The sequence below is a fragment of the Pongo abelii genome, chromosome 5 (genome assembly GCF_028885655.2).
Source record: "Pongo abelii isolate AG06213 chromosome 5, NHGRI_mPonAbe1-v2.0_pri, whole genome shotgun sequence".
Taxonomy (NCBI): Eukaryota; Metazoa; Chordata; class Mammalia; order Primates; family Hominidae; genus Pongo; species Pongo abelii.
The window spans coordinates 154,793,672-154,937,850 of NC_071990.2; the positions used below are offsets into that span (position 1 = coordinate 154,793,672).

Genomic DNA, 144,179 nt, shown 5'->3' on the forward strand with positions numbered 1-144,179 from the left:
TCATCTACTTTGCTCCTTCTCTATGCCATAAACTTAGTCCAAGCTATTGTCATCTCTTACCTGGGCAACCACAAAAGCCTCCTATTCTGTCTGCTCATTTCTATCCTCCACAACCGCGAACAACACCCTCCTAAGCGCTGAACGATCTTTTAAAAACAATCAGAGGCTGGGCACGGTGGCTCACGCCTGTGATCCCAGTACTTTGGGAGGCCGAGGCAGGTGGATCACGAGGTCAGGAGATCGAGACCATCCTGGCTAACACAATGAAACCCCGTCTCTACTAATACAAAAAATTAGCCGGGCGTGGTGGCGGGCGCCTGTAGTCCCAGCTACTCGGGAGGCTGAGGCAGGAGAATGGCGTGAACCCGGGAGGCGGAGTTTGCAGTGAGCCGAGATTGCGCCACTGCACTCCAGCCTGGGCGACTGAGCGAGACTCCGTCTCAAAAAAAATAAAAATAAAAAATAAATAAAAACAATCAGGTTGTGTCAAACCCTTTCTTAACACGCTCAAATGAGTTTTTTGTTTCATTGCACTTCAAACACAATTTGTAATTCTTACCACAGCCTAGAAGGTTCTATATACTATTGTCCCTAACTAGTTATCTTATACCACGCTTCTGTAGATCATAGCTAGTGTGTTTTAGCCATGTAGACCTGCTTATTTGGGTTTCTTGAAGAAATCTAACTTATAGTATTTGCTGTTCTTTCTGTTGGGAATCCTCTGCACCAGATCTTTGAATAGCAGACTCCTTAATATCACATAGGTGTCTGCGGAAATATCACTTTTCAGAAGGCTTCATCTGACCACCCAATCTAATCTGCCCCAGTGAGTTCTTTTCTGTTGGATCCCCTTATTTCATTGTCTTTAAAACACTTCACTGTCTGAATCAGCTTGGATTCATTTGTTTGCTTATTCATTCTCCTCAGCCCCTGCTAAAGAATCTCAAGAGCTTTGCTTTCACTTTTCAGTGTTTTATCTCTAGTGCCCAGAACAAGATTTGACACATAGTATATACTCAGTAAATAGTTAGTGAATGAAGGACGGATTGAATAAATAACAAACTTAGAAAAAGTGTTCTTTATTGTTTGCTGATGCTTCTTCTTGGATCCTAATAGCCGCCTTTCAGAATCTGTTGCTTTTCAGAAGTGAACAGATAGACCACATTGTTTCCTCTGCCCAACCTATCACAGATGGTGCCATGATAGACTACACTGTTTCCTCTGCCTAGCTCATCACACATGGCTGCATGCAGGGGTGCTCATTTAAACTAGATGATAGGGTAAGGTTCCCAGAACCCACTTTTAAAACAAGCATATTCAATAAAAAAGGGACCCTTACTTCCGTAAATGCTTATAATGGCTGTTTGGGCAATTTTTGTATGACAACTTGGCTTTTCTGCCATTCATTTAATTGCTTAAACCAAATGTAACCCCTTGGTGACTTTCTTTCATGGTTGTAGTTTTTTGTGTAATCCCTTGTGCATGAGCCAGAATCTGTAATAATAGTATTCTAGGACTGAAAATGTTGCCTACTATCTGAGAGTTGACTAGTTGGGTGGAAACAACCACAGCTTTAATGACATTCACTTTGTGGAGTCTGATCACTTGCAGTCCCTGTGTATATCTTGGTGGTATGGTTTGAGTTTGTTCCCTCCAAAACTCGTATTGAAATTTGATCCCCAAGTTGGTGGTGTTGGGAGGTGGGGCCTAGCAGGAGGTGTTTGGGTGCTGAGGGTGGATCCCTCATGAATGGCTTGCTGCAGTTCTCCAGGTAGTGAGTGAATTCTCACTCGGAGGAGACTGGAAAAGTTCTCATGGGAATAAACAAGTTCCCTAGAAGGGAGATTCTTACAAAACCAGGATGCTCCTCAGGCCTTGTCTCTTTGCATGTGTCCACTTCCCCTTTGACCTTCTTTGCCCTGTTGTGATGCAGCATAAAAGCCCTCAGTGGAAGGCAGGGCCATGCCCTTGAATTTCCCAGCCTGTGGAACTGTGAGCTAAATAAACCAGATTACTCAGTCTCAGGTATTCTGTTGTAGCAACACGAAACAGACCAGGACACTTGGTCTAGGGAGTTATCTGCAACCCCACTGACATCAAGTGATGACCGGATCAATAATTCAATTCAGTAAACTTCATTAATATGTACTATATGCCTGGTATTATGTCTTCAATTTTTTTGCAAAAAAATGTAAATGTTATATAAAATTATCCTATAGGGCTCAGAAATGAATTTCAGTTCATTTTGGCAATGGGGATGCCTTCTCTTTATACAGAATTTCAGAGCTCACTGGGCCAGTCATCATTAAACAGCTATGTGGTAATTATGAAAAGGAGCATTTGATCATGAGCATTTCCCTACCATAATGAATGTGTCTTTTTTCAAGTAGAGAAATTCTGGACACAGCAGCAGTTTAGGTATAATGGCTTTACAGTAAGGCATGAAGGAGATTCGCAGAGAAGATATTTGCAGACGGAAAATATTGCAAAAGTGCAGACTATCAACATCAAAGTATTTAGTGTACATTTATCCATAATTAGGAATATTTGTCATTATTAGGAGAGCTGGAAATTACCTCAGTGAGTTTGGTACCCTACAAAAGTATTTCCAGGAAGAAACTTTGTAGCATTTTAAAATTTCATTCTCTTTTCCTACATGCTCATTTATTTAAAAGAAGCTGTTTTTCCTTTGAAAAGCAGAGGGAAAGGAAATTAATTGTTTGCTTGAATCTAGAAAACCCTGACTGCTCCAGCCAGGCAAACTTTTCCAGAGTGGAATGTGGAAGGATAATTAGAACATGACTGCTTCAGAGGACTTTTTCTATACTTTTAGTAAATAGGGCTAAACATGTTTCTCCAACTGATTTTAATCAAACCATTGAGACAGATTAATCCCAGGGAACTTATTTAGATGGAAAATACTGTGTTTCTTCATCAGTATTCAAAGAAGAGAAGAGAAAAGAGAAAAAGGAAAGATAGCCTGTTCCCCAAAAGCTAAAATATGAAATATAGAATTTTATATTTTCTGTGTAATGTACTTAATTATCTTTTTCTGTTTTTTTGTTTTGTTTTGTTTTGTTTTGTTTTGTTTTTGAGATGTAGTTTTGCTCTTGTTGCCCAGGCTGGAGTGCAATGGCGCGATCTTGGCTCACTGCAACCTCCACCTCCCAGGTTCAAGCAATTCTCCTGCCTCAGCCTCCCAAGTAGCTGGGATTACAGGGGTGCACCACCACGCCTGGCTAATTTTGTTATTTTTAGTAGAGACAGGGTTTCTCCATGTTGGTCAGGCAGGTCTCGAATTCCTGACTTCAGGTGGTCTGCCCACCTCAGCCTCCGAAAGTGCTGGGATTACAAGTGTGAGCCACTGTGCCTGGCCGGTACTTAATTTTGAATAAATCATTAGCTATTAATGTTCCTTTAATTGTTTAACTTACCAACTTTGAACTTAAAAGGCTTACTATTACTCTTTCAGAATAGTGCTAGTAAATTTATCTCAAGGTAATTGAGTGAGTCCCTAGAAATAGATATAAACATCTTTATGGGATTTTTAAAATCATTTATGCCCAATTTTGTATATCATATATTCTCACAATATTCCCACAAGGCTTGACAATGTAGAGTTGGTTTGAGGTCACCCTAAATACTTTATAAAAGTGTTCTTTAGATGGACCCTGCGTATTCACATTCAGCAAACCTATCATATCTATCATATTGTTGGATAACAGTCTTCCTTGGAAAAAAAGCAAAATTATCTTATCTAGAGAACATGACAATGTTTAATTATTATAGTCAGATTTACCTAGTATTTCAAATATCTGTTTTAGTCAAGGGGGTCAAATAATCTGGAAAAAGGGGATTCACAAGTATCAGGGCCATAGTTCTTGAAGAACCCCCACACTGTTGTTTTCCCTCCAAAATTAGTACTTTGAGAACAATGAATTCACTTGGTGAATAAGCTTGGGTGATAAAAAAATTGACTTCTAAATTCATTTCTTAGGATTTGATAAATACATTGGCATATTAACAGCTCTGAAAAGCCCCTTGATCAAAAAACGGCACAATGCCTTCTAAATACATGCACATTCTCTCTCTCTGTCTTTCACACACACACACACAAACACACACCACATACACACAACACATAGTAGAACCAGAACTCACCCCCTTGCTTTCTACAGACCTTGATTCAAAATATCACCTTGTCAGTGAGGTCTTCTTTGCAACCCACATATAGTTCCTAACCCCTTCTAGCTCACATGCACACACACATAGATATATACACATATGCATATATATGTGGTATCAAGGATCTCAATTTTATTGACACTGTAATCTAAAATTAAAATTAACTTCAGTCATAGTCAGAATCTGCTCTACACAGAAGTGTAATTCACCTCCAGTTTTCTTAATTCATTCAGCCAATATACGCTGAGCATTTATTATGTGGCTGTTTGGCAGGCACTGTCCCAGGTACTGAGAATACAGCAAGGAACAAAAACAAACAAAAGTCTCTGCCCATACAGGGCTTATATTCTGAAGAGGTAGACAGACAAAGATCAATGTAAATAAGAAAAAAATATAGACTTTGACAATTATAAATGCTAAGGGAAAAAAGCAGATCAGGGAAAGGGGATAGGAAGTATGTATGCATGTGAGTAGGAAGGGGTTATGAATTACATGTGCGGGTGCAAAGAAAGCCTCACTGAGAAGGTGAAATTTTGAGTCAAGGTCTGAAGAAAGCAAGGGGTTGAGTTCTAGATCTCTGGAGAGAGAGCATTCGGAACAGCAGAGGAAACAGCTGGGGCAAAGGCCCTCAGGTCAGGGTATGCCAGTCATAGACAAAGAACAGCAAGGAACAAATGCAGGGAGTGGCAAGAGGTGATGTTAGAGAAAAGGAAGGTAATTATATACCACCTTTAGCTTAGGAGGTTGGCTTGTACTCTGGGTGACTTGGAGATGTATTAAAGGATTTTCACTGAAGGACTGTTGTACAAAAAACTGCTAAATGTAGGTAAGAAAGAGACAACAACCAAATAGAAAATGAGGCAGAATAAGAATAGAATGATGCTGGCTACTGCATTGGGGATAGGCTGTACGGGGAAAGACAGAATGCGGAAGATGCTGGGCTATTGGAGTTGTCTATGCGAGGGATGATGATGGCAAGGACTGGAGTACTAGCAGTGAAACTGTTCAAGAGTAGTCAGATGCTGGAGATATTTTCAAGGTTGAGTTTGTAGGATTTGCTTTTTGGATATGTGGCATAAAATAATTTGAGGAATCAAGGAAGACTTCACTGGTATCAGTCTAATCACAGAAACTTTCCTTTAATAATTATGTGCTTGAATTCCTGCTCCTAGAGCCCTCCAGTCCCCACAACTGAGACCAATAAATTCCTGTGAATAGGCTTAACTCACTGTCCCTGCCAGGCTGCCAGGTATAAAGAGCAAAAGGGATTCCAGACAGAGGAAATTCAGAGGGGCCTAAAGCACAGCCTGGCGGCTCAGCATCTGTCAGCCTCTCATACTGGTGCAGCTTGGGCCTTGTACCCCGGCTTCAGACCTTGCTCTTTTGTGTCGATCCTCACGCCTCTGAATGCCCACTTTTGTTGTCTGGGATAGGAGTGACATTCTATCACCCAAGTCCTTCAATGGGATGAGGTCTTGATATAGTGCTGTACTACTGGCTACCTACTTCCAAAATCCTTGATGCCAACCACCTGCCTGCCTGATTTTCCATCTATTTCCTGTTGCTAAATCTGTTGACACAGGGCCTGCCTGACTGCCAGGGCATCTGCCTGCTGCCTATGGTTGGACCTCTATGATGCTGGCACCTTGCCATCCTGGCCTGGACCTTTGCCAGTTGCCCACTGTCACTGTCCCCTAAAGCTCTGTGGCTCTTTCCATGTGTTCAATCTTACCAGTTCTTGAGTTAATTCATTCGTTTAAGGATTGACTCATTCATGTTTGTATTTGTGCATTCAGACTAACATTTATTGAAGGCTAACTGTGGTTCATCTGTCTCTTAGGTTCATCTGCAGAAGAAAGGTGAATAATTTAAAAAAGGATAGAGCCTCTGTATGCTTTATTGTCTAAGTCCTAGAGAATCTCTTAGCGTTGAGGACATAGGCTAATGGTGAAGACAGATATTTGAAAGGGAACTGTGATAATTTCCCTCTATCTATAATCATCTTTTTTTAAAAAACTGAGACTTTTTTTTCCCCTTAGAAATAGTGTGGTGCAATGTTTTACAGCTTGGGATTGGAGTTAATCTGATTGAGGCTGGAGTTTTGGCTCTCCCACTTCCTAGCTGAGTATCATTGGCAGGTTAATTTACCTCTGATTCCTTCATCTTTAAAATGGGAATAACAACTAGATGTCTTACTGTTTTGGGGAAAATTAAATAACATGTTCATGTAAAGTGTTTTATCATAGCTTCTGACATGTACTAAAACCACAATAAATTTTAACATGTCTTCATTTTCTTCTTCTCTTCCTCCTCCTCCTTTTTCTGATAGTCTAAATGGGGGCAAAAGGAACAGAGAAAGGGAATTCTTGGTAGGAGGAAAACATTCTCTGGTCACAGTGGCCTGGATAGGAATCCAGGCTTCTCGTAGTGACCTGCTCTGATCTCAGTCATAACATGGTTTAGTAATTGCCTGTTTATTTGACCCTCTCCCTCATGAGACTTTTGTCTCTGTGGGCAGGGACTTTGCTTGCTAACGTTGGCAGTTCCAGCCTCTTGCACAGTGGCATATATGACGAAGTGCCCAATAAATATTTGTTAAATAATAATAACAATAAAAAATAATAGAAGAATTCCTGATGGTGATGTCAGTTGCATAAATTAAAAAAAAAAGAATTCATCAGATGAAGGAAGAGCCAGATTGTTTCAAGAGCATTAAGGATAATGTGAGCAGAGAAGTAAGATATGAGACCTTTCCATGTGTTTAAGCAATCTGAAGTAGCGCTGGAGTCCAGGATATGTATCTATCTATGTGGTGCATGAAATTATGAATTTTGAAAGGTTGGCAGTAATCAAATCAAAAAGGATTTGATTTGATTACTGGTGCTGGGCACGTTGGCTCATGCCTGTAATCCTAGCACTTTGGGAGGCTGAGGCAGGTGGATCACCTGAGATCAGGAGTTCGAGACCAGCCTGGCCAACATGGGGAAACTCCTCCGTCTCTACTAAAAATATGAAAACAGCCGGGCGTGGTGGCAGGCGCTTGTAATCCCAGATACTTGGGAGGCTGAGGCAGGAGAATCGTTTGAACCCAGGAGGCAGAGGTTGCAGTGAGCCGAGATGGCGCCACTTCACTCCGGCCTGGGCGAAAGAGCGAGACTCTGTCTCAAAAAACAAAACAAAACAAAAACAAAAAACAAAGACAAAAAAACAAAAAGGACCTTGGATGTATGCTAGCTAAAGAGTTTGTACCTTTTTCTGGTATGCAGAGCACATAAGAGTAGGAACTAGGCCGGGCGTGGAGGCTCACACCTGTAATCCCAGCACTTTGGAAGGTCGAGGCCGGCAGATCACCTGAGGTCGGGACCAGCCTGACCAACATGGAGAAACCCCGTCTCTACTGAAAATACAAAATTAGCCAGGCATAGTGGCGCATGCCTGTAATCCCAGCTAGTCGGGAGGCTGAGGCAGGAGAATTGCTTGAGCCTGGGAGGGGGAGCGAGATCATGCCACTGCACTCCAGTCTGGGTGATAGAGTGAAAACCAGTCTCAAAAAAAAAAAGAGTAGGAACTAAGTACTTGAAGCTTTTCACCATTTAGTCCTTACTTCTCTTTTTCAGACTTTTCTCCTTGACTAAAAATTTACGCTCTGGCAACACCAAAATGTTTGTATACCACCCCTCCCCCACCCTGCTGACATCACAATGCTTGTTTCTCTTGCTTTGTTTCTTTGCTTATGTTGTTCTCACTGCCTGAAATGTTCCCTTCCACTCCATCACCAATACAATTCCCCCATCACCAGCATCCCTTTCTCTCTGCTGTTACTCACACTTTAGCTCTTACTCCCAGCCAGTCATTAAACTTCACGTTCAATAAGAGCTCACATGTGTCAAGCCTCCTGGTGAGTACTTTGTATCCATAATTCGATGTAATCCTCACAACAATCTTATAAAAAGGTACTATTATTATCATTTTTTAAGTTGCAAACTTAAAAACATACTTTAAGAAATTATTCTACATTTTATACATGAGTAAACTGAAGTTTAGATAAGTTATCTACGGTGAAAGAGTGGCTGAACTATAGCCCTTGATACAGGAGCTACAATCCCCCTTGAGTTTTAGCATTACATTCTGCTGCTTAGAGGAGATCATGTGACCTGCCCTGTGACCCCCATAAACATCTATGTAACATTGTTTTTAGCAGTCTCGGTTGGGTAGAATATTAAGTTGACAGTCTTCTTTTTTCCAAATACAGTTTTAAACTTTTCTGTGTGAAATTCCTTTTCACATTCATTTATGATATCTTGTGCAGATTCCATAATTATCTGGTCACTTTCCATTATTAAACTAACTCCAGTACAGTTTAAAATTTTAATTTATCTGTTCTACAACTTTTTTTCTTATTATAGGACAGGCTTTTGGCTGAAGGGACTTGGAATGCAGACTGGGTACAGTCTGCTCCGTCATTCCCTTCCCCACCTCCTTGTGCTAGGGTCCAGTTCCACAGGGTGGGAGGGATCAGGGAGGAAAGATGTAGAGAAAAGGGCAAGCATGTCTTTGCTTAACTGGTCTTGGCCACAGTTCTCTCCCTGTGGCTGTTTGTGCTTTGGAGACAGACACTAATAGGCTGGCATGTTCATGGGTGTGGTGAGGACCAGACACTGGGAATATCAGGGACTACAGGTGCACCGTTGGATTCTTTGGAGGGGTAGTGCGCAGACTCCTCCTGTACAGTTCCCTGATATTTCAGATGCAGCTGCTGCTCCAGTACTTCTACAAGCCCCTCTCACACCAGTTTATGCCACGCGGTGGGGGTCTCCCAACAGACTTTTATTGCTGAGGCCTGCTCAATTAGTAGATGGCCTTTGTGACTGGGACTGCAGTAAGTTGGCTCACAGGTGAGTTTCATGACCCCTACACAATCATGAGAAATTCACACAGCCTTGCTATCCCAAAGGGTAGAGAATACAGGAAGCTCTCCTGCCATCTCCACTCTCTGCCCTGTTATCCATCTAGTCATGGGGCATTGAGAAAATTCCCATCTAGAAGATGTCCATTCAGTATACTCAAGGTGATGCTCCTCTGTAGCAGACACTCTAGCCTATAGCTTTTGTCTTTAAACAGTTTTTTTAAATATAAAATATATCATTTAGATTGGGCATGGTGGCTCATGCCTGTAATCCCAGTGCTTTGGGACACCAGGGTAGGAGAATCACTTGAGATCAGGGGTTTCAGGCCAACCTGGGCAGCATAGAAAGATCCCATCTCTAAAAAAACAATTAGCTTGGCATGGTGGTGTGCACCTATAGTCCCAGCTACTTGGGAGGCTTATATACACTTTATTATGAAATACATTTCATAATAAATATATGCATTTTATAATAATATCTATATATATTTCATAAGTGTATATTTCATTATTGAGGTACTCTTCTATTTATCGTGCTTGCTGCCTGAATACCTTGGTTTTTTTTTTCATTGTGTTATTGTTATTTAGGTCCTGTGAAATTATGCTTTAAAAAGATTCCATTTTGGTGTATTTCAAGGATTTGTTTCAATATTTAGAGATCCTTTTAGCAGTTCTTGTAGTTCTGGCTTGGTAGTGACAAATTCTCTCAGCATTTGTTTGTCTGGAAAAGACTATCTTTTCTTCATTTATGAAGCTTAGTTTCACTGGATAAAACATTCTTGGCTGATAATTGCTTGGTTGAAAGAGACTAAAAATAGGACCCCAATCTCATCTAGCTTTTAAGGTTTCTGCTGAGAAATCTGCTGTTAATCTGATAGGTTTTCTTTATAAGTTACCTGATGCTTTTGCCTCACAGCTCTTAAGATTCTTTCATTCATCTTTACTTTAGATAACCTGATGACTATGTGCCTAGTTGATGATCTTTTTGCGATGAACTTCCCAGGTGTTCTTTCAGCTTCGTGTATTTGGACATCTAAATCTCTAGCAGGCCAGGGAAGCTTTCCTCGATGATTCCCTCAAATATGTTTTCCAAACTTTTAGATTTCTCTTCTTCCTTAGGAACACTAATTATTCCTAGGTTTGGATGTTTAACATAGTCCCAAACTTCTTGGAGGCTTTGTTCATTTTTCAAAATTCCTTTTTCTTTGTCTTTGATGGATTGTGTTAATTTGAAAGCCTTGTCTTCAAGCTCTAAAGTTCTTTCTTCTGTTTGTTCGGTTCTATTGCTGAGACTTTCCAGTGCATTTTGCATTTCTCTAAGTGTGTCCTTGATTTCCAGAAATTGTGATTGTTTTTTATTTATGCTCTCTATTTCACTGAGCAATTTTCCTTTCATATCCTGTGTCATCTCTTTTATTTCTTTAAGTTAGACTTTACCTTTCTCTGGTGCCTTCTTGATTAGCTTAATAATCGACCTTCTGAATTCCTTTTCTGACAATTCAGATATTTTATCTTGGTTTGGATCCATTGCTGGTGAGCTAGTATGACCATTTAGGGGTGTGAAAGAACCCTATTTTGTCATATTTCCATAATTGTTTTTCTCGTTCCTTCTCATTTGGGTAGACTGTGTCAAAGGGAAGATCTGAGATTCAAAGGCTGCTGTTCAGATTTTTTTCGTCCCACAGCATGCTCCCTTGAAGTGGCATTCTCCCCTTCCCCTAGGAATGGGGCTTCCTGGGAGCCAAACTGTAGTAATTGGTTTTGCTCTTCTGGGTCTAGCCACCCAGCAGAGCTACCAGGCTCTCAGCTGGTACCGAGGAGTGCCTGCAAAGTGTCCTGTGATGTGATCCATCTTCAGGTCTTGCAGCCATGGATACCAGCACCTGCTCTGGTAGAGGTAGCAGGGGTGTCAAGTGGACTCTCTGACGGTCCTTGGTTGTGTTTTTGTTTAGTGCACTGGTTTTGTGTTAGTTGGCCTCTAGCCAGCAGGTGGTGCTTTCAAGAGTGCATCAGCTGCAGTCCTGTAGAGAGCATGCAAACTTGCCTTAGGGACACCTGGCTAAGTATTCAGGTTTCTCAGGCAGTGGGCAGGGCCATAGAGCCTCCAAGAGATTATGACCTTTGTCTTTGGCCACCAGGGTGGGTAGAGAAAGACCACCAGGTGGCTCAGGGATAGATGTGTCTGAGCTCACCGTCTCCTTGGAGGGAGCTTGCTGCAGCTGCTGAAAGGGATGGGGATGTGGTTCATAGTCCAATGGAGTTATATTCCCAGAGGGATTATAGCTGCCTCTGCTGAGTCATACACGTTGCCAGAGAAGTGGGGGGAAAGCCAGCAGTCACTGGCCTCACCCCGCTGCCATGCAGCCGACAGTCCTAAAGGCCAGTCTCACTCCCACTGTGCTCCCCTAATGGCACAAAGTCTGTTTCCAGGCAGCTGGTGACCAGGGCTGAGAACTTTCCCCAGATAATGAACCTCCCCTTTGAGAAAGCAAGCCCATTAACAGTTTTTCAGCAACTCAGGGAGCCTGCAACAGTAATCCTGTTCCTTCAAAGTGTCTATGGAGTCTCTTGGCTTTCCTAGTAATTTCCTGTGGTAGTTCTTAGAGCAAAAGTTCACAGTGTGAGTCTCCACATGCTGCTCTGTCCATCCGAACAGGAGCTGCAAGCTAGTCCTGCTTCCTGTCTGCCATCTTAATCCACAACTCCTCCAAAATATTTTTTGAAAATATATACATGTGGTAGGTAGAACAATGCATCCCCCCCACCAGATATCCACACCTATGCCCTGTAACCTGTGAATATGGTTTTACCTTACATAGCAAAAAGTACCTTACATGGCAAAAAATACCTTGTAGTTATGATGACATCAAAGACCTTGAGATGAGGAGATTGTCCAGGTGAACCCGATCTAATGACATGGAAACTTAAAGGCATAAAATCTTTTCCATCTGTGGTTAGAATGAGCCATGACTAAGAAAGAGGAGTCAGAGATAGGCAATGTTGCTGGTTTCAAAGGTGGAAAATGACAATGAGCCAAGGAATGTGGGTGGCCTCTGGAAACTGGAAAAGGCAAGGAAATAGACTCTCCCTGAGAGCCTCCAGAAGGAAATGCAGCCCTGTGAACACCTTGATTTCAGCGCAGCAAGCCCCACATTAGACTCCAAACCTATAGAACTATAAGATCATATATTTGTATTGCTTTAGGCCACCAAGTTTGTGGTAATTTATTAAAGAAGCAGTAGAAAACAAATACAATATACATGTAGCAAAGTTATTTTTTAATATACAAGAGTGAATCAACACAAAATCCAGAATTAAAGAGTGTGCTTAGGGACTTCTGAGGTATTGGCAAATGTTTTAATTCTCCAAAGTGTACATACACATTATTTTATATTAATATGTTTTAAATTGCTTATATACTCTTTATTATGAAATATATATGCACCTGTACTTCCAATACTACATTGGGACTACATCCCAATACTAACATTGACTATAAATGGCCTAAATGCTCCACTTAAAAGATACATAATAGCAGAATGGATAAGAATTCACGAACTAAGTTTCTGCTGTTTTCAGGAGACTCACCTAAAACATAAGGACTCACATAAACTTAAAGGGTAGAAAAATATATTCTATGCAAATGTACACCAAAAGCAAGCAAAAGTAGCTATTATTATATCATATGAAACAAACTTTAAAGCAACAGCTTTTAAAAAAGACAAAGAGGGACATTATATAATGACAAAAGGACTAGTCCAAGAGGAAAATATCACAATTCTACATATATATGCACCTAACACTGGAGCTCCCAAATTTATAAAACAATTACTACTAGACCCAAGAAATGAGACAGATGGCAACACAATAACAGTGGGAGACTTTAATAGACCACTGACAGCACTAGACAGGTCATCAAGACAGAAAGTCAACAAAGAAACAATGGACTTAAACTATACCTTTGAACAAATGGATTTAACAGATATTTACAGAACATTCTACCCAACAATTGCAGAATATACATTTTATTGATCAACACATAGAACATTCTCCAAGATAGACCATGTGATAGGCCACCAAGCAAGCCTCAGTACATTTAAGAAAATTGAAATTATATCAAGTACTCTCTCAGACGACAGTGGAATAAAATTGGAAGTCAACTCCAAAAGGAACTCTCAAAACCATGGAAATACATGGAACTTAAATAACCTGCTCCTGAACGATCATTGGGTCAACAATGAAATCAAGATGGAAATTAAAAAATTCTTTGAACTGAATGATAATCACTACATAACATATCAAAACCTCTGGGATAGAGAAAAACCAGTGCTAAGATGAAAGTTCATAGCATTAAATGCCTACATCAAGAAGTCTGAAAGAGCACAAATAGACAATCTAAGGTCACACCTCATGGAACCAGAGAAACAAGAACAATCCAAACCCAAACCCAGCAGAATAAAAGAAATAACAAAGATCAGAGCAGAACTAAATGAAATTGAAACAACAAAAATGAAAACAATACAAAAGATAAATGAAGGAAAAATCTGGTTCTTTGAAAAGATAAATTGATAGAGTATTAGTAAGATTAACCGAGAAAAGAAGAGAGACGACCCAAATAAGCTCAATTAGAAATGAAACGGGAGATATTACAACTGATGCCACAGAAATACAAAAGATTATTCAAGGCTACTATGAACACCTTTATGTGCATAAATTAGAAAACCTAGAGGAGATGGATAAATTCCTGGAAATATACAACCCTCCTAGATTAAACCAGGAAGATATAGAATCTCTGAACACACCAAGAACAAGCAGCGAGATTGAAATGGTAATAAAAAAAACTGCCAACAAAAAAAAGTCCAGGGCCAGATGGATTCACAGCAGAATTCTATCAGACATCAAAGAAGAATTGGTTCTAATCCTATTAATACTATTCCAAAAGATAGAGAAAGAGGGAATGCTCCCTAAAGTATTCTCTGAAGCCGGTATCACCCTAATACTACAACCAGCGAGGAGCATAACAAAGAAAAAAAGCAAGAAAACTACGGACCAGTATCCCTGATTAACATAGATGCAAAAGTCCTCAACAAAACTGAATCCAACTAGCATATCAAAAAGATAATACACCATGATCAAGTGGGTTTCATACCAGGGATTCAGGGATGGTTTAACATAAGTTAGTCAAGAAATGTGATACACCACATAAACAGAATTAAAGACAAAAATAACATGATCATCTCAATAGATACAAGAAAAGCATTTGACAAACTACAGCATCCCTTTATGATTACAACCCTCAGCAAAATCAGCATAGAAGGGACATACATTAAGGTAATAAAAGCCATTTATGACAAACCCACAGCCAACATTATACTGAATGGGGGAACATTGAAAGCACTCCCCCTGAGAACTGGAACAAGACAAGGATGCCCACTTTCACCACTTCTATTCAACATAGTACTGGAAGTCCCAGCCATAGCAATCAGACAAGAGAAAGAAATAAACGGCATCCAAACTGGTAAAGAGAAAGTCAAACTGTTGCTGTTTAGTGATGATATGACTGTATATCTAGAAAACCCTAAAGACTCACCCAAAAAGCTTCTATAACTGGTAAATGAATTCAGCAAAGTTTCAGGATACAAAATTAATGTACAAAAATTAGTCCAAGCTGAGAATCAAATCAAGAACTAAACCCCTTTCAAATAGCTAGAAAAAAAAGTACTTAGGAATATACCTAACCAAGGATGTGAAAGACCTCTGCAAGGAAGACTACAAAACACTGCTGAAAGAAATCATAGATAACACAAACAAATGGAAACGCATCCTATGCTCATGGATGGGTAGATTCAATATTGTAAAAATGACCATACTGCTAAAAGCAATCTATCAATTCAATGTAATTCCCATCAAAATACCACCATCAGCCAGATGCAGTGGCTCACACCTGTAATCCCAGCAGTTTGGGAAGCCAAGGTGGGCAGATCACTTGAGGTCAGGAGTTCGAGACCAGCCTAGCCAACATGGCAAAACCCTGTCTCTACTAAAGACACAGAAATTAGCCAGGCATGGTGGCAGGCTCACATAATCCCAGATGCTTGGGAGGCTTACACAGGATAATCTCTTGAACCTGGAAGGTGGAGGCTGCAATGAACTGAGATCGTGCCACTGCACTCCAGCCGGGTGATGGAGCAAAACTCTGTCTAACAACTACAAAAATACCACCATCATTCTTCACAGAGCTAGAAAAAAAAAGCCTAAAATTCATATGGAACCAAAAAAGAGCCCACATAGTCAAAGCAAGACTAAGCAAAAGGAACAAATCTAGAGGCATCACATTACCTGATTTCAAACTATACTATAAGGCCATAGTCACCAAAATGGCATGGTACTGGTATAAAAATAGGCACATAGACCAATGGAACAGAATAGAGAACCCAGAAATAAAGCCAAATACTTATAGCCAACTGATCTTCGACAAAGCAAACAAAAACATAAAGTGGGAAAAAGACACCCTATTCAACAAATGGTGCTGGGATAATTGGCAAGCCACATATAGAAGAATGAAACTGGATCCTCATCTCTCACCTTATACAAAAATCGACTCAGGATGGAACAAAGACTTAAATCTAAGCCCTGAAACCATAAAGATTCTAGAAGATAATGTTGGAAAAGCCCTTCTAGACATTGGCTTAGGCAAATTATTACCAAGAACACAAGAGCAAATGCAACAAAAACAAAGATAAATAGAAGGGACTTAATTAAACTCAAAGGATTCTGCACAGCAAAAGAAATAATCAGCAGGGCTGCACACAACCCACAGAGTGGGAAAAAATCTTCACAATCTATGCATCTGACAAAGGACTAATATCCAGAATCTACAAAGAACTCAAACAAATCAACAAGGAAAAAAAATGAACAATCCCATCAAAAAGTGGGCTAAGGACATGAATAGACAATTCTCAAAAGAAGATATATAAATGGCCAACAAGCATACAGAGAAATGCTCAACATCACTAATTATCAGGCAAATACAAATCAAAACACAATGTGATACCACCTCACCCCTGCAAGAATGGCCATAATCAAAAGATAAAAGAAAATAGATGTTGTGTAGATGCGGTGAAAAGGGAACACTTTTACACTGTTGGTGGGAATGTAAACTAGTACAACCACTACAGAAAACAGTGTGGAGATTCCCTAAAGAACTAAAAGTAAATCTACCATTTAATCCAGCAATCCCATTACTAAGTATCTATCCAGAGGAAAAGAAGTCATTATATGAAAAAGATACTTGCACACACACGTTTATAGTGGCACAATTTTCAATTGCAAAAATATGAAACCAGTCCAAATGCCCATCAGTCAACAAGTGGATAAAGAAAATGTGGTATATATATATAATAAAATACTACTCAGCCATAAAAAGAAACAAAATAATGGCATTCAATTATATGGCATTCAAATATATGGCAGATGGAATTGGAGACCATTATTCTAAGTGAAGTAACTCAGGAATGGAAAACTGAACATTGTATATTCTCACTCACATGTGGGAGCTAAGCTATGAGGATGCAAAGACATAAGAATGACACATTCTTATGTGTCATTTGGGGACTTGGGAGAAGGGTCAGGGATGGCGAGGGATAAAAGACTACACATTAGGTACAGGGTACACTGCTTGGGTGATAGGTGCACCAGAATCTCAGAAATCACCACTAAAGAACTTATTCATGTAACCAAACACCACCTGTTCCCCAAAAACCTATTGAAATAAAAAGAAATTAAAAATTTAAAAAAGAAGTAAACACAGAATTACCATTCCACCTAGTGATTCCATTACCAGATATCTCTCCAAAGGAAAATAAATCATTCTACCAAAAATAAAAACAACAAAATGAAAAATATTTTGAATATTTTTGAATAATTTTGAATATTTTGGTATTTTCACACTTTACATGAACGTAATTAAATAGTAAACATTCTCTTGTGATTGCAATAGTAAACATTGTGATTGCAATAGTAAACATTCTCTCGTGATTTGCAAAGCTAGGTTTAGAGTTTTGAGTTTACTCACATTTATACATGAGCTGTAGTTCATTTTAATTACTACATACTATTCCACTATGTGACTATATCACCATTTACGTGTCCAAGATTTCAGTAGTTTCTTTGGGCTATTAAAAACATTGCTAATATAAATATTCTCATAACTATTCCCTGATTTATAGAAGCACATGTTTCCTTAAGGTTTTATTTAGGTGTGGAATTGAATATATTTCATCTATTTTAGTTTCCATTGTTGCTCCCGAGAAGTCAGTTGTCAGTCTCTTTAGCATTTTTCTTTGACTTATCTTTTCTCTCTGAGGTCTCTTGAGATATTCTCTTTGTCTTTATTCTTGTGCAGTTTCACTTTAAACTTTGTGTAGATTTTTTGGTATTTACATATTTCTTACTATGGCAATAATAAACAGGAAGTGTGTGCTTGCTCAAATTTTTGAATGCTCTAGAGTTCTCCAAGTGGTAGATTGAAAAAGGGATTTAATTGGAACCTTACAACATTTCTACCCTAAAGAATTGTTAAACTTTGAGTGCTTTGAATCCTGGCATTGTCTTTAACCCCTGATCAATATGTGTATGTCATATGGTTTAGATGTGTGTCCCCTTCAAATCTCATGTTGAAATGTGATCCCCACTGTTGGAGATGGGGCCTAGTGGGAGGTGTTTGGGTTATAGGGGTGGATCCTTCATAAATGACTTGGTGCCCTCCCTGCAATATTGAGTGAATTCTCACTCTATTAGTTCACCCAAGAGCTGGTTGTTTAAAAAGAGCTTGACACGTCCTTCTCTCTGTCTTGCCATACAACACATCTGCCTCTCCTTTGCTTTCTGCCATGAGTAAAAGCTTCCTGAGGCCTCATCAGAAGACAAGCAGATGCTGGTGCCATGCTTGTGCCTCCTGCAGAACCATGAGCCAAATAAACCTCTCTTCTTTATAAATTACCCGGTCTCAGGTATTCCTTTATAGCAATGCAAAACAGAGTAGTATAGTATGCTCTGCATACACTTCCAGAACAATCTGTTTCATCAACATTAAATATTTACTCTGGCAAATAGTTCTCAGCCACATTATCCTATGCAGCTTTTCCTTAAAAGCTTCAGTACCTTCAGTATTGGCACTTGTTGCTTCACCACTGACCTTCACATTATAAAAGTCATGATGCCTTTTAAAGTGTTGGAGCTACCGAGGACTTGCTATAAACATTTGCACATAACATAGCATAATACCCATGCTTAATGAGAGGTGTTTGGGTCATGGGGGCAAACCCTTCATGAATAGATTTATACCTTCCCTTGTCGAGAGTTAATTTTCATGCTATTACATTCCATGAGAGCTGATTGTTAAAAAGAGCCTGGCACCTCCCCACCTCCTGCTTCCTCTCTTGCCATATGATTTCTGTGCATGCTGGCTCCCCTTCTCCTTCTGACATGAGTGGAAGCAGCCTGAGGCCCTCACCAGAAGCAGATGCTGGTGCTATGCTTTTTGCACAGTCTGCAGAACTGTGAGCCAAACAAACCTCTCTTCTTTATAAGTTACCCAGCCTCCAGTGTTCCTTTATAGCAACACTAAACACAGTAAGACAAATGGGCATTTTGTAGACACAATGGGATGCAAAAACACAAAACACAATATCAGAAATATGCTGGCAACACAGTGCATTATAGAGTATCAGTTGTTTACCCTGGTGATGGAGTGGCTGACTGTGAACCGTGGCTTGCTGCTGCTGCCCACTATTGCAAGAGAGTATCATGCCACATACTGCAGGCCTTGGAAAATATCAGAATTCAAATTTTGACAGGTCAAAATTGTCATGATTTCACACCATCATAAAATCAAAAAATTGTTAAGTTAAACCATCTTAAGTCTGTATATATTGTGTGCTTTGATGATGTAGAAACAATTGAGCTAACAGAAATTTAGAGGAAAATGAGAGAGGGTAGGAAAATGGAATGAGCTCACAAATGTTTTCCTAAACAATAGCAGGAAGTCAAAAGATATTATTTAAAGTGAGAAATCAAGACATTGTTAGCTAGCAAATACTTAACAATATTTTAGTAGAAAGGTAAACGCTAAGAAGGCTAGTAATATTGAAGAGATTTAGGTGTTGAAGGAGAAGAGGAAGGGAAAAGACTAGAAACAAATTTTTATTATTGCTAATTTTATTAAAGCTCACAAACTTAATTAGTAAACAGTATAAATTATATGACAGAATTGAGACTTAAACAGGGCTCATATACTAATACATAGGGTTATCACTCTTATAAAATAAATAGGCTTATTACTCTTATCACAAAAAGAGATTTTTCAGTTAGATTACAGTAAAACCAGTCCATATTATATGCTAGAGACATGCTTGAAACAAATGATACAGAAAAGTTAAAAAGAAGAAGTTGGGAAATGTATAACAGGAAATTCATTAAAAAGAAAGGAGAGTCCTCAAATTTGGCATTATTTCAAGCTAAAATGCATTGACTAAAACAAAGAAGGCTACTTTATAAAGAACAAAATTCAAAATAATAAGTTTAAATAACACAGTGTAAATTTTAATATAGCAGAAATTACAAAAAATGCAGGAGAAATAGAAATACATTAACAATGGAAAATTTTAATAAATCTCTCTTAGCCCATGATACATCAATCAAAAAGTAAGCGATAATAGCGAGGATGTGAACAATATAATTTTTCATGTTTAATGTTATAAATATTTGAGTTTATAAATTTTATACTGAGGATTGTTCAAATGGTTTCTCAAGGATTAAAGTACATAGTATTTTTCCAGCAATTACAATTTTAATTTCTCTTGCCCTTGGAAAAAAGAATTTCTAGGTGGAAGAGACTTTTTGTTTTTTAATTTGTTATTAATTTTAAGTCTTACTGCTTTTTGATAAAATAATGTTTTCTATATGATTTATCTTTTTTGGATATATTTTTCAGTTCTGTTATCAACACCTAAAAATACCATCTGATGGCTGGGCGCAGTGGCTCATGACTGTAATCCCAGTACTTTGGGAGGCCAATGCAGGTGGATCATAAGGTCAAGAGATCGAGACCATCCTGGCCAACATAGTGAAACCCCATCTCTACTGAAAATACAAAAATTAGCTGGGGGTGGTGGCATGCGCCTGTAGTCCCAGCTACTCGGGAGGCTGAGGCAGGAGAATTGCATTAACCTGGGAGGCAGAGGTTGCAGTGAGCAGAGAACATGCCACTGCACTCCAGCCTGGCAACAGAGCGAGACTCCCTCTCAAAAAAAAAAAAAGAAAAAAAATCATCTAACTTTTATTATCTAAGATATTGAATTACACATTTATCTGCACAATTGGATTTATTGATTATAGCATTACACAATTTCCTTTATCTCTAATAATAATTTTTGTATTAAAGTCTACTTTTCTAATATTACAACACCCAAGCAAAAAAATTTTTAACTCTATTTGGAATAATTTATGTCATTCAACCTGTCTTTTAAGTTTACTGCTATTTTTTTCCTGCAGTGTTCTTTAGTGTGTTAAACTTAGTTAATGTATTTTTTATTTTAGATTTTATATTTTTTAGTGATTTTGTAAGAGTTCGGAGTCAGTTGGGCTGAACTTTCACCTTTGCTGCACTGCCCAATGTTTTAAACATCGTGAGAATGTCCAAAGTTTCATGTTATTTCTGCTTTTCAGTCCTAACTTCTGTTCCCTTTTTCCAACAAAAGCAGAAAAAATTATCAGGCCAAGAAATGATTAGAAATTAAAAATAATACAAAATAAATGAAATAAGCTTGTACCTCAAAACGCTAGAAAAAGAAGAGTAAAACAAACCAAAAGTAAGAAGGAAAGAAATAATAAAGTTTAGAAAGGGAATCTAGGAAAGAGAAAAAAACAATAGAGAAGACCAACAAAACCAAAAACAAGTTTTTAAAACTCATGAATAATATTGATAAACCTCTGTCAAGACTTAACAATTAAAAAATGAAACACAATTGCTGAAATTAAGAGGAAAAGCAGGGATAGTATCTCAGATTATAGTAATTAAAAGAATAATTAAGGAATATAATAAATGTTTTTTTCAATAAATTTGACAGTTAATAAAATTGACAAAATGTTTGAAAGACACAAACTTACCTAATATGGCATGAAAAGTGACAAACACACGACTCTCCTGATACTTTATAAAAAATTTTATTTGTAATTAAAATTTTTTCACCATGAAAACTGCTCAGATGGCATTAATGATGAATTTTATAGACAGTTAAGAAAGACATAATTCCAAACTTGTATGGGTGGTATCAGAAAATAAAAGGCAGAACACTTCCCAGCTCATTTTATGAGGCTAGACTAACCCTGCTTTTTTTTTTTTTTTTTTTTTTGAGATGGAGCCTTGCTCTGTTGCCCAGGCTGGAGTGCAATGGCACGATCTGTGCTCACTGCAACCTCCCTCTCCCAGGTTCAAGCAATTCTCCTGCCTCAGCCTCCCATGTAGCTGAGATTACAGGTGCATGCCACCACACCTGGCTAATTTTTGTATTTTTAGTAGAGACAGAGTTTCTGGTCTCGAACTCCTGACCTCAAGTGATCCACCCACCTCGGCCTCCCAAAGTGTTGTGATTACAGGCATGACCCACCGCACCTGGCCTAGAATATCCCTGCTTTTGACCCGAAAAGGACAATTACATTTTAAGAAAAGATAATTATAGGTCAATAGTACTCATTTAAATGTAGACAAAAAATTCTTAACAAAGTTATTAATATATATAATTTGTCAATAAATTAAAGGGATCATAAAAATCATAAAAGTTGGGTTTGTTTCAGGAATTCAAGGTTGATTTAACATAAGGAAATCAATCAATATCATTCTCTATATTATCAGAACGAAGAAGAATAAAACAAATGATTGCCTAAATAAACTGGGGAAATGTGTTTGATGAAATTCAGCTCCTGTTCATGTTAAAAACTCTTAGCAAATAAGAATAAAGAACTTCCTCAATTGGATTAGGACACTTTACATCAAACTTACAGTAAATAGCATATTTAATGGTGAAATAGTAAATGCTTTCCCTCTAAGATCACGAAGGAGGCAAGGAAATTTACTTTTACCAGTTCTATTCACTATTGTACTAGAGGTCCTACTTAGTGCAATAAATGATGAAAAATTACAAGGTATAAGAATTGGAAAGAAACAATGTGTTATTTGCAGATGATGTGATTATGAACATAGTACATTTTAAGAAAAACACCTGAACTACTAGAATCAATAAGTTTCTTTGGTAAGGCCTAAGGATACAAAGTCAATTTTGGAAAAGAATCTGTATTGTATTTCTAATGCAATTTTTATAAACGTCAGTAAACATAAATACCTGTAGCAGACACATCCGTCTTGGAAAAGAGGAAAAATTTGGAAGTCATATATAAAATCCGATTTAAAACTTCCTGTAAAAGATACAATAATCAAGACATTATGGTAATTGCTTCAGAATAATAAATAGTCAATGACACAGACTAGACAACCCAGAAGTAGATCCACACCTTACCAGTTAAATAAATTTCAACAGAGTGACCAATGGGAATCAATGGAGGAAATGAATATCTTTTAAACATATGGCGCCAGACATTTATGTTGGTGAAAAAAACCCGCCTTGACCTCCATTTTAGTTCATATTTAAAAAAACAGTATTTAAAGTAAATAATTATTTGTAATAAAATATGTACATGATTTTGATACAACAATGTCGATAAATCTAAAAACATTATATTGAGAGAAAGAAATCAGACCCAAATGATTCTATTTATATGGATTTAAGAACAAGCAAATCAAATATATGATAATAAAAACTGGAAAAGAGGTTGCTTGTGGAGTGAATTAGGGGATTCGAACTGTTGTGCTTTTTGGTAGACATTATTATGTCACGTGCTTTTTTGAAATATAGCTTGTAGCACTTTTGTTTTAGTACAAAGAAAGAATTGTGTTTGGCTGCATTAGTAATCTGAATTTTTTAGTAGGTGACTTAAGCTAGGTTTTTGTTTGTTTGTTTGTTTTTTGAGACATGGTCTCACTCTGCTGCCCAGGCTGAAGTGCAGTGGCAAGATCAAGGCTCACTGCAGCCTGCATCTCCTAGGCTCAAGTGATTTTCCCACCTCAGCCTCCCAAGTAGCTAGGATCACAGGTGCATGCCACCACACTTAGCCCAAGTAGCTAGGATCACAGGTGCATGCTACCACACTCAGCTAATTTTTTTTTTTTTTTTTGTAGAGATGGGGTTTCCCCATGTTGCTCTGGCTGGTCTCAAATCTTTGAGCTCGAGCAATCCACTCGCCTCAGCCTTCCCAAAGTGCTGGGATTGCACGTGTGAGCTACCAAGCCCAGCCAATTTTTAAGCTAGTTTACATTTACTTAGTGATTTATATTTTTGGTCTCAGTTTGTTATTCTGTTTTATAATATATTTTCTATGTGGCTCATTATTTCTACTTAAATTCTTTCAATTATGTGTTTGCCTTTTTTTCATCTTTGCTATCGGTATTTCTTTTGGTGCTTAGGAAGTTTTGACTTTTAGACTTGTAGTTTAATTTATACCATTAAAAATGTTACTTAATCATCTCTTTTTAATATACTCTGTGTTGACTTTCTTATAAATAAGACTAAAGTTAGTCCCTCACTTTTGCCCCTACCTTCCAAGTTTAATCACTAGCATTATTTTAGTGTTCACCATTACATCACAAAGTACTCATGCTACTACCTCATTTATTCATTTACAACATATTGTTAACTGTTAGATATATTTTCAGTCTTAAATATGCTTAAGCATGTACTACTTCATTTGTTAGCTTCAAGTAATATTTACCTCCCATTAATGCACATGGGAAAAGTTTATTTCACTATCCATTATTCCTACCTTGTATTTTTGTTAGTGTTAATATTTGAACATATAAAAAGTACATATTATTTTTTCACCAGTTTTCCATCTTTTAACCTTAGTTCCACTAAGTTAAATATTTCCTAAACCTTTAACAAATGTATGTTTGGTAGATTTGGGTTTTTTGGTAGATTTGTCAGGAAGTAATTATGGGAATGACATCCCTTGACGTCTTGCATATTTATAGCAGTTTGTCTGTGGCTTTTATTTTGAAGAAGACTTTGGCTAGACATAAAATTCTCATCTCACATTTTCTTCCCATTAAATTATTTTTAAAAAGGCTACATCCTTTTTCTAACATAAATGTTGCTATTGAGAATTCTTGTATCAATCTGGTGGTTGTTTCCTTGTAAGTGATTTTAACTTCTTGTCTGGATACCATAGGGATTTTCCAACTCATTTTAAGAATATAATAATTATTACTTGGAATATGACGTGATGGTCATAATTTTGGTCAGTTTTCTCAGATACACAGTGTAAGGTACATGGATGTGCTTTGGTCAAGGAACAGGCCGAGGCGGATATCCAGGCCTACATGACTCAGCGAGTTTGGCGCACAGGCGCACACCTCCACTTGTTATATAACCTGTTTGTGTAAGTTCATACTTGGCTCTGAGCCACTATTGTCTGTAAAAGGTATAATTGCCCTGCTAATGCTGTACAGGGGCTCCTGGGGCTCGGCTCAGCTCAACATGGCTTAACATGGCGGGTGTGCTGGCACCCAGAGAAAGGGAGAGAGAGAACCAGAGCTGTCTTTCGGACAGAGGTGAGCCACAGCAAGGCTCGCGCTGGTGCCAAGGGAGAGAAAGAGTGAAGCTGCTGACCCTGAAGGCGAGGGAGAGCTGGCCATGCAGCTGCAGGCGTGGGGGTGGCAGGTGCCACAGAGCCAGAACAAACAGCTGAGATAAAGGCGAACAGTGTAGAGAGCTAGTGTGAGGAAGCTGCTGATGAGAGCTGCTGCTGAATAAAATCATCTTTTACCTGCCTACGGCCCCCTGAGTGTTCTTTCTGCTCATTCACCCACTCCCCTCGGACTTCAGCATGGGCTGGACCTCGACCCCAGGATCTGACAATTGGCCATGAGGATGGGATGAGGTGAGTGGGTCTTCAGCCCCTGAGGGCTCCTGGGTCGGCTATGTGGCCGCAGCAAGAGCTGTGGTACCCGGTGGCAGTGGTGCTGCTTGGATGGGTCCCAATGGAAATGTGGGAGACGGTGGACTGGTCTCCCATGAGTGTGGAGAAGGAGCTGAAGCACCTGGAAGTGCACAGCACCGAAAGTATGCCTTTGTTGCAGAGTCAGATGGGCGTTTGTGACTGTGCTGCGGAAAGTGCATGCCCAGTCCCTGCGGGACACAGCACAGGGAGGAGGAAGAACCTCCATTACAGGCTCGCCCAGTGATGCACCGGAAAATAGAGCATGAGCAGCTGTTGGGCCCCAAGGGTGCGCCCAGAGCCCCTCTACTGTGGTGGAGCACACTTCCTGTGGTCCCTGTGCCCCCGCTGACTTGTGGGAGTGAAGTAAGTAATGTCGGTGTCACGTACAAAATTACTGCAAGTCATTGGGGAGAAGGACATTGCTACGCAACCCTGTCCTGCCCAAGAGTTCCAGTTCAAAAAGTACCTGCTGCAGTTGGCGGAAGTGTAAAGCCTTTTCTGTTTGATAAGAGAACTGGCCGAGATGCCTGGCTCGTGCGGGGCACCAGACAACCAGAGCCACATGTGGACTTACTGGTCCCTGAATCTGGATAAGTTTTCAGGCAGAGCTGCGTTTATTAATGGCTATAAAGGCTGGTCAATGAAAGTGAAACCTGTGTCTCTGCATCTTGGCATTGGCCGCTTGGCTCTCCGCTTATGCACTGTATGTCTCTTCCATACCTGAGGACACTCCGGGGGCGGATGTTTTGCATGGCTCGGCAGCTGTGCTGTCTGTCACGGACTTAATGGACCATTTGACAACGGAACTGAGACAATCCACCGAGAGCCTGGAACAGTTTGCCTTCATGGGAGGGCGACAATGGACTTTTACAGTGTTGCTGCGGGGCTATTTGCATAGCCCCATCGTGTGTCATGATTTTGTTAATGACGTTATGTTAACTTCCAATTCTCTTGCAGGTTTAGAAGCGGCAACACCTCCTCTTGCCTGAGATTGGGATGATAAGGCTGAAACAGCCTTTCTAACCAAGGATGCCCATTTACACTAGATGTACATGTAATCACAGATAGTTTTGGCTGGGCCTATAGCAGTGCATGGAATGCTTGGAAGCTCCAGTGGGCTGTTAGTCCCAACTATGGAAGGGAGCTGAGCTCTGGTATTCCTTAATAAAGAAGCAGTTTAATAGCATGATGGGTGTGTTCATGGATAACTACCACCTCGGACTGGGAAAGCAGTTGGTAACTGTATATGCTGCCCTTCAGGCTCATAAGAGTGTGGCGGGATGGGCTACAGTCGTCGTGCAGATGACTTACCTGACAGCAGGGTGGGTGTGTTCATGGGTTACAAGCCCTGAAACTGGGACGGTACAGACATCCACTTTAGCGAAGTGGAGCGCCTATTTAGAGCAGCAAAGTACACTGAGTACAAGTCCCTTACCAGCAGAGTTACAAGAGGTTTTAGGGTCTGTAGCCCTAATGCAAGATAAAGCCATGGGGCCTGAGGCACCCCTAGATCCTGAGCCTTTACCATAAGGAAGGGTATACCCCCATTCCTGATGGGGCGTGGTATACAGATAGATCTAGCCAGAGTACTGCTGCTGCTGCAGTATTGACAACAGCCTAGTACTGACACCATGTGGTTTAAAACCAGGTGTGGGCGAAGTAGCTAATAAGCTAAACTCAGGGCAGTGTGAGTGGTAATCACCAAGGAGGTGACACCTGTGGTAACCTGCATCTCTAGCCAGACAGTTTATCAAAGCCTATGTGTATGTATCAGGCCTGTGTGCCCAAACCTGTGTATCAAGCTTGCATGCCCAGAGCTTATGTGTGAGGCTTATGTGTCAAGCCTGTGTGTATGTATCGGGCCTGCACACCCAAAGTTGATATGTCAGGCCTATGTGCCAAACCTGTGTATCAAACCTGTGTGTCCAAGGCCTGTGTCTGCCTCAGCCTAGAGGGTGGAGTGTAAGGTACATGAATGTGCTTTGGTCAAGAAATAAGCAGAGGCGGATGTCCAGGCCTGCATGACTCAGTGAGTTTGGGGCACAGGTGCACACCTCCATTTGTTATATAACCTGTTTGTGTAAGTTCATACTTAGCTCTGAGCCACTATCGTCTGTAAAAGGTATAATTGCCCTGCTAATGCTGTATAGGGGCTCTTGAGGCTCGGCTTGGCTCAACATGGCTTAACATGGTGGGTGCACTGGCACCCAGAGAAAGAGAGAAAGAGAACCAGAGCTGTCCTTCTTGCAGATGGACAGAGGGGAGCCGCAGCACGGCTCACACCGGTGCCCAGAGACAGAAAGAGTGAAGCTGTTGACCCTGAAGGCTAGGGAGAGCTGGCCATGCTGCTGCAGGTGTGGGGGCGGCAGGAGCCACACAGCCCGAGCAAACAGCCGAGATAAAGGTGAGCAGTGTAGAGAGCTAGAGTGAGGAAGCTGCTGATGAGAGCTGCTGCTGAATAAAATCATCTTTTACCTGCCTACGGCCCCCCGAGTGTTTTTTCTGCTCATTCACCCACTCCCCTCGGACTTCAGCATAGGCTGGACCCAGACCCCAAAATCTGACACAGAGTATGCTATGCTTTTTAATATTTTATTTCAGGAAATATTTTTCAATTACAATTTTAAATATTTGTTCTTTTTCATTATTTTTGTTTTCTTCTTTGAAGACATCAATTTTATGTATGTTAGCCCTTAGGTTTCCTGTATTGTATGTCTATCACATTGTTTTCGTTTCCTATTGCTGATGTTTGTAACAAATTATCACAAGCTTAGTGGCTTAAAACAACACAAATTTATTTTCTTATAGTTCTGGAAGTCAGAAATCTAAAATGGGTTGGCAGAACTCTGTTCCTTCTGCAGGCTACAGGGGAGAATCAGTTTCATGTCTTTTCCAGCCTCTAGAAGCTGTATGACCTGACTCACGGGCCTATATCCCTAGAACCTCTCCTTCCATTGTCACCTCTCCTCTGACTCTAAACCTGCTGCCTCTAAGTACCCTGGTAATGATATTGCTCCCACCTGGATAATCAAGAATAATTACTTCATCTGGACATCTTCAGTTTAACCACTTCTCAAAAGGCAAAAGTTGCCTTTTGCCATGCAGGGCAACTCTCATAGGCCTCAGGGTTTAGGATGTAGACATCTTTGTGGGGCCATTATTCTGCCTATCAGGCAAATATTTCTCAAATCCTTTTTTTTGAATCATTGAAAAAATTTGTTTCATTTCCCCTCAATTTTCTTCCTTCTTTGTTCTTATTTCCTTTACATACCTTTTATGGTGTCATTTTGCTTTTGTGTTTTTCTAATTTAGTCCTCTTTTGTGAAATTTTTTTTTCTTAATTTTTTTTACTTATTATTCACTTGTTCTGAGCTTTTTCTATTGCTTCTTTGTGCTGTTTTTGTCAAAGCTTTCATTCTTTTCTAATACTTAAATATTATATTACAGTTTTCATCTGTTCCATGACCTCATTTTTCTGACGAATTTTCTGTCTTAATTTTATTAAGGCCTCATTCAACTTTTTATTGTAATAATTTGGTATGGTGCTAGAAAGTATTTTTGTTTTTTGTGTCCGTGATGTTTGAACAGGGAACAAAATAAGATGGAACTTTCTGGGTTAATAGGAGAAAGACAAGACAAGGTAGCTTTCTCTGTAGCACAGTTTAAGAATTTTTTTCTGTTTTTACCAGGAAAGGTTAAAAATATGTCCTCTCTCTACAAGTCACTTTGTTTCTCTAAGCCATATCTGGTTAAGAAAGGTTTCCCTGGCTGGGCACAGTGGCTCATATCTGTAATCCCAGCACTCTGGGAGGCCGAGGTGGGCAAATCATGAGGTCAGGGGTTCAAGACCAGCCTGGCCAACATGGTGAAACCCTGTCTCCACTAAAAATACAAAAAATTAGCTGGGCATAGTGGCCGGCGACTGAAATCCCAGCTACTTGGGAGGCTGAGGCAGGAGAATTGCTTAAACCCGGGAGGTGGAGGTTGCAGCGAGCCGAGATCGCGCCATTGCTATACTCCAGCCTGGGCGACAGTGCGGCTCTGTCTCAAAAAAAAAAAAAAAAAAAAAAAAAGAAAGGCTTCCCTGCCACTCATCTGTGAGGTCTACTGTCTTGTCCTCCATGGCTGTGCTCTCAGCATCAGGTCTTGCATTTACTCTTTTTGCTCGCTTTTTATTTATCCATTAATAATGATAAATATTTTCCTATATGTTCTGAATTCTTTTTTTAAAAAATTGGATTGCGTATATTTGAAGATTACAGCATGATGTTATGTAGATAGTAAAATGGTTACTATAGTGAAGCAAATTAACATATCCATCATCTCACATAGCAACTTTTTTTTTTTTTTTTGGTGGCAAGAGTAGCTAAAAAGCATTTGCTCTTAAAGTACTTCCTGAGACTTCCTTTCTCTGAGCTTATCAAACATTCTCTCATTCTCTCTCCCTCCTTTCATTTCTCATGGTTCCTTCCTTTTTCAGTTTTGCTATTTCCAATGGGATGAGGCATTGTCCTACTGGAGGGAAGTATGTGAGATTTTATTGAAGGCCAGAACCACAGTACCCATGTTAGCTTCCCCAATATCTGTGTAATTTTGGCACTGATCTGCAGCTGTGAGGCTGTAAGGACTTTTTCCAATATCACGAATTGTTCTTAGTCATTTTTTATTCCCAGATTTCCTCTCGGGGAAACATCTTTTTTTTTTTTTTGAGGCAGGGGAGTCATTCTATTTATGACTGACTTTTTGGTCTTTATGACTTTTAAGCTATTTAGCTGTCTTTCACTTCATGCTCTCTCACCACAACTGTTGATAGTGCATCTCCTGCTGCTGTAGCTGCTTTGTCCCCAGGATATACCCACATTCTTGGGGCTGCTGTTCCCATCGTCTTAGCTATACTAGCTTCTCTATTTGGTTTTCAAGAGAAGTTTGGGACACTTAAAACAACTACACTGCTGACATAATCGCGTTCCAGAAATTCTGACATACATTTCAAGAGAATCACTATGATTCCTGGGTTGAGATTAGACTATAGGAGGATGAGTAAGGAAGCAGGAAGAATAATTTTTAGACCATTACAATAATCCAAGTGACATGATGATCACTTGGAAGATGACTGTCAAAGTTAGATTCTGGATGTCTTCTGAAGGTGGAACGGTAAGATTCTCTGATGGACTGGATGTTGGATGTTAAAGAAAAAGAGGAGGTGGAAATAGCATCGAGTCTTTTAATATTTCAAGGGATGGAGTTGTCATTAGCTGGGATGTGGCAGATGTGGCTAAACCAGGTTGAGTGTCCTATTAGGTTAGGGTTAGGCCATATTGCAGTAACAAACCCTAAACAATTAATATATTGCATAACAAATAGGAAGGTGGTGGGGAAGGGGGGCCCTCCTTTATCATTTAGCCCTGCCATCATGAATACATTTTCTTTGCTTTCGTTTTAGCAGAGGGAAAGCTAGCTGGAGGATCAGAGAGTGGGGATGGCAGCTGCTTCTACTTCACTTCCTTATTTTCCTTTTTGTTTTCCTCCTTCTCTTTGTCTACCCTCTCTTCTTCCTCTTACAACTTTTTTTCTCCTCCTCCATTTTATTTCCTTCTTTTCCCAGAACCATAAGTGGCATTCATCACTTCTGCCCATATTCCATTTTCCAAAACTCAGTTATATGCACCCAGTCTAATGGCCAATGAGATGGAAAATTTATTTGCTGCCCATCTGAGTTTCATTTTCAGTGAATTGCTGTTCAAATGCTTTACTAATTTTTCAATTTTTTATGTACAGGAGTTTTTAATAAACTCTGAAAAAATAACTTATTGCATGCTATATATGTTTCAAACATCTTCTCTAGTCTATTGCTTGTTTCTTAGCCTTGTTTATAACTATTTGTCATGTGGAATATGTTGATTTTGTTGTGTATTCTTTGTGATTTGAGTTTCCTACATCTTTTTAAGAAATTTCTCCTTGTCTTAATATCATAAAAAATTCTTCTATATTTTTTTCTGAGTTTTGAATTACTTGGCTTGTTTTATGTACTTGTTTATTTAATGCATTTAGGATCGTATTTTATTTTATTTTTCCATCTGACTTAATTCATGACACTGCCTTTGTCATATATGGAGTTTTTGTTGATGTGCAGGTTTATTTTTGGTCTTTGTTTCCATTGTTTCCAAAGTTGTCTCCGTTGATATATTTGTTTCTCCCTGTGGAGTAACAAAATGTTTTAGTTACCATTATTATAAAATAAGTCCTGCTTCTTTATTTAGTATTTTGTCATTTAATTTCTTGGTTCTTCTTATACATATACTTTTTCACATGTATTTTAGAATCAGCTTGTCAATTTTTAGCAAAAATTTTATTGGTATGTTGATTTAGATCGCATTTAATTATATATATATATAAACTTGGGGAGAAGTGAAATATATATCATATTAAATTCTTTCTTCTGGGACATGGGCATATCTTGCCATTTGTCCATTTATGTCTTTCAATGATATTTTCCAATTTTCTTCATATAGGTGTTATCCATCATCTATTTGGTTATTCCTAGCTTTTTTATCTATTTATTTATTTTGGGAACTAGATTTTTTCTTTTAAAAAATATTTTATTATTTACAGGAACATTGTTTTATTGTGTATGTTATGCACACATCCAACTGCTTGCCAGACTTTAAAAAATTACAATATTTTACCTAAAGAATCTATTTTTTTGTAAAAATGTAGTTTTTGTTAATAATTTATTTTCACTAAGTTATTTAATATATATAAACAGCTTAGTAAAGTGTCTGATATAATAAGGGCCTAATAAATGTTAAATGGTATTATAATTGTTTTCATTACTATTATTTTCTTGGTATGCTAATGTGTCACTTGAAAATGATGACACATTTTTGTTTACTTAAATATTTACATCGCATTTCTTTTTCTTGATTTATTGTGTTAGTTTGGAATAGCATAAATGATAATAGGAATGCATCTATATTTCAGCATGAGGTGTGATTTTTTGCTACTGTAGTTGGTTAATTCTTTTATTGGGTTAAGGAGGTTAACTTCTATTTCTTTTTGGCTAAGAGCTTTTGAACAATCATGAATACAAGTTGGTTTTCACAGGATGATACTGTTTGCATTTGTTAAAATAGGATTTATGCTCCTTTGGTAGTTAGTGTGCAAATTCCATTTCCAGTCATTACAATATAGGAAGGAAAGCTCAAGAGAGGGCTAGAATTGGTGTTGAGTGAGCCAATGTATCATCTGTGCCCCACTACATCCTTTGGACCTTTCAACATTTCATCCCTCTCCATCTTCTGATATTTAAAGTTCCAAATAAACTCATCATAACTTCAAAGTGCTACTGCGTAACATAATGCATCTATTCCTTGTACAAACAAAAACAAACCATCTCTTTGAAAGTGATGACACAGTCTCATCAGTTCTTGCATTAATTTCTGCTTAATGTTTATCCTCCTTTTAGTTTATAACTCAGCAGCATTTTTGTATCCTGTAATCTCTGCACTGAGATATTACCTACACATACTGTATAAAATCACAGGTAGAAGGGAGAGTGGAAAATAAAAGGAATTATATAAAAATGAGAAAATAACAGAGCAATGAAAAAAGTAGGGGTCCTCATGATAGTTCTCATTTTTACAGCTTTTCTTGAGGTCATGTTTGATATACAATAATTTATTTTTTAACTACTCATTTCATATTTCCTTTGCTTTCAGCCAACACCTTTATTGGAAAGTTTCCTGAGATGACAGGTCACTTGAAATTTATTCCTGAGAAGTTTGCACTCTTGATCCTGCATTTATAAGATGCTGAATTATTTCCTTCACTCCTTCAACTGCATGTGGGCAGACTAGGAGGGAACTAGCAGGATTCCCTGAATAATAGACATACTCCTTCTTATCTCCAATCATACATTAACAATCCTACCTCTCTCCTTGATAGTAAGAATCATTTACCATAGATAACACAATAGATAAGGAATATGGTAATTGAAGTTCTTCCCACTTGAAGGTGTTTCCATTCACTTTGTCCTTTTGGACAACTCAAAATGGTAAAAGCAGAGGCCTAACGATCCAATTTTGTGTAGTGCCAGGATGCCATGAAGAACCATCTGTAAACCAGACTTGAGGTTTTTTGTTTGTTTGTTTTTGTTTTTTTTCTCAACTAGTCAGAGGGAATGCTGAATGATGCCCAGGTGTTTCCTAGGGGCTAACTACTAACATGCAGCAGGAGTACGCATTGACATGGTTTGGCTGTGTCCCCACCCAAATCTTATTTTGAATTGTAGCTTCCATAATTCCCACATGTTGTGGGAGCGTCCCAGTGGGAGATAACTGAATCACAGGGGAAGGGAGGGCGATTAGCCCCATACTGTTCTTGTGGTAGTGAATAAGTCTCATGAGATCTGATGGTTTTATAAGGGGAAACCACTTTTGCTTGGTTCTCTCATTCTCTCTCTTGCCTGCTGCCATGTAAGACATGCCTTTCAGCTTCCACCATGATTGTGATTCCTCCCCAGCCATTTGGAACTGTGAGTCTATTAAGCCTCTTTTTCTTTACAAATCACTGAGTCTAGGGTATGTCTTTATCAGCAGTGTGAAAACAGACTAAGACAGACATCCTGGGAATATGAAGATCCCACCCATGTTACTGTGAACACATTCAGGAGCTGCCACAGCCTGGTAAAGTACATATCTTTCCCACTTGGAAACAGAGGCTTATTTAGTCCTGCCTGTCTTCAGTAAGTCTATACTATATCAGATGACACCCACTTGATGTCATGCTCAGGTCACTTGATCACTTGGTGTCTATATTCATGTGTTAATCTGTATCAGGATTTTAACAACAAGCCAGGAGCAGTTTCTCCCTTCCAAATACTAACCAGGCCCCACCCTGCTTAGCTTCCAAGATCACATGAGTTCAGGTGCGTTCAGGGTGCTATGGCCATAGACAGGAACCATTTCTCAAAAAGAGAGCAGCTACTTGTTAAGGAGGGCCTGTAATCCCAGCACTTTGGGAGGCCAAGGTGAGCTGATCATTTGGGCCCAGGAGTTCAAGACCAGCCTGGGAAACATGGTGGGACCCCATCTCTACAAAAAATACAAAAATTAGCCAGGCATGGTGTCCCAGTACCTGTGGTCTCAGCTACTCCAGAGGCTGAGGTGGGAGTATTGTGTGAGCCTGGGAGTTGGAGGCTACAGTGAGCTAAGATTGTGCCACTGCACTCCCGGCTAGGCAACAGAGCAAGACCCTGTCTTAAAAAAAACAAAAAACAAAAAGGAGGGCATACCTTTGTCCACAGCTATGATTTTGAATTTGAGGCCTACCATAGGGTTGTTACAGAAACCTGTTCAGCCACAGATAATTTGAGTGCTTTGGATCCATTGACTATCATAGATTAAAGATGGCTGCATATTCTTTACAACACTCACTGAAAAGTTTTCTAATCACTCTGTGCTTGAATCTGGTCTGGCTTATTAACTTGCTTAACCAATAAAGTATGGCAGAAGTGATGCATAGCCAATTCTGAGGATAGCCTCTTAAAGGACCGGCAGATTCTACTTTTCCCACTTAGAGCCCTGAGCATCCATAAGGGAAATTCAAATATCCTGAAGGTGTCATGTTGTAGGGAAATGCAAGCAACATGGAAAGATCATAGGTGGAGACCACATGGAACGATTCCAGACCCCAGCCATTTGCGTTAGCTCAACTGAGGCCCAGACATTGTAGAAGAGGGATGAGTCTTCTCCACAGAGCCCTGCCCAAATTTCAGATTTGTGAGTTAAAGACATGATTGTTGTGGTTTTAAATAATTATGATTTGGGGTTATTTGTTATGGCATAATAGATTACTGGACAATAGTTCATAGAGACTAGTTAGCATGGCTTCTTACATTGGGACCTGACCCAGCTGAATGCAGTTTTAGTGTCTTTACTTGTAGAGATTCCACTCAAAGCTGTCAGCCTCATGGGCTACTTGGTAAATAGAGCAGAATATCCTAATGCAGTATGTAGTGCCTCCAAAGTTCAAAGAGACAACCGAGTGTTGTGACATTCTCTTAGCAACGGAATGTACAAAATAAAGCAACATGCATTTCATTGTGGACCTGAAAGGAACAGTTCAAATATTAGATACCTAAAATTTTGTTGTGGTTACAGCTCCCTGAATTTCCTGGTACTTTATCATCTGTACTCTGGAATACACATTTCTTAAGAAGGTATTGAGGATACACACATGCTACTTCCTACTCACTAGGTCCCATCAGTGAGATGTCATAAATATGGTGAACCATGGTGATTTTCATAGACACCACGCTGTTGTTCAGTGTTTATTCAACCTTCAACAAAGACAGAAGTCTAGGACAATTCCCGTTTCTGACCTAGACCCAGGGGGAAGACAATATTTATTTTGGTTTTGGATGGTCATTAGCATTTGTTTTGTGTTCCCTGGGCCATTCTTTTGGGTTTTGAGATCACTGATTTTGCTAGAAAACAAGAGTAATAAAGTTTTTTGTTGAACGCCACAGCTTTATTTTAACCATGCACTGAAGAATTAATAGCATTGTTTATGCTCATATGAGAAGCAAGAGTCTGGAAAAAGTTATTGTTAGACATCGGATGAAGACTTGAGAAAGGTGGAGCAGTGATTAAGTAGTCATCATAGGTGAAAACTGGCTGCAAAGACAAATGTGAGATATCTCTTTTGAGTACCAGCAAGACTGTAGATTCTTAATTTGAAAAAAAATGGTCTTTGCATTTTTAATTTATAAATTAAAATTATAAAAATTCTCTCCTGAAAGCTGGAGAAGATGGACTTAAATAAATCCTTGAATATTAGGTCTAGGGGTATTTATATGACAATAAGGTTTGGGTCTGTTCTCAACCAAATCTCACCTTGAATTGTAATAATCCTCAGATGTCAACGTTGGGGCCAGGTGGCGATAATTGAATCATGGGGGAAGTTTCCCCCATACTGTTCTTGTAGTAGCGAATAAGTCTCACAAGATCTGATGGTTTTATAAATGGGAGTTCCCCGGCACACGCTGTCTTGCCTGGTGCCATGTAAGACATCCTTTTGCTCTTCCTTCACCTTCCTCCATGATTGTGAGGCCTCCCCAGCCATGTGGAACTGTGAGTCTATTAAGCCTCTTTCCTTTATAATTGCCCGGTCTCAGGTATGTCTTTATTTGCAGCATGAGAACAGACTAATACATATGAAATATAAAATTACAAAACTAAGTGTGGTATAGTAAAAGATATAGCATAGCATGCTCGTTATTATACATGGTATACCTAGAACAACTGAAAATACATTCCTGTTTGAGGTATCTGTGCCAATTTATCAAGAGAAGCTGGAAGTATTTGTGTGTGATTGATGTTTAGAAGCACCATTATTTTCATTTTCTTAATTTACGGCAAATGAGAACTCCAGGTGATGTACTATGACTGACCAAAATATCCAAGCATTTCTTTTGGTAAAGATATATAGCAGAGAACTAATTCCTTATCTCACTCTCAGATATGCTTTTGAATAGAGAGAGATAGAGAGGGAGAGAGAGAGAACTCATATATTCCTTAGGATTTCTCAGGTAATTAGCTAACAGCAGAACCCCTTTGATCACTTAAATGACTTCTTCTTTACAATTCAGAGAGTAAGTTAGTGAAAAGCTCTTGCCTGAGAGTCTCCTGACTTTGTTCCTTAGGGCTTGTCTGAAAGAAAAACAAAGATGGAGCTTCCTCAGTGGCACATCCTTTTTTAAGCATTAGGGTGAATTGGGTGTTACAGTTCTCTCGGGCAAGCTGAAGTACACCTGGTCAGTACTTCTCTCACTATTACCTTACAGAAACCTTGGGATTTTGCTGCAATATAGTATTATGTTTCCTTATCCCACTTTGTAAGTTAAGTCCCTTAGAATCAGACATGATGTAGCAATTTCCTCTAGGAGCAAAGGCAAACATTCTAAGTATATATATAATTGTTGTTAAGATGACACATCCTAGCCAAGTGGTCAAGATGTATTTTATCCTCATTAGTAGATGTAAGACTAGTTCAGACCAGTGTAAAACACTTGCCAGCTTTTTATTTTTAGGCCAGATATTTCTATTTTCTTTCTTTTTGGTGAATATTCAGTCCATTAGTACACGTTATTACTTAAAGAATTGTTGGTGAAGGGCATTCATTAGGGGCTTCTGGACCACAGGTATTTTCAACCTACCAATAATTGTTTATGTTTTAAACTAGGATGATAGTAAGTAAAAGTCACAGTCCCCTTTTTAAAGTTAGGGCTGTTAAAGGATCCTCCCCTGCTCACTACTACAATGACTTGTGTGTGAGCATATGTTTTGGGAAAGAAGCTTTTCTCTGTGTATTTTTCAGGATTAGTATCTGTTAAATCCTCCAGAAGGAGCTGGAAGTGAAGCAACCCACTCCTGTGTTCACATCACAGACATACATCCTTCGCATTTGCAGCATGTCTATTTCAATGCTTTCGAGTGGGAGAGGTTTGTTGGTGAGTGTGGCTGTTGGAAACAGATAAAGAGGAAAAACTTAAAGATAAATTGGCAATCCTTTTCCTAAGTGACTTTCATTTTTAAAAAGAGAAAACAGAAAACCTTCTATTACTCCTTGCTTTAGAACTTTTAATGGAATGCCATTAAGAAATGAGATGTGTGTGTTTCATAGTTACTGGACTACTGAATATAATTTAATCATAGTATGTTCAACCATTACTCATTTCTTTCTCCACACTAGTGCAAATTAGGAAATTAGGAAATATTAAATTAATATATACTTTAATGGAGAATAAATTATGAAAACAAAAAGTTCTTTGGAGGGAGCTATATGTTAATATCAGGAATAGGTAATCTGCATGTCTCCACACAGAGTACATAGTTTAATGCATGTAAATTACTGGATATCTAAATTATAGGTTAATTATGAAGTTGTCTACATATCATAATTGTAGAATCACTTTGCTTATGTTTAAAGTATGATAATTAGTTCCAGGTTGTCATGTACAACAGCACCTAAAAAATAAATTCCAATTTTTACACTTTGAGAAAAATAAAATAAGAACATGAACACAGGCGTGAATTGGAAAGGGGATTAAGTTTAAAGACAGGCAATTTTTTTGTGTGTGTCTTACAAAGTTTTGTGGACTAGATGACATTCTTAAGGTATTTTAAAATAAAGTTAGATTTTTTAATAATCAGGCATGTACTTTTAGTCAAGAAGGGAACAATAGAAGGAAAAAGTCCTCTATATAACCTTTGAAAAAGTCTCTCACAGAACTGTAACAGTGTTATATATTATTTAAGTCAGGTGGATGAGAAGCTGTTATTAAAGAATGTGACAGTATCTGGATTTGAAGGTGTTCTCTGCTGCTGTCAGTTTTGTTTGAAATGCTTCATGCATATTTGTACTTTAAAAAAATTACTTTTGCACAAACCTAATAAAGCTATATTTTCATCACGATATTGCTGAATTTTGGCTCTAGATTATATTGCAAATTTAAAATGCCAATAAGTTTATTCTCTCTTATAAAATACATTTTAAAATATTGAACTAAGAATATAAAGTTTTAAAGGCAACTTAAGAAAATAAAATATTAGAAATGAACATTTAGAAACATGTAATATTAATTAGTGTATTAAAGGTGTTTTTTGCAAATAAATTGGCATTAGTAATTAGGGAAATGCAAATCAAAATCACAGTGAGCTATCACTTCACAGCTACTAGGATGTGTATCATTTAGAAAAAGCAAAATAACAAGCGTTGGTAAGGATGTAGAGAGACTGAAACCTCCTTTACATTGTGAATAGGAATACAAAATGGTGCAGCCATTGTGAAAATGTTTGGTAGTTTCTGAAAAAGTTAAACACAGAATATGATCCAGCAACTCCCATCATAGGCATATACTCAAAATAATTGAAAAAAAAAAGACTCAAAGAGATAGTTGTATGACAATGTTCACTGCATCATTTTTCATAATAACCAAAAGGTAGAAACAAGTGAAGTGTCCATCAACAGGAGAATGGGTAAATAAAATGTGGTACACACATGTAATGAAATATTATTCAGCCATAAAAAGTAATAAAATTTTGATATGTGCTACAACATGGATGAACCTTGGAAACATTATGCTAAGTAAAACAAGCCAGATAAAAAATGATAAATATTGTATAACTTCCCTTTTATTAAATATCTAGATTAGACAATTAGACACAGAAATTGGATTAGAGGTTACCAAGGGCTGGGGAGAAGAGAGAATGGGGAGTTATTGTTTAATTGGTACAGTTATGGGTGCCAAATTTTGAAAGAGATGGTGGTGATGAGTGTGCAACATTGTAAATGTAATCAATGCAACTGAATAGTACACTTTAAAATGGCTAAAATGGCAAATGTTATATGTTTTGTCACAATAAAAATTTATTTTTAAATTAAAAATATTTAATTTTTAATAAAATTAAATTAAATTAAAAAATTTACACAATTAAAAATTTATTTTTAATAAAAATATTAAAAATAAATTGGCTACTTTTAAGATTAAATTATAATATTAAAATCTTCATATAAAAATTTGTATTTTTATATTTATCTGTATTTGTAATTTTTAGGGAAGGAAACAACATATGAGAGGGTAGAAATAAAAAATAAGTGTTGATACCAGTTGAAGTTTAATTTCTGTAAAGCTCCTGTCCCCTTTTTATGTGATAAGTGGTTTCCTTGACTATTCTATGTATCACACAAACTCCTTTGAGATGTTTAACTGGATTCTATCTAAATTTTAGTCTACACATGAAACTAAAGTGTGTATCTCTAAAGCTGTGCTCAAGGCATTCAAAATCCCTGCCATTTCCAAATTACTTTAAAACATAAAGAAGCAATCATAGTGAGAACTTGTATCAATTAAGTCTAGTTTTAGTAACTTTAAAAATAAACATTATAATATTTATTTGATCATGAAATCCTAAATATTTGATACATTGTGAGTACATGAAAATTAATAAAATATGAAAATAGGAAAGAGTTCAGAGAAAGGTTTAGTCTATTCCAAATTATCTGCAGAATTGGAGTAGGTGATGAAACAATCCTAACTAGACAATAATATAGAAACCAGTTATTTTGATATTAGTTGCATTTTTAAACTTTCTTGTGAATATGGTCTGGTGGTCTGGGATCATTCAACCTTTGGAACCAAATAGAAGCATGGGAAAGTTTTCCAGCTTCCCCCGTTCCACACCTGCATGCAGAATCTCTGTGGCATTGTGCTTTGTTCTCCAATACATCAGGTACTCACATTTGTGGTTGCTTCTCCACCACATTTGCAATGGGTCTTTCAGCCCGCACCAGTGCTTGCCTGTACTATTGCTTTTCAAGTTGGCCTCATCTCTCACTGAGAGCTTCTTTTCTACCAGCAGCTGAAGGCAGGATCTCCCTACTGCCTCCATTAAAAAGTGCTCATTGCGAGAACACATGGACGCAGGGAGGGGAACATCACACACCGGGGCCTGTTGGGGAGTGGAAGAGCAAGGGGAGAGATAGCATTAGGACAAATACCTAATGCATGTGGGGCTTAAAACCTAGATGACGGGTTGATGGGTGCGGCAAACCACCATGGCACATGTATACCTATGTAACAAACCTGCACGTTCTGCACATGTATCCCAGAACTTAAAGTATATATACATAAAATTAAGTGCTCATTGCTAAGTTCTGGCACCTCAGTCCTCTAACTCCTGCCTTTCTTTCCAAAATGTGGTTTGGGGCTGGTCTTTTCTCTGCCCATCACCTTCCCTTGTTCATGAGTTTTGACTCTAATTAGACACTTTGGATGACTACTGTATTAGTCTGTTCTCATGATGCTGATAAAGACATACCCAAGTCTGGGTAATTTATAAAGGAAAGAAGTTTAATTGACTCACAGTTCCACATAGCTGGGGAGGCCTCACAATCATGGTTGAAGACGAATGAGCAGCAAAGTTACATCTTACATGGCAGCAGGCAAGAGAGTGTGTGCAGGGGAACTCCCCTTTATAAAACCATCAGATCTCATGAGACTTACTCATTATCATGACAACAGCATGGGAAAGACCCACCCTTATGATTCAATTACCTACCGCTAGGTCCCTCTCATGACATGTGGGAATTATGGGAGCTACAATTCAAGATGAGATTTGGGTGGGGACACAGCCAAACCATATCAGATACCTTAGCTGCAATGATTATTTACTTGGCTTTGACTTCAATTTTTACGAACAGTGGTGGAAGAATAAGGGGTGGTGGTGGACTGGGGCATAGATCAAACAGATAAGATGTCCAGTCTTAGGCTGTTGCTTTCCCGAGTCCATTGAAATAGACTTTTAATTGATTTTATGCTCTTCAAAATCTCTATATTGTCTTTCAAAAATATTTTTCAAAATGCAGGTGTGAAAATGTCCTCTGCTTAAAAATATTGTATGAATTTCTGTAACGACATATTTTCTTTACAATTCTATTTCATAAAATAATGGAAGGACAGGAATTACCTATCTATGACATGTCTACCCTTCTAAATAAAGTCACTTTTCAAGTTAAGCTTCCTCGTTCTAAGTATTTATATTGAATAATCAAATAGATATACAGATTATTATAAACCCACTGCTGGTATTAACTATGCAGAACATCTCATGATTTCTATCTTGTACAACCTCTATTTATTGGACAATCAATGTAAATAGAGCAGGACAAGAAAAAGGAAGGTCCTACAGTTTAGGAGGACTCCCTATTTTAACTCACCAAGACTTGGTTTTAACAAAAATCAAGTAAATTTGCACATTCTATCATGTCTTCTCTAGAAGAGGGTTTTTAATAGGGCCACTAAAATTCATAGTAGTACTCCTGCAATGTAGTACTTTCTGAAATATTCCAATTGTTTTTCTATGTCTATTGTTAATTTTCTCCTTTCAGAGTTTCAGCAGTTCTTATCACTAAGTGTGAGATCTGTAGAGTGATTGACTGGGTCTAGCACTTCCCCAGTGTGACTTTTCAGAAAAGTGGCAGCCATTTTTGGTTGTGACAGTCCTTCAACGATTATGTGACATGGCCTTGTCTAGTATTTCAGATTCTCATAAACAGACTGCACTGGCTATATTCTGTAATCTTAAGCATCAGTCCCAAAAAAGGACTCTGTTGCCTCAGTTTATATTCCTTTGCACAACACCCTGATAAAGCAAGATTTGTTTTTGTTCTCAAGCAGTGTTTTAATTATATAGTTTTCATTTATAAGAGTAATTATGACTTAAGTAGATATGAATGATAATCGTTGGTTTCTTTTCCAAATTGATCTATCATCTCTCAACTTCATTGATTAGAACATACTAACTTATGAAAAAGTCCTCATGATCATGACTTGATCCTCAAACAAACTGCCTTGAAAAGATGATCGTGCAGCCTAATGTGAATAGAATGATTTATCAGAACAGTCTATAATCTTGCTAAGCAAGCAGCCAAGTTGGAAAATCTTTTCTGCTTCCTGTCTTGTGAAACGAAGCGCCGAAAATCTGTGTGGCCCTGAATGATTTGGGAATCGCGGTGAAATGACCCCAGTGGATGAATGGGGTCATTTTACTGAATGAATAAAATGATGAGTAATACAAAATTGTCCTGTTAAGCTGCTCGTTACCTAGAGTCCCTGCTAAGCTGCAGGAAGTCAGCAAGAGTCCTCAGCCACCAGTGCTAAAAAATATTGATGGCCTAAATCATTTTGTGGAGTAAATCTATACATAATTATAGGAGATTGTTTAGAAATTATAGTAATTTGATATTATGTTGATTTTCATAAACATTTAAAAATTAATATAAATATCTTGTGCTATATGTTTGTTTTCCTGGAATGTACTTGTTGAAAATTAAGCGCTGACTCACAGAAACATCTGGGCAAGAGTGTGGATGACTCAGGACAAACTCATCACTGTTATTGAAACACAGAGAGCGTGGCTTCCTGAAAATGAGTTGTGAACATTATATTCTCATAAAATGGGCAGTGGTCTCAACTATTTCTCCACCCTACTCATGCATCTCAGTCCTCCCCACATGATTTGGATAGATGTGTAGCCTTCACTGGTGGAATATTGGCAATAGAATGAAAGCATGCTGCTTTTATCATAAGCTTTTCGCTTGCATTGTTTAATGACTTTTCACAGTAGTGACCACAGAAACATAATTTCTTTTTACAAATGATACTGATAAAGTCATGAAATAGGAGAATCGTGAATAACATGGAATACTAATTTTTCTGGTTATTGCTCACCATGGAAATTCAAGAAAAAACAGAGAGGCAGTTCGCCATTTTCATGTAAACTAATCCTAATGATTAACCTTGCTAGTCTCAAGAAAAATTACTGAAAAACTTTATCACTGCTATATCTAAGCCATAGTTTTTATGATAGTGATTAATATATAAATAAGATTGCATACACTCTTTTTAGATTGAGTAAAGTACAGAATTGCATAAATATGATAAATACGTCTTTTAAAAATTCTCGTCTTAAATATGTTTCTAATTGTACGATACTCCTGTGCTTACAGTATTTAGACCACATGTTTAAATCAAAGAGTTGTTAGTAAGAGATTAGAGCACTTCTATTCCAAAGAGTGCTGCCTATCTTCTTTCCTTTCTTTATAAAGCTTGCCACTGTTTGACACAGGCTGAATCTTTGATGTACATATAAGGTTTGATTTTTACTTTAATGTTTTAGTTTATGATCTATTTTGTAGATTGAGGATGACATTTTGGGGTTGAAAAAAATGGTAAAGTTATTTCCAGAAAGAAAAAAAAATCCTTCACCCTGGAGCAGCCGTTTGGAAATTATTTAATCACACTAAGAGTAACCTGAAAAACATTAGGTTATTTTCAAATGATATTCCCAGAGGTGAGCAGCCAAATTCTCACTAAGTTCATCTAGCATTGACGTTGCTTCAGTATCAAAAACACAAAGTACTACTGAGCCATGACAGTTTCTCTTAACCAATAATTTTAGAGAAATCTGGGTGGTTTTCCATGTGTTGCCTGGTGCTGGGCAGGTTGGCTGTTGCATGTTTGTAAGGTTCAGCTGTGTCCAGAGAGAAATATAAAATAATTTAATTTAATACTGTCTCTGAATTCTAATAACATAGTGTACTATTTGTTCCTTAAAAATGTGAAAAAAATGTTCCAGAAAGTTAGATCCTTAGACAAGTTTGCTATAAAGAGTATAAAAAAACAAATTAACTTGGTCAGAATTTTATAAACAGTGATTTATTTAAAAATTAAACACAAAATTGCAGCTGAATTTTGCACATGGTCAGGATTTATTAGCAAATAAAACATCATGCCTATATAATAATTATGATAATCCTCCTGCATTTGCTGAGGACTTACTATGTACCCACTATTGCAGTACTTTTGCTGGTATACTTTCCCTTCCATTTTGTATTGGGAGCTTGGTCTTGTTAGTGGGTCTGTATTCTTCTACTCTTTACCTTTTGTTCCCTAGTTGGTTTACCTAAATGCTTTCTAGGACCTAAGGATGTTGAGGGAGCAGCATCTCTGTGGCCCGGGGCACACAGATTACAGGGTTAACACTTGATATCTTGTTTACATCTTGGATTTCAGGGTGAACTTTTCGAGTTTTTATGGACTGTGACCAGCGAAACCAAAATACTAAGATCATTGGCATATTTAATAACAATAATTTTGTTTAAGAGAAAAGCTATGGATGGACTCTAGGGTTGTAAATTTAGTAGCAATTATTTTTATTTATCCTAATATATAAAGTTTGTAGTTCACTTATTCATTAAACATTGACTTATTATATCTATGTGCCAGATACTGTGTTGGACCATGGGGACACAAAAATGAGTCCTAACAGACGTCATTTCTGTCATCACAGAGCTCAATGTTGGGGGGCGGGAGAAGACAAGAAACACAGAGAGAGAGAAAGACATAACCAAATAACGACACACACACTAATACAAAACTGCATCTCTGATAAATACGTGAAGGAGTGATTCACATGCTTTCAGAGTTCTAATTGTAGGATGTAACAGACAGAGGAAAGGGTGCTCTGAGGAAACGATTTCTGAGCTAAGATCCAAGGAATTATTCAGAGTTAAGTGTGAAAAATGTGGGATGAATCCAGGGAGAAGAACATGTGCAAAGGTCCTGTGGCATGAGAGACAGTGGCAAGAAGAAGGATTGAAAGAAGGCTGGAGTAAATAGCAAAGGAAGAGAGGTTGGAAAAACATGATGCTGGGTTGTTAGGTGGAATCCAAATTGAGATCTTCATAGTTTACATAAAAACATTTCATTTTGTCTTAAAAATAATGGGTCTTGAAATGGGAGGGTTTTAATTAGAGGTAGGAGGGTGACACAGTTAGATGTAATTTTTTCATAATCACGTTTGAGAGAGACCAGAGTGGATGCTGGTAGACCTGGAGCAATTTAACATAGTTGTCTAGTTGAAAGATGATAGTAGGTTTTACATCTGGTTTTTTAAAAGGTCTACATTTCTTTAAGCACAAATATGAAATGAAATAGTTTTATTTTATCCCCTTACTTCTTTCAAGTAAACCTTGTCAGATCTCACTTTCCCATCCCTTAGTGACATCTGAACAGATCCATACCGATTGCACATGTTTAATCATTTAGTCCAGTTCACGTTGGGCCCGTTTAAAACTTCAGTCTCATGTTCACATTCAAATGCTCCTCTCTTCCAGCTTTGGCTAAAGAACTTCCAAAAATGACAAAGTGCTATCTGTGTTTCCATACCTTCTCCCCATTCCACTAGCCATTTCTCCTTTCGTATGTTGAGAACTTGGAGAAGAGATGAAGGGAGAAGGGGTCAGATGCTTTTTTTCTTAGTGGTGATGATGATGCCATCCTCTCTTGACCATCATTGTTTTTCTGGTGAATTCTAATGTGCTTCAAGTGTCCCCTTTGGGACAGCTCCCCAAATGCCACCGTCTTCCATGGAGCATGTGTGGGTTCTTTCCGTAGCACATAGTGGGGCTCCTTGCTGCCTCATTTCTCCACTGCCCTTGCTCCCATCTCTCACGTCCTGCTTGTGCCTTCTTACTGCTGGCTCTTCCTTGCCCAGGAGCCACCATCCTGCATAAGGTGCTGGCAAGATGAGTCGCACCCAAGGAACTTCCACAGTGTCTACCAGACCCACGGGACACTTACTCATCCTTGCCCAAGCAAAGGTAGGAAATCAGGCTGTTTCTGGGCTGCCTATCTAAACTGACATCTCTTTTTCAGTTCTTTATTTTCTTCACTTAATAGACACAAGTGTATTGTGACTACTTAAGTATATGTAAACTATATAAACAAATCTACCAGAAAAAGAGAAGCCAATGAAAATCCATCTTCCAATCTCTATAAGAGATTTTCTCGGAGCCCACCTCACCTGAGTTTATGGGAGTAGGGATGGTGTCAGTGGGCGTGATGGTGCATCACAAAACTACAGACCGATGCTGTAACCATAACTTCTACTATTCTCCTTGAGTCCCTTCCTTCCTTATAGTCACCTTATTATGTAGGCTGGAGAGAGATGATGGGATGATAGCTATAGGTTTTAGCTGGTTTGGATATTTAATAAATCCCAAGGATGTATCTGGTCCCCAAATGCCTTCTGGGGTGTTTAGCATGTGAAATAATTTTTACTTTATATTCCCAACTCTGGCTTTTGCTTTGATCTAGTGTGGCAAAAAGCAACTTACGCAGAATCCTGTATGGTTTGGACCTGTAATGATGTCAAAGGACATGTAAAGGCTCGGCTAGGCCAGAAAAATACCTGATAAAACACATGTTATGGCTGGGTGTGGTGGCCCACACCTGTAATCCTAGCACTTTTGGAGGCCAAGGATGGTGGATCACCTGAGGTCAGGGGTTCGAGACCAGCCTGACCAATATGGTAAAATCCTGTCTCTACTAAAAATACAACAATTAGTTGGGCTTGGTGGCACAACACCTGTAGTCCCAGCTACTTGGGAGGCTGAGACAGGAGAATTGCTTGATCCTGGAAGATGGAGGTGGAGGTTGCAGTGAGCCAAGATCGTGCCGCTGCACTCCAGCCTGGGAAACAGAGTGAGACTCTGTCCCAGAAAAATAAAAAAACAAACAAACAAAATACAAATTATATGGTGATCGATTGAATATCGAGGGTGAGGAAAAAGAAGGAAACAGGATGACTGTTAAGTGTCTGTTTTATACTCTACGTACCTAGTGGATGCAGGTACAATGGAAAACACTGAAAGAGGCCCAAGGTTCCCCGTAATCCCATCCTGCCCCATGGGAAACGGGAGCCACAGGATGGCATGATGTATGTTCAGCTTGGATATTTTGAGAAGACATTGAATAGACAAGGCTGGAGCTCAGAGGAATTATTTGGGCTGAAGGTACACATCTGTGAGCTATTTTTTATTGGCGATAACTGAAGCTATGAGTATGGATGGCATTGCCAGAGAGAGAGTTTATAGTGAGAAGAGTGCAGTGTATAAACACACGTGAATGTGAATATGTGTGTGTGTACACTGTGAATATAGACACTGTGTGTGCAGTGTCTGTGTGTGTGTACACTGTGAATATAGACACCTACAGAAACACACACAAAAATTAGATTAATTTTTAAAGGTTTGTAGACTTACTGTCATTATGAGTAGTCACATACTCTAACTCTCCATTTCTATATGTCTATGAAATGTGATATGGTTTATCCTATAATCCCAAGAAACTAATTGGTGAGCCCACATATTGCTTCTAGATTCAAAAGGTGTATAACTTCCTTTGATAACAAACACAACTCGATTATTTTTGAATACAGCATTCAGACAGGAATGGGGGAGCAGGGAATAGAGACTAGTCCCTTACAAAATATGGCTGGGTTATAAATCTAACTTTTCTGGGATTCTAAATTCCATACTTTGTGGGGAGGCATTTGCACCCACCTTAGGGCAGAGGTCCCGGTGGGAACAGCATTGTGCCAGTCTCAGGGTGTGGTTGCATCCAGGCACAAGGATCCCTCCAGGAGGGAGGAGCCCCATGGCAGAGAGGGGCAAGCAGAGACTGCAGCTGCAGCAGATAGGATTTTGAACAAGACTGGGGACTCTGCTGGCGAACTTGGATGGGAAGATTCAGGGATTTTGATAGAAGTGGTTCAGAACTGAGAATGGTTTTGTTTTGTTTTGCTGTTATTAGTAAACCTTTTCCTCCTAAAATAATGATTTTAAAAATTAGGATGGGATCTCTAAGATCACCTATCAAAGCTGCAAGAAGAGATGTAACAATAAGTAATAATGGCACCAATGCACACAATTAACTTTGTTCACATCTTCCCTCATACTAAGTGAAATCTTCCCTTTTGGTGCCTGGAGAATGGAGGCTGAACCTGCCTCCCAGATGCCCCCCAGATGGCTGTAATTGTCACATGGCTGTGCACTGGTGAAATCTCCTGTGACAACAGGTTAGAGACTCTGCCGTGCAGCTCCACCTGTGATCTATTCAGAGGCTGGAAGCTGTTCACACACTAAAATGTAAATCCAAAAAGCTCCAAGCACAGTCAGGTAATGGGAACTTTACTTTGAAAACCTGGCCTGTCCAGAGAATGTGTCCTGATGCATTATTAATAATCCTCTCTTACTTTGGGAAAGAAAGATTTATGCTAATTTAATTGGTATTGTGCTATAGTCATTTGAGGCTGTAAGAAAGCAGTACATTTTACTTAAGAGCACAATTGCGTTTTAATTGGCATGTTTGGGGTGAATTTAGGACTTTTAGGACATGGCTAACTTTGCAATAAAAAATAGCTATTTAGTGATTTTCACACTGTGTTTCGTGAAGAGAAGCTTTTGAAAGAGGTCAATTAAATATTTTGCCTAAAATATCCCAACTAATGGAAGAGATTTATTGTTAAGCCTTTGGGCTTCTTTTTTTTTTTTTTTTTTGGTCTTTTACATTGTTAATAAAATAATTTGATTTTGGCATGCAATAGTCTCATTAACAGCAGTTTATCCTCTTAAAATTGGTTTTATTATATAGCTTCATTTTCCTGGCTCCTAATTTATTCAGTCATGAGAAAGACTCTGCTGTTACAAAGATCCTTGAATGTCCAACGGGGAGATGTGGGGAAGACTGTGCCAGGGTCTCAATGGAGTAGCTTCTCCTATGTGACGGTTTTCCAGGTAGCTTTGGTTGTTTAGGTGGCCAAAAAAGTGTGAATTGCCCACGATCCTCCATTATGGTTCAGGTTATGTTTCCTAGAATAGAAATGGGATTCCTCTGGCTTTATGCAAATGCGAAGGCCGGGGGTGAACAAAGGAGGCTACCTTTGCAGAAATATAAATAGCTTAGTATAGAGAGGTGTACAGATAGGGAGAGAAAGAGAAAAGATTATTTTATGTAAAGCAGCATTTTCCACGCTGCATTCTGTGAACTATGGCATCCTTCCGCAAGCGTGAAGATGTCTCCCAGGAAGCAGAGGTAGACACTCAACAGAGAGCAACAGTCCGGCGCATCAACACTAACGAAGCAGTTATTTCTTTTAACCTCCATGTTCGTGTTTGAGAGCTATGACAGCATAATTTAAAAATGCTGCTTGCATGAATTTGAAAATCTGTGCATATGAGATGAGTAGAAGCTTTGAGGATTTTGGTGAATAATCTTTTGGTGATTTTTTAAAAAGAATAAATGGAATATTTTATTAAAGCATAATCTGAAATATTAATTATTGATATTTGAGACATTCTCTAAGGCAAACGGGTGCTGCATGTCACTCATACTGATTGGTCATGAATGAGTTGTAGGTGTCCAGAGATACTGATTCCTTCTCTTCTCAGGAAAGGCCAGGCGGGGCCTGGGGCAGCTCCAGCTGCCAATACTCTGGTTGGTATCATTCTTGTGCTGTATGAATATTGTCCTTTTCTCTGAATGTCATGATGGGAAATGGATGGGAAGCACTGTGCTAAGGTCCTTTTCTTGATTTTATCACCAGTGTATTTCCATACTGTCTGTGGAATTTTGATCTGCAGATGTCAATGTGTCTTCTACTGAAGAGAGATTGTACCCTCTCACACTGTAAGAATTCAGCCAGCATTTTTGAAATATAAACACCTTAGCAAACCATTATGAAATATTTGATAATCAGTTATTTCTGTTTCATGAAGCCTTAGGGGAAAATAACATTATCATGTAATTACTGAGCAGACACTACATTCCAGGCATCCTGATAATCTGTGAGATTGGTCTATTATTTGCCATTAGAAGACATACAAGTGAGTGTAATGGGCAGGTTAAAATTCTAGCACCACCATTCACCAGCTTCCGCAAGTGACTTGACATCTCTGTCCCTCAGTTTCCTAATCTATGTAATGGGGCTAATCATAGGATGTGCCTCATTAGTCAGTTGATCAAAATGAACAACCCTATTAGTTACCTGATAAAAGTAAGTCATCTTTGTGTAATGTTGTGAGGATTATTATGTATGTGGGGTTTAGAAAAGTGCCAGTCACGTGGTAAGTGCTATAAAAATATTAGCTATTATATTTATTTTCAGAGATTCCCAAGGTAGGTGGCAGGCATGGTCATCAAGGTGTCCCTGCCTGGGTAAAAATTCAAAGATTCAGTGGGTATGTCTGAACTGATTCCCTGCGTCTGAGATGCCTGTGCTGCAGGCTCCAGAGATGTTGTCTTAAGTGGAATGTTCCTCTGTGTTATCTCACTTCCCCTGATTTCTGAGCCTTTTATGAGCCTATAGTGGGGCTACTCTTCAGGCTTTGAGCAATCCAGTAGCCTTCCAATACATTGCTTTCTGTTTGATTTAGTCTGAGTTGGCCTCTGTTGTTTGTAAACAAAAACTCAGACTAGTACATCCCCATTTGGATATTTAAGAAAAAGAGGCTCAGAAGAATTACAAGTCTTACTCAAGTTCTTGAAACTAGTGAAGAATTAAGAAAGAATTCAGCATGCATTATCCCTACTGCAATACCGTGAGCTCCTTTTACTAGAATAAATCCTTGGAAATGCTTCCTTTAAAATAATGACTGAGTTTTGTTAAGTTTTCTGTGACAAGATCAATTGATATTTTTATTTAGTGAACGATTAAATAGAGTTCTTTGATATTTGAAAGAGGGTTGTGTTTTGTTTTGTTTATTTTGAGCAATGTGAGGCAACTACCACTGGAATACTAAGATATTTACTGAAACTTCATTTTGTGGCACTTTTGTTGGTAAATGCTCTGCCCAATATTATTATGATCTTGATGTCTCTGTCTCTCGTTCTGGAGTACCCTCTGTTGTACAAAGGCCAGTGTAAAATAAGTAAATTTTGAGATACGTTATAATATATGCAATAATTAATTAAGTGATGAAGAAGTGTGAATTACAGAATTTTACCACATTAATTTAGTTAATTGGTAAAAGTGAACTCTAACTTAAATAGTTAACGTAGTTACTAGAGAAATTTTAGGATATAGTATGAATGGAAGGGAGCCCTAGAAAGACCCTTCAGAGAATGATGAGTGCTATGAATTTAAATTAACCAGGTTTCTGGCTGGGTGACATTTCCTTAATCTGAACTATCCTGTATATAACTATTAAGTTATGACATCAATTCGTGAGCCTCAGGGGGTGTCACTGCAATGTCTTCAGAATTGTATGGTGTCTTGTAGAAATGATTTGGTCTATGGCAGTCTCACACTGTGGTGTTTAGGTTTTGATGATGATGGGGTCACCAAAGTAGTTAAGGGCAAAGAATGCCAAAACCAAACCATAAATCCGGGGGATAAGCAGGAATTGGAATTGGGTTATTAAACCAGAGACAGATCTTGAGACAAGTCCAGGTTGAATGTCGTTAAAATAAAGGAGGCCACAATCTATGTCAAGAAAGGATGACAAACGTGGAGGATCAGAGACAGGAAGAATTGGGGAGATGAGTAGTGGACAGAGCCAAGAGAAGAGGCAGTGAGCCTTGTGTCTGGACTGTCTAAATGACTGCTGCCAAAGATGGCGATTCTCTACCTTGGGCCACACACAATGACTCTGTGACGAAACATGTGGGATTTTGGCTGGGAGTTTCTGGGTAAATGGATCTGACCTTTTCATGTCCTTAAGGACTGTGTAGTCAACCCAATGCTTGTACCAATTGGGAAACTAATTCAATAAGTTATGGCTCATGACATCTAAACATTGGAAATCCAGCCACTAGTCAGAGAAAATTGTTCTCTCTTCCACTAATCTCCTTTAATATTTTAATATTAATATTTTCAATCAATTTGTGTACAAGATACAAATGAAATAAAACAGAAAGATTTTTCTTTTCTTTATTTATTTTTTTGAGACAGAGTCTCACTCTGTTGTCCAGGCTGGAGTGCAGTGGTGCCATCTCAGCTTACTGCAATTTCCATCTCCTGGGTTTGAGCAATTCTCCTGCCTTAGCCTCCTGAGTAGCTGGGATTACAGGCGCATGCCACCAAGCCTGCCTAATTTTTGTATTTTTAGTAGAAATGGGGTTTCACCATATTGGCCAGGTTGGTCTTGAACTCCTGACCTCAAGTGATCCACCTACCTCTGCCTCCCGAAGTGCTAGGATTACAGGCATGAGCCACTGTGCCCAGCCAGAAAGATTTATTAGAATAGAAAAACAATAGTCCCCTGTATAATTTCAACGTTTCCAGTTCCATTTTCCAGAGAAAACTAATATGAAGAATTCATATATTTTTTGTTTTGGTAATTTACTCTCGTATCATTTGATTTGCTGATTTACCTATTTGCTTAGATTCAAAAGAATAGGATTGAGCTTACTGTATGCTCTCCCCTCCTCTTATTATACTTTTTGATAAGGCTCTTCTTTAGTTACACTAAGTAATAGACTCTATTTCTTATTCCATCAAATTTAAGCAATATCACTTGAGACCCTTGACCCCCTTGAAGGATGATGCTACCAGTGACTCTACCATTGTCTTTGCTTCGGCTTCTCCCATCTCTCCCACCTTATATCAACTCTGCCTTTACTTTTACATTCTCAGGGTTACATTTGTACTAAACTTGCAACCACAAGAAATATTTCATCTGTGCTCATAGGCTGATTCCAAAAAAAATAAAACTATCCTATTCAGTCTGTTCCGTGTGTTCTCTTGGAGGTTTTTCTTTCTTTTATTTTTTAGGGCTATTGTTTTTCTCCATGTGCCTGGTGATCTTTAGTTGTTTGTTCACATCTAAGATTCAGGACTTGGTCGAATTTGAAGGAAGCTAGTCTGGGTTGCTCTCTCAATGCTGTGTGTGTAGGGTGTTTTCCCACTAGGTCTTAATGAATAGGAAATAGGACTGTGATCTCTGTGTCTGGGAAAGGGCTTATCAATGGCAGGCTTCACTTGAGGATGAGCAGGAAAGGAGCTGGTTTTTAGACTGGGACCTCCAACCTGCCAGAATGGGTAAGGTTTTCCTGGAGCTCCAGAAATCTTTCCATCAGCCCTTCATTTCCATAGTTATTTGGTAGATTTATTTGGAGTTCTCAGGTGTTTGCCAGGGTAAAACCTGGACTGCCTTCGGAGTGTGAAACAAAGGAGATTTCAAGCTTAAGGCACTAGTTCTGAAGGTTCTATATCATGCTCCCTTTGTTCTCGTGTCATCCTTTTTGCCTGTTAACCTGTGTCTGGAGCCCCTCTGGACTCTTGTCTTAAAGATAAAATCTTTCCTTTGCTGTCATATTCCTGTGCATATTTTTCAATGCTGTTTTAAATCTGTCAACAAGCTTTTACTCTGTTTCTGTCTTTCAGAAATTTGTTAAAACCTCTTGTTTTAGGATGGACCATTCTCTCTGATGTAGTAAGCTTGTTTATGTGTGATTATTTTATTGGGGTCATTGGAAGTAATGGAGACAAGTATCTACTCTAAGTCTGCATTCTTGATGAGACTTGCTCAGACTTGATCAGACTCGATCTGAAAACTAACAATGACTTTTTGACACCTCTTTGGAAAGATTTTACAAACTCTCCTGAAATTAAAAGTAAAAGAAATTAGTTGCTATATTTATAATGCTTTGAAATATTCATGTAGCTACTTACATTTTTAATATTATTCATCAAGGACATAGAGCTACATCCTAATCTGATATAATTGAGGCATCCGTTTTCTCTGTCAAGTGAACCCCTGAAAGTTTCCTGGAAGATGAGAGTAAGATAGACATCTAAATCTTATAGCAAATTATGATATCTTCCATGATGACTGAGGTTGTTTTTGTTTGCCTAATACCTGTTATCTAGGGTGACAAAGAATAATTGAAAAAAACCTCAAGGCAACTTTTACTGGAAGTCTTTAAAACCCAGCTTCTTTCGTTTCATGTTTCTTTGCTGGTTGACTTTGAAATTTCAGTATGCCTCAGAGAAGAGTCAGATGACCATGAATTGAGAATAGAGCTGAGGCATTTCAGTTTACATGGTGAGGATGAGAGAACCAGGCTTCATCAACAAAAGGATTAAAATAAGCATGAGATCAAAGATTTCTAACAAATGGAAATTAGGGAAGGACTCTTAGATGCAATACAAAATGGAAGCTTAGGAATGTAGCATTATTGAACAATCTAGCTGCAGATTTCATGTTTCCAGGCATGGGGTAGGTTTGGGTCAAGAACTAAAAATCATTTGTTAAGAGTTAGTTTGTTCATTTATGTATTTAATCATCTTTTATTCATTCTACAAATATTTATTGAGCAACAATTAAGCTCTTATTATGAGAATTCTGGGGATCCAGTGGGGAAAATATAGACTTGGTTTCTGTTCATTGAAAGATTAAGATCTAATGTGGGCTGCAACAATTAAAGAGACAATAGTCTTTGCTAAAATCTAGCTAGAGCCAAAGCACATCAGGATAAGTCAACAATTTCTGGCGTGACAGATGTGTTTTTATATGCTGAGTATAGTTAAGTAATTTGTTAGATTTTTTTTCAAAAATAGATATTGGCATTAATAAAGTAAATACATTCGACAGTGTGGGCAGCCTTAACCATCAGCTGAAAATTACCTCAGTAACATACTATTCTCAGCAATATTTATGTACAAATGATGTGGGTTCCCAAAAGTTTGTAAAGAGAAGCTATAGGTATTTTCCGAAGCCTAATGGCACTGAGGGGTTTTGATGGACACTTGAACTTCCAGCTGAGGAAATGGAAATGTAACCACTGGTTCACTCTGGCCAGATTCCAAAATCATTGTGTTGGTTTTTGTTTGTTTGTTTGTTTTTGAGACAGAGTTTCGCTCTTGTTGCGCAGGCTGGAGTGCAATGGCACAATCTTGACTCACTGCAACCTCTGCCTCCCGTGTTCAAGTGATTCTCCTGCCGCAGCCTCCCGAGTAGCTGGGATTACAGGCATGTGCCACCACACCCAGCTAATTTTGTATTTTTAGTAGAGATGGGGTTTCTCCATGTTGGTCAGGCTGGTCTCGAACTCTTGACCTCAGGTGATCCACCCACCTCGGCCTCCCAAAGTGCTAGGATTACAGATTTTAGCCACCATGCGTGCCATGTATTGGGTTTTGATCGATGCTTGCATTCCCCTTGTCCTTGCTGGTCCTTACCTGAATGTTTGCAATTCTGAGATTTGATAGGGCAAGTGGAAGAGTTAGAGGTGGGTCTAAAAATGCTGTCTACCTTTAGGAATCAGGCTGAGAAAAAGTTCGATAGGAATGAACTGAGCATGCATTTAACAAGCTAAATCTACATCAAAGGGACAGAAAGGAGCCACTTGATAATAAAAATGTTGCTTTGATTGAAACTGGGCAAAAAGCCAAAGGTACTGGAAGGAGACTCTGAAACATACTGAATTGTTTTTGATCAAACACTCCATAAATCTAGGGTAAAATGTGAAATTTTTCCAGTAAATTGTGAGGCTACATCAAAATGGTCCTCTTGCTGAACTCCAGAGTTGAGCTCCTGTTCATAAAGTCCTTTTCTCTCTAATGAAATAACAGATATAGATACTTGCATTAATTCAAAATAGATTTACTGAATATCAATCATGTACAAGAATTTCTTATCAGGAATTATGATGAGAAGTTACAGATTTCTTCTTTCACACATTTCTTTGATTATAAAGAAGTAATTTAACAGATTTCACCAAAAATTTTTATTAAAACAACCAAGCATTCTTAGAGTGTAACAGTACTCATTTGTAAAGCAACTTTATTTGGACATAATAAAATTAACAACCCACTATATTATATTTCAGGCTGTTTTATTCACTGCTTTGTCAGTGTTTGGGAATAACTGTTTAAGATTTGTTTCCTTTATTATATTATAAAATGCTGGAACAGGAACTATGATTATTTTTTTCAAGACTAGCCCACACTAGGGAATCAATAAAATGTTACCAAATGAAGCTGTCATACATTGGGATATATTGAGAAAACTAATTTGTATGACTTGTTTGTATGACTTGATATCATCTTTCTATATAACCATGGTTTGTGTCTAAGTGGGAGAGAATTGACAAGATTTAGAGAATTTTCATATGAATCTATCTAGCTCACAATCAGAGACATTAGAGATAAAATGATGAAAATCTAATAAGACAAAATTAAGTACAGGTCCAGATAGTTAATTGGTGTCTTAGAGGTAAAACAGCATATGAAGCAAAAAAAAAAAAAAAAAAAAAAAAAACAAGAACAACAACAACAACAAAAATTTCTCCTGGGGAGGCTGAGTGTCAGGTAGCCAGGCAATTCTCCACTGGAGACCTGTGATAACCCTGATATCCATAGTCATCAAGCATTTAGGAGCTCCAAAGGCAAGCTTGGTGCAGGGCAGTGTTAGATAAAAATTAGTTTTACCTACGAATGTGTCTGCTTTCTGCAGCCCAAGTGACAATATCCAAGAAAACATACAAAATAAAGTTCTAGTGTAGCTGATGTCAATTTGAAGGGAACAGGATGAAACAAATTGTCCTTGCCAGGGTTTCTAAGAAAAAAAATCATCTTCTGTATTGGATGGATACCAGAGCCAATTAGCAACAACAGGTAACATTTTTTGATACCTGGTAACAAATGTTTGATACAGGTAACATTATTTGATAATGGCACTTACTATTTGCAAGCACACTATGAAATAGTTTGCATGCATCATCTATTTCAATCCTCACAAACTCTGTAAGCTCTACACTCATTAGGTCCATTTTATGGATAAGGAAACTGAAGAGAAGACAAGTCAAATTGACCAAGAAGGGGCAGAGGGAGGACCCAGATTCAGGCTACTTGGCTCCAAATCTCACAGCCTTGAGCTCTGTGTAACACTGCCTCATCTCAGAGAAGAATGAGCATAAGGGCGAAAGAACAGAAACATACCCTGGGGAATGAGCCTGGCAGGTGCTGTACAATGAGAATCAGAGTGGAACAGCTTTGAGGGAAGAGCCTGTAAATCAGTAAAGAAGGTTTGCTAAGAATAGTGGTTTAGATAGGGAGACTGCAGCTAGATGTTTATGTGGATACCTCATGCTCTATACTGTTGCAGGTATAAGGTAGCAGAGAAGGCACTTCTGCTTAGTAAGGAAGGTGGTTTCATTATAATGCCAAATCCATTACTGTCTTAGGAAACTGATATTCAATTGCTGCGCCCAGAAAAGTGGTGTCCCTATTGCTCTTCATTATATGATGCCAAGTCAAATCTTTTTTTTTTCTTTCTCTAAGTATGATACAAACAATACAGAGAGTTTGGGTTGAGGAAAGTTGTTATTGTTTGAAGATATTCAATTTATTAATAGATTTAATAAATACCTATTTATAAATAGATATGGAGGTATCTAAACAAATATCTCTCATGTGCCAGACATTGATCTAGAGGCATAAAATATACTGTCAAACAAATAGACATATGTTTTTACGTACTTGGACCAGACAATAAATAATGAATATAATACAGTCATAAACTGTATAGAATATTAGAAGGTATTGTGGAAAAATTAATCAGGGTACAGGTGGGTTTGGTATTGTAAGTGCATTGTTATTCTAACTAGTTTGGGCAGACTAGAACTCTCAGAGAAGGTGACATTTGAGCATTTATTTGAAGGAGGGGAATACATTGGTCCTTGGGATATCGCAAGGAAGAGTGCTTCAGCAATAGGAACAGCCAATGCAAAGTTTTCTGATGTCCTATATGTTTTGTATTTGCTCCATATATGTGCCATATGTGTTCCTGGGTAGAAGTGGTGGTGGTGTCCATGAACGTTCTTCTCTGATTGCTTCTATTTTTCTCAGTGAAATAATAAGCAGGATTGTCAGCTGAGAGTGAGGATGGTGGAAAAGGGAAAGAGGGTTTGAAGGAAGATGAGAGTGGGTGATACAGTCCTCTATCAGTATGGGAGAGGGAATGGGCATGTCAATCTGCTAGGGCTGCCATAATAGAGTACCATACTGGTGCTTAAACAACAGAAATTTATTTTCTCACAGTCTGGGAGACTGGAAGTCTGAGAGAGCTTTAAGGCAAAGATCTGTTCCAGGCCTCTCTCCTTCGTTTGTCAATGGCTGCCTTCTCCTTGAGTCTTCATGTAGTCTGCCCTCTGTACCCAACTGTGTTTACATTTCCTTTTATTCAAAGGACCTCAGTCATGTTTGATTAGGGCTCATCCTAATGATCTCATTTTAATTCAATTACCTCTTTAAAGACCTTGTCTCCAAAAACAGTGACATTTGAGGTACTGGGAGTTTGGACTCAATATATGAATTTTGGGAGGATACAATTCATTCCATAACAATGGACAATATACAGCTAGAAGAGTCAGGAGTTAAGAATTAATGAGGAAGAACTTCACTAGGGGTGAGAATTGAGAGTTTATATTCAATTTTTAAATAACCTCTACTCAGAAGCTCTGGATGTAGCACTTTAAAATTTCTCACCAATATCTGAGAAGACACAGACAAATGTGAAAGCTCAAATGGCAACATAAAAATAAAACAAAACAACAACTGACCTAACAATTAACAAGACGTAGAGGACAAAAAAAGAAAAAAAAAAAAGACACGCAAAAAAAACGTGGAACAAGCATGGCAAAAGTGGGTTCTGTGTATGAGATTTTTTTTTTTTTTTTAACTCAGAGAAATGAAATAATGAATAGAAGAAAAGAATCAACCCCAGTGAAGCAAAACTGCACCAGATAAATTATCATTGGAGACTAGATATTGACCTTGGGATTCTGCACAGTAACCTGCTCTCTAGCTATAAACCTGAGAACACAATTGAACTGTCACTCACATAAGATTAGCAGTGTCATGGGCAAATCACGTAACAGATCTGTTGGTGAACGCTTCATCTCTATATGTTCTGCTTTATTGAAAAAAGAGAAAAGTAATAAAATCCTGTGAAGAAACAGTGCAGGACCAGGGTAAGAAACATCATCATGAACATGCAGAGGGAGAAGGTGAATTTAAAAATTATTACTAAAGCGTTGACTAGAACACATTAGGTAGATAACAAAAAATCCTAATAGGATGTAATAATACATCATTCCAATGAAACAATCGAAAAAACCCTAAAGGGAGATATAGGATGTGATGACAAAAAATATACCTGAGACAAAGAAGGACAGTGAGGAAAATAGAATAATAATCCACCCTGGATTGGGTAACCGTCAGAATTAAAAAGTGAGAAATGGGAATAGTTATTTGGAAGATAATATTTAGAAGTTTTTTGAGAATGCAGAGGTAAATGACAGCAATAAGAAAATAAAAGAACTGATCTTATTGCTGAAAAAAATATTAAAAATGAATAAGAGAGAAACAATAGTTAAAGCTATAACCGATTAAAACTACCTTGCATGTGCAAATTGAAAGGCTCATTAATAATGAGAACAGATTCACACTGTGACATATCCTAAGTCTGTACAAAGAAAGCAAAATTAAAAAATCAAATGACCAACCCCTTCCAGTATAACAAACTCCTTATAAAACACCCATGGAGAAAAAAACATCATCTACTAAAATGTTTGATGCAATCCAAAATGCCAAAAATATAGAGCATATTTTGCAGAATTGTAATTCGATCTAATAATTGTATAATTAGCCAACTTGTCTTTTGTTTGTTAAGGGAGATAAAAATATATTCAAATATAGAAATGGTACATAGAAGTGCCACCTATATGATATTCTTTTAAAAAATCACTTAATAACACCAGTTCACAGAAGTGAAATGAAAATCAGATGTTGAATGACAGGTTGGGGAGATAAAAAAAAAGAATAATATAAACTGTAGTATATTGTGATTCAGTGGAATGATGGAGAATAGTGAAATATTTTATTTTCTAATATGTATAATTGACATATAATAATTCTGCATATTTATGGGAAACAACTTGATGTTTTCATACATGTATACATTTTGTAATGATCAAGTCAGTGTAATTAGCATATCCATCACTTTGAACATTTAACATTTCTTTGTGATGTGAATATTCAAAAATTTCTTTTCTAGCTATTTTGAAATTTACAGTATACATTATTGTTAACCCTAGTCATCCTACTATAGATGCAATAGACCACCAGAACTTATCTCTTCTGTCTAACTGTAGCTTTGTACACATTGACCAAACTCTCACAAAACCCCTTTCCCCCATTCTCTGGTTATCACTATTCTACTCTCTACCTCTGTGAAAACAACTTTGTATATTTCAGAGTGAGATCATGCAATATTTCTCTTTCTGGAGACTGAAGATAATCTCCAGATTCATCCATAAAGACTGCATCCTTTTTTGTGGCCAAACAATACTGCATTGTGTATATATACCACTTTTTTTTTTTTTTTTTTTTTTTGAGAAGGAGTCTCTCTCTGTCGCCCAGGCTGGAGTGCAGTGGCGCGATCTCGGCTCACTGCAAGCTCCACCTCCCAGGTTCATGCCATTCTCTTGCCTCAGCCTCCCGAGTAGCTGGGACTACAGGTGCCTGCCACCATGACTGACTAATTTTTTTGTATTTTTAGTAGAGACAGGGTTTCACCGTGTTAGCCAGGATGGTCTCGATCTCCTGACCTTGTGATCTGCCTGCCTTGGCCTCCCAATATACAACTTTTTTTTTTCATTCATCCATTGATGGACATTTAAGTTTCTTCCGTATCTTGGCTATTGGAATAATGCTGAAATAAACATAGAGTGCAGATATATCATTGACATACTGATTTCATTTCTTTTGGATATATACCCAGTAGTGTGGTTGCTGGATCACATAGTAGTTCTATTTTTAATATTATGAGGAATCTTTATAATGTTTTCCATAATAGCTGTATTAATTTACATTCCCACAAGCAGTGTGTAAAGGGTATAAAAGTTCCCTTTCCCCACAACATCACCAACACTTGTCATCTTTTGATTTTTTGATAGTCATTATTCTGATTGGATAGTGCCTGATCTCCTTGTAGTTTTGATTTGCATGTCTCTGATCATTAGAGTCATTGACAATTTTTAAATGCATCTGTTGCTATTTGTCTTCTTTTGATAAATATTTATTTAGGTCTTTTGCCCATTTTAAAATTGGGTTACTTGCTTTGTTGTTGTTGAGTTGTTTCAATTCTTTATAATTTTGGATATTTGTTGCAAATAAATTTTTTCATTCTGTAGGTTGTTTCTTTGCTCTGTTTGATTGTTACCTTTGCTGTGCAGAAGCTTTTTAGTTTGACATAGTCCCATTTGTCTATATTTGCTTTTGTTGCTCATGCTTTGAGGTTTTATCCAAAAAATCCTTGCTTAAAACGATTTCGGGGAGCTTTTCTCCTATGTTTTATTCTAGTAGTTTCACAGTTTCAGGTCTTATGTTTAAATCTCCAGTTTATTTTGAGTAATTGATAAGAGTCTAGTTTCATTCTTCTATATGTGGATTTCTACTTTTCCCAGAACCATTTATTAAAGAGGCTGTTCTTTCTCTGTGGTGTACTTAGCACCTTTGTTGAAAATCAATTGGCTGTAGTTGTGTGTGTTTATTTCTAGGCTTTCTCTATTCAGTGTCATTTCTCTATGTGCCTGTTTTTATGCCAGTACCATGTTGTTTTGGTTACTATAGCTCTGTGGTATACTTTGAAGCCAGGTGGAGTGATGCCATCCAAAAACAGACAAACCCAAAATAAGTGGAAGGGAAAAAATAATAAATATTGGAGCAAAAGTAAATAAAATACAGACAAAAAGCCGAAAATAACAAAAAAAGTTGGTTTTTGAGAAGATAAACAAAATTGGCAAACTTTTAGCTAGACTTAAAAAAAAGAGAAGACTCAAATAAATGAAGTCAGAGATGAAAAAGGAGTCTACTAACAACAATTAAATAAAATAAAAGTTCAATTGACACGTACCTATGCATAAAACTATTTGCTATAACTTGGGTACATTGTATGTTTCTAAAGAAACTAAATAATCTATCAAACTCTAAAAAAAAAAAAGAAAGAAAAGAAAAGAAAAAAATGGAGTCTGGCATCACAAGATACAAAAGATCATTAGATACTATTACGAACAATTATATACCAACAAATGGGGAATCCTAGAAGAAATGGACAAATTCCTGGACATACACAATTTATTCAGATTGAATAATGAAGAAATAGAAAATCTCAATATACCAGTAAGTAACAAAATTAAATCAGTGATAAAAAGTCTTTCATCAAAGAAAATCCCAGGATCAGATGGCTTCACAGCTAAATTCTACAAAACACTTAAAGTGAAACTTATACTAATTCTTCTCAAATTATTGCAAAAAAATCAAAGTGGAGTAAATTCTTCCAAATTAATTCTATGAGGCCAGCATTGCCCTGACACCAAAACCAGACAATACAATGACACCACAGAAAAAGAAAACTACAGGACAATATTTCCGATGAACATATATGCAAAAATTCTTAACAAAATACTAGCAAATCAAATCCAACAGCATATGAAAAGTTGTTCATCATGGTCAAATGGAATTAATCCCAGGGATATAAGGATGGTTCAACATATGCAAATCAACAAACATCATACAATACACCAATACAATGAAGGACGAAAACCATCTGATCATCTCAATAGAAACAAACAAACGAACAAAAAAGAATTTGATAAAATTTAGCATCACTTCCTGGTGAAAACTCTCGACAAAGTAGGTATAGAAGGAACATACCACAACATAATAAAGGCCATACATAAACAATCCATAGCTATTATCATACTACATGGGGGAAAGCTAAAAGCTTTCTTTCTAAGATCTGGAACAAGACAAGGATGCCCACTTTCACCACTTTCATTCAACATAGTACTGAAATTTCTATCCAGAATAATCAGGCAAGAGAAAGAAAGGGCATCCAAATTAGAAAGGAGAAAGTCAAATTGTCTCTGTTTACAGACAACACTATCTAATATACAGAAAACCCCAAAGACTCCATCCCCGCCTAAAATGAAACTAATAAATTTAGTAAAGTTGTAGGATACAAAATCAACATACAAAAATTAGTGGCATTTCTATATGCCAATATAGACTTACCTGAAAAAGAAATCACAAAGCAATCTCTTTTACAATAAGTACAAAAAAGCACTAGAAATAAATTTAACCAAAGAGGCGAAAGATCTTTCCATCAAGAACTATAAAACATTTATCAAATAAATTGAAGAAGACACACAAAAATTGGAAAGATATCCCTTGCTCATGGGTTAAAATGGACATTGTTAAAATATCCATACTAATCAAAGCAATCTATAAATTCAATGCATTCCCCATCAAAATATCAATGATATTTTTCACACAAATAGAAAACAAAAATCCTAAAATCTGTGTGGAACCAGAAAAGACCCTGAATAGCTAAAGCAATCTTGAGCAAAAAGAACAAAATCAAAATATTTTCTAAATTAAAATGAAGACATTTAAAACATATAATATTAACAGCAATTGCTGTATAATTGCTGATGTAATATTACATTAACAAAGACCAGTATGGGAATTAGAAAAACTCAAAAAACTTAAAGGTTAACACAGTAGAATAGAATGTATGTCTTCTGAAACACTGCGGATCCTATAAGTAAGATAAAACTTCTAAAAAAGCCTATATAGTAAAGAAAACAAAAGAAACAGCAAGATCCTGAAACAAAAAAACAGAAGCTAGAGCAGATATATGAGCTAAAATTGAGCTAAGAAAAAAACATTTTTGTGTTCTGTTTGAGAGGAATGTGTTATTATAAGCAACAGCATTAAAAAGATACCCATTGTAAATATTTTGTGGCAATTTTTAAAATCACAAAGGTAAAGAAAAATATTCTAAAATCATATAAAACATTTCAGAAGGCTGTTTTAATTTAAAGATGCAGCTCTTTGGTAAGGTAAAAACAAAAATCTTACTTATTAGGAGTGTCATAAAAAAAGTACAAAAGGATTTCCAAATAAAAGAATAGGCAAAGATTTACCAGGCAAATGAAAGGTTTACAATATTAGTGTTAGAGATTTAGAATTTCAGGTAAAAGTCATTTAATAGTTGGAAATCATTAAGTGGGGCAAAGAAAAATTAAAATAAATCAATGATAAAATTAAAAGGCAAAGGCAAATCTGGGAAACATTTGCAATGTTTACTACAGTCAATAAGCTTTCAGCATTTAAAAAAAAAACGCCTCTTAAAGGCAACATAAATAATTGAGGAAAAAAAATAAGAGAAGTGGAAGGAGTAAATAAGTGTGAAAAAGTTTAACCCAATTAGCAAAGAAATGCAAAATAAAGTGACAATCTGTTTCTCACCTACTAATATGACAAGTGTGGGTTTATTGTTTGTTCTTTTGTTTTTAAAGTAATAATGGCGACTTTGAGTTTGTAGGTAATTGAAAATTCTAATACATTGTTGATAGATCCATGAATTACCAGTCTTTTTTGAAGGGAGTTTAGTTTCTTGCATCAAAATATTCATTTCCTTTGATTCAGTAATTTCACTTCTCGGCATTTATTTTAGGGGAAAAAAGCATGTAGTCACACTATAATGTGTTATAAGAGAGTTCATCATAGTTGTATTTGTGCTACTAAAAAACAAAAACAGGTTTTTCTTTCCTATTTTACTAAAGACAAATTTTAAAGTAGACTATGTTGTAACCATTTAAAGTTATGCTTCTGAAATATATATGATGACAGAGACAATCCCCATAGTTAATAATGTTAAATAATAAAGAGCAGATTAATAAGTTTTCATTTCAAATTCTATTTATAAAGTATCTTTATAGAAAAAATAAAACAAAATATAAGAATAGAAGTGGATATTTAAGCATGGTAGAATTCTGAGTGGTTTCTGTTTTACTTTTTATTTGGTGTATTTCCAAAATTAACTGTAATCATAAATCAATGTTAGAATAAAATTTGATTTAAAAATACTTGCCCAGTGCTGAAAATAAAATAATGTGGATTTTTTTCCTTAGCTTGAATCATTTGACTATTTTTCGAACTCAAAGTTATTCCTGATTCCTCAGGTAGAATTATGCTTTGTGTCAACTACAGTATGCTTTATGCATTTCTCTGAAGATACCTAAACCGTGGGGTTTTTTGGACTTAGTTGATAACATATTTGTTTCTATCTTTAGGACTATGACTATATTAGTCTGTTCTCACACTGTATAAAGAACTACCTGAGACTGGGTAATTTATAAAGAAAAGAGGTTTAATTGGCTCATGTTTCCACAGGCTGTACAGGAAGCATGGCAGCATCTGTTTCTGGGGGGGCTTCAGGGAGCTTTTACTGATGGTGGAAGGCAAAGAGGGAGCAGATGTCTTACGTGGCAGGAGCTGGAGGTGTCACACGCTTTTAAACAACCAGATCTCACGAGAACTCACTCACTCACTCACTATGATGAGAACAGCACCAGGAGATGGTGTTAAACCATTCATGAGAATTCTGCCCCCATGATCCAATCACCTCCCATCTAGCCCCTTCTCCAACATTGAGAAGAACAGCTGGACATGAGATTTGGCTGGGGACACAGATCCAAACCATATCAGGGACTATGAGTCCCTCAGTTTTAGGTATCCTATTCTATTAATATTTTAATATGAAATGCCTCAGCAATGGGCTGTTTCCCACATATTGATAATGCTTATTAAATATTGGCTGAGTTGAATGAATTTATTCTACTTTGATGATGGAGATAGAAACTTACAAGCAGAATAAGTGGTTTATAAAATCAGTTAATAATACAAAGCACTTTGGATGTGGATTTTTTAATGATGTATTCTCCTAATTTACCAACTTAACCTATTTCCTGCTTACCCTGAGAAATAAGCTCTGGCAGCAAGCTGCATTTTTCTTTCTTTCTTTCTTTTTTTTTTCTAAATGGGAAACAGATTAAATATTTATGTGTTCAGGTAATTTGGTCCCATCTTATTTATCTTCTCTATTTCATAGATATGGTATAGTTCTAAGTAACCTACATAAAAATCCTTTTACTTACACATTTTTAGTAAATACTGGGCTTGAAAAAATGTATAATTTTAAAATCTCATAGTTTCATAATTAAAAAGCCATAATGCTTGAATTGAAGACTGTCCTACTAAAAAGTGCAATGATTTCCCACAAATTGAAATGCCTGGAGTCAGTAGAATTTACTAATTTTCATATATATTACATTTCTCCTTTACATAAAGAAGTAATACTTTTTTTCCTTTGGAAATTTAAAAGAAGGAAAATAATGGGGTAGTGTGTATCAGGGAAACTAGCTGGATGACCTCACGGTATCATTGATGTGTAAGGGCACAAACAGCAAGTATGCCTTGGGGAAGAGTGTAATAAATATGAACTGGAAAAAAACTACCTGAAAGGATGTTGCAGCTATAATTAGTGAATCCTCTATAGAAAGAGTCTTTTATATTTACCATTTTACTCCAGTCAATCAAGTGATATTTTTAAGGTCTCTTTGGTACTGTTTTGTGATACATGGAGACTTAGAATTTAATTGGGCAGAGTAAACAGAAAAAAAAATGATAAAACTATCTGAACGTATGATGAGTATGTGGTTCATGCCTATTTTCCCAGGGTAATTATTAATAGCCTTTATTTTCACTCATCTATGTGTCAAGGATAATTTTTATGGTCATCTTAGTTAGTGTGATGGTTAATATTAAGTGTCAACTTGATTGGACTGAAGAATGCAAAGTACTGTTCCTGAGTGTGTCTGTGAGGGTGTGGTCAAAGGAGATTAACATTTGAGTCAGTGGACTGAGAGAAGCAGAGACACCCTCAGTATGTGTGGGCACCACCCAATCAACTGCCAGCACGGCTAGGGTAAAGCAGGCAGAAGAAGGTGGGAGAAACTGACTTGCTGAGGCTTCTGACCTTCATCTGTCTCCTGTGCTGAATGCTTCCTGCCCTTGAACATCAGACGCCAAAGTTTTCGGCTTTTGGACTCTTGGACTTACTCCAGTGGCTCTAGGGCCTTCTGAAGGCTGCACGGTTGGCTCCCCTATTTTTGAGGTTTTGGGACTTGGACTAAGCCACTGCTGGCTTCCTCACTCCTCAAATTGCAGATGGCCTATTGTGGGACTTCACCTTGTGAGCATTTGAGTCAATTCTCCTTAATAAGCTCCCTTTCATATAGACATCTATCCTATTAGTTGTGTCCCTCTAGAGAACCCTGACAGATAGGGTACATTTAAAAAAGACAAATGATGGATAGATACATGTAAAACTGAAGGACTAGAGACCTGAGATTTTTCCACTATGGCCTTAATATACCCCTGTTCCTGGCAGCTGTTCCAGCCTCTCTTGCATGTAGCATAAACCCTAACTATTTCTCTTCACTCTTTTGATAAAATCCAGGCTGCCAAACAATGGCTGCTAATCCACATGAAAAATCCTTCTGGAAATGAGAAGTATTTCCAGAAAGAGTTGAACTTTGACCAACCTCAAAGTTTCCTAAAATATTCCACTTCCTTCCCCAATTTAGAATGCTTCTACCCTCCTTCACGGTCTTCTCCTGCCAGATATTTTTGAATAAAGTCTTATGGGAATGGTGCTCTGATTGATTTTCTTCCCCAAGCAGAAAATGCTACAGGAATTCAGAGGTGAGGTGGGTGAGATTATTTTGAGCTTTTGTGATCAAAGGAGATTAAGGAGTGAGGAAATATTTGAATTCAGCTTAAATGAGTGAAGTATTTGCAGATTGAAAAAACCCTAAAACTTAAAGTATAATAATAATAATAAAAAAAAGAAAAAAAAAGAAAAATAGATTTTATATTTTTAGAGTTTATTATTGGAGATAAGCTTTACCCAAGTGTTCCTACATATATCAAGGCTAAAAATATGTGTAAGACAAAATTAGAACCTGGAAAACTCCTTGTGAAGGTAAATATATGAATATTTGCACCAATTAAAATATAAATAAAGCCAGGAACTGTGGAAAGCCTTATTTCAGAGAGTACTTTAGTTTGCGCTATTTTTTTTTTGAGTATTGATATGGATTTCTAAAACCTGCATACATTCTAATCCACAGAGTCTCAAAAATTTCACTTCAAAAGGAATTTTAAATGAAAAGCCATTTACTTGACATAGCAAAAGAGCCAGAGCTTTCAAAGAAATATTTTTAAAACCCTTTGATTTATTATAATGTGACAAGAACATTATCACTAAAAACAAATATAAATGTGTTATTTAAGGTATAAATGCAGAAACAATATAATCATCAGAATATTTATGTTAAGTTCTCAGCCGCTTATAACAGCCAGGTTAAACATGTGTTCATTCCTGCAAATTTCAGTGGCCCCTAAATATATTCTTTTGTCCTAGTCATTATGCGTTTCAGTGCAGAGTACTGTTCTTTTCAGATATGGAAGAAATAAAGTGGGACCTATTTCTGTCTCTTTCAAGTGGGATTTGAGTGTAGTTACAGAGCATTGTGTTTACCTGGTCTACCCTTTGGATATCTATGGTCTGAATGTTCATGGTCCTCAATGCAATAGTATTAAAGTGTGGGGCCTTTAGGAGGTACCTAGGTCATGATGGCAGAGCCCTCAGGAATGGGATTAGTGTCCTTAGAAAAGAGGCCCAGAGAACTGTCTCTTCCTTCTACCAAGTGAGAAGGCACCATCTGTGAACTAGTGAGCCTTCAACAGACATCAAATCTCCTGGTGCATTGACTATAGTTCCCCAGCCTTTAGAACTGCAAGGAATAAATTTCTGTTATTTATAAATTACCTAGTTTATGGTATTTTTGTCATAGGAGTTAGAATGGACTAAGGTAATATTTTAGATTAAAGGACCAAGGCTCTGCTTATGGACCAGTGGTGTGCTGGTAAACGTTTTAACAACAGGCTGTTCGAAAAAAAAAGTAAGGAACTGATTTGTAGTGTTTGCCAATTTTCGTGCTATAAATACTACCACTATTTCAAACTACCAATGCAATGTCACCGAAATACAGCTGGAAAGAGATGTACTGAGGGACACCATTATAAATATTTTCATCGCACAGGCATGACAGACATGGATAACTTCAAGGGCATAGATCAAAGTAAATGTAGGAAATTAATTAGGAAGTGATGAGTTTTGCATATTTATTTTCTTTGCTTTAGTATTATTTATTTAATTAGAAGTTCATGTAATTTAACTTTTAATAAACACTATGTTTAACAACCAGCTTGCAAAATTCCTGAAAATTTAACAACAGGCTTCCATAAACTGGTAAGAGTGGGCTCCAGAGCAGCACATGTTTTGTGTGTTTACTCCTTTGTTTTTGAAATATGGTCCTACAGACTGGCACTTCATCAACACAACCTAGAAATTTGTTATAAATGCAGAATCTCAAGTTCCATGCCAGATATACCTAATCAGATTCTCCATTTTAATAATATGTTCAGATTATTTCTACTCAAGTTACAGTTTTAGAAGTCCTGGAAATTTTACTCTAAGTCCATGCCAGGCTCAAGGATGGGACAGTTCTTGATTAACTGAAAAGTGTGCTGCTAACACAAGTTTTCAAATTTGGAAGGATATATTTTTAAAACCTGTAACTGAAAAACTCAATCAGATTTTAGATCTTCAAAGCTGGGGGAACAGGGAATTGGGACACAGGTTAAAGTCGTGGTCTATATGTATAATCCACATGACTTTAGATATAACCCCATTAAAAATAAATACCTACTTAATTGTCACAACCACAGGAAATGCCTAATGATATAATAAAGAGTGTGTCACGGCACTTATGTCTTCCATGATGAAAACATCCAATATTTAAGTTAGATGTCAACAATCAAATTTTTCATCCTAAAAATAACTATTTAAAATTCTATTCATAATGAACAGATCTGCACATGAAAAATGGAAACACTGGAAAAGACAAAAATGCACAGAGATGGACTGAAAGTACTACTGAATGTAGCATTCCATAGACAGGCAAAGTAGGAGTCCTGAATTTTGCAGAGGATTTTGGAGAAAGGTGTTCCTTCCTTTTTTCTTTCTTTCCTTTTTTTTTTTGAAACGGAGTCTCGCTCTTGTCACCCAGGCTAGAGTGCAGTGGCGTGATGGCTCACTGCAACCTCTACCTCCCCCAGGTTCAAGCAATTCTCCTGCCTCAGCCTCCTGAGAAGCTGGGATTACAGGCACCTGCCACCATGCCCGGCTAATTTTTTTGTATTTTTAGTAGAGACGGGGTTTCTCCATGTTGTTCAGGCTGGTCTTGAACTCCCAACCTCAGGGGATCTGCCCGCCTCGGCCTCCCAAAGTGCTGGGATTACAGGTGTAAGCCACCACACCTGGCCCGAAAACTGTTCTTCTTAACAATCTCAATAATCAGATGGATAACTTTAGGTGGATATCAATCTGCCTCTTCCTCCACCCCATCAGTGCTTGATTTTTGATGACCTCAGAACAGAGAGACCGTGATGACAGAGATGAAGCTTCTCTATGGGCAGAACAACAGAGGCTTTCCCTCCAAATAGGCTGTTGTGGCTACTGATTATTGCTGAGTACGCAGCCTCCCCAAAATAGGCTGGATCCTCAATGTGGCACTGAAGCCTGGGTGATCCAGCCCGAGGCGTGGTAGCTGAGAGGTTACACCAAACTGTTTCCATCATGGTGGGTGTAGAGCCACCCTCACTGGATAAGGTGTGTATTCTGCATATAAATTTACCTTCCCTGACTGTGACATTTTTGCCAGTACAACTGTCCATGAACTCACAAAATGCACTATCTACAGTCACAATATCCTGCTCAGCATTGCTGCTGCTTCTTCGTTTTTTTTTTGAGACAGAATTTCACTCTTGTTGCCCAGGCCAGAGTGCAGTGACGCGATCTTGGCTCACTCCAGCCTCCGTCTCCTGCCTCAAGCCTCCTGAGTAGTTGGGATTACAGGTGCCCACCTCCACACCCGGCTTCTAGCGATTCTCCTGCCTCAGCCTCCTGAGTAGTTGGGATTACAGGTGCCCACCTCCACACCCAGCTAATTTTGTATTTTTAGTAGACATGGGGTTTCACCATATTGGCCAGGGTGGTCACCAGCTCCTGACCTCATGTGATCCACCTGCCTTGGCCTCCCAGAGTGCTGGGATTACAGGCCTGAGCCACCACGCCTCTGATCAAGGAACTCATTTCATAGCGAAGGAAGTGCAGCAGTGCCTCATGCCCAGGGAATTCACTGGTCTTCAGACATACACTATCAACTGTTCTACTGGAAAGGTGGAATGGCTTCCTGAGGTCTCAGTGACAATGCTACTTAGAAGACTATACCTCGAGAGGAGGGGCTTTTATCTTATAGGACACAGTATAGTCTTTGAATCAGCACTATGGGATGTTTTCTCCCCCGTAATCATAAGACCTGGGTCTGGGAATCAAGAAGTAGAAGCGGAGTGGCTGTAATACCATTGAAGTCAATAAAGATATGTAGATATGACAGATATAAAGGAGGAGTTTATGCCAGTTATTAATTTATTGCCTCTCAGCTCCCAGCTCACCCTGGTTTGCCTTGCTTTGTGATGTTGCAACTACATCCTGAAGATTGCAGGTGCCTGGGCCAGCTGGCTTGAGGTTAGGCTCTCCTGAGAAGACACTGGAGCGCTGGAAGAGGAGGGAGGGATTTTTCAGCTCCTGTGTTCTGTTTCCCATGAAACATTAAGGACGTTGGCATGAAGGGGACACAGCAGCACACCCCTTAGCTGCAGTGCCCTCTTACTTACTTGAGTAAGTGCAGTCTTACTCAAGACAACCCCTGGCACATATGTTCATCACCACTGCAGTGAACTGCTTCTGTGCTTCACAAGCAGCATCCTCCACCAAGGTTCTTGGTCATGAAAACAACAAGATATTCTCGTGGCTCCACCATGAGTGGTTCCATTACGTTTCTCTATGACCAAGTGGTGGCAGCATGTGGCACTCATGCCATCTCTTCCAAGGTTTAAATCTCAGCCCTGCAGCCTCCTCAACATTTCTTTTTTTCTTTTTTCTTTTCTTTTTCTTTTTTTGAGGTGGAGTCTTGCACTGTCTCCCGGGCTGGAGTGCAATGGCGCAATCTCGGCTCACTGAAACCTCCACCTCCCAGGTTCATGCAGTTCTCCTGCCTCAGCCTCCTGAGTAGCTGGGATTACAGGCACACACTGCCATGCCGGGCTAATTTTTTTTTTTTTTTTTTTTTTGTATTTTTAGTAGAGATGGGGATTTCACTATGTTGGCCAGGCTGGTCTTGAACTCGTGATCCTCCCGCCTCGCCTCCCAAAGTGCTAGGATTACAGGCCTGATCCACCTCGTCCAACCCTTCTTCGATATTTCTAAGTTTCCTCCTTGTTCACCATTCCCTCGGCCCTGTGAAGATTTGCTGGTCTGTGGCTGCTCCCTCTGTATCCCTTGCAACCAGGTTTTACCTCTTAGATATTCTTTCCATTTTCCCTTTTCAAATTCCTGATGGAGTTTCTGTCTTCTGACTGGATCCTGACTGGTAAACGTAAGTTGCTTCCTAAAAAATTTTTCTTGGGTATGAACTTCTCACAATAGCCTCTGTAATTTATTAAAATACTTATTAAGTTAAAGCTTAGAATTAAATGGAGTTCTCATGCTACTGTATGGGTTTAAAACTAATCCTTTTGTGGAACTGAAGAACTCTTCTGTGTATTGTTATATATACACACTCATTCTGTGGGACTTTTTACTGTCATTATTGTTTTAAATGTTTTACCACAGTACCAAAGTTTTCTAGGTTTGCTCTAACAACAATTGACTACAACTGGGTGGCATAAACAATAGGAATTTAGTCTCTCATAGTTCTTGATTTCACACTTGTAGTGTTAAATGCATAGGGGAAACCCTGAGAAACCTGTAGGGGAATCCTTTCTTGCAGCCTCTGAACTTCTAACGGATTGCTGGCAGTTTTTGGCATTCCTTGGCTTGTGGCAGCCTCTCTCCACTCAGCCTTCGTTATTGCATGGCCTTCCCCCATGTGCCTCTGTCTTTAGGTAGCCGTCTTGTTATAAGGACATCAGTTGTTTAGGTTAGGGCCCATTTTAGTCCAGTACGATCTCATCTTAACTAATTACTTCTGTAACTACTCTGTTTCCAAATCAGGTCACATTCTGAGGTACCAGGGGTTAGAACTTCAGCGTATCTTTTTGAGTGACATATATTTCAGCCCAAAACACATTCCTATCATGAAATATTAGCCATTAAGTTTTTTGACATGTAAGTATGCTCCTGAAATACTAGGCAAGAAACTAGGTTATTAAATAGGCTTTATCCCATTTTTCTAAAAGAAAATACATGTTTTATAATTAGAAAATATATATTAGTTTATCTACTTAAAATGATAACAATAGTTATCTCTGCATTAAAGAATAGTGGGATTATAAAAAATTTACCTATTTCTATTTTATAATTTTTCCCCAGTGAGTCTGTATGAATTCTGTGATAACAGTTTTTTAAATTTAAAATTGCTGAAGATGTTGTTATAGATAATGCATTTGTGGGAAAGCCTACTTACTTTCCAGGTTTTAAAAACATTTTGCATTTTTAAAAATCCAATGTTTTAGACAATGTATTGGTGAAAATAAGTAGTGGTAGAATGGGAAAGGAAATTCTGGCTTGATTGCAGACTTGAGTATTCGAATCAGGCTCTGGGATAACTGATTGGGTTGTAGAGATGAACAATTGTCTAGAATTGTGGTAGGGGTTGGGGGAGTCAGGGTGAGATTTTTTTCTTGTTCTACATGACTCAAAAATTAAGCTTTGACACAAATACACAAATATGGGTGTGGCCAACTTGCTGTTGTCTGTGCTAAAATTGTTTCAGAGTGACCAAATTAAACTTAAAGGATTAGACATGAAGAAGTCGCTGCAATCTGTCTCTTGTAAATGATGTTAAACCATAAATAAAGTCTATGCACTTATGTCTCTCTCTTGCAGTATTTCCAGAAAAAAGTTATTTGCGGAGTTGTTCCAAAGTGATATGAGAGTCACGGCCAATGCAGGCATTTACTTTTCGATTTCTGGATTCTACATCTCTGTGGCTTCCGATTTGAATTTCTATCCCTCTAAATGATTCCCTCTAAATAAAGGAAGGCTTAGTGAAGAGGTATTTTGGTTGTAAGGCAGGATAAAACACTACAACTCTAAGCATAAAAGTCATTACAAATAATATTAATCCCTGTATCTGGCATATTTGGCAAGAGTTCACTGAGAATTAACATAGGTAGTTTTCAGACATCAGAAAAAGGGCCCTTAGATAGTTTTTTTTAATACTTCAGCATAAGGAAAGCATAGTTATGGAGTCTGGCTAAAGACTAAAATAAGTTGGGCAAGTAAATATCTGGGCCACTTCCCCATATTTGCTTGGTATGGTCCATATAACTTCTGGATACTTTCTAGGGAAATTTCAGGGGACATTCCTTAATTGCTTTTGGTATTCCTTCATGAAGAGTTGAAGCTTAAGATGTCAGGAAATAAAGTAGTGAGTTAAAGTTGGTTTACCTAGATGGTATCTACCTAGTTCATTTCTCTCTGGAGACTCAACTCTCTCACCTACCACAGGTCACAGGTCAAGTCTTATCACTTAGTAGCCAGTTTAATGATATGTCACTTTGCTCCCTTGGCCATAGACACTCTGACTAAGGTTGAATACTTGATCCAAACTGGGCATAGTCTATTTGGCAGTCAACTTGGATTGCTCAGTAAGAGATTATAGTCTTTGCTTTGCTGGTCTCTATCTACAAAACCTTGAGATCATTTCGGAAATGTTTGTCACTATATAACAGTGTAAAAATGAGCAGAATTCCATGAAATCAACTCAAATACAATCAATTTATTTTACATGGATTTCTTCAGGCAATTAATTAGGTACACAGAGGGTTACCAGAAATTTTGTATACTTTCCTAGCACCTTTATATTAGGTTGGTGCAAAAGTAGTTGTGGTTTTTGCCATTAAAAAGGGCAAAAAATGCAGACTTTTATCATTCAGGGACTTCCGAAAACTTGTGCATTTCAGCTCCGGGCAAGTTGAAATGTCATCTCTTCTCTTCCCTGTGGTTGACCCAAACTCCATTGCAGGCCAGATTGTTGTCTGCTATGCTCATTGTCCATCTGAGATCTGCTTATTGAAACTTTCTCCATTGTCACCATCTCAGAATTGAATGTTTTTTGCTGGTGTTTTCCATTCTTCATTTAGCAAATGTGTATTAAGTACCTGCCTTCTGCTAGAAGCTGGGTGTGGAACTGGCAAGCTGTAGTGACAAGACAATCTTCTGTTCTCACTGAGCTCACATCTTGGAGAATAGAAACATTAATAAAATATGTATGTATTTTTTCAAATTGAAAAACACAAACCCTATATAGGTATAGTGGACAACAGGATGTTTTGAAGTAATTATATGTTGGAGAATGGCTAAATCAAGCTAATTAACATATTCATTACTTTACATATTTATTTTTGTGTGTTTGGTGAGAACACTTAAAATCTACCATCTTAGCAATTTTCAAGCATAGAATACATTGTTATTAATTATAGCACCAACAGTCTAAATCAGTTTGTTTAACAAATTTAGTAAATACTTATTATTTCCTATGTATTCCTCATTGTTCTAGATGTCAATAATAAAGTGTGAAAAAAATGATTAAATACCTGTTCTCAAGGAGGTTACTTTGTAGTTGATATAAAATTATAAACACTGATACAAATGCGAAGAAATATTACAGAGTTCAATTGTGACGTATACTAGGGAGATATAATCTGAACGAGAAGTTTGAGACGATCTCCTGAGTTGTGATGTCTAAGCTGAGCCCTGAAAGCTCAATTAGGCAAAGAGGATGAGCAGTGGAAAATATTTCAAGTAGGGAAAAAACATTAAGAATCTGATCTAGTTGCCAAGTAATCATGAGAAAAGTGCTGAAATATGAAAATTCAAAGGTAATTAAAAGTACTAGCAATTAGTCCTAAATCCCTGATCAATTAAAATTAAGTGACCATAGAGCTAGTTTCTCTTGAGACTATTTCCAACATTCAATTTATGTTAAAAAATATTATATTTATATTATTAAAAATATGTAATATTATTCTTGCTGTATTTGAAAATGAATATTCATTAGGGAATTCTTATCAAGGTTAGGAAACTATAGAAAATTAGATTTAGGATAAACTCAGTTATGTAGAAATATGTTAAAATTGGATTGCCAAGATGCAAGCACAAATTCATAGTCTATATAGTTTTGAAGTTAGTGTACTTAAGATAGTTATATGTGCACTATTGATTTTTTTTTTTTACAAAAGAAAACAGCAGCATCGAAAGATTTCTTTTTTCTATTGTTGGGCTTAAATGATGATTGCAGGTTAGAAAATCAGAAATTTATATTCTAAGTCTGTGACTTTATTTTGTTGAAAACATAAAGATTCATATGAATTTTCATGGTGTAAATATTTATGAAGTTAAATTTTCTAGTATTCTGATTATTCTTGAGGATAAAATAAAATATAATAGTCTAATATAAAATATTCATAATGCATTATAGGTATGAGATTTAATAGAATTAGCTGAGTAATGAGGACACTAACAATTGTTAGATTAAAACATGTTTGATTATCCCCTCTCTGTTTATGTATCCTAACTTCTTAGTTTTTCATATTAGTTTCACTATAGTAATTTGTTCAAGTCTGTGACTTTATTTTGTTGAAAACATAAAGATTCATATGAATTTTCATAGTGTAAACATTTATGAAGTGAAATTTTCTAGTATTCTGATTATTCTTGAGGATAATATAAAATATAATAGTCTAATATAAAATATTCATAATGCATTATAGGTATGAGATTTAATAGAATTAGCTGAGTAATGAGGACACTAACAATTGTTAGATTAAAATGTGTTTGATTATCCCCTCTCTGTTTATGTATCCTAACTTCTTAATTTTTCATATTAGTTTCACTATAGTAATTTGTTCTTCCCTAATTACACGTTCATTTTTTTCTTCTAAAAAAATCCAATGGCCTAGGATAAAACAAGGAATACTTACAATACAGATATAATAATTGATAGAGTGGAAAGTAAAATTTTCACCAAGGACAGTGTAGAAGATGACTTGTTAATGAGGTTTCACAATGCACTAAACATCCTGTCCACAGGTAGGTTTGTGACTTGGATGCATTCAATCCTATTTGTTCACCTCCTTTTCCAGGCTGGCCCAGGTGATTGTTGTCATTCAAACAAGTTCAGCCAAGGTTATTACTCAATGTGTAGATGTGGAGTGAGAAAGGGTCATTTTTTTTTTTCTCTGTAGGTATCAGAAACCTAGAGCTTTTCTTGACCATTTTTTTTCTACTACATGGAGTACGTCTGCCTAAGAATAAGGTAATCACAAAAGAAGGCAGACCTGAGTAGTGAAGAATGGTATAGAGGCTGCAAGACTACATTTGAGCACTTGAAGCAGGAAAAGTTCAAAGTCAATTATGTAACTCTGGACTTGTCAGTTCTATAAGCCAACACAAATGTATGTATTATGTGTTTGTGCTTAATGTAGTTTAGATTGGGCTTCTGATAATTAAAACCAAGCTGAAGAGATGTGACAGGTGATAGCCACCAAATGTTACAGAAACAGATAATTTATATATTATTTAAGCTCCTTGGGGACATAGATGTCTTCCCAATCCAACTCGACAGCAAAACTTCTGTAGTTTTCTCCAAACATACACCATATTACAGAGATATTCCACTTATAAATATAGACAAAAATATTAAACATGAGTAAATAAAGCCAAATACCACAAAAATAATTAAATAGTGCTAATGTTTTTTTAAGGAATTCATCAATAGGAATCTTATTAATATAGTTTTTCATATTCATATCCAAGGGAGACTTTTTGATCATCTTGATAAATATCAAGTTATATAAAATGCAACTTCATTCTAGATTATAAAATAGAATGAAAAGATTTTCATTTTATAAGAAATATCTTGAATTAATAGCTAGCTTTATATTACATTTTTAAAAATTAGAAACATCTACAATCTATTTTGGAACAAGAAATTGTTTTGTAAGTTATAGCACATTGAATTAGACACAAAACCATAAATAGTAGTTATGTTATTTTCAGACCACGTCATTACACAGATGAAAAGTATAAAATGGCCAAATCAAATAATATTTGTTTGATTGAAAAAGAAATACGTAAATGAAAATAGTCATCATTAAATAGTTAAAAAGTAGAATAAAAAAGATATAGCATTCACAATAAAATCTACTTCATAAATTTCTCAGGAATAAGATTTAAAAAAATTTTCTGCTAGGTTGAATATTTCTACCTTATATTAAACTCCTTTATAGAGCTTTCATCCCTGAACACAGATCATGGTAGACTAATTTTACTAATGACTTATGTTGATGGCCTCCCTGTATTCCACTGTATTTTGCACTATAACTTAGCAGTCCTCTTCTACCCTGATTTGGCTCAGTCATGTGTCTTGCTTGGGCCAAGAAGAGGTGAGCCAGTGTGATATAACATAGACTTGAGGGATTCTTACAAATTAGAACTTATCCTTTTGTATCCTTGCTCTCTTTCTTCTCTTTGGTTCCAACCAAAGCCATCCTAGGCTATTCTAGGGCCACCTGACCCCCAGTACATGAAATAACTCACCCAAGAGCCTCGAGTTTTCCACCCACTTTGAAGCTAGCTGTAGGTATGTGATTGAGCTCAGCAGTGATCAGAAAGCACTCTAACTGACTTTCAGGCTCCTAAACAAGACTAAATTCTTAGTGTTTGGGTCCCTGAGCTTTGTGGGGTTTTCTTATACAGCAAGGGTTAATTTAAACACAGATAAAGAGATTAGAAAGGACAAACCTTGGGGTATTTAGAGGAAAAGAGTGATTCTTTAATACGTGGTAACTGGGTAACATTTTTGAAAATAAATTGGCAAGCAAATCAAGTTAGAAACACACCTCCCGTCTTAAGCCATACTGAATTTGAGATGAATAAAAATATTGGAAATAGAAAGAATGTTCATTGTAAGCATCACCTTACATAGAAATTTTAATTAAAATATTATATTTCATTAAGTAATGAAATAAAAAATCTTTTGCTCCATGAAATTCTCCTTAGGAAAAAACTTACCTTTATTTTGGAGGATGCTCTGTGTAAAGCACTTTATCCACTAGACCTGAATGTTCACCCTGGCAAACACACTCCTAAGAATGAAGGAACTTGCCTTGCAGTAGTGTAGATAGCCTGAAAGATTACACAACACATGTTAATTGATTAGTTTTGGATGGTACAATTAAGATTTAATTTACTTTTCTTTACATGGCTTTGTGCATTTCTTGCTTTTTTTCTGTATCCTCTATTTTTTGAAAAATACCACTTTCATAATCATGCAGTTCTAAATATTTTGTACTGTATATTATTATTTTCTCCTTAACCCACAAGTTATTTGTGAGTGAATTCTTTTTTTAGGTTCTTAACTTATTTTTTTTGATAGGAAGAGCTTATTGACTTGTAATTTTTTTAGAATGGGTTAACGAACAAGATATGTGATAATAACTTTGGGCCTCATTGAGACATCATGTAGTTGATTTAAAGCACATTATTGCTATTTTTTTTTTTTTTTGGAAAGAGGGGTTGTATAGGAGACTAGATCTCTGTTAGCTCAAACTTATTAATCACGTTCCTCAAATCTTCCTTACCTTCTCTATTTTTGTCTGCTTGGTCCAGGAGTTTCTGAGAGCCATGTGCCAATACATCCTGATAATGATTTTGGAGGTGTCAAACTCCCATTAAAGTTTTATCTATTTTAACTATGTTTTTAGGGACATATGGATAATTGTTATATAGTCAACTTTCTCAGTAACTATGTAACACGTCCTCCTCTTTCCTCAACTCTTCAATATCCACTTCCTTATTCTTAGCTGATAGCTTACTGAGAAAATAGAGACAACCAGAAGAGGCTTTCCACATTCTTTCTCCATCAAATCTGCCAAACTAGTGCTACCTGATATCCTTCTTGTCACAAAGAGTGATTGCCCATCTCTTCAAGAGCATAGTCATCCTTCTAGAGAACACAAAGATTTGCCCCTGCAATTGTCTCTTTCCTTCATCATTAATTTCTTCCTATAGTTCTATTTTCTTTACAACCTCCCATCTCCTGTTATTCTTCACATAAATTACCTTCATTCAAATGAAACCAGCATGGCAGCCCCTCCTTTCTTGACCACATTGTATGAGATATCATGGGATCTTCCTCGGATTAGCCTTTTGCTGATTCCAAGTGCTGGGGTAGTTTGAATTCTATTTTATTGGATGGGGGTAAAGGGTAAAAATGCATCTGGTTTTTCACTTCCAGTTATTCCATGGCAGTGATCCTTCCTAAAACACACAAAGGTAAACATACTTTGTCAATACAAGAATTAATTTTGTTTCTGCTGGAGACTTCTGGTTTACGTGCGGGATGCACATTCTTTCTGCGAATATAACTTCCTTGCAAAAATGATGTAGTTGACCCTGCTATGTAAATACACATTCTTTCTTGGCCTGATTTTTATTATAAAGGCTTATCATCTTAATTAACAAAGACACAACTGCCACGAAGGAAAGTTTTCCATTTCTATCCTAATAGAAGGGTAGGATATGTATATGTGGGACTGGGAGCTGGGTGAACAAAACTGGAGTTGAGGAATTTTCAGCTTACTTTGTCCTAACAGTAGGCTTATAAATCTGTCTATTTCTAAAGGATTCAAGCTGCTTTTATAGCCTTACAGAAGCTGTTCTTCACCTCATCTGTTTTGAAGACCATGGCAACTGTTGATTTCTCCTCTCTCATGATTATAAAGAAATGGAAGACTCACTAATCTGATGGGTTTTTGGGGTTCACCAAGTTCTCTTAGAATTCCTGGTTGGATATAATGACGGAATTTCAGGTCATGCGGAATTGGATACAAAATTTTATTTCTCCACTTACTGTCTGTGTGATTCGAGCAAAGTTATTTAGTCTGTCTCTGTTTATAAAAACAGGAAAATCTCATAGCTTGTGGGAGAATGATATTCTACAGGGTTTTTGTTAGGGATTGCATGAAATAACAGACTTAAAGTGCCTAGTACAGTGCTTGTCATGTGTTAAGTACCCTATAGATGTTTCATTTTCTCCTGCTGAGTGTCTGTAGACACTGGAGCCCTCCCCCCTCAGAATTATGTTAAGACTCCATTCAGAGGACTTGAAAAGTATCTTAGCTTTTTCTGTTTTTATTGTCCCCCCACCCCCTTGATATTCATATCCCCTTTCACAAGTGATACAGTCAAGCCACACTTTTGTACAGCATATATAAAGTCTGTAACTTTACCCTAGTCCTTAAGTTAGTGGGGTGGGAAATATATTGGACACCCCAGCCAGTGCTTAGGGGATGTCTTTAAGACACTCACTTGAGTAGGACAACCTTCAAGATTGCACTAGGAGAGGAAGTTCTGTTTTGCATTTCCCTCAAGCAGACTCTGCCACGGTCTCATTTGTACGTGATCTATATCCAAATTGGAACAGAGTACCTTTCCAGAAAATCCTTTTTTCCCTTCTTTTAGAAAGGCTCATTTATCCCAAATCGCATCCCACATGCTTAGGAAACACTTGATGGCTTGACTCGCAAGCCTGGAGAGACACTTGCACATAGTCATTGCATGTTCTCAGTTGACAGCTGGAGAGCCTCTCCTGCACAGCTGCTCCCTCTGTCGCAGCCAATCCAGCTGGCAGGGGACAGCATGGCCCTTTCCTCCATCAAGTGCAGCACAGGGGCTGTCTTTCCTAGTTGCTTGCCCTACATAGGACTGCTTGTCTGCTAACCAGAGACAAAGGATAAAGTGGCTTCACTCCATCTTAGACACAGAAAGGATTTTACAGAGAAAATGAAGACAGCCAATATTCTCTCATGTCTGCTTTGGAAGTAGTCACTAATTTCAGTAGTTAATGTTAGCAGGAATATCTTAACGGCTGGTAACCGTTATTGGTTACAGCACAGAATATTGTTAGGGTTATAATTGCTTTTTTAAAGCAGAGGTGTGGGTTGATTTCCAGTCTTAAGAATTAGCAATACACTTTTCTGACAATATCTGCAACTACCAACCCAACAGAGATTCCAGTTATTAATAGTTATGGTGTGCTCATTTTCACTGGACTTCTGGCATGTGATAACACTTATATTTTATGCCTGTTTGGAAAAGGATAGTAACACTTTTAAATTATTCTTGTTGTATTAGTTTCCTGTGGCTATTATAATAAGTTATCACAGACTTGGTGGGTTAAAATAACAAAAATTTATTCTCTCACAGTTTTGGAGGCTGGAAGTCTGAGGCGAAGGTGTTGGTAGGGCCATGCCCCCTCCAGAGGCTTTAAGGGAGGATCCTTCCTTGTCTCTTCCAGTTTCTGGGAGCTGCTGGCATTCCTTGGCTTGTGGCCACATCACTCCAATCTCTGTTTCCATCTTCACAATGCCTGTGTGTGTGTGGGAGCGATCCCCCTGTCTTTCCTATGATAACATGTGTAATAGCATTTACGGATCTCCCAGGTAGTCTAACACAGCACGCCCATCTCAACATCTTTATGTTAACTGCACCTGCAAAGTCCAAATTTCTAAATAAGGTGACATCATTTCCAGGTTCCAGGAATTAGGACTTGACATTTTGGAGGCCACTGTTCAGTCAGTATACTTGGTAAGCAGCACTGTCAATTGATGGTAAATATGATACGTGTGATTTTAAATATCGTAGTATTTGAAGAAAAGGAATTTAAAAGTTAATTTATTTACTTATTTTGGACACTTTTTAAATTTAGTTTTTTCCTTGTCACTGACACATAATAGTTGTACATATTTACAGGGTACAAGGTAATGTCTCACTGCATATATACATAGGATAATTGTCAAATTATGGTGATTACCATACATAAATAAATTTAAAATATATCCTAAGGTAAATAGCAAAAACGTGTATAAGACCAAGAGAAAAATAAATTTGTGAATGAGGTTGTGAGGGATGGCAAGGCGAACAGACAGAAGAGAAAGGAGAAGCCAAGAAACTCGCTTCTGAAAGCATTCGAATAATTCTCATTGCTAAGGAAACCACAATTTCCTGTCCCTATCTCAGCTCTGAACAGCTGCTTTACTTGTAATTTGGCTTCTCTGAAGGACTTTAATTGCTAGGTGAAGAAAAGCCAGAGTACCAAAGTTAGAATGGAAGGAAAAATTATGGTGATACAAAATGACATAAAAACAAATTATTTAAGATAATTTGTAAAGCTGGTGCTTTTAAAAAGGAGGTTATTGCTCCTCTCTTTCTTCCTACAAGTACCCTAAGGATGGTGACAAAATTATTGAAAGTGATTGCTTAAAAGCAGTGCTTTTAACCTTTCTACAGATGAAAAAACATGAGGTGATAATGTTAATTCATTTTCCTCAGCTGGAACTGCCTGTATCAAATGGATATTTTGCTCCTTCACCCTCTTTCCCTTCTGTTAAGTATTTTATTAAAGGAAGTCAAAATGAATGGATTGCTGAAGAACCTCAAAGTGCCTCTATGAATGGGAAGAAAACCTCAAAGTTTGCTAGCTCCAGCTCTATGGGAATGTAGTTTTATCTTGGGCTTTTTCATATAGAGTTCTATCAAGATAATCTTCTCTTCCATTCTCCTTTTTCATTTTCCTCTTTGATTGCACAGAAGAGACCAACAGCTTTCCTCCTCCTCCACTGCTCCAACACTAGTGAGAAGTTTGAGCCTCTCTTTTCCATTCTATTTTTCTGCCAAAAATGATTTTTTTATTTAAATAATTCTTACAAAACAGAGGGTAGTTATGGATATTAATAATTGCAAGCCATTTAAATATGTTTTTGTGCATAGATAATACCAAACAAAAATTCAGAATTACTTTATCTTTTACTTAGTGAAAACTCAGGATGCTCTGGCAGAAATAATCATCAAGTAATACTTTCAGCATCAACTTAAAAATGTCTCTAGATCAATAGCATCCAATAGAATCTATAATAAGAGAAATGTTCACATTCTCTGTTGCCCTATATGATAGCTACAAGTTGCCAGTTGCTGTTAAGCGCTTGAAATGTGGCTGATGTGGCTCAGAAAAGGAATTCTAAATTTCATTTAATTTTAACGCATTAAATTTAAATAGTTGTGTGTAGCTAGTGGTTACTGTATTGGACTGTGAGGCAATAGATGGTTTGCACTGGCATTATTTTCTTCATTCTTATTCCACAATATTTCTGGCATGTTGCTGCTTTTCACCCAATGAGGGTAAGCTACATCAAAAGATACTTTTGCATTTAGAAAAAAATGTTAAATCCTGAAAAAACTCAAAATGCATTTGGAAAGAACACTAGGATAATTCTGTGCACACACTTGACTTGGTAGTAATTTAGGTGATACATGGTGGGGAAAAAGTTGTAACAATATTATAGACATGATCTAATCATTTTATTTCAGTTAATACCCGCCTACTCATCTACAACAAATACCTGCTGAAGATTAAAGCTGGCTTTTCAGTATCTCAAGTTTGTCCTTGACTGTGGGTTATCTAAATCGCAACCCTTAGGAAAAGGACAGATACAGGCTAAACACATAGTCTTAAGTCATGCTCTTGAGTAAGAGGGTAGGATGGAAGTAAATGCTAGAATATTTGGAAAATTACATGCCCTAGGAAAAACATGTCTCTATCTCATCATTTCAAGAGCTACTGAAATCTCATTCTGTTGTAAAATCTGCCCAGATCTGTTGGAAATCCAGACAAGAAGTGTGCCAACTTAACCTGTACTTGCCCTCAGCCCCCAGTCCCTATGTAGATATTCATCTGATCAGGAATCGTTCTCCTTAAAAGTTACTAAAAACTGCCTTTGATATTGATATGTTATTGCCCTTCCAGTATTATGAAGAATAACAGTATAATACCAGAAGGGCAATAATGTATCAATATATTCTTTATAAATAAAACAAAATGATATAGGTTGTAAACTTCTAGGGGGCAGGCATTATGCCTTCCTCATTATTGAAATTCATTATCAACTTTAACTTCACAAAGGTTTAAACACTTAAAAAAAAAACCCTTTCTGCTCTTGCTGCCGTATGAATGAGTAGAGCTCCAAGCTGCAGCAGAAACATCATTTCTTTTTTTTACAATTGATATCCCTCAATGATCATGTCCAGCATGACTTGGAAAAATGTTAAATATTTTGGAAGCTGAGAGTGAGGAAAATAAAGAAGGAGTCTGGTGTATAGCAAGGAGTGCAGTTGCTTCTGGAAACCTGCGAGCCTGGAAAGGGAGTGTACTTTGCAGAGAGGTGAATGGGGAGAGGGGAACAACAGGAGAAAATATGGCTTCTTCCTGTTTTTCCTTTCAAATCATCTTGCTGTTAAGCAATAAAAAAATCTAAATTTCCTAATCTGAATTCAATGACTTACCATGGTATATTCACGCTTGGTTCATTTTCACTGTATATTATAAAATGGACACTGTGTGTTGGTTATTTTAAATTGTGAATATGATGCTGCAGAGTGAAAAATAAGAACAACTGACGTGCCTGGTTTTCCAAACTGAACAGAGCTCCTACCCTCCTTTCTATATCTAGTAAGTCACTCTGGCGTCCCCTCCTCCCCATCCACTCCGTGATGGAATCCCTATTTCTGACTCTGGCAATCCTGAGATTTGAGTTGCCGTATATCAGGATGCTTGAGCTTTGGCAATTAGCTATTGGTTCCCACGTGTTGATTATTAAAAGAAGTGAAAATGAGTGTTAATTGCCACTCCATTTAAGAGGTCTAAAAATAATTAATGAAAGTCTTTTCCATAAGGAATATAATGAGATTACCAATTAATTTTATGAAAGCCCTACAGAGGCTACCATATGATTCCTTGAACTGTTTTGTCTGGGTAATGAGGGGTGATTTCCCTTTAAAACTCAGCATTTGTGTTAGGAAAAAAAGACAATATCCTGAGTTTATTTAAAAAGTAAAGAATGCTAATATCCAAGAGAATTAATATAAATCTTAAAGCAAACGTTCATTTCCAATTAGTACAACAGATAAAACCACAAAATCCAATTAAACTCAGCTTTCAATTTTTCATTACTGCATATATGTATGTACGTTTATGTAAATATCTGTATATACATACGTGTGTGTGTGTTTGTGTGTGTGTGTGATACTAGTTTTCTAGTGTTGCCGTAACCAAATACCACAGAGTGGGTGACTTAAAAAACAGAAATTTGTTTTCTCACAATTCTGGCAGCTGGAAGTTCCAGATCAAAGTGTCGACTGGGTTGGTTTCTGAAGCCTCTTGCCTTAGCTTGTAGATGGCTGTCTTCTCCCTTTGTTTCCAACATGGTCTTCTCTCTGTTCGTGTCTGTGTTCTAATCTCCTCCTGTTACACCCAGTCACAATGGATTAGGATTCATCCTGAGGACCTTGTTTTAACCTAATCACCTTTATAAAGACCTTATCTCCAAATGCAGTCACATTCTGAGGTAGTGGGGATTAAGACTTCAAGGTATACATTTTGCGGAGATGCAATTCAGCCCATAACATATAGTTCCTCAAAACTCACTTTGTCTTGAATTCTTTTTGATTCCTCAAGAATTTACTTATTATTTTATAAGGTGCAATATAAGTAAATGGGACAAAATTGTAAGAGGCATAAAGTATCTGGAGTCTCTTTCAAAGGCCACCAGCACTCATCCTCAGAAGCAGCCACTGTTATCAGTTGCTTGTTTAATCTTCCAAGAGATGTCTGTGTGTGTCCATGTATTATTAGGTAGAAACAAGCAGGATGCAGAGGAGCACACATAGTGTTTCTATTTGTATTTTAAAAATAAAATACCTACAAGTATATATGTATATGTGTTTACGTATATGTTGAATTATGTTGCCATGGTTTTATAATTTAAAACAAGTTCAATGTTTGACGCATTTGGAATTTATTTATGTTTAGGCGTCGTTTGGATCCCACTGACATATGTATTTCCAAGTATTTATCTCACTGTCTCAAAACTGTTTGCTTGAGTAATCTATCTTTCCTCCATCATTTGGGATTCTACCTTTATCATGTACTGAGTCCCTATATGTGTTTGGATCTTTTTATGAACTTTTTCTTCCAATTTGTGGAGAGACAGTTGTCCCCTGCTATCCCTGATAGCTCTCTCTGCATTGCCTGACAGCACACTAGTGGAGAACTGTGGCTTCTCTTCCTCCTGATAAGATGGGTTCACTGGCTTCAATTTTCCACAAGGTCTTCAGGTGCTTCTAGCACAATTATGCAGCTTCTTTGGCCAGACAGCACCTACATTAACCTACAGGAATGAGAGCAGCAGGCTGGTAAGGTCTTACTGTCGGAGCACATTCCAAGATGAAAGTGTAACTTGCCCAGCCCAAGTTTGTGTCTCCATGGGATTGGGAGAGATGGGAAACATCTGTGTCCTCTTCCTGTGGGTTCCCACTCACACTCTGTGATGTTTGTAGAAATAGCCCCAGACCTTCTCCCAACACTGTTGATTTCAAATAAGATTGGAATTTTGTAGCTTTATATTTGAATATGTTCTAAATTTAGTCTTCCCCTTATTATTCTATTTTTCAGATTTTCCTGTTTTCACTTATTTTCTTCTATAGTTCCAAGAACGTTAATTTCTAAAATATTCTCTCTTTATAGAGTAGATGTTTATTCTCTCTGTCTATGAGACAGCTTAAGGGTTTGAGACTGACTCTCACTAAGAGAAACATAAAAACAAGAGGCTGGGGCTGCCTCTGCTTGATAATGGAGTAAAGGCGCCTGCATGGAGAGACATTTACTGTTCTGTAGATAACAGTGCAGTGATATAGGTGTCTGGGGACCAGATGTGACTCCTGTGAAAGGGACATAGCATGAGGTTATCTTGAAAGGAATCTCACTGGACAGCACTGCTTGGAGGGAAGATGTGACCCTAAGAGTGGGTGGGTCGCAAGGGCCAAACACCCGAGGAAGTGGTCATTAAGTTGACAGTCAGAGGCAAGGCACTGCCCTCATGAAGAGGATGTGCCTGCAATGAGGTTTTCTGTTTCCTCATTCCAAGTCCATTTGCAGCTCTTCAGCCTCAGCGCCTATGTGCTGTACTACTGTGCATTGGGAGAACCAGGGCAGCAATCTTAATGGCATTTGTAGAATTGCATTTAGGAGTTGGAGCCCTCTGAAATCGGTCTTACATGGGATATTCTCACACATTCATAGATCATCCCCTAGTGGAATCAGTTATCTGATGTTCCCTGCTTTTAGTCAAGAGGCAGGCACCACCACTGACCGCCTTCTGTGAGTGTGCAGAGATACAGACAGAAGGATCAGGAAAGCAGACAAAGGTCCTTTAGCCCACAAATGCTGTCATAATCTAGGCATTTATAGGCCTTAAGTTGTAAAATTTGAAACGGTGGTATTTATGTTGTTCAAATTTTTTTTATTTTTTAAAACTTGACTGATTTATCAATAAGACCCATGTTAAAAATTACCTTATGATGGTGAATTTGTCAATTTAGCATTGCATTTTTGCAATACAAATGACCAAATTGCCCACACAAGATACAGAAACTGATACTTTAGAAAAGTTATTTTTACAAAGGAACAATAGCCAATTATGGTAGTGTTTTAAAAATTATTCTGAGGCTGGGCACGGTGGCTCATGCCTGTAATCTTTGGGAGGCTGAGCCGGGCAGATCACCTGAAGTCAGGAGTTTGAGACCAGTCTGGCTAACATGGTGAAACCCTGTTTCTACTAAAAATACAAAAAATTAGCCAGGTGTGGTGGTGGGCACCTGTAATCCTAGCTACTTGGGAGGGTGAGGCAGGAGAATCACCTGAACCTGGGAGGCAGAGGCTGCAGTGAGCTGAGATCGCACCATTGCACTCCAGCTTGAACAACAAGAGTGAAACTCTATCTCAAAAAAAAAAAAAATTATTCTGGAGATGGAAAAAATAATGAACATTTAAAAATCTTTTTATGAAATTAGATGATTGACACTGAAACCCAAAGATAAGGTAATACAAACAAAACACAAACAAAATAAAACTATAGTTCAGTTTAATTATAAATAATTAAGGTTAATTATAAATAAATATAAGGTTAAAAAATTCTAAATTTAGCAAACAGTGCATCAACATATTAAAAGACGATTTCATCATAAATACATCCATTATAGAACTAATAAGATAGTTCAACATTAGGAAATAAATGAATAAAATTCATATTAATAGAAAAAAATAGAAAAAACAGAGATAAGTTAACATTTACTAAAAAAGGAATAAATATGTTCATGATACTTCACACTTTAATATGTTAAGTTGTACAACTGTCTATTCTCTATCTAAATTTATATGTGCTTTGCATTTTACTGAATGGACTAAACTCAAAGAGATACAAGTAGCAAATGTGTTTGTCTTTTTGCCCTCAAACATTTTCTGCCTATTTCTCCTTTCCCCATTTCTTTAATGGTATTTGAGGCCGACCCATTCACTTAGAGGTATTAAGGTTTCCAATCAGGTTCAAGCTCACATCTGATGGAAACCTTCTCCTTCTCTCCAGCTCAAGCCCCAGCTATCATTAGTGGGCCTGCAGGAGAGAAGAGTGGGAGGAAGTCTGTTTATTCTGTTCTTCCTTGCTTTTCACTTCCACTTTCCCATCATTTCGATGCTTCCAAGTTTCCCTTTCTTCCTTGGTTACCAAATCCAGGGCATCCAAGTTGAACTCTCCCAAGAACTCTTTTACCAGTTGACTTTGGCGCACTGGTGTGGAAATAAACATCAAGCCAGGGAGGGAGGTGCCAACTTCTCATTCTTACAGAAAACTTCCATCTCTTCAAGCAGATCTCTTGGAGAGCCCTCTTTTGGAGCTCACTGTGAGCAGGGGGCAGCATCTCTCCTCTTTTCTTCATCCATAGGCCAAAAACCTACTTCCAGCACAGGTTCTTTCTTCTAGACGTACCTCAATCTTCTGCTGATGTGGGCTGGACAGGGTGACAACCGGTTGCAATTGCTGGACAATCCCTGGAGAGATAGGAATGGCAGCTTCTTGATCACTCCCTAGAATGCAGAATTCCTACCTACTCCTCTGCTTTGAGGTTCAGACAAAATTTTAAGAACAAGAAATTTCTCATTATATAACTTATTAGGTATATATAGTCCTGGGTTTTCTGGAGTTTAAATCCTGATCTGGGGGCTTTTTTCTAGTTTCTGGACAAAATTTGGGGCAGGCAACCTCATAATTTTTTGTCATTTAAAGATGGTTTTGGCACAGTTTCATAATTACATAAATTTTATAATATCACAATTTCAGCCTTATCTCATTCAAAACTTCCCTCAGGCCCAGCACGGTGGCTCATGCCTATAATCTCAGCACTTTGGGAAGCCAAGGTGAAAGGATTGCCTAAGACCAGGAGTTCTAGACCAGTCTGGGCAACATCGTGAAAACTTATCTCTATAAAAACTTCAAAAATTAGCTGGACGTGGTGGTGCATACCTGTAATCTTAGCTACTTGGGAGGTTGAGGTGGGAGGATTACCTGAGCCTGGAGTCGTCAATGCTGCAGTAAGCCGTGATTGAGTCACCGCACTCCAGCCTGGGAGCCAGAGTAAGACCCTGTCTCAAAAAAATAAAAATCAAAAGATAAAATAAAGCTTCCCTCATCTACAGTGTGGGCACGTTTAGAATCCATACTTCTATGCTATGCAGAATGGTGGAAGGCCAGTCTTCCCCAATTGCTGACCTTTTTCCTCACTTTGCTAAAGCAGGCTGCTTTCGCCAAGGTGGTAAGTACTTACCATAAAAGGTAACAATCTCTGAGTGGCCTCTCATAAGAGGCAGTCTCCTGAGACAAGAGGACCCCCAGCGCTAAGATCATGTGGGATGGACTCTAGAGCCTTGAGCTTGAGGGCAAGTCCCAAGAGGACAGCTGGAGCATGTCCTGCTCACATTAAGGATAAATGTGTAAAACAGAGAAATCTCTGGAGAGATCTACAAAGACTTAAATTTAGTTGGAAATAATTAACAAAATATTACTTTTAACTGCTATGTGTTATGAAGTTGAAAAATTAAAACTAATCATAACTCAAAAATAATTTTGAAATTTAGAAACTATTTTGGACTAAATGATAACAAAAATATAAATCAAATCTTATGGGTACAGCTAAAGCAGTACTTACAAAAAATTTACAGAGCTTCCCTCCCCTTCCCTCCTCTCCCTTCCGTCCCCTCCCCTCCTCTCCCTTCCCTCCCCTCCCCTTGCCTCCCCTCTCCTCCCTTCCTTCCCCTTCCCTTCCCTTCACTTTTTTGACAGGGTCTCACTGTGTCACCCAGGCTGGATTGGTGCAGTGGTGCAATCACGGCTCACTGCAGCCTCGACCTCCTGGGCTCAAGGGATCCTCTCGCCTCAGCCTCCAGAGCAGCTGGGACTACAGGTGTGTGCCACCATACCCAGCAAAAAATTTTTAGTCTTAAATTCTTATTTTAGGAAGACTTCTTAAGGATAAAAGAATGCAAAAGAAATAACGATAATGAAGTCATAATTGAGAAGATCAAAAAGGCACAAGAAACTTTTAAAGAAAAATCAGTTCAACAAACTTTTGACAAAATTGATCAAGATAACAAGAAAACAGTCAGAAGTAAGTTGTTAAGAAATGATTAAGGGGGCACGATTTAGCTACAGTGCATATTAAAAAGATAACATAGAATATCATAATAACTTGGTTGGCTGAAATCTGAAAACTTAGGATGAGTGAACATATTTGTAGAAAAATTATCCAAACTGAATTCAGAATAAATAGAAAGTTGAATCATCTTATATCATTAAAGAAGCTAAATTATTAGTAACAATCTTTACACTTACACAAACACATATTCATATGAATAAGACTAAGACAACCCATAGCAAGGATGATTTATGGATAAGTTACTACAAATTTTCAAAGAATAGGTAATTATGACTTTTAAATCCAAACATTGTATGTTCTCACTCATAAGTGGGAGCTAAGTTAGGAGGATACAAAGGCATAAGAATGATACAATGGACTTTGGGAACTCAGGGGAAAGGGTGAGGGGCGGGTGAGGGATAAAAGACTCCACACTGAGTACAGTATACACTGCTCAGGTGATGGGTACACCAAAATCTCAGAAATCACTACTAAAGAATTTATTCATGTAATCAAACAATGCCTGTTCCCCAAAAACCTATTGAAATAAAAAAAGAAAACTTGAAAAAAAGAAAACAAACCACCACGTTGTAAAAAAAAAAAAAAAAAGTAGAAGTGCAAATTGTGTGTCCCTCTTCTCAATGCAGACACAAGTGACATCATATTGGTACCCTTAAATCAGACATGATGGAATAATTATACCACAGAAATAGGCAAATGTTATAAGTCAGGGTTTTGAAGACAATCAGTTAATTATTTACCTGTATGCCATTGGGTGGGGGAACTTACCTTATTTTGGATTATATTCTAATCAAAACAATATGATATTCACACAGAAAAGAACAAGTATATAAATGGAACAGAATATAGGGACCAACAGTAGATATAAATATATGTGAGAAATTAAAACATGACAAGGTTGGTATTGCAATTCAGTTGCAAAAGAATGGCTTATTAAGTATATGATGTTAATGTAACTAGCAATTCTCTTTTTTAATTATTATTATTATTATACTTTGGGTTTTAGGGTACATGTGCACAATGTGCAGGTTAGTTACATATGTATACATGTGCCATGCTGGTGTGCTGCACCCATTAACTCGCCATTTAGCATTAGGTATATCTCCTAATGCTATCCTTCCCACTCCCCCCACCCCACAACAGTCCCCAGAGTGTGATGTTCCCCTTCCTGTGTCCATGTGTTCTCATTGTTCAATTCCCATCTACGAGTGAGAACATGCAGTGTTTGGTTTTTTGTCCTTGCGATAGTTTACTGAGCATGATGATTTCCAATTTCATCCATGTCCCTACAAAGGACACGAACTCATCATTTTTTATGGCTGCATAGTATTCCATGGTGTATATGTGCCACATTTTCTTAATCCAGTTTATAATTGTTGGACATTTGGGTTGGTTCCAAGTCTTTGCTATTGTGAATAGAGCCACTATAAACATATGTGTGCATGTGTCTTTATAGCAGCATGATTTATAGTCCCTTGGGTATATACCCAGTAATGGGATGGCTGGGTCAAATGGTATTTCCAGTTCTAGATCCCTAAGGAATCCCACACTGACTTCCACAATGGTTGAACTAGTTTACAGTCCCACCAACAGTGTAAAAGTGTTCCTATTTCTCCACATCCTCTCCAGCACCTGTTGTTTCCTGACTTTTTAATGATCACCATTCTAACTGGTGTGAGATGGTATCTCATTGTGGTTTTGATGTGCATTTCTCTGATGGCCAGTGATGATGAGCATTTTTTCATGTGTCTTTTGGCTGCATAAATGTCTTCTTTTGAGAAGTGTCTGTTCATATCCTTTGCCCACTTTTTGATGGGGTTGTTTGTTTTTTTCTTGTAAATTTGTTTGAGTTCATTGTAGATTCTGGATATTAGCCCTCTGTCAGATGAGTAGGTTGCGAAAATTTTCTCCCATTTTATAGGTTGCCTGTCCACTCTGATGGTAGTTTCTTTTGCTGTGCAGAAGCTCTTTAGTTTAATTAGATCCCATTTGTCAATTTTGGCTTTTGTTGCCATTGCTTTTGGTGTTTTAGACATGAAGTCCTTGCCCATGCCTATGTCCTGAATGGTATTGCCTAGGTTTTCTTCTAGGGTTTTTATGGTTTTAGGTCTAACATTTAAGTCTTTAATCCATCTTGAATTAATTTTTGTATAAGGTGTAAGGAAGGGATCCAGTTTCAGCTTTCTACATATGGCTAGCCAGTTTTCCCCGCACTATTTATTAAATAGGGAATCCTTTCCCCATTGCTTGTTTTTCTCAGGTTTGTCAAAGATCAGATAGTTGTAGATATGCGGCATTATTTCTGAGGACTCTGTTCTGTTCCATTGATCTATATCTGTGTTTTGGTACCAGTACCATGCTGTTTTGGTTACTGTAGCCTGGTAGTATAGTTTTAATTCAGGTAGCGTGATGCCTCCAGCTTTGTTCTTTTGGCTTAGAATTGACTTGGTGATGCGGGCTCTTTTTTGGTTCCATATGAACTTTAAAGTAGTTTTTTCCAATTCTGTGAAGAAAGTCATTGGTAGCTTGATGGGGATGGCATTGAATCTATAAATTACCTTGGGCAGTATGGCCATTTTCACGATATTGATTCTTCCTACCCATGAGCATGGAATGTTCTTCCATTTGTTTGTATGCTCTTTTATTTCATTGAGTAGTGGTTTATAGTTCTCCTTGAAGAGGTCCTTCACGTCCCTTGTAAACTGGATTCCTAAGTATTTTATTCTCTTTGAAGCAATTGTGAATGGGAGTTCACTCATGATTTGGCTCTCTGTTTGTCTGTTGTTGGTGTATAAGAATGCTTGTGATTTTTGTACATTGATTTTGTATCCTGAGACTTTGCTGAAGTTGCTTATCAGCTTAAGGAGATTTTGCGCTGAGATGACGGAGTTTTCTGGATATACAATCATGTCATCTGCAAACAGGGACAATTTGACTTCCTCTTTTCCTAGTTGAATACCCTTTATTTTCTTCTCCTGCCTGATTGCCCTAGCCAGAACTTCCAACACATGTTGAATAGGAGTGGTGAGAGAGGGCATCCCTGTCTTGTGCCAGTTTTCAAAGGGGATGCTTCCAGGTTTTGTCCATTCAGTATGATATTGGCTGTGGGTTTGTCATAGATAGCTCTTATTATTTTGAGATACGTCCCATCAATACCTAATTTATTGAGAGTTTTTAGCATGAAGGGTTGTTGAATTTTGTCAAAGGCCTTTTCTGCATCTATTGAGATAATCATGTGGTTTTTGTCTTTGGTTCTGTTTATATGCTGGATTACATTTATTGATTTGCGTATATTGAACCAGCCTTGCATCCCAGGGATGAAGCCCACTTGATCATGGTGGATAAGCTTTTTGATGTGCTGCTGGATTCAGTTTGCCAGTATTTTATTGAAGATTTTTGCATCAATGTTCATCAAGGATATTGGTCTAAAATTCTCTTTTTTGGTTGTGTCTCTGCCAGGCTTTGGTATCAGGATGATGCTGGCCTCATAAAATGAGTTAGGGAGGATTCCCTCTTTTTCTATTGGTTGGAATAGTTTCAGAAGGAATGGTACCAGCTCCTCCTTGTACCTCTGGTAGAATTTGGCTGTGAATCCATCTGGTCCTGGACTCTTTTTGGTTGGTAAGCTATTGATTATTGCCACAATTTCAGCTCCTGTTATTGGTCTATTCAGAGATTCAACTTCTTCCTGGTTTAGTCTTGGGAGAGTGTATTTGTCGAGGAATTTATCCATTTCTTCTAGATTTTCTAGTTTATTTGCATAGAGGTGTTTGTAGTATTCTCTGATGGTAGTTTGTATTTCTCTGGGCTCGGTGGTGATATCCCCTTTATCATTTTTTATTGTGTCTATTTGATTCTTCTCTCTTTTTTTCTTTATTAGTCTTGCTAGCGGTCTATCAATTTTGCTGATTATTTCAAAAAACCAGCTCCTGGATTCATTAATTTTTTGAAGGGTTTTTTTTGTCTCTATTTCCTTCAGTTCTGCTCTGATTTTAGTTATTTCTTGCCTTCTGCTAGCTTTTGAATGTGTTTGCTCTTGCTTTTCTAGTTCTTTTAATTGTGATGTTAGGGTGTCAATTTTGGGTCTTTCCTGCTTTCTCTTGTGGGCATTTAGTGCTATAAATTTCCCTCTACACACTGCTTTGAATGTGTCCCAGAGATTCTGGTACGTTGCGTCTTTGTTCTCGTTGGTTTCAAAGAACATCTTTATTTCTGCCTTCATTTCATTATGTACCCAGTAGTCATTCAGGAGCAGGTTGTTCAGTTTCCATGTAGTTGAGTGGTTTTGAGTGAGTTTCTTAATCCTGAGTTCTAGTTTGATTGCACTGTGGTCTGAGAGACAGTTTGTTATAATTTCTGTTCTTTTACATTTGCTGAGGAGAGCTTTACTTCCAACTATGTGGTCAATTTTGGAATAGGTGTGGTGTGGTGCTGAAAAAAATGTATATTCTGTTGATTTGGGGTGGAGAGTTCTGTAGATGTCTATTAGGTCCGCTTGGTGTAGAGCTGAGTTCAATTCCTGGGTATCCTTGTTAACTTTCTGTCTCGTTGATCTGTCTAATGTTGAGAGTAGGGTGTTAAAGTCTCCCACTATTATTGTGTGGGAGTCTAAGTCTCTTTGTAGGTCACTCAGGACTTGCTTTATGAATCTGGGTGCTCCTGTATTGGGTGCATATATATTTAGGATAGTTAGCTCTTCTTGTTGAATTGATCCCCTTACCATTATGTAATGGCCTTCTTTGTCTCTTTTGATCTTGGTTTAAATTCTATTTTATCAGAGACTAGGATTGCAACCCCTGCCTTTTTTTGTTTTCCATTTGCTTGGTAGATCTTCCTCTATCCCTTTATTTTGAGCCTATGTGTGTCTGTGCACGTGAGATGGGTTTCCTGAATACAGCACACTGATGGGTCTTGAGTCTTTATCCAATTTGCCAGTCTGTGTCTTTTAATTGGAGCATTTAGTCCATTTACATTTAAAGTTAATATTGTTATGTGTGAATTTGATCCTGTCATTATGATGTTAGCTGGTTATTTTGCTCATTAGTTGATGCAGTTTCTTCCTAGTCTCGATAGTCTTTACATTTTGGCATGATTTTGCAGCGGCTGGTACCAGTTGTGCCTTTCCATGTTTAGTGCTTCCTTCAGGAGCTCTTTTAGGGCAGGCCTGGTGGTGACAAAATCTCTCAGCATTTGCTTGTCTGTAAAGTATTTTATTTCTCCTTCACTTATGAAGCTTAGTTTGGTTGGATAGGAAATTCTGGGTTGAAAATTCTTTTCTTTAAGAATGTTGAATATTGGCCCCCACTCTCTTCTGGCTTGTAGAGTTTCTGCCGAGAGATCCGCTGTTAGTCTGATGGGCTTCTCTTTGTGGGTAACCCGACCTTTCTGTCTGGCTGCCCTTAACATTTTTCCCTTTACTTCAACTTTGGTGAATCTCACAATTATGTGTCTTGGAGTTGCTCTTCTCAAGGAGTATCTTTGTGGTGTTCTCTGTATTTCCTGAATCTGAATGTTGGCCTGCCTTGCTAGATTGGGGAAGTTCTCCTGGATAATATCCGGCAGAGTGTTTTCCAACTTGATTCCATTCTCCCCGTCACTTTCATGTACACCAATCAGAAGTAGATTTGGTCTTTTCACATAGTCCCATATTTCTTGGAGGCTTTGTTTGTTTCTTTTTATTCTTTTTTCTCTAAACTTCCCTTCTCGCTTCATTTCATTCATTTCATCTTCCATTACTGTTACCCTTTCTTCCAGTTGATCGCATTGGCTCCTGAGGCTTCTGCATTCTTCGCTTAGTTCTCGAGCCTTGGCTTTCAGCTCCATCAGCTCCTTTAAGCACTTCTCTGTATTGGTTATTCTAGTTATACATTCGTCTAAAGTTTTTTCGAAGTTTTCAACTTCTTTGCCTTTGGTTTGAATTTCCTCCTGTAGCTCGGAGTAGTTTGATCGTCTGAAGCCTTTGTCTCTCAACTCGTCAAAGTCATTCTCCGTCCAGCTTTGTTCCATTGCTGGTGAGGAACTGCGTTCCTTTGGAGGAGGAGAGGTGCTCTGCTTTTTAGAGTATCCAGTTTTTCTGCTCTGTTTTTTCCCCATCTTTGTGGTTTTAACTACTTTTGGTCTTTGATGATGGTGTTGTACAGATGGGTTTTTGGTGTGGGTGTCCTTTCTGTATGTTAGTTTTCATTCTAACAGACAGGACCCTCAGCTGCAGGTCTGTTGGAGTTTGCTAGAGGTCCACTCCAGACCCTGTTTGCCTGGGTATCAGCAGCGGTGTGTGCAGAACCGTGTATATTCGTGATCTGCGAATGCTGCTGTCTGATCGTTCCTCTGGAAGTTTTGTCTCAGAGGAGTACCTGGCCGTGTGAGGTGTCAGTCTGCCCCTACTGGGGGGGTGCCTCCCAGTTAGGCTGCTCGGGGGTCAGAGGTCAGGGGTCAGGGACCCATTTGAGGAGGCAGTCTGCCCGTTCTCAGATCTCCAGCTGCGTGCTGGGAGAACCACTGTTCTCCTCAAAGCTGTCAGACAGGGACATTTAAGTCTGCAGAGGTTACTGCTGTCTTTTTGTTTGTCTGTGCCCTGCCCCCAGAGGTGGAGCCTACAGAGGCAGGCAGGCTTCCTTGAGCTGTGGTGGGCTCCACCCAGTTGGAGCTTCCAGGCTGCTTTGTTTACCTAAGCAAGCCTGGGCAATGGCGGGCGCCCCTCCCCCAGCCTCGCTGCCGCCTTGCAGTTTGATCTCAGACTGCTGTGCTAGCAATCAGCGAGACTCCGTGGGCGTAGGACCCTCTGAGCCAGGTGCGGGATACAATCTCCTGGTGCGCCGTTTCCTAAGCCCATTGCCCATTGGAAAAGCGCAGTATTCGGGTGGGAGTGGCCCGATTTTCCAGGTGCCGTCTGTCACCCCTTTCCTTGACCAGGAAAGGGAACTCCCTGACCCCTTGCACTTCCTGAGTGAGGCGATGCCTCGCCCTGCTTCGGCTGGCGCATGGTACGCTGCACCCACTGTCCTGTACCCACTGTCTGGCACTCCCTAGTGAGATGAACCCGGTGCCTCAGATTGAAATGCAGAAATCACCCGTCTTCTGCGTCCCTCATGCTGGGAGCTGTAGACCGGAGCTGTTCCTATTCGGCCATCTTGGCTCCACCCCTCTGTAACTAGCAATTCTTCAACAAAATCAGAGATACACTCTCAGCTTACATTACATAGAAAATAAGTTCTAGTTAGACTAATCACTGATACAAAATGGAATGATAAAAATTTTAAAAGAAAGTTTGTAAGGTACTTGTATATGATTTGGTTGAAAGAGTAAAGAAATTATGGAAGAAAAATTTTACCAACCTCCAATTTTAGAATATATATGGCAAAAGTCAGCTAAGAAAACTTAAAAAAGGTAGAAAAAGTATTTGTAACAAACATTTATTATCCCTAGCATAAATTCTTCCTAGAAATTTATAATTAAAAAATAAAGGCTAGGGGCAGTGGTTCACACTTGTAATTCTAGCACTTTGGGAGGTTGAGGCAGGAGGATCCCTTGAGGCCAGGAGTTCCAGACCAGCTTGGGCAACATAGCAAGACCCCATCTCTAAAAAGAAAACAGACAAACAAAAAACAATACTAGAGTAAAAAGCAAACATAAATAGGCATGACAAAAGAAAAACTACAAACACCTAATAAAATTATGAAAATGTACATAATTCAAATGTAGTCTGAGAAATGAAATGAAAGCAACTGTTAAATATTATTTTTACCATTCAACCAAAATTAAAGGAACACGTAAGATCAAGGCTAGTGAAATGTAGGGAAACTAGCTTCTGCAAGTATTATAGCATTAAATTTCTCTAGCTTTTTTTAAGAAAGCAATTTGGCAATAGTTACTAAAAGTAAGAAAACACAACAGCACACATGCACGTTTTTAGGAGACAATTTTCTATGGGTCTGCCATACTTCTGTACTTCTTGAAAGCAGAGACACTGATTGCCTTTGTTCCAAACTATATTTTCAAAAATACTTGTATCGTGAAGAACCTTGGAAGACAGAGTTGGTGTCTCCATCTGGAGCAAAAAGCAGATGCGTTTACTGCTAATTATGAGAGATTCACGTTTCTTTTATTTTTCTTTCTTATTTATTTATTTATTTATTTTATTTTTTTGAGACAGAGTCTCGCTGTCACCCAGGCTGGAGTGCAATAATGCAATCCCTGCTCACTGCAACCACCGCCACCTGGTTCAAGCGATTCTCCTGCCTCAGCCTCCTGAGTAGCTGGGATTACAGGCATGCACCACCACACCTGACTAATTTTTGTATTTTTAGTAGAGACGGAGTTTCCTCATGTTGATCAGGCTGGTCTCAAACTTTTGACCTCGTGATCTGCCCGCCTTGACCTCCCAAAGTGCTGGGATTAGAGGCATGAGCCACCGTGCCTGATCTCAAGTTTCTTAAGTTTAGTTTCCTCTGTTGTAACCAAACCCACCGTGAGTGCCTGGCCCCTTCTACATCACACTATGGGAATTGCGACTTGAGGAACAGGTGGAAATGCTACTGCTATAAGTAATAAACCACTGTTTTTCTCTCACCCTTGGATCTCATGTCATCTGCCAACATTCATGAAATTGTCGCAGGTTACCTTGTCAGCTTGCAGGAAGGGAGAAAATCTGAATTTTCACAGTTCTTGACACTTTTGGCCCAGCAAACATGTTTTTTTAAGAATCTATGCTATGGAAATAAAAATAATAAGGCATAAAAATATAATAATAAGAAAAAAATGGTCAAATAACTAGAAACAATCTGGACGTGCATCCATATTGAAATGAAACCATTTGTACTCTACTTATTCAATATTATGAAGCACAACAAATGAAGTTGAATTTATATCTTTTGAAATTTAGCGTAACTATTCACATAAGAAAAACTAATTGTGAAAACAAGCTGAGATCAATGTGTTTGATTCCATTTTCTGTAAATTAAAACAAAATGAAACTGATCTAAGTGTTTGAACATGGAAAGAGGTCTAGAATTTCTTATCTTTGATTAATTGAAGGGAAAGCCCTTTCTAAATTCTACCAATTATTTTCTATGAATGTTTCAATTTTCTGGCTGCAAGTAGCTTGCCTTGGGAGTTCTGACTGGGAATCCCCAAACCAAGACCATGTCCATAAGGCTGTTTGCATTAGGTGGAGCCAGGTCGAAGCTTTGTACCAGCTAAGACAATAGGTCTGGCATCTTTGTAAGAAATTTGGTGTCAACTTAAGAGTCAAATTACTGGCATTTCCACGGAAGTTTAAAACATTTTCTCAATTGAGTTAACCGGGATAACATTGCACAAATTTAGTTTTCTGCCTGGAACATCCAGGACCAAACCATGCATTCTCCTAAACTGAAATTCCAACTTTAGTGTGGTCTCCACACACTCCCTTTTATTTTCTGGTGGTGGCCCAAAACCATCCCTGCTCATGCGGGGCCCAGATTTTCCCTTTCTTCCTTTCTTCAGGATTTAGGAAGACTTGGTGCAAATACATAAGCAGCTCAGATTGAGGCTGGTAATTTAAATCTGAAATCCAGCTGGGTATGACACCTTGGCTTTAAATCTTGGCTTCAAACCTGGCTTTAACTCCCATTACCACCATCAAATATAACACTTGGAAACGCTGACCTGGTTGACTCAACCCCACTGTTGAAAGGGAAATATCCCGGAAAGCAAGAGTAATTTCAAAATCACACAATAATGGGATCACTTGGTCCTCAACAGGGCTTAAAACCTCCCTGAATTTCCTTTTCCGTCCACCTGACTCACCCCAAAGCTGCTCCCATGCCCATCATTCTTCAGGCCACAATTTTTCTGTAACCTTTGTGAATCTCACATTTTCCTCATACCCTCTTGCCTTCCTCCAGTTCTTTCTCACAAAAGCCAAAACACCACCAGGTCTAATAAGAAAGGTCCTCCATAAAGCAGAGGGGGTAGAAAAGAGAACCAAATGGGACAAATTAGAAGATCCTCTATGAGGGTAGGGCAAAGGAAGGCTGGGAGCACTTGTATAAGTTAATGATTTTTATACTGACATAGGGACAATTAAATATTCATCTTTTTAATATTAAACAGAGAGTATAATTATATGATCAATCTTAAAGTCTGTGGATTTGAAGCCACTAGCAGATTCCTAGGTCATCAAACATCTGTATCTATTGCTCACATAGACTACAGACAAAGCTTTTATATTCCTGAACAAGAGAAACTGTTTTTCTTAAGCAGCCAGCCATAGATATTCATTACCCTTATTCCTCCATTAATACTTGTTTGATGAACAGATTCTAGAACTTCAGTTTCCATTTACACAAGGTAGCTGTTGACAGAAATGCTTAGAATAAATTACTTTACATTCAATATAAAATCAATAGATATAAAGGGGTAGCCTTAGAAAACTCACAAAAGTGGTGCATTCTGGGTTTTTTTCTTCCATATATACTTTTTTGGGAAGAAAGATAAGGGGACTATTTTTGACTTCAGAAATAAACTCCAATTATCATAATCAGATGACCAAGTAATGGAAACTAATAAGTCCCTTCTCAGTCCTGCAGTTTCACACTCAATAAGAGATTGCAAAGTGCTGAAAGGTTCATTAGAGTCAGTCAATGCACATCAATGAGGCTTCCACCCAAAAAAAGAGGACTCTGAAAGCAACCAGCTGTACAGTGAAGGGAGCCATGGATAATTCACAGAACTTTAATGTTGTTTAAAAACAAAAACTAGAAATGGTGTCACAGTAGTTTTCAACTTACAGAAAGATAAATCAACAGATGAGAGCAGCAGGAAAACCAACAGAGTGGGTCAGATGGAGACATCCTGTAACGTAAAAGATAAAGATTATAGCAGAGAAGGGATATCCTGTAGAAAACATTTAGAAGATGGCCTTTTTTCTATCAACTAAATTCAGAAAAATATAAACTATATGGAATGAGAAATAAAAGACAAGATACAACAAAAAGATGAAGGAGGAGCTAAGAGGCATATACAAAATTAACAGAAAAGTGAGTGAAGTGAAAAAGATGTGTTTAAATTAATAGACTTACAGAGTTTCCATATACACCTTGTTATGCACTGAATTATATGAGCCCAAAGTTCATATGTTGAGGCTCTAACCTCAAATGTGACTGTATTTGGGCATAGTGTCTTGAAGGAGGTAATAAAGGCCCCCTTGAATGAGGTCATAGGGTGGATCCTAACCCAGAAGACTGGTGTCCTTGTAAGAATAGGAAGAGATACCAGGAGTGAGTACACACAGAAGACAGGCCACGGCAGGACACAGGGAGAAGGTGGTGTCTACAAGCTGAGGAGAGAGGCTGCACCAGAAACCAACCCTGCCAGCAGTTTGATCTTGGACTTCAGCCTCCAGAACTGTGAGAAAATAAACTTCTGTTGTTTAGGTCCCCCCAGCATTTTAATATGATACAGCCCTAGTAGACCAATACACACCTCAAGCAGTGACAGGCAGAACTGAAACTGGAGAAAGTTAAAAGACTAATATGGAGGCTGGGTGTGGTGGCTCATGCCTATAATCCCAGCACTTTGGGAGGCCGAGGTGGGCGGATCACCTGATGTCAGGAGTTCAAGATCAGCCTGGCCAACAGGGTGAAACCCCGTCTCTACTGAAAATACAAAAATTAGCTGAGCGTTGTGGCACATGCCTGTAGTCCCAGCTACTTGGGAGGCTGAGGCAGAAGAATTGCTTGAATCCAGGAGGTGGAGGTTGCAGTGAGCAGAGATTGCACCACTGTACTCCAGCCTGGGCAACAGAGCAGGATTCCGCCAGAAAAAAAAAATAAATAAAAATAAAAAAAGACTATACAGAAGAATCATAACTTCAGAATCTTTTTCAGAATGTGGAGAAAAATAAAAACCAATTGACAGAAGGGAGCAGGGAGATGTAAGACTTGGGAGACAGAGAATAGGGATTCAGCTTATAGGTATTGGGTATATTTTTTATAGAAAAAATATAACAAAAAAAATTTTAAAGGACTTAAAGGATTCGTTTAAACCACAAATATTACAAATAAAAATGGATCCTTATAAGCAAACATATTTAATTATAAGAGACCAATACTTTCATGTAGCCTGATAGTATTATACAATTTCAAGATTAAGAAAAGAATCTTGTGGTTCCCAACTGTGTGCCAAGATGTCTGAGGGTATTGCCATAAACTGACACAATGGGATATTTTCAGTTGTTGAGAGAAACAGAGGAATACAGGACATCTTTTGTATATGTGTAAATTACTAGCTTAAGGTAGTTCATAAATCTGATTGTACTTCATTTCTTTCTATGATGTCACATTTTTGCGAAACTGGATTTTTGATGGGTGTTTTGATAAAAAAAGCACATCCTATATGAAAATCGATGTGTAACAAGAAATGAGGCTGGAGGTGTCCAATCTGATTTCAAGGTTTGAGAAGTTATGGCTGTGATCAGCAGGCACACATGCTTCATTAATATGTAATTGTGATTATTGAATAGTTTAAGGGTGGTTATTAAGAAATATTAAATTATTCAAGGGTGCCATGAACCAAGAAAGTTTGGGAACCTCCAATTAAGCAGAAGGGCATTTGAGCAGGAAAAAAAAGAGAATACAAAATATTTATTATAAAAATAATAAAACTTAGCTGGTCTCAGTCTTATCCCACGAAAGTAAACCCCAGATGGCTAAAGAAGTTTCTATTAATATGTAGGCAAATTAATCTCATTTATTTTCAGTTTTTTTGATGAGAGTATGTTCATGGTATACATTTTCTTAGTTCTGAATGCCTGCTATTGCCTTTTCGATAAAAATAATTACTAAAAGATATTAACAGAAGAGGTATTTAAACTAAACAAGAAATAAATCAAAATTACTAAGCTGTGAGATCATAATATAAATTTATCTAAGGCATTTATTTATATATATATATATGGTTTCAAATCCATTTAAAGGACAAATAAGCTATTTAAAAAGAAGACAAAACGCTTAAAATACCTTTTTCTTTTGAGACAGGGTGGAGTGTAGTTTTATGATTTCAGCTCACTGCAACCTCCGCTTCTGCCTCCCAGGCTCAAGCAATGGTCCTTCCACCTCAGCCTTCTGTGTAGCTGGGACTACAGGCACATGCCATACACCACCATCCTGGGATAAATTTTGTATTTTTTGTAGAGACGGGGTTTTTTATGTTGCCCAGGCTGGTCTCATACTCCTGAGCTCAAGGGATCTGCTCGCCTTGGCTTCCCAAAGTGCTGGGATTACAGGCGTGAGCCACCGCGCCTAGACTTAAAATATATTTTAATAATTAAAATGTATGTCTACAACGCTACTTTTTCAGATGATATATGCTAATATGATCAACACAAATATTTTATCTGTTAAATTTCTATTAAAATCTCTTTTTTTCATGCTTTCTTGAGAGAATACCATGTGCCAAGTACTTATGAGATGTTGGACCAATTTCCTAATGTGTAAAGATTTCTTATGACATTTTATTTACTCTCTAGCTTATTTACAGAATAAATGTTTAGAAGTTATAAAAGAGTAATTTTTAATCCTGTTTATATATGATTATAAATTGAAATAAAAAGAACCCAAGAGAATGTGATTTTATTTGATTTTTGAGATTTCAAAACATAATATGTAGGAAAATATAGAGTAAAACATCTGACTTTCATACTTTCTGTGTTGAGTTTAGTAATAGAAATTTATGAAATAAAAATATTAAGAAAAGTACAAGCAAAAATTAATATTCTTCCTAGCTAATTTAAAATGCTGGACATCTTTATAATATGCATTTTAATGATTTCATAAATAGCAAATTGTAACAAGTTAGGCACATGCACTTGGCCTTTATTTTTATATTACTCACTTATCAAACTATTTTTTTAGATTTCTAAGATGTTGAGGTAGGAGAATGGGGTCTGGAGACAGGGAGCCTGAGGCAAACCTGCAGCTGACTTCTTGGAATTGGACTGAGAGGAAAACCCTACTTCTCCATGCCCAAGTGACAAGACTTCAGAGGCCCTTCCCTCTACAAAACCCCGTCCCCCCATGTCAGAAATGGGAAATGCCTCTGATTGGTCTGGGCCAAGCCTTCACTTCAGCCTCTGATTGGTCATGGACCAAGCCTTTATTTGCATAGGGTGTAACCAATTGGAGGCCTCTAAAAGGTACCTAAGGGTTTTACCAAGTTATTTTAGTCTAATAAAAATCCCAAAGAACAGTGCAATCAGGGCCCTTGAGCTGCTTGCTGTAGCCCACTCCCACTCTGTGGAGTGTACTTTTGCTTCAATAAATCTGTGCTTTCCTTGCTTCACTCTTTGTTGCTTTGTTTGTGTATTTTGTTGAATTCTTCATTCAACAAGCCAAGAACCTGGACAACTCGCAGCCAGGACTTTCCATCTGGTAACGTTGTCTATCTTTCAACCAAAAAAGTACCATGAGCTAAAATAAATTAGTCCTAAATATACAGATTTGTTTTAAATTCAACAATATAAATGTCAAAAATTATCCCAAAAACTTATACATGTAAAATATTAAGATAATAATAAAAATAGGGCTTTACTCAATTATTTTTTGGAAATAGGCAGAAGTGAAATAATTTTGGCAGATGTAGATTCTGTTTTTAGGTTTGAGACTAATGTGGTCTTGCTTATATTAGAGGAACGTTCATATCCTCGTCAGAGCCTTTCCCACAAATCCCTGATTGGTTTAAGAACAGTAGGAGTTTGAGTTTAGTAGGGTTTTGCAATATGCTGGGGACGAGAGCCCTTGATACTGCCCCTCTTAAACTGCAGGCATGAGTGCATTTCTGGCACCTACCACGTGGTTCTTTGAAAAAGCAAGATCCCTGGGAATATACATCTCAAATTCCTTTCTAAAATATGACAGGTTGGTGAAGTTCATTTTCATGATCAATGTCTTGCTAATGTTTTGAGATTTTATGGACAAAGAAAAATTTACAGATGTGTATGTATTTTGCTGCCAGTAAATGAACCACTTTTAAAAGAGTACTCCTTTGAGTTTTTTATAGGTCTGAAATACATGCAAATAGTTAATATATTAATATTTTATATACCAGTGCTTTTCAAACTTTAATGTGCCTAAGAATGACTTAAGCCTTTGTTAAAATGTAGATTCTAGTTCAGAGATCTAGATTCTCCTGTTCCAGGGACTTTGAATAGCAAGGATGAGAACGATGACCAAATTCAAGTGTAACTGAAAATGAAGACATGGAAGTGAAGAGCCTTATGAACCAATATGAGAGTTTTTAACTCTATTTTGGAAGCTAAAGGAATTTGATCTGTCATGACCATATTTTTATTTTAGAGAAATCACTCTGGAAGTTGTTTGAGTATGTATTGGAGAGGAATTGGCCTAGAGCCAGAGAAACTACCTAGTAGACAAAAAGTAATCTAATTACCCAGGTAGAGCCCGATTAAAGGCTGCAGGTCCAAGGACCACAGAGAGCCAATCTATAGATGACACTAAACTTGACAAAAATATAGTGCCAGTTAAGCCAGACTTTCACTTATGGCCTTAGGTAACTGATGAAAAGTAAAATGATCCTGCTTCTTGCAACATAGGCTATACATTTGAGCACAAAATAGGACATCATGTCTTGTTTCTCCTAATGTATGTCTTGTTGATTTTTGTTGGAGGTAGAGGTGAATACTATAAGGGGCAACTTAGACCTCATATTTGACCACAAGACCAGCCAACTGAAGCCTCTTGAAGTTTGAAGTTTCTTTTTACCATCTGTTTCCTTCTAAACTGGAATAGTGCAGGGGGTAGTACATTAACATGGGAGTGAACTGTGCTTTACCATCTAAATATGAACCTTTAAATATACCTCCTGAGATACGGCATAGTTCATGAAATTGATGCAGTGAAAAAAGCCACTTTTAGTATATCAAACTAAAGTATCTAGATGGCTAGTAAATACTAGTGACTAATGTTATCTGGTAATGAATGAAGAAGACTTTGAAGTAAAACAGAATTCCAAATAAGTAAAAATGCAGTTTTCTATCACTAAACATAATCAGTCCTTTATTTTGGACATAAAGAATATGCTAGACATATTCTAGCTAGGTTTGGTATGCCAACAAAAATTGAGGTTGAACCAACATTTAGAGAGTATTTGTTTGAAGAGGGCCTAAGTAATGGCCTTGTATTTTCACTCACATGTATATAACTGTAGGTGGGATTTTGAATACATTTACAAGAAATTAAACAATAAAAGAAATCAGATAATGGAAAAGAGAAAGTGTTCATTATAACTCTCTTTATCTGGAGAGTCTTATCTAACACATATAAGTAGGAGTGTCAAGGAAATACTTTTATTTGAATAGACATTTTTGAATTAACTCTGGATGTTTTTCTCTTCTTGGTAGTCTGATTTCTCCTCTTGCATATTCTTTCCACCATTTTTAGTGCTAGTGAAGAATAGGCTGGTGTGTGTGTGTGTGTGTGTGTGTGTGTGTGTGTGTGTGTGAATGATTCTGAGGTAGGAGAAGATTCTGATGTATGGGAAGTTGTTATCCCTCAGGAAGAGAATGTAGACATCTTTCATGGGAAAAACAGAAGAGTGTAGGAAATCCATACAGCCGATATTAATGGGCTATACTTAGTTTCACATTTGGGGATTTGGGGAGCGATCACTTCGCAGTGTGCAATAGTGCAGCCATAGTAATTGTGAAGTGGTGATAGTGCATTCAGACAGAAAAAGAGCAGAAGTTGAGCTCGTGCATGCATGTTCTTTCTAAGCTCCCACATGGCCCAGAAGGCATTTAGAAATTCCCACAGGGGTAGGGAAAGAAGATGAATTTGGAAATTTCAGACCTATTATTGGGCTTCTACAGAAAGGGGCAGTGTGACCTTAGGACAGAAACAAAGGTTCAGGGCCTAGACAGAAGCCACACTGAGAATATGGCCAAGATCATGGTGGGCTGAGTCAGGAAGGGGACACTAGGCTCTGAGCTTACTGAAAAGAGCAGACCACTAGATTCACCAACTCTTGACTTCAGAAGTGGGTGTCAGCAGGCGCCAGCAAGCAGGAAGGAAAATGCCATTGTGTTGCAAGGGCAAGCGGGGACTCAGAACATAGGACAGTATCTTGCACATGGCTCCAAGGGCCTTGCCCCCTTCTGCCATGATTATGTATAAGCATTCCCATGTCCAGGTACCATCTGGAGTTGGAACTTAATATAAGGTGTCATTACTTTAAGAAAATGGTTTCGTCTTAAAAGTAACCATGCCTTACATTCTTTTAAATAAATAAAGAATTGGTTATAATTTCTTTGTGCTTTACTTGATTAAAAGCTAAACAAATGTGACATTTTACCTTTCAATTTAAGCAGCGTTGGTTTTCTAACCTTGGAATTAAAAAAAAAATTCAATTTAAATCCAAACTGCTCATTACAGAAAGTTAAGAATGATCTTCTCTAGCACAGTAGTCAGTATATTATCATTATTATGCCTATCTTACATGGTAATGAAAGTTATTGAGCTTGTGAAATCGGATATAATGACTAGGGCTATTAAAATTGGTCATATTTCTCAAATTCATTAACAATTAGATTCTTGGCAATGCCACTGCCTTTAATTATTTTCCTTCTATAGCATGTTGGCTTGGGTAGTTTTTACATCATAGAGGGCATAAAATGTTTTAACATGTTTCAGGAGAAAGTGGTTTGCTTGTAATTTGTATCTTCCTCCATGTGTACAACTTTAATTTTGACATGGATATGGTCCAAAGATACATGAGAAGCGTGGATAAATGATTCTCTTTTAGAGGTTTATAAGGCTACTCCTTAGTTCACTGGAAAAACTCATTTGCTAAATGGACCCTCACTGCTCTGTGAGATGTTTACTTTGCTCTTATGTAAGTTCAGACTGCTTCATTCTTCTAGCATTAACTTAGTTTTGGCTATTTCTTCTCATCCCTTTTCATAGTCTAAAAATGCTCAGCAGACACTTAAAATCATGTGAAAGACAAACCAAACTACTTTTATTTTAAAGCTAATTTTCTGAGCATAATTTTCTTATCTGTGAAATAAGAGTTGCACCATAGAAAAATATTTTTTTTAAAAAATGAATGAAGCAAATCCAATCACTTTAATCTCTTTGTTGTTTAAGGTTAACATTCCCCTAAACACCCTGAAATGTAAAAGAAATTTTAAATAAATTGAGGGTACTCTCTATATTTCCTTAATTAGTATATTTTTGGAAAGAGTGTGCTGTATACTGTTTTTGTTCAAAATCTTTTCCTCAGATAAAAGGGACATTGAATAGAAATAAAATGATGCCGAGGTTAAAAGGCTATTGTGAGACTTTGCTTTCTTTCAACAATTAATACATATGTTTTCACATTCAGTTGCGTTTGTTGATTACAACAGAGAATTCCTTGAAAATCGCAGAAAGATCAGTACCTCTCCCATGCGAAATAGGGTATAAATTATGCCAGCTGCGTTTCTAGGCGCCAACACCAGACGGCGCTAAAACACTGCAGTTAGTTGCCTGCCTGCCAGTCGAGGTGATGATGTTCACAGTTCGTTCTACGAACAACGCATGTTCTGTACACATTGCTAAACTGAGGAATGGGCAGAGAAGGGCAAACTGTAACTACAGTTGCTTTTAGCTCATGTTTAAATACAGGATATACTCTGTTTTCCTTCTGTACAGGAGAGGGAACTCTTCACAGGTGAGCTCAAGAATGCGTTTCATTCCCCTTTGTCTCTTGTTCTTGATGGCAAAAATTAGTGGTTAGGTGCCTGAGATGTGAGGAAAGAAATAACTGGCTATATCTGTCTAAATTAATCACTAGTAAGGAAAATTAGGGAAGTTACAGGAAGTAAAGACCCTCAGGCAAAGGCTCAGGGATAACTTAGAAAGAACTAGAAAGGTGCATGCTGGGAGTGTAGTGAAGAAGCAAACTTCATTTTTGAAAACCCAGAAAAATATAAGAACTAGTTTTCTTCTTTTTCCCTGATGCTATTGCCTTTCAAAACGATGAAATTGTAAATGGTAAATTTTGAGATTGCATGTTATAGTCAATGCAAAAGTTTTTAAGAAAAGCAGATATACTTGCTGCTTCTTGAGTTAGAATATAGAATGAGAGATCACTGCTGTGTTATAGATAGAAAATGTGATGGAAAGCAGTTGCAAAGCTGGGCATAATTCCATAAAATTTTTCTTTTTTTTACAGATATATTTGCTAGTAAGGCAGCATACACACAACAGAGCACTTCAGTTTTGAATTATGTTAAAACATCTATGCAGTAGTCAGCAGTTATCATAGATTTTTTGCTTCTGCCATTCAATGAGGCCCTGTCATTGACAGAGCTTAGTGACTACCAATTGTTGATGTTGATGGGCTATGCTGGGGCTCCCAGGAGAGCTGGGGTCTCTGTTCTCTGAGGTTTTCTAAAATTCTGAGATCATATGTTTCCATAACAATGAAAATCACTTGATAGCAGCAATAGAGTTGTCCTTATGAATACTGAGTTGTTTAACTGTTAGTTGTGAACAACTTGGAATGAATTTGCTTGTTAATGGCCATATTATATTGGACATTCTCAGAAAAAAGCTTTTTAATGAGGAAAATAAAAACCAAATTTCAAAATATAGTACAATTATATTTTCTGTTCATTAGACAAAATAAGAGAAAATGAAAAACCATAAATTGATGACTTTAAAACTATAAAATAGGTTATTTATTCTTAAACAAGAATTTATTTCTTCTTTAAGAAATATAATAGCTGAGAACCTCAAAAGAAACCTACACCTAAGGAATGATGTAAAGTAATAGGTACCTATGACTTCTAGACTTATTGTGTATTAATTTATTCACATCTATCACCATTTATACAAAAAACACTTAAAATTTCACAATCTCTCCTGTTCCTACAGTTTATAACAGAAAAAATGAGGAAAACAATTAAGAATAGAGAAAATTACTGTTAGACAATACAATACAATACAATACAATGCAATGCAATGCATGCTTCTGCAAATTTTGTAGAGAACATATGTGATGACAGCACAGCACTTATTTTGTTAAGATTAAAACAGTCGTGGCGTGGTGGCTCACGCCTGTAATCCCGGCACTTTGGGAGGCCTAGGTGGGTGGATCACCTGAGGTCAGGAGTTTCAGACCAGCCTGGCCAACATGGTGAAACCCCGTCTCTACTCAAAACACAAAAATCAGCCAGGCATGGTGGTGGGCACCTGTAATTCTAGCTACTCGGGAGGCTGAGGCAGGAGAATTGCTTGAAACTGGGAGACGGAGGTTGCAGTGAGGCCAAGATTGTGTAACTGCACTCCAGACTGCGTGACAGAGAAAGACTCTGTCTCGGAAAAAAAAAAAAGAAGATTAAAACAACACAATTTCAATTTTGTGATTTGATAGTGAAGAGAGACTTTCAAATTTATTCCTCAGTTTTTTCTGAAAATGAAAATGTTGTCTAACCACTTAACAATTTAACTATTTTCAGGAAATAATATTCGATAAAACGTTATACCATCACTGATAGGAAGGAAAAAAAAGCATTCTTAATTTGTTTTTCGTTAGTTGACTTGTTTTTTTGGGGGGGGGCACAATTTCTTATGACAAGACTTTGAAAAGATCAAGATCTTCAAGATGACTTCAAGCTTATCAACTTGTAGTTATTCTTGTAAACATAAAGAGAAATGTGAAAGTAATAAGCTTCAATAATCAAATTAAATTAGCACAATTGCAATTTTTGTTTGAATCAAGATGTTCTTTTATATTGTATATATTAGGTTTAATAGTTTTATGAGGCTACCCGTTATGGAGAGTGTATTTTACTCTCCTAAGCCAAGAGAAAACTTCAGGACCAACTAAAGTGTACCCAAATATGCATTTATAGTATTTTATTTGTCCTTATTACTCTTCAATATAATGGTTTTATGATGTAGAATATCTTGATATTTTATACCTTTATCAGAACCTTTATACATGAACACAAACTGTATACCTACATCTTTAGATTTTGGTACTAAGACAAAGAAGTCAGTTACAAGTGTCTGAGAGTTGTTTGGTTGATAGAACTTCTAGAAGATTGTGAGTTCTGAGAAAATCATGATAACAGAAAGTAAAACTTGCACATGTGGTATTGTGAAGAAAGAATTGAAATGGCACGTAACGCTTAAGTAAAAGGCTAATAAACCCGATTTTAGAAGACATGAATATCTGTATTTTAGGATTCTTTTCTTGGTTTGAATAAGTGATTTGAGAATCCCATCTGGACTGTCAGAATGGATGTTAACTAAATAGAAAAGGATTCTTGAGAAAAAATGGATAATGTAACACACAATACAAATTTGAAAAGCAACAAACATTTGTGATGAAATGCGAAGAAACTGGAGCTCCCGGCTGGGTGCAGTGGCTCACGCCTGTAATCCCAGCACTTTGGGAGGCTGAGGCGGGTGGATCACCTGAGGTCAGGAGTTCGAGACCAGCCTGACCAACATAGAGAAACCCTGTCTCTACTAAAAATACAAAAAATTAGCTGGGCATGGTGGTGCAGCTACTTAGGAGGCTGAGGTAGGAGGATCACTTGAACCTGGGAGGCAGAGGTTGTGGTGAGCTGAGATCGCTCCATTGCACTCCAGCCTGGGCAACAAGAGCAAAACTCCATCTCAAAAAAAAGAGAGAGAGAAAGAGAGAGGGAAAGAAGGAAGGAGGGAGGGAGGGAAGGAGGGAGGAAGGGAGGGAAGAAAGAAAAGGAAGGGAGGGAGGGAGAGAGAGGGAGAGAGAGAGAGAGAGAAAGAAAGAAAGGAAAAGAAAGAAAGAGAGAGAAAGAGAGAAAGAAACTGGACCTTCCACCTCCCGGGTAGTTTGGAATTGTTCAGTCTGGCATCCGATTTTTGTGACTCTGATAAGTCTGAAACAAATACATACATTGATGAAAAGCTGACAATAAATAAAGCTAAAATTATCATCACATCTCCAATAATGTTTTATAAGAGATGGTACAACTGCATTCCTTTTGACTTTAGTTAACTACTTTTAGTGAAGCTCTTCAGTGAGAGCTTGCACACAGAATCAAAAATCTTAGAACTATAACATCCCCAGAGCAGGGTCAGAATGAAACCTACAGTTGGGATACAGCGCATGTTTTGCCTACGTGTTTAACACATTTTTTGTAAAGAATGGGGTCATGATATATACTACGTACGTTCATCTCAACCCATTATGCTTCCTTCCAGATACTTCCACAAGCAACTTAAAATTATAAAATGAGTACATATATTCATTTTATGATTATGAAAAGAGTACCCGTACTCATCTTACTCTTACAAAATAAGTACACATACTCATTTTATATATGTACATGTACATATATAAGTTGCTTGTAGAAGTATCTGGAAGGCACTTCCAGTAAAAAGTAACAAGTCAGATTATTATAATTTACACAAGTTAAGTAATATGCTGATATTAAATCATATTTTGCATTTTACTCATCTATGTTAAAATGTACTTAGTGTGTCCTTTATCAATTTTGATTAATTTGCAATCTTTAACATATTATATTCTAATTAAAATTCATTTAATTTATTATATTCTCTAGTTGCATTTTTTTTTTTTTTTTTGGTTAGCACACAACACTTAAAACCGTTAATTCTTAGGGTTTTGGTTAATACTATCTAAATAATGAGTTTTGAGTACTTATTAAACAGAAGAAAAAATAATATCAGTGTTAGGATCTGAAGTCAGAAAAATATAGTTAAAAAGGTTAAGATTTGTAATCTCTTTATTACTGGATTTATCCCATAAGAAAATAAGTTTGAATTTTCCTCTTTGGGAGGCCGAGGCGGGTTGGTCACGAGGTTAGGCGTTCAAGACCAGCCTGGCCAACATAGTGAAACCCTGTCTCTGCTAAAAATACAAAAATACCAAAAATTAGCTGAGCATGGTGGGGCCCACCTGTAATCTCAGCTACTCGGGAGGCTGAGGCAGGAGAATCACTTGAACCTGGGCGGCAGAGGTTACAGTGAGCTGAGATCGTGCCACTGCACTCCAGCCTGGTGACAGTGGGAGACTGTGTCTATAAAAAAAAAAAGATAATTTGCCCTTATTGTCTTACATTCTAATCACCACATAATGCTCCTTTTTTTTTTTTTTACACCAAAATCGGGTCACTCAGATCCTCAGCATGAAACTCTCAAATGGCTTCCCATCTCCATCAGAGTAAAATCCAAAGTTCTCACAGTCACCTATAAGATATGGCGAGATCTCTGAGCACACCCTGACAATATCTTCTCTTCTCTTCCTCATTCTCTCCACTACACCAACACTGGTTTCCTTGCATGCTCCTATATCCAGCACACTCCAGCCTCCCATCGCTGCTAGGGAGCTCCCCTTCTCCAAAACATATACTTCCCTAGACATCCAGGCAGCTGATTACTTTGTGATCTTTCAGTCTTTACTCAGCCTTTCTCAGTGAGACCTTTCCTGATCATCTTATATAGGAAAACTTCCTTCTCTATCCCCTCATCTGCTTTATTCGTCTTCACAGAACTTATTTGTTTCCTTTGCCCTTTCCTTCTTCAGGTCATAGAACTTATTGCCACCAGTATTTTACATGTTCACGTTTCACTGATTATCTCCTTCAGTAGAGTGTAAACTTCAAACATTTTTCCATGTATTATTGAAGTTATAACATTAGTACCTAGAATAATGCCAGAGACACAGTGAATACTGGAAACATATTTATTAAGCATGGAAAGCTCCTAATTCTTTGAAAAATCATTTTAGCTATTCTAGTTTCTTTGCCTTTCCATATCGATTTTTTAAATTATTGGGTGAATTGTGCTAATATTTTTGAGGAATCTTGTCTAAGATGTGAAATTTATGTGTGTATACTTGTTTGTATATCTCCTTCCTATTCTTCTGATGTCTCCATGATCTGTAGTGATGCTCCCTGTTTAATTCCAGGTATTGATCATTTGTGTCTTCTTTTTCTTTTTTTGCCAGATTTGCTAGAGAGTTGACAATTTTATTGATCTTTTCAAAGAACCAGTTATCTGTCACATTGATTTCCTTTGGATTTTCCCAGAGTGGGGGGTGCTCCTCATTACTATTAAATGGGGGACTGGATAGGAGTGGGTATTCCACCTTCCCATGTGGTCTCTGCTGACACGTGGTAGGGGTAGTCTAGTTACCACTGGACAATGGTTATAGTTCTTACTCTCCATGAGGCCTCTTCTGATGCTACCCTAGCAAGGAGGAGCCTCAATATCCCCAGTGGGAATGGAAGTTTAGGCTTCCCACGTGGTCTGCAGTGACACCATGGAGAGGGCCTTATCTCCGGCCAGCAGGGTAGAAAGTCCTGGCTCGCTGTTTGGTTTTCTCTGGCACTGATCCAGCAAAGGTGTTGAGGCCTCTCTTCATAGCTTCTTAAGGACGGACATCTCAGCTTTTTACTTGGTCTTTGCCAGCATATGGGGGAGGCACAACTTTTTTTTTATCATTGTCCAAAAGTTTTCTGTCTTGCTAGGCTGCCCTTTTCCTGGTCCTGTGGTTACAGAAAGCAGAGATTTTTCCAGTGTGTTTTTTCTTTGCACCTGTTGTTGTTTCCAGATCGCTTTTCATCAGCTCTACATCTGGGATATATGAAGCTGAAAGAAAATCTGCAGAGCTCACAACTCTGTCATCTCTTGGATCCTGAGATTCTTGTCCTGTCTATCTTTCTCCCTACATCTTTGAGAGTCTTCTTGTGTTTACTTTAAATATAATGTCCAGTTGTACTTAGTTGTACTTAGCAGGAGGAGTAGTTGTACTATATAGTTGTACTTAGCAGGAGGAGCAGAAGAAAATGTGTTTGTTCCGTGTTTCCTAAAGCACAAATCTGTCTCAAGCACACATTTGTAACTGCTTTGTTAGGGGAATTTGATGGTCTTATATCTCTACCTGACTGCTTCCGTGCCCCAGCAAAATTGCTGACAGGTGAAATATGTCTTGTACTTTATCAAAACAATCAAACCAACAAAAGCATGAATAAAAACAAATTCTTTCCCTGAAATTACCTCTGTTCATTTTCCCTGAACATGTAATTTTTAAGGGCACAACTCTTTTTAGAATGTCAAGTTTGTTTACTGAAAGAATTTTGTGCCTTTGTGTCTAGAGGCTGTGACTTCTCTCAAATCACAAATTTTGTTACAACTATTTTAGCCTAAATTAACCAGTCAGGATATAGAACGATACTGTAATACAGCAGTTGTAAATTGGGGTCCGTTTTGCCTCTGAGGGGGGCATTTAGCAATGCCTGGAGAAATTTTTGTTTTTCACAACTTAGAGAGTGCTACTAGCATCTGCTGGGCAAAGGCCAGGGATGCTGAAAACATCCCCAAACACACAGTACATACTCGAACAATAACAAATTATCCTGTCCAGACAGTCAATAGTGCTAAGATCAACAAACCCTGCTGTAACAGGGTGTGTAACCCTTACTAGAGACACTAGTACCATTCTGCAAATAGTAGATGGAAATTGCTTTCTGAGAAGGCTACCTTAGGAGAGAGTGTAGCTTTCAATTTATAAGAGAGAATCAATAGAGAAACTGTAGTCTAAGACAGTCGGAATTGAAAACATGATTCTACGAGAGAAAGTGATAACCTAATCTCACAGATCCATGAATAGCAATAGGCACAGCCAGTGAGGTTGTGTAGCAAAGAGGATTCTCCCACATTGCTAGTAGGAATGTAAATTAGTACAAACTCTGAAAAATTGCCGGAGAGTATCTAGTAAAGTTAACAATACACTTATTCTATGACCCAGAATTCAAAGCTTAAGAATAGAGCCTAGAAATCCTTGCACACTGGTACCAGGAGACTCATAAATAATTTACAGAGCAGCATTTTTCAAAATAGTTAAAAATTGGGAAGAACAAAATTTTCCTCCACTGTAGAATATATGCTAAATTATGGTCCATTCATGCATGCGAATGCTATAAAAAGATGAAAATAAATGAATTACAGTTACATGTATCAATACTGAAAATTTCAAAAAAGCCTCAGCAAGAGAAATAAACCAGTATTCAAAAAATATGTACAGTATGATTCTATTTATAAGAAGTTCAGCCCAGGTGTGGTGGTTCACGCCTGTAATCCCAGCACTTTGGGAGGCCGAGGCAGGTGGATCACCTGAGGTCAGGAGTTCAAGACCAGCCTGGCCAGCATGATGAAACCGCGTCTCTACTAAAAATACAAAAATTAGCTGGGCATGGTGGCATGCACCTGTAATCCCAGCTACTTGGGAGGCTGAAGCAGGAGAATTGCTTGAGCCTTGGGGGGGGGGGGTTACAGTGAGCCAAGATCGTGCCATTGTACTGCAGCCTGGGAGACAAGAGCAAAACTCCATCTGAAAAAAGAAAGTTTAAACACTAAAACATTTTGTATAGCAGTAAGTACAGATTTGTTAAAATTTTTAAAAAGTCAAATAGATAATTGTCTCATGTCAAGATAGTAGTTTTCTAGGAGTTAAGGAGAGGGATGTGATAAGGAGTCAGGCATAGGTCTTCTGTGTGTGGCATGTGCAATGTTTATTTCTTACTCTGCATGTTAGTTACAAGATTATTTAACTATTATTTTATTGATCACAAATATATATTTAGTACACTCTTTATGTATGCAAGTTATCTCACTATTTGGAGATATTAACAACAAATAATGTGGAAAAATGTGGTGTTAAGGAGTAGTAATTTTTCAGGACATATATTTTAAAAAGGAATGAAAACACAGTTTATCAATACACAGTGGTAGTGTCCAAGGTAGAAAAAATCTAATCATTTGGACAAGAGATAACAAAAAGAATCATATACATATCATTTTAATTATTTTATCTTGGGCAAAATAAGTCTTGTCTGCCACCTACCGTTCAACCACCAAACCCAGCTAATTGCCTAAATCTCTTTGTTATGTGTTAGATGGAAAAGTTGAATTCTGATAATTAATTAAACTTGTATTGCAAATTGATGACAACCAGGAATGTTCTGGTTATCAGGAAAACAATTTAAGTGAATTCATTTACATTCTGGTGTATAGATCAGTCATGCTAATCTCCCAAGACAAAATGAGCTTTCCATGGCTTTCTGCACCAGCAAAGCTCAAGGCCGTTCCTGAGCATGGTGATCCCACATTTATGCTACTTTACATCCTGATAAGGTTTTGCTGTGTGTCTCCACCCAAATCTCATCTGGAATTGTAATCCCCACATGTCAAGGGAGGGAACTGGTGGGAGGTGATTGGATCGTGGGGGTAGTTTCCCCCATTCTGTTCTCATGATAGTAAGTGAATTCTCATGAGATCTGATGGTTTTATAAGTGTTTGACAGTTCCTCCTTCACATTTGCTCTCTCGCCTGCCGCCATGTAAGGTGTGCCTGCTTCCCCTTCTGCCGTGATTATAAGTTTTCTGAGGCCTCCCCGGCCATGCAGAACTGTGAGTCAACTAACCTTCTTTTCTTTATAAATTACCCAGTCTCGGGCAGTTCTTTACAGCAGTGTGAGAACAGACTAATACACATCCCATCTACTAAAATTCTGTTGTAATTTCTACTATTACAAGGTTCTGTACAATATTACTACTTTATATCTGCATAGAACTTTTGAATACTTTTCAAATTTTTCATTTGTATTTTCTTATTGGAACTTAATAATCACATGGTGAAATAGGCAGAAGAGCTATCATTATCTGCCTTTTTAGTTGAATAATAAATAGGTTAAGTGGCAAATACAGTGGACAATTATGTGGATTAGCTGTGTACATGTCAGTACAGATAGATTTTTAAAATAGAGTGAAGTGAAAAAAATGCAAAATAGAATGAGGCTTGTGAATATAGCACAATTTATGTAAGACAAAAATATGCCCCAAACAATGTAACATATTTAGAAAGCAGCACACAAAATTTATAAAAATGAGACGTATTAAAAATGATTGCTTATAATGGTAGAGAGGTGAATGGGAATTGAGAATAGGAGAAAAAATGGGAATAAATAGAGAAAACAAGAAGATTCAAGTGCAGACAAAACTAAGATTATTTGGAATGAACTGAGAAGAGTCGTTTCTTTTTTTTGATCGTCGTTTTTGTTCTTAACTCACTAGCTGCATTATTTAAACAGCCAGTGATAGAAACCAGATCTCTAGAATAAAATAAAACAAAAAATTAAATTGTTTTTAGCCTGTACTTCTTACTATGTACAAAACAATGCAGTAATAATTGTGCAGCGACTGAAATTTCAAAACATAGTTTTACCCTTAAAGAACTTAGATCAAGTTTGAGACAAAACATTTAATTGTAAAAAGTATTCATAAAATATAATAGTAGATTGAAATAATAGTTTATGTTAACTATATAATTGATGTCTTGATGATTAGGTATGTAAGTGACTTAATCTAGCAACAATTACTGCATATCATTCATGAAAATATCAGTTATGTGCCAGATTTAAAATCCATCAGTTTACAAAATAGAAATTTCTTACCCATGAAGCTTATATTTTATCCTGGGGTGTGAGTCTATAAATAATGAACATAATGAATAAGCAAAATGTTAGATAAAAAATACTAGGACGTAGTAAATGCTTTAGGAAAAATGGAGCAGTATAGAGGAGTTTAGAATACTGAATGTGGAGGTTTGAGGTACAAAATTTTAAATTAGATACTTAGAGTAGATCCAGCAAGAAAGTGACATTTGAACAAAGACTTGAAGAAAGTGAGGCAGGGAACCCTGTGGATATCTGTGAAAATAGTATCCCAGACCATAAAGTGAGATGGTGAAAACTGTAGGTAGAATTATTTTGGGAAAAATCAGACATTCAGTTTTGGATAAGTTTAGTTTGAGATGACTGTTAGAAATCTGTATTAGTCTGTTTTCACACTGCTATAAAGAATTCCCAAGACTAGGTAATTTATAAAGAAAAGAGGTTGAATTGACTCACCGTTCTGTGTGACTGGGAAGGCATCAGGAAACTTACAATCATGGCAGAAGGGGAAGGGGAAGCAAGGGCCTTCTTCACATGGGAGCAGAAGAAAGAAGAAAAAGTGAAGGGGGAACAGTCAAACACTTATGAAACCATCAGATCTCATGAGAACTCACTCACTATCATGAGAACAGCATGGGGGAAACCAACCCCATGATCCAATCACCCCCCACTGGGTCCCTCCCTTGACACATGGCGATTAAAATTTGAGATGAGATTTGGGTGGGGACACAGAGCCAAACCACATCAACATCCAAATGGAGATGTGGCTTAGGCAGTGAATATATAAATCGAGATTTCAGGAGAGATGTCTAGGGTAGGGATACTACTTTGGAGTCTTTGACATTTATATTAATTTTCAAGCCACGCTGTTATGTGAACTATCTAATGGAGTGTGTGTAGCTAGAATGAAACAAAAGCAAATGTAGCGTTCTGGAAGCAAAAATAAAGTGTTGGAACAGGGAAGTGATTAATGGAGTCAAATGCCACTGGTCTAGAAATGACAGGATAATGACATTAAGATGAGAACTTTTAAAAAGGGTATTATAAATATACTTACAGATTGATAGTAAAACTTGTACATATGAGATGATAAATAAAAGATATGATCAAATTTGCCAACTAGAATTTATAGAGGTGAAAAATACAGTTTATTTTTAAGAATTGACTGAGATTTCACAGCATATAAAATACTCTGCAAAATAAAAGAACATTGAACTTGAATATATAACAATAGGACTATTAAAAATGAAAAAAGAAGAAATTGATAGAAAAAAATTGAATAGACCCTCAGTGACCCATGAGACAATATCAACTGGTCCAGTACACATACAATTGGAGTCCTAGGCAGGGAGGGGAGATATTTCTACTAGTTTCCCATCCTAGTTAGAGGCTCTTGAAGGCTTTTTTGTGGAGTCATTTTCAGGAATGAATTGCACACCATTCTGTTATGCCCTCCAACTTCAAAGGATTACTCTTAGGCTCCCTAAGTGTGTACTTGGAACCCTCTCACCAGGTTTCAGATGGTGTAAGGAAGACTTACACACTGAGAATTTTCTTGAAAGAATGCTTTCTACTGCCTTCATCTCAAGGTTTTTATTGCCTCGAGGTGGCTTGAAGGTTGCATAACCTGTTTTTAACCACCTCAATTCCAAGTCTAGCACAGGTGGTCTAGCAGTGCATCTTGTAATGCAGGAGTAGTTATACTCACTGTTTTGCTCTAAGCTTTTTGAGACAATTTCCACAATCTTAACATAATTTTAAGCATAAGTATAATTTTGCTAATTCCTAAACAATTCCTTGTTCTCACATTAGGAAGATTTCTGGGATTAAACCAACTCTTTTAAGTTCCTGAGGTACCCTTATTAATGTTGTAAATGTGCTTTACAATTCTTACAAAATGTGATGTGATGTAAATACAAAGTCATAATAATAGTTGAGCATAATCTTATGGAATCTGCATGAATACCTTTGATGATTACTAAAAGTCAACATGAATTGATCAATCCTTGTGAATATAATGCTACTGTTTCAGATGTTTTCAAAGCTACAATTACCTGTAATCTTTTGCTTCAACTTTTATCACAAGAAAATGACCTTCCAGGCTCTACCTTCCATCATCTACTTACTTCTCTTACCTTCAGACTTTTGTTCCTACACTACTTCTTTGTCTTAAATAACTGTCCTCAAGTTTATTTTTCTAAATGGTCAAATATTGCCCATTATTCAAGTTTAGGTTTCAGTTATTTTTGTCTTAACTATTTTTTTTCAGATTTCTCTATTTGTAGTTTTTCTTTTTCTTTGAATTGCTATAAAGCTTCTACTTTGAACTATGGAACTTGGCCCTTACTATGAGTTATGACATATTGTTATGTTTCTTTTTTTGAAAGCCTATCAGTTTTTTTTTTAATTTTTAAAAATTTTGATAGCTTTTGGAACACAAGTGGTTTGCAGGTACATAGATGAATTATATAGAAGTGAATTATGAGATTTTCATACACCCATCCCCTGAGTGGTGTACGTCGTACCCAATATGTAGTCTTTTATCCCACACCTCTCTCCCATCCTCCCCCTTCTGAATCTCCAGAGTCTATTATATCACTCTGTATGCTTTTGTGGACCCATAGCTTAGCTCCCACTTATAAGTGAGAACATACTGTACTTGAGTTTCCATTCCTGAGTTACTTCACTTAGAATAATGGCCTCCAGTTCCATCCAAGTTGCTGCAAAAGTCATGATTTCACTCCTTTTTATGGTTGAGTAGTATTCCAAAGTGTATATATATATAGTACATTTTTTTGATCCACTCATCGGTCGATGGGCACTTAGGTTGGTTCCATATCTTTGCAATTGTGAATTTTGTAGCAATAAACATATATGTGCATGTGTTATGTTTCTTGAGTTTAATTATACAGATGCTCCAGAGCTGGGTGAGTGGACAATATACAGTGGCAAATTGTTGTCAATGGAGATGGTGCACTGGAAGCTCAGAGACCTTTCCACTGGATGACATCCTTATTTTGATGAATTCATCACTGGTTAGCTTTCTCTTTTTAAACACAGTCACACACAGCAGTTCCTCCACTCTCATCTTACAGTATGGGAAATCTGATTTTTTTATTATACAAAGAATGAATCCATCTCTCAAGAATGATTTCAAATTAAATGAGCTTTGATATTATTTGGCTGTGTGTCCCCACCCAAATCTCAGGTTGAATTGTAATCCCCACATGCTGGAAGAGAGGCCTGGTGGGGCATGATTAAATCATGGAGGTGGATTTCTCCTTTGCTATTTTCATGATAGAGAGTGAATTCTCATGCAATCTGGTCGTTTGAAAGTGTGTAGCACTTCTCCCTTCTCTCTCTTTCACTCTCCCTCCTGCCACCATTTGAAGATGTGCTTGTTTCCCCTTCTGCCATGACTGTAACTTTCCTGAGGACTCCCAAGCCATGCCTCCTGTACAGCCTGTGGAACTGTGAGTCAGTTAAACCTTTTTCTTTATAAATTACACAGTCTCATGTAGTTCTTTATAGCAGTGTGAGAACGAACTAATACAAGCTTCCAAAGACTGTTGCATGAATCAATACTTATATACTACTTTACAAAGAATTATAAAAGCCAAGAGGATTGTGTGATTATGTTTTCTGACTTACAAATTCTTTCCCTGAAAAGATAGGCGAGGAGCCAAGTTATAATTAGAAGGAAGCTTGGTGTATGTGAGATCCCAACGAGCTAGGTGAATCTACTTAATTTTAATATTTTGTGAATTAGGCTAAGAAAGCCTGATGCATCCATTTCTACAACTAAGGGCTGCTAACTGGGCCAGCCTATTCTTGTCTTTGAGTCAAAGTTATCTATTTCCTGCACAGTTAGGATAATACTATTGGTTTTTGCCTCAGTAATACTCATTTTTATATCATATCTGGGCTCAGAGAAACAATCTTACTTTAGATAATACAGTCAGTTAGGTACCAATTAAGTTTTGCAGGCCTTGGAGATATTCATTGTTTTTAAGGTGAATGCTATAGCTCTAATCCATTGTGTACTGATTTCAGAATTTAATGATTTCGTTATTCATCAAATTTTGAGTATATGTCACTTTTTATCACAGTAGCTTCTTCAATGTCATTTTTCTTCCCAGGTTATAAATGACTAAGTGTAGAACCACATCCTATAGAAGTCGGATCTCTCTTGAATACCTACCACAGTTTAAGGTCTTTGATAAACAATTAATACATCTATATTTGATTAACAATTAAAAATATTGACCCCCAATTTTTTAAATTTTAGTTGAGTATCTTCTCTATACATGAAGTATTCTCCAGTCACATCCATGTTTGAATCTTGAACCTTCCTAATTTATCACAAAATTTCCCTTCTAAATATCCCCAGTCGTGTCTCTTACATAATGTAGAAAATAGCTTTTTCTGTTACTCACTGTTTCCATAAACCTGGAATAAAATTTTACCCTTCCAACTCCATACTATCCTTCATCCTCTACTTCCAGACAACACTCTATGTGGATCTACCTTCTTTTAAATCCCATTTTATAAAGGAAATCTACCAAGTATACATACTGAACTTTATATATAATGATGTAATTTCTCCTGTCTTTGTTGACTATATTTATTTTCATTTCTAATGGGGAAAAGAGTAACGTTTAAAAAGTAAGAAAAACTGAAAACTGGAAACAACATGGTAAAATACTTGTAATGTTTGATTTCTTTTTTTGTCTGTTTTTCTCTTTCTCATTACCCATGTGGGCATAAGCTAAATTATACATGTATGCGTACAAAACAGTAAGTTCAGTGTAGACTATAAACATTATAATTAATTATTGTGCGTAAACAAATGTGTGTATATAATAAACATCAAAGTTTTGTGAGATTTGCAAATCACCATACACCTTAACAGTAATTATTCTCTTCTGATTAATATACACTATAATAGAACTTGTTAATGTAGATAAGTATAAAGTACTTAGAAAAGATGAATAGTACAAGAAAATATAAAACAAAAGCTATAAGATTTTCTACTTTTCCCTTCTATCCCCTCTCTATGATATCTCCTCCAAGGAAAACCACTGTTAATAACTTCTTGTTTTTCTTCCGGAAAACTCTGTGTACTGTTCTGAACCTTGTAGCTTAATTTGTGGCATTGTAGTTGTATGAATGTTTTTCTTGTGGTAATTTGGAAGGTGTATAATTTGCTTTTAGTTCTCCTAGCAGTTACTTTTATGCCATTATTTAATACATCTAATGTCTTTTATTGTTTTATCTACTGTAGATGGACTCTACTGCCTCCCTTCTGGGAAAAAATGAGAACATTATTAAACTGTGTCTCCCTCAGTTTCCATTTCCGCTTCTGGCTCACATTTTAACTTACTCTATCATGTCATCCCATTTATAGCTCTAAATAATGTATGCAGCCCTCTCTCTCTTGATTACCTTATTTTAATATTTCTTATTGAGTCCCTAAAAGTGAACATGAGGAAATAAACCACGATGAAGAAATTAAAGCACTTTTAAGTATTTCCGTTTTCATTCTCTCCTCATAGTAAAACTTGATTTTTAATAAATATTTTCAAGATATATGTTAACTTTTGTATCCATCGTTGACACTTTAGGCATAGTGCTTTCAAAAATAAAAGTCCAATGTTTCTCACTAATCCTTGTAGCATGGTTTCTTCTTCCTTTTTTTGGTTGGTTCAATTCCATTGTAGATTTATTAAGATCTGGGTCATGCTTGCTGTATTTCCTGAGATATTTCATGTTTGAGAATATTTGCCTGTTAGCATATTGTTAAATGACTAGTTAATAGTGACTTGAGGTCAAATTTTCCTTATTTTGAGATTTACTGGATACTGTTTTGATTTCTTTTGATTCTGCCTGCTCTGAAGAAATCATAAGTCTGTTTGATTTTCTCTGCCTTGGAAGAAATCTCCTCCCCTTCCTCCAAGATGCTCATAGAATTATTTCCTATTATTTTAAGTTTAATAACAATTGGTAGATATCTGGGTAGCAATGCTTCTGTGTCATTATCTTCTCAGACTTGAAGCTTGTTTTAATCTGCAGCTTTCTTATTTTGAGAAAAATTTCTTTTTATTTTGGAATACACTTTGTTTCATTATGGGGCTCTTTAGGGTCACTTACAAATTTTAAAAAATACAGCTAATTAAAATATAATTAGGCTTATATTTTATTTTTATCTGAACTTTACATCTATAAACTTCTCTATAATTACTTTGTTTCTTTTTTTAATCTATGTTCTCTAAAATTACTTAATGCATTTGTATTATTCAATATTTTCTTTTTAGCTTTGTTTCTTTTGTTTTTTGCTGTTTCTAATTTATTTATCATTTAGATAGTGATTTTGTTTTGATACTCTTTTTTAACTACTCCAAAATCTTCCTTTTAGAAAACATCATTTTTTTATTTCATAATTTTTCTTTTACATGATGAAGCACAGACAATAATTTTTTGAGCAAGATTAATGATTTAATGTGAAAGACAAAGAATTTTGTTTTAAATTATTTTAAAAAGAGAGCATTTGATACTAAGTTAGGTGAAAGATGATTGGAGAGTATATTGAAAGAAAACATATATTTGTTAATGTTACACAAGAAGCTTTCAAAAATGGTATCATGGTAATAATCCTCATCTAAGATTTTTATTTAATTGGCATATGATAGGAGGTTTGTAAGTATTAGCTCCCTTTCCTTTTTTCCTTCTTTTCCTTTTCTGATTTTCACTTCTCTTCAGCATTGTCATAATTTTGACTGGCTTTGGTTGAAGGAGGTGATAAAGCTCTATGCAAACTAAAATGCTCTAGTTTGGAGATTTTCATGTCTTTCTAATAAAGCCACTGATTGAGTGCTGAACCCTATGAATTCAACTGTCCAAGCTAGGAAAAAAATTGCATGTTCAAATTTATTATGATAAGAAATAAGTTTATTTGTTAAATGAATTTTATTAATGTATAATGCGGCATATATGTATTATGTTAATTGAAATACAAATGCCTTCAATTTAACAATACTCAACAATTTGTAATAGATATTAGTGACTCTTATTAACCTTAGATGAAAAAACTGTTAAAATTAGCAAAAATATTTATTTTTTTGCCATCTGGGAAGTTATGGCATTAAATAGCCTCATAATGACTGATAAGAGGTTATGGGAGATATTAAAACCTTGATCATTAGCTTATAGTTGAAACTGTGTTATAATGAATTATTTCCCATGACTGTCTTAAATTATGAACCATATTGATGCTCTAGAGATGTTTTACAAGATTGGTTGATGTCCATGTAAAGCATATAAATAGTTCAATAATCCATTGCAAGTTCATTAGGTACCCTGAGGATCAATAATATTATTGTATTGCCAAATGAATAAACTGTCCCACTTAGACTGAGCCATCCATTCCTCAAATCAGCAGACAGACAGCCAAGACTCATAAGATAAAGCTTGCTTGGGGCATTAAAATCAATGAAGTTCATTTAATAAAATACACTTTTCCTGAGTTTAAAAAAGTGATCTTAAAATAATGAAATTACCAAAACCTTTTATTGATTTCACTTTGAGTTAAAAACCAAGATATTAAGAAAATACGGAGTTCAAAAAATTGTGACATTATTTTATTGACTGACTTGTTTTTAAATTACTGTTTTTCTCAACCCAGCATAATGGATGTCTCAATAGATTACTTAGAAAAATAAATATTCCTAGCTGAATGGCTGTTGGTACTAATCCAAGTTAAAAATATGATTGAGCATCAACCAATACTTTATTTTAGATCATAAACATGGCCATTTCTATCTCTAGATTTAATACACTTATTGATATGAATGCTAAAACATCATGAGTTATTGAAGTGTTAAATAAATCAACTCTATTTCAACATATGTTGCTTACATAATCTTATACTAACTGGCCTATTTAAATAGGTTGAGAAGTCATTCTCACCAAGAACGTGAGGGATTAATTAGAAGCATTAGAGACAGATAGACTATCTTAAAATGTTACAGTGTAAAAAGACAGTAGAGTACAGCTGTGTATTAACTGGTTTACTGGTTTATTCTGGAAAGTAGACACTACATGATCCTTTCACATTCAATCTGTATTAGAGGCTGTTTGGGAAGAAGAAAAGGAAAGAGCAGTTTATGTAAATTCAAAACTTACTGCAATGAGTAAGCAGGGTGAAAGCCAATGTATTAACCTATATGGATGTGGAGATTCTTCTATTAAAATAAAAAATAATTTTCTAGAGATAGGAAACTAAGTAGTCTTCAGAACACAACTTTAAAAAAATTGGTAGTTTATAGTCCATTATCATGGGAAAAGGAACTAATTTATTAGTGGCTCAATGTTTATTTTCATAATTTACACTTCCCAGAATGTCTGAAGTGGTTAATAATGTCTACTCTGTGTCATACAGTCTGGGCAAAAATCCTGGTTGCATTATAATGAATAAAAATTATCCCATATTATTGAAACTTGAGACAAATTGCTGATTGCTTGAAACTTTGATATTATTCTAGAGCATTTTCTATTTGCTCATTTGCATGAAAGAGACTTTTTCTAGTCATAAATCATTCATCCTCAAAAGATATTAGGAGATAAAATTTGTAGCACAGCATTTTTGAATAATAATAAACAATAGAGATGTTAATAATTTGTAGTCATTATGGTTAGACATTAACATACAGAATAGTATAAAATGTTATGATTTTGGAGCCTGATAGAGAAAATCAAAGGTGTTAAAGGTTTTAAAGGTATAATTTCTGGCTCTGTAGAAATGTAGCCTGTTTTACACATAATCTAGTATCTCACTTAGGTATTCCTTTCCTGTTTGACTATGTCCCTGAAACATTCTTCTGCTCAGAACTTTTGTCTTTCCTATCATTTCCTTTACTAATGAGATAAATAAAACTTTGGCATGATTGAAAAGCTTTTTAAAAACAAATGTATCAGAAGCCTTAAGATATGTTTAAAAAATAGTTGCCATTGACTGTGACATACAGAGAAAGCAATCAGAGAACTGCCCTGAGAATCTCCCAGGGCAAATACCCATGGTTTCTGTTTCCCGGGGCTGCCAGTGACAAAGTACCAGAAACATGGTGGCTTAAAAACAATAGAAATCTATTCTCTCACTGTCCTAGAGCCTAGAAGTCCAAAATCAAGCTGTCAATAGGGCCATGCAGTCTCTGAAGGCTGTAGCAGGGGCTCCTTTCTTGTCCCTTCCCAGCTTCTGGTATCGCTGGCAGTCCTTGGTGTTTCTGGGTTTGCAGAGCCATCACTCCAGGCTCCGACTCTGTTGTCACACGATGTTCTCCCTGTGTGTCTGATGCCTTGCATTCTAATTTCCCTCTTTTTGTAAGGAAGCTAGATGCTAGATTAGGACCAACTCTATTCTAGCGTGAGCTCATATTAACTTGATTACATGTGCCAAGACCCTATTTCCAAATAAGGTCACATTCGCAGGTTGTGGGGAGTTAGAACTTTAACATATCTTTTAAGGGGACATAATTCAATCTACAATGCCCAGCTATTTACACTTGAGCATATGCATTGTTTCTCCTTCCATTATTCTGGATGAACTGTGCTTTGTTCCTAACTAAATCTAAGCACTCTACTTGTGTATTATATTAGATCCCATCCTCTCTGGCCTATTCAATGACACGTATATAAAATATTTCAATCTATGTTTTGTATCACAAGTTTTTCTCTCTTAACTGGATCAGCACCACTGGCATACAAACATGTGAAATCTTTCCCATTTTAAAAACAAACAAAAACAACCCCCTTATATTACTCCACATTTCCCTCTCTTTGTTCTCTTTTACAGCAAGACACTATAAATGAGTTTTCTGTACTTCCTTTATTTAATTCTTCTTTTATTCTTTCTCTGTACCATTGTCAAGGTTAAAAATGACCTTTACATTGCAAAATTCAGTGGATAATTCTTGGTCTTCATCTTACTTTGAAATGGTTGATCATTGCTTCCTCCTAGAAATGCTATTTTTCTCTGTCTTCAAGACACCACAGTTGTCCCTCTTCCTCCTGATATCTCTAATTACCTCTCTTAGTCTGCTCCTTCTCATCTCCCTAGCTGCTACATGTCTGAATGCCCTTGGGCTCAGTTTTGTTTCTTGTAGCTTTTCTAATGACATGAATTCCCAAAGCAATCTCATCCAATTTCATGGTTTTAAATATCTGAAATCTTAAAACCTTTAACTATTTGTGCAAAGGCTTTCCAAGTTTATATCACCAAGTGATCTGCTCTTCAGAGTTTTGGACTTGTGCATCTCAAACACTTCATGTCACCTTTGATGTTAATATTTTATATATTAATATTTTTACACTCTGCTTCCTCCTACTAGAATGTAAATCTAATGAGAGTAAAAATTTTGTCCATTTGTTATATTATCTTGAAAGGTATCTGATGGACATTGTGAATGCTCAAAAAATATGAGTAACGTACTGAAGGAACGATTTTTTTTTTTTTTTTGAGACGGAGTCTCGCTCTGTCGCCCAGGCTGCAGTGCAGTGGTGCAATCTCAGCTCACTGCAAGCTCCGCCTCCCAGGTTCACACCATTCTCCTGCCTCAGCCTCCCAAGAAGCTGGGACTACAGGCGCCTGCCACCAAGCCCGGCTAATTTTTTTGTATTTTTTTAGTAGAGACGGGGTTTCACTGTGTTAGCCAGGATGGTCTCGATCTTCTGACTTCGTGATCCACCCGCCTCGGCCTCCCAAAGTGCTGGGATTACAGGCGTGAGCCACCGCGCCCAGCCCAGAATGATTTTTTTTTAAATCTCACTTAAAAGCAGCAGCCTATAGCCATACTTAGAAAATGCCAATAAAGCAACAAAAAGAATGTGACGTCTGTGGTTTTGCATAGAGAAATGTTGCTTTTCAGAAGAATCTTTTGGTGAAAACTGTTCTTTTTATGCCAGACAAAGTAGGATCTTCCTTATTTCTTCTCGGGTAGGGCCCATAGACTGTCTTCCTGATTATATTCTTTGGAAGGATGATAGAATATTTGAAACATTATAAAAATGAGATATAATACAGTTGTGAATTAATAATTATGATGACCAATTAAAAAATAGTGGCTTAAACAGATATTTCCTGTGATAGTTTCTTGAGTAGCACTGAAACCTGAAATGAGTAAGAACACATAAATTTTATAGGAATAACTGCCTTGTATTTATTTGCTCAGAAAAAAATGTATTATTATCCTACAAATTTACATCTGGATTTATTATCTGTAGCTTCAAAGTTAACCTTTCAATGATAATGGTGCACTTTTGCATATCATGTTTAATAACTCCTTTTGCAAATTAAAAAAAAATACAAAAATCCATTTCCCAGGAGCAAGGAGAATAAAAATCTCTACAAGGTTGGAAACTAGTCAATATTGAACTAGGCAGGATAAGCCACAAAACATCTTAAAACTTACTGTCCTTTCTATTTATTTTACACATATTAAAGATTGAAACTAATTACTGTGGGGGCTTTTTTCCGTGCCGGTATTTTGATTCTATAGTAGGTTTCCTGAGGGCAGTTTTGAGGTTTTATGCCAGCAATTTGTTGGGTCCTAAGTGAGTAATAGTTCTCAAAGGACTATTGATGAGATTAATGTATTTATAATGAGAACAAAGAGATTATCTCAAAACTGATTAAGTCATTTCCCAAATAAACATAAAACGAACTCTTTTATTTGTGATGGTGGTGAGAGAGATTGAGAATACATATTTTAATGTTTGTCACGATATTAGTGATAGAATCTACCCCAGAAGCAGATGATTTGTGAAATTGATAGAAATGATTAGAAAAGAAATTTAGTTTTAAACAATCTTAATGGATAGAACAAAATCTTCAGAGACACACGCTTGATGTTATACAAAAGCTTTAACTTTGAAGAAACGGTTGGTATTTAAGAAAGAAGTCTGGTATAAAAATTTAAGTTATCAGTAAAGACTAACAACCAGAAAAAAGGATAATGTGTTTTAAAATATTTTATTATTATCTAAAAGGAAGAGAGTTTGGAAGACAGTGTTGAGTTGCAGAATAAATTATGTACAGTTTTAGCACTTCCTTAATGAATCTTTTAGATTCATTTGGTGCTTCAAAATAAAGAATTCTGTTCAAGCTGTAAACTCGCTCTGCCATAATTGCTGTGCAGCAGTTGTTCTAAAGAAGGCAGAAACAAGCAACCTCCTTTTCCCTAAAGCCTGAAGCAATGCAGTCATGTCTTGGAGAAAGTCATTATAAAAGAGCCTTTTCTGTGTTTTGAATCTCTTTAAGGATGCCTCTGTGGATTTTTTTCATCATTCCATTTATCATAAGGTTTAAAGACAAGTATTGCATTAAGTATATTTGGTTCAGAGGGAGTTGCAGATTCTTAGAATTGGTTTGCAATGCCTCTCAGAGGCAGTAACTGGATAAAAACTGAGTACAAGGTGTGTGATATAAGGAGGGCTGGGATCAACTTTCCATATATCTGTTTATTTTAAAGTTGATGTCATTTGCCACTCAGTGCTATTTTAAACACTCTTACAGTTTCTAGCTTCTTTTTGTTCCTGTATTTTGAGATCTCTGTTTTGGCAAAAGGTTAGTGAGACCTGCAAATCGGGGAGTTTGAGCACCTGTAACACTCTGTGCACACTTCTACCTTTTCACATAAACCGATATTTGATTTGAGGTTGTCACTCCCAGGATAGTGTGAGCTACTTAAGAGCAAGGTCATGACTTACGCACTTCTATGACCTCACCTCTTTGCTGTGTCTAGGTTGTAGCAACTACGCAAGTGTCTGAAAAATAACACTGGCTTACTAGCTGATTGAACTGTTTTATTCCATATAATTTATTAAAATATCAACTATGATTGTGAGAGCTCTGATCTCACACTTTTCTGTTCCAAAGTGTTTTTTTATGTGAAAAGAGTTAATTTAGTAAATAAACTCAAGAATGTGGATATTAACTCCTTAACATGATAATCAAAATAAATTAGTGGTCTGGAGCTTAGTCAAACTCTTCAACTCCTCAATTCTAGTGCAAAAAATGTGTATTTGTTAACATTTGTCCTCTAAGAAAATTTGTTTTTGTTTTCCCTCCAATGATAGCTTGGTTAAGAATTTACTACTGTGGCATTTTAGTTACAAAGTCTTGACATATTTAGAGGACTTGGACATACATATCCAGGTATTTTTGGAATTCTTATAGAAAACCCACATTATCAATTTTTCAGTTCCATTATTTCACTGCTTACTGGCTTTAAAATTTTGTCCATAGATAGCATGCGATCTTTATAATTCTTTGCATTTAGTTTTTCAAATACCACACTTTGAGGACATCCTGAACAATTACATTGTTTGACAATTTGATGCTACTTCAAAGACAGTCTTATCATGAGAACTGTCCTGTTATCTTCTTCCATAAAATGCAAGACAAATAATTAGGTTACCATTTGTTTTTGCCTCATTTTCTTTTGTAACATGTTAACCAAGGTCTTTCCTGATGGCCTAACTGATTTTCAGGCTCATATATAAAAGGAAAGCAAATCTTATTTTATTTACTTTGAAGCCCCTTTAGCATATGCAATTTCTTCTGCAATTTCGTCTTTACTTTTGATCTAGTTGGATAGTCTCTTCATGGATATTCTCTAAAAATAAAAGAAAGCAAATAATTTATTTTTCATTCAGAGTTGTTGACTTTGTCAGTTTGCTGTGCTGAATTTTGATTGAGTTTATGAGCTTTTTGATGAGGCACATGTTAGTTTTTACATTTATAGTAAGTTTTAAAAACTATCTTCAGTTTTATTGAAAATTAGTTATTTAAACATGCATATCCTAAAACTCCTTTCTGATATTGTTATCTTTTATTTAGTAATAGAAGGAAGTGTTTTTCTTTTAAATTTCTCTACTAGAAAAATTAGACTTAATTGTGTAAAACTCACACCATCATTTTTGTATGTGTTACTGAAAACCTGTCTCAGTATGCCTCCTTTCCTATATGCTCAAAATTTATTTTATCCAGAGATAGTTATTTGCTTTACTCTCCATCCCTCTACTCTATAAAGACTGGTGTTGGATGCCCCACACTGACATTCAGACCTTTGCCCAGCCAAATGGCCTTTAACTCTGAAGACCCGGGATTTCTGTCATGGAGTATTCACATCTGAGAACTATTCTGGACACTTTATAATAAGAGCAGATTAATAATTTCCATGTATTGAGCACGTACCAAGCGCCACATACTATGCTGGTTGTGTCATACATTTTCCCTAATTCAATTCTCACAATAACCTTACAGTATTAGAAATATTATGTGTCTTTTATAATGAGGAAGCTTGAATTAGAAAGTCTGAGTAACTTAATTTGGATCAATTATAAGTAGAAGAGATGGGGATTTGAACTTAGGCTGGTGGTCTGTGGAACCTCTGCCCTTAATCTTTGTGCTTGGTACACCATAAATGTGTTTCTGTAAGTGCAACAGATTGATTGATGTCTCCTGCATTCTCTATTTGCTGGTTACTGTTAGTAGGCGGGCTTCCTAGTCTTTTTCTCCTATAGCTGGTGACCATTTAAAAATTGTGGTAGTGCTTGCTAGTGCTTTAAATATGGGAAGCTCTTTTTTTTTTTTTTTTTTACCATCAATTTTGTGGACTTTTCAACATGGTTATAATGTTTTAGAATAATGACTGAATAAAGTATGTGAAGGCAAAAGGCACCAGAGAATTCAGTAATGCTGTGAGATGAAGTTGCATTTTATTTATTGCAATGGTATCTACATATTTTTAACTGCAAAACTACAGATACACAATCATTAATAAACTTATTTATTAATAATTTATTAATAATTAATTATTATTAATAATTAATTATAATTTATTAATAATTAATTATTAATAATTAAACATTTCATTAGTAATGTAACCTTCAGTTTTTAATATCTGAGCTTGATATTTGCTTGCTTCCTTCTGTCCTTGCCCTGAAATAATATCTTCTACCTCAAAATTCTATACATACTTTATTTTCCTAAATAATTGGAAAGTAGCCATATATATGTATATATATAAAATACACAGAATAGAATAGTACTCTACCAAGATGTCTTTCTCCTAATAGCTGTTACCTGGGAATATGATATGGTACTTGGCAAAGGATAATTTAGTTTGCAGATGGAATTAAGGCTACTAATCGACTGACCTCAAAATAAGGAGATTATTTTGGATTATGTGGGTGGCCCAATGTAGTCCTAATGTTAATTAAAAGATAAGAAAGGAAGGCAGAAGAAGAAAATAATATGTGACAACAAGAACAGGATCAAAATGTTGCCATACTGGCTTGGAAGATGGAAGGAGTGGCCAACAGCCAAGGATGCAGGTAGCCTCTAGAAGCCAGAAAAGTTAAAGAAAGGAATTCCCCACTAGAGCCTCCAGAAAGAATGTGGCTCTGCTGGTGACTTGATTTTTAGCTCAGTGAGACCACTTCATACTTCTGGACTCCGGAACTGCAAGATGATAAATTTGTGTTGTTTTTTGCCGTGAAATTTGTGGTGATAAAGTAGCAATAGGAAACTAAATATATATATTTTTATTTACATACATTTTCTTGTTTTGCAAACAGTTTTTATGCTAATAAAAGTGCTATTTTGTATTTCTTTACAATAAAAAATTCTACTTTTGAGTTTTCTAACTCTCTTTCTTCTCACTTAGAACTGTGACCTGAAATGATTAATCATGTCATCATGTCAAGATTTAACATCAACATGATGTAAAACAAATCCACCCTTCTGTTACAGTTGGTTACACAGTAAGCTTCGAGAATTCATGTTCTTATAGTTCTTATAGAAAGGGGACCGGAATAGAATGATTTAATTGATTATTTCTTCTCATTAAATAGGAAAACAGTTTTTCTCTAAATTTTTCATGAGTAGAGTGCTTTGTTTTTTTTTTTGCTAAACTGTGGTTCTTTCAAAAAGGCCTTCATGGGATCGCTGGCAAACCTCTGGCAGAACAGCCGTAGCAAAAGTGTTAAGTCTCACAGTGCTGCTGTCATTCTCCAAGGGGAATGACCAAGGTGATTTAAAGAGGAGCAATTATGGGACCTTTGCTAGGGCCTTAATCTCCTCCTAGAAAAATAAAGATTTTGCAAGCCTTTACTAAAAAATATTGTCTTTTATTCATTCAAAACACCATTACTGATATCCTGCTGTGGATACATATAACCATCTGCCCTGGGGACATTCACAGCTTGTGAGGAATGAGACTGTGGGCCTTTGGAAAGAAGCCCATTGCGTATGTTTGGGAAACGTCCAGGAAGAAAGTATTAATTCTACTTTGGGAAATTTGAGTGGGAGGTTGTGGTAGGGAGAATAAAGAGTATCACAGGAATAGGGAGCTCCATTTGCCAGGTGACAGAAATGTCAACGTGCACGCTGGAGTATTTGAGTGACGGTTAGATCCTGACAAGGGATGAAACTGTTTGGGTAGAGTGATAAGGTTTCAAACAGTCTTTAATGTCATATTAAAGAGGCTGGAATTTATCTTGTTGTCAATGGAGCGCCATTATAGATATGTAATTGGAAGTGTGCACAAAAATATTTATATTTCCAAGCAACATAAAGCAGCAGTTGGAGAGAAGGGATGTTGTCTAAGAGGAGATATAGAAGAGTGAACCCAATGATGAGGTGATTTTAGTTGAACTTCCAGTTCCACTAGACCTCTGTGATTTGCAAGGAGCTAAAACAGCGTCTGACACACCACAGTAGGTATTCACTAAATATGTATCAAGCATTATTGAATAAACCAATGAATATAGGCCTACATTGAAACTGGATGGATTTTAAAATATTGTAGGAAATTAGAAGTACCCCAACTAGAATGCAAGTTCTAGAAATAGAATGTAACAGGTTATAGATAGATAAGCTGTTTTCTTCCTCTGAGTTATTTTAATTTTTCTTAATTTTGGATTTTCTGTCATTTGAATATGATATGCTTTTTTGCTTTTGTTTTTTGTTTGTTTGTTTTTTTATAAAGAATTTATCCTGCTTGATATTCTCTGGGATTCCTGGCTCTGTTGTTTGGAATCTGATATTAATTTGAGGAAATTATCAGTCATTAGTGCTTCAAATATTTCTTCTGTTTCTTTCTCTCTCTTTTCTTTACACAGGTTACCTTTTTTAGTTTTCCCACAGTTCTTGGACATTCTGTTTGTTTTTTTTTTTCAGTCCCTTTTCTCTTTCCATTTTCATTTTTGAAGTTTCTAGTTACATATCCTGAAGCTCAGGGTCATTCCTCAGTTGTGTCCTATATACCAGTGAGCCCATCAAAGGCATTCTTTATTTCTATTACAGTGTTTTTGACCTCTACTATTTCTTTTATTTTTCTTAAAATTTCTATTGTTCTGCTTGTACTGCGTAACTGCTCTTGAATGCTATCTACTTTATCTATTAGAGTTCTTAGCATACTAATTATAGTTGTTTTAAATTCTGGTTCTGATGATTCCGACATCCCTGGCATAGCTGGGTCTGGTTCTGATGCTTGGTCTGTCTTTAAACTGTGGTATTTGTTTTGTTGGGTTTTTTTTTTTTTTTTTTTTGCCTTTTAACATGGCTTGTAATTTTTTCTTAGTAGCCAAACGTTATGTACTGGGTCAAGGGAACAACAGGAAATGAGCCTTTACTAACGTGTTGGTGAGGTGTGGGGAAGGGGAAGTAGTCTATAGTCCTATGATTAGGTCTCAGTCTTTTAGTGAGCCTGTGCCTCTGAACTATGAATTTCACAAGTGCTTCTCAGTCTACCTCCACCCTTCATAGGTGGGACAGGATGGCTAGACTAGGCTGGAGTTGGGTATTTCCCTTCTCCCATGTCAGTTAGGCACTGATAGAACCCCAATAGCTTAGACTCTGATATGGCAGTTTCTCTTGAGGGCAGCTCTTGTTAAGAAGGACAAAATGCTCTGGTGTATTTCAAAATGTTTCCTTTTTCCTCCCTCTGCTATAAGCCCCAGAAAATTTTTCTTCAATATTCACTGTGAGAATCTGGTTGAGCTCCTGAAGTAAAACTCACCAATGTAGGCACCTCTTATGACTGAGCCCCCTGGAGTTTTTGACTCTCAGAGTTATCTGCTATGAGCCTCTGGCAATTCATCAATTACAGTTCAGGGTTTTCAGCCCTGGAAGGATTTTGCTGGAAGTTTCTGGTCTTGTAAGCTGTGATTTTCTGCACTAACCTGTCTTCTATCCAATTTGGGGGCAGCAGTTTGTCCTGTGACCTCACTTCTCTGGATCTAAGAAGAGTTGTTGATTTTTCAGTTTGTTCAGCTTTTTACTTGCTTTTTGCACAAAGTGACAACTTCCAAGTTCCTTACTTGCTGAGCTGGAAGCTCTGAATGCTTGCTTTTCACAGTGGTATGACATGTTAATTCTAAAACTACCAGATGTGCATTCTTGGTCTGAGAAAATAAATTACCATGAAAAACGAGAGCTACTTTTCTATCTATTGAAGGCAAGCTTAAGAGAAGGTAAAGGAGAAGGTTAGAATAAGTCCTGTGGTATTGGATTAGAATTGTAGGTCTCAGCATGAACTCAGTATGTACAGGTATATATACATACATGTATCTAAATCTAGATACATGTGTGTATATGTATCTAGATCTAGATCTAGATACATATGTAGACATAAATATGTTTGCATATATACACTTTTTTAAATCTCTGTCCACTGAGAGGGTGTAGAAGCTATACATCCTAAAATTAGTGAGCCCATCTAGCACCTGGAAGCTAGTTTCTAAATGTCAATTTCTAATAAAAGGAGCCAGGCCTCCTTGGAGAAATGGCTGATTCCAGTGGTGAGACAGTGCTATGAGTTGAACTCTGTCCTCCTTAAATTCATAGGTTGAAGTACAAACCCCCAGAATTTTACAATATAACCTTATTTGGAAATAGGGTCATTACAGGTATATTTAATTAAGATGAGGTCATTAAGGCAGGTCCTAATCCAAAATGACTGGTGTGTAAAGGGAAAATTCCACTCAAAGATACAGAGACATGTGAAGAGGGAAGACAATGTGAAGAGACGCAGGAAGAGGTGGCCTTCTATAAGCCAAAGAGAGAGGACTGGAACCAATCTTTTCCTCATGGCCCTCAGAAGGAAACTGCCATGCTGACACCTTGATTTTGAAGTTCTAACCTTCAAAACTGTGAGATGACACATTGCTGTTGTTTTCACCCCCTGGTCTGTGGTGCCTTGTAGAGCAGTCATAGCAAACTAACAGATGGGGTAGCACAAGGTGAGTCTGGAGTATCTATGATTACTGAAATCTCAAAAAGTGATGGGGATATGTAAAAAAGACATAGGGATCATCTTAAATATGAGGAAAATTTGAACAACAACACAGTTAATGGTACTAAAAATTGCAACCCATCACATAAAAAAAATCAATGAGTTCACACTGACATGAAAAAATGACTAAATAAATTGAAAGGAAAGTTCTTGTCCAGAGGGGATTATAATTAAAAACGTAGGAGAAATGATTAGGAAATCGCCGTTTGCCAATAATTACAATAAATTTTTTCAGGAAAGAATCATAAATGAACATTAAAATGAAAGGAAGATGATATTATAGAAAATACTATATTTATACAATCTTAAATTATCTTCCCACAAGAAATGTTAACTACAAGGGGAAAAATAGTAGCTTAACCATGAAGAAACCTAGAAGACACCACCTTAACGGAGTGATCAAAATTAACATCACCAACAATGGGACAGAGTGATAAAATGTGCCTTCTGATAGGTTGCACCAAGAAGGATGAAACATGCAAGAATGATAAAGCATAATAGATTAACATTTCAGGAATTTGGTAAAGTGTATAAGGGAATATTTTATACTACTTTTATAATTATTATATAAAATGAAAAGTGCTGCATTTGGTAAAAGACTAGGTAAAAAGGATGAGGAGAGGAGAAATGAGGATTCATTGTGCGTGGTGTTTTGCTTGAGTCATGATATAGGTGGTGAATTACCTGGAAATTCTTGGCAAATCATTGTTGATTAGATATTATGAATTCAGAACAAAGAATAGTGTTAAGAAGCAAGATAATAAGTTATGTTCCACACATGGTGATATCGTTTAGCTCTGTATCCCCACCCAAATTTCATGTTGAATTTTAATCCCCAGTGTTAGAGGTGTGGCCTGGTGGGAGATGATTGGATCTAAAGGTTTAGCACCAATCCCCTAGTGCTGTTTTGTGAGAGTTGTCATGAGATCTCGTTGATTGTGTGTAAAACTTCCCTCTTCACTCTCTCTTTCTCCTGCCCCCATGTTAAGATGTGTTTGCTTCCCCTTTACCTTCTGCCATGATTGTAAGTTTCTTGAGGTCTCCCCAACCATGCCTCCTGTACAACCTGAAGAACTGTGAGTCAATTAAATCTCTTTTCTTTATAAATTACCCAGTCTCAGGTAGTTCTTTATAGCAGTGTGAGAGCAGACTAACACACATGGGAAATTTGCTGTATTCAGCTGGTGTAATAATTCTTTTTAGCCAAATGAAAAAATAAAGGCAATGTCTTGAATACTAAAAGAGCAGGTTTTCCATGTCATCATGGAATTTTAATTAAAATAATTTCAGAACTTATTCTTCCTCAAGAATTAACTTGGCTTTAGGAAAAAATAATATGATAACAAAGACAGTGTTTTAAAAGAGAACAAAAATAGGTAGCATAAAATAGTAGATAAAGATCTACTAAAGTGGTTAGTTGGTATGAAATTAGAAACCAACTTCTAATTCCTAACACAGGTTGCAGCAGGAGAGGTCTCTGAAATTACAGGTGACTGTGTCATTGAAGGTGTTTTAACAGAAGGGCCTTTCTTAGGTGATTGCTATGTATTTAGGCTAAGTGAACCACATTTGAAGGGCAATTAATCACGATTCACTTTTCAAGTGTCTTATTTAGAACATTTTGATTAGTCATTTTCGTCTACTAGGACATATCAGATACAACTACAAATCCTGAGAAGAGGTCATCAGCAGGTTTTCAGCAGTGGAGCCAGGTGGATGGCACACCAGAATTTTGATGTGAAGGGAAACTACTTAAGTCAACACCCTAGGGAAATGTATTTCTCTGATACCGTCAACATCAATGGATCTTTCAGATGTACTATTTTGTAAACAAGTGCCTGGATATCCACTCTTTCCAATTTTTTTTTGAATTCCTACTGCCCATTCTCCATGTGCACTTACAGAAAAAACAGATATCTTTCCTCACTGAAGGCTATGTTAGTCACTATGGTTTATTAAATATAGCCTGGACTCAATCCTCCATTCCCCCTCCCAAAAAAAGCTTCTGTAATAAGTCATAATATAGTTATTTAATTATTTAATAGTCTTACTTTTATTATATTGATTATTCTTACAAGTTAGATGGTCATTTTTATGGATTTTATCACACTGTTGCTGACCAACAGCCTTGTGCTAAATGCGTTGTAAACCTCAGGATGCTTTATCCTGTCTATCTGTGCCTTGCATTGCTATACACACTAAATCCTTCAGGGACTGTTCAGGTATATACTGTGAAACTGGGAAGGTGTTAAGAGAGGAACATCTTCTTATTTCTGCGGTTTCTTGGGAAAATTAGCTAGATGGTTTGTGAGGCTGTTCTTCCTACTGTGTCATTTTGTGCCATAAAAAGCTTTCTGGTGTTATGAGCATATCCTCAAGAAAGGAAAGAAACATCGAATGAAGAGGTTTATTGGATTCTCTCCTTCCTTTGGTATCTTATTTGTAAAGCCAGGCTGCACAAAAAGAGCTGAGATAGATTTTCCTCTTCCCTGCTGCCTCTTTCAGACCCATAAATAAAGCAATTTTTTACTGATCTATTGCCAGTACCTCCTAGAGCAATAGTTTTGATCGATAATTCCTTTAAAACAGTTCTCAGCAACCTGAATCAGGTTGACTCCCTTTGTCTTTAGTTAACCTTCTGAGATGCGAATTTAGCAGAGGAATGTCTTTTAATAGACTCATGGTTTATTATTTAAATCAAAACAAAACAAAACAGACTGGGCAACGGAATGCATAGAGACACCACCAGCACATGCTTAGAGTAGCCTTGTTGCTTAAATATAGCTCCTTATGTATCTGCTTCTAAGATCACTTATGCTTATTTGTTACAATGTGTTTAGCACAGGTTACTCAGTGTGTAGTAACAAAATAGATCTGCATTCCACAGAGATACCATTCTTTACCCTTTTAAAAGCCCCAACTTACATTATTTCGTTTGATTCTTACATTATTTTGTTTGATTCTTACATTACCTTGATCTCTGAGAAAGATAAAACTCAGAAACTTGTGAGTTTCTCAGTGGGACAGGGCCTGCTAAGAGTGTGGCGTGGGCTTGTGGTGAGGGTTCGGGCTCCCTTGGCCTCGCTCTCCTGAGGCTTCATGCCAGTTGCCACTCACCAGCACTCAGCAGCTCTTTGTAGTTAAAGGAGAGACTCTGCTCCAAGTGTCTTTGGAATTAATAGCTCAGTCAACAAGGAGACATGGTTTTCTCTTCCCAACATTACAAAACCAGTGCTCAAATGTCAAATTTTTGTTTCCTCAGTTTTCAAGTGAAGAAAATATTTCTGTTTTTTTGAGCATATGCTCGGCAATATGGATGCGAGATAGAAAGTATTAGATTCTATGTTCTAGTTCTCATGGAGTTTTTAATCTAGCAAGGAAAATGAGATACATGTCCTAATAGCAAACAACACAAGATGGATGGTTGTCAGCAGCATTACCAGTAGGAGACATTCTCCTTACAACAGTTTTCTCTTTGACTCCTTGGATCACATAAAGAAGGCAAAAGATAGTTTAATTGACCAGATAGTGACTTTTTTTTGACATTTTAAGATTATCAGGACAATCATATCCAGCTGACCTTGTTTGTATGTGTGAAAGAAAAGTAAACTGTGCAATGATTCTTTTATAGATTAGGCCTTTCCCATATTATATTTTTTGCAATCTTCTAGTTACCTTCCTTTTCAAACGACCATAACTATCTTTTTCATATAATAAAAATTTCTATTGACAAGACAGTTTCTTTTTTCAGGAATTCCTTTCTTCCTGCTTCTCTTTCATTGACAAATAGCATTGGATACCAAGCCCATCCAACACCAGACTTCTCTAACCATTCTGTGCACACTATATTTTAATTTTGATATGTGTTTCTTTTAAGATTTAAAGTTATACAATTTTCAAACATAAAAATAGGGAAACTAGGTTCTTACCAAAAAGGAAAAAAAATTTAATAGAGGATTTAGTGGGTTGAATTGTGGCCCCTTGAAGATACGTCCACATTCTAA

General features: G+C 37.1%; 1 long non-coding RNA gene across 1 annotated transcript; it reads left to right on the forward strand.

The window, feature by feature from the left end:
• The first annotated feature begins 3,244 nt into the window (after nt 1–3,244).
• Nucleotides 3,245–106,633, forward strand: LOC134761574 (uncharacterized). Its single transcript, XR_010140381.1, has 4 exons — nt 3,245–8,083; nt 33,796–33,885; nt 91,942–92,266; nt 106,207–106,633. It is a non-coding gene; the product is annotated as an uncharacterized LOC134761574 (long non-coding RNA).
• The last annotated feature ends 37,546 nt before the right edge of the window (nt 106,634–144,179 follow it).